Genomic DNA, 144179 nt, shown 5'->3' with positions numbered 1-144179 from the left:
TAGTGGCTATTGTTAGTCCCACTATTCCTCAGAGAAGCACAGAAGAATACATGCGGTTTTCTAGTGCGTTGCTCCAGCATCTCATCTTACCATCAGCCATGCCTGAGGTCTCACCCAACTGCTCTCTTCCTCTTCACCGGTCAAAATGAACAATGCCTGTGACTCCTCAGATAGGACAAATATTCAAAGACAGCCTTCATTAAACATTAACCACCCCTGAGGTAATATTTCTTCCAGTCACGAGGGATGCTGGATTTGGAGAGAGGAGAATGGGGTGAGGCTCTGGAAAAATACAGGTATACCTCATAAACAGTCTCCAGAGAATAGAGTCAGAGAGGACACACTACCCGAGAATGATTATGGAAGAGGTTCCTCCACATATGAACTGGAGATGATAACTTATAAGAACTCATCTCGCTATAGTTTCTGGCGAGACAAGAAAACAATGAAAGCGCTGGTCATGGACTACAGGAGTCTGCCCAGTAGTTCTGGGTTTTAGGTTTGCAAGTTTAGGAAGCAGGAAAAATGGACAAGTGTAAGGATTTGAGTGGCATTGAGAAGGGCCAAATTGCGACGGCTAGATGCCTGGGTCAGAGCCTCTCTAAAATGGCAGCTCTTAGGCCTCTTTCAGACGTGCGTTGCAGGAAAATCTGCGGTTGCGTTGCGGGAACACACGCGTTTTTTCCGTGCGAGTGCAAAACATTGTAATGCGTTTTGCACTCGCGTGAGAAAAATCGCGCGTGTTTGGTACCCAGACCTGAACTTCTTCACAGAAGTTCGGGCTTGGGATCGGTGTTCTGTAGATTGTATTACTTTCCCTTACAACCTTAGTCCAGTTGATCGCGCAGCCCGGCTTCTCGTCTGTCTCCTTTGCTGAACAGGACCTGTGGTGAGCATTCATTGCTGGAACAGGACCTGTGGTGACGTCACTCCGGTCATCACATGATCCATCACCATGGTAAAAGATCATGTGATGGATCATGTGATGACCGGAGTGACGTCACCACAGGTCCTGTTCAGCAAAGGAGACAGACGAGAAGCCGGGCTGCGCGATCAACTGGACTAAGGCGAGTTAAATTATTTTATTTTATTTTTTAACCCCTCCAGCGCTATTTTACTATGCATTCTGTATTCAGAATGCTATTATTTTCCCTTATAACCATGTTATAAGGGAAAATAATAATGATCGGGTCTCCATCCCGATCGTCTCCTAGCAACCGTACGTGAAAATCGCACCGCATCCGCACTTGTTTGCGGATGCTTGCGATTTTCACGCAACCCCATTCATTTCTATGGGGCCTGCGTTACGTGAAAAATGCACAAAGAGGAGCATGCTGCGATTTTCACGCACAGAGCATCACAGCTTACTGCACATGGGGCACACAGACCGGTCAAGGAAAAATGCTGACGCTCTGTCCACCACTGAAAGCAACTACAATGGACACAGGAGCATCAGAATTGGACCATGGAGCAATGGAAAAGTGTAGTCTGGTCCACTGAATGTTTTCTTTTTTACATAAAAAGGACGGCTATGAGAGCACGTGTAACTTACCTGGGGAAGAGATGGCACCAGGATGCACTATAAGAAGAAGACAAGCTGGTGGAGGCAGTGTGATGTTCTAGGCAATGTTCTGCTGGGAAACCTTGGGTCCTGCCATTCATGTGGATGTGACACATACTACCTGTCTAAACATTAGACAATGGCAGTGGTCTCTATCAGCAGGATAATTCCCTGACCACATGCCATACATTTTTCAGGAATGGTTTGGGTAATATGAAAAAGAATTAAAAAAAATAAGCCTCCAAAAGTGGTAACCGATTGCAAAGACATTACTTGTAGATCCTGGACCCCAATGCAATGGACTTCGATGAGACTGCTCATTTGAACCTTGTGTAGATACATGCAGGGGCGCAACTACCGGGGCACTCATCAGTAGGGGCCCTGGACTGCCAGGGTGCGGTATACCCTACAGTCCGACTTCTCTGTCCTGCACTGAGCTACTATAAGGCAGTGCTGGGCAGAGGAGTCATGGCCAGGGAAGAAATTCTGCCCCTTCCATCTGGATCTTCTAAGAGCCAGAGGAAGAAGTGGTGGCCAAACTGGAACCTTGATTCTTCTGCTGCAGGAGGTGGCAGAGGGTGAAGGAGAAGATTGCCGGATCCGAAGAAAGGAGTGGAGCAAGAGAGAAGCACGGAGGACAAGACTTCCGGAAAGTGAACTGGAGACAGGCTGCAGCTGTAGAGGGGGGGACGGAGAGAAAGAAACAATAAGAAGAGACCTGGTGACACTGAACAGGGGAGCATAGCAGGTAGTAACGGGAAGTATAATATAATAATGGTGTCTGTTACATAATAGCCCCCCCACAATAATGGTATCCCCATCATAGATCTGCACTGCAGGTGGCATCTACACTATCTGTACTCAGAGAGTTATCACTGTGTTATCTGTAGTGTTACATAGGACTGCAGGTGACATCTACTACATTATCTGTACTCCGAGAGTTACCACTGTGTTATCTGTAGTGTTACATAGGACTGCAGGTGACAACTACTACATTATCTGTACTCAGAGAGTTATCACTGTGGTATTACATAGGACTGCAGATGACATCTACTATATATCTGTACTCAGAGGGTTATCACTGTGTTATCTGTAGTGTTACATAGGACTGCAGGTGACATCTACTACATTATCTGTACTCAGAGAGTTCTCACTGTGGTATTACATAGGACTGCAGGTGACATCTACTATATTATCTGTACTCAGAGTTAGCACTGTTTTTTTATCTGTGGTGTTACATAGGACTGCATGTGATATCTACCATATTATCTGTACTCAGAGAGTCTGTGTTATCTGTGCTGTTACATAGGACTGCAGGTGACATCTACTACATTATCTGTACTCAGAGTTAGCACAGTTTTTTTTTTATCTGTGGTGTTACATAGGACTGCATGTGATATCTACTATCTTATCTGTACTCAGAGTGTCTGTGTTATCTGTGCTGTTACATAGGACTGCAGGTGACTTCTACTACATTATCTGTACTCAGAGTTATCACTGTTCTCTGTGGTGTTACTTAGGACTGCAGGTTACATGTACTACATTATCTGTACTCATTGAGTTAGCATTCTGCTATCTGTGCTGTTACATAGGACTGCAGGTGACATCTACTGCATTATCTGTAGCCAGAGAGTTATCACGGAAATAAATAAAATAAATGGTCATTAATCAATGAAAAACCAGCCGATCTCAGCCCAGCTGCAGCAATGTCACCCCCCTGAGACAAGAATGAGGTGTTTTCTTCTCTTCTAATTAGGTGCCCTGCTGCCATCGACGGAAGAAGTGGCCATCTGTTGCTCTCCCTGGTCTGGATACAGGTGCTGCTAGCCTAGGAGCATTGTGCCGGCCGGACCTATGCCGCGGACCTCAAATTGCGGTCCGCAATGCACGGGCACCGACCGTAGGGCTGCCACCTGCGGACGCGGACTCATTCATTTGCACTTGCGAACACATTCACAACTTTTTTGGGGTGCGGAGGCAAGGACAGAGACCCCCGTAGTGCTTCCGTGGGGTTCCATGCCTACGTTCCGCACCGGACCTTCCGTATTGCGGACCAATTTAAGTGAATGGGACCACAGTGTTTGCGGGCTGGCACACCGTCGGGAGCATAAGCCCTAACTTTGTCATTTCTACCTGGTTAAGCCCTCCATACACCTGCAGATCTGATGGAGCATGCCCGCATTGATCGTGTGCCTGCTACTAACTTATGAAGCCGCCGCTTACAGCGTGTATAGCTGTGTCTGCGAGATCAGAGGAAGGTCATCATGAGAGTATGTCCTCTTCAATATGCCTAATGTAAGTATGCGGAGGTAGGGCAGCATTTGGCAGTGCTGTCTGCGCAGGCGGAGACAATTTTGCGCTATATAAACTGGCGTCTTCCTAGGCAGACCTCTGTACTCGCCGGGCAGTTGAGCTTTGCAGCTGATAAGGTCGCTAATCCAACGCTATCTATATGCGGCAGGATGAAAAAAGTTATGATTTTTCTGAAATGATCAATAATGCTTCCATTTCTGTTGCAGATGGCCAACATTTCCCCCCAAGGGAAAATGAAAAGAAAATCTAGACAGGCTGTGTAGTGAATGTCAGCAGCCATTACCTGAAAATGCATCTAATGGCATCTGCATTCAGTGTGCTGAGCATGCTTCAGGGATTTAGGATCCCTCTGGGGCCGAGGGGTTTCTTGAGGGGTTCAAGGGAAAATTAACTGAAACATTTGATGAAATTCTGGAAAAAAAAGAGGGAGTCTAGAAAGGATCATAAGAAGCATAGACCTACGTAAGTCTTCTTCTTGCTCACCATCCTCCTCAGATGTTCAAATGCTTTAGAAAGTTGAGGTTCTTTCTGATGGCTCAGACCAGGACATGTGAGATTTTTTTCCTTTTCCATTAAGAGAAAGCCTCAAAATTAATTAGTGCAGTCAAAAGTGTTATGGAAACATTAATGTTAATAAAGATACACTCTTTTATTTTCCTCAAAATCTAAAAGTTCTTCCAAGTCTTCCAGATTTTAAAATCTTATTTAAAAAAAGGCTGTTCTGAGGCTGACAAAAAGCCCGACTTTGGATGAAGATTTTATGCCGTGTATAAAATAGATCCCAAAGATTCTGAGAAATGGGAGGCTCGCCCGAGAGTCGACAATCCTCCTGCCAAGTTAGCAAAAAAGTTGATATTTCCAGTTGTCGAGCCCTCCCTTATGAAGGATCCACTGCATAGGAACATAGATCGTAGAAATGATCAACTATCTGCCTCTTTTTGTAAAGCAACCTCTGACATCCAGCTGTTGTGAAACTACAACTCCCAGCATGCTCCATTCCCTTCTGTGGGAGTTTCAAGATTAGCCAAGCCAGTGTGCAAAATTAGGTTGAACATATTTTGGGTTTCAAACAGGAGGACACTTGGGGCAGGCTGGTTACCTATGTGCGCTACATCCTGGCGCTGTATGCGGTGAGTACACAGGCAGCACCTGCAGAAGGAGCGATGAGTAAAGAGCATATTCACCGCTCCCTGGGGTCTCGTGACCTCTGAGGCTGTACTAATGAGCAGGGCCGGGATAAGGTATTTTGGTGCCCTAGTCAAATTGCGTCACCCCCTCTCCTGAATCTATTCAAACTGACCCTACTGATCCTAATAAAGAGCTTTAAACACATTTTATAAGAAACAGTCACAGGTATACCAATGTAAATCCAGTGACTTACAGGTGATGTCTCCACAGATTTCACTTGTTCACTTTCCTTTTCTTCTCCATTGGGTTCAGATCATCACGTCCAGACGTCTTTGGCTAGGGATGTGCGTCCCCCTCTGCTACATAAGAAGACACCATATATTAATGAATGGCACACTGTAGATGGGGCCTGTTACAGATTTTACATTAGGGCCCAAAATTAATACAGACCTCCCGATAGACCCTAAAATTAATATAGACCCCGGATTAGCCCCAAATTCATACAAACCCCAGATTATACCCCAAATTTATACAGACCACAAATTCATACAGACCCCAAGATTAGATCCCAAATTCGTGTGCCCTCCCTCAGATCCCTGCAGACCTCAGATCAGACCCCAATATTCAATATAGAGTCTACATATACTAAGTCCTGACTCTGTACTAAAAAGCCCAATACACGGGCCGACAATTGTAAATGCACCGCCGAGTACCCGATGAACAAGCAAAGCACTAGTGCAGCACAAAGACCATGGTTTCCCAGTGGCAGATTGTGCTGTGTGAACACCATCTACTGCCGGGAAACGAGATCGGTGAATGTAAATGCACGGGTCTCCTCTGCTAGCGATCAGCAGATTGTCAGACAATCTGCCAGATCTTCGTCCTGTGTAAAGGGACCTTAAGTCAGGACACAATATAGCTGCCAGAAGAAGACCTGGGAGGGGTGAGTAGTAACAGCAACACCATCATCGCTCCCTGGCTTGCAGCTCCTGTGTACTAATGATCGCTTCCACAATAGAAGCGCTCATTAGTCCCCTTCAGGATCTGGGACTTTTTTTATAAAATAAAAAACCCAGAGAGATAATTTTTTCATTTCCTAAAAAGCCTGGGAAAAGGAGGACGGATGGTCACCCTACATAAAATATCATCATATAACTACATCAGTGCAATTAACATTTCTAGGGGAGTATTAGCATCCATGAGACAATTTCCCAGAATTAGTTTCAAGTCAGATTCGATCAACTTGGCCACCAGATTCAATTCAGTCCATATGAATTTGACCCGAATTAAAAGTACTCCAACTGCCCCGAAAAGTCATGTGGTCTCCTAGCAGGGCCGGCCTTTGGGGTGTACGAGCTGTGCGGCCGCACAGGGCGCCATGGCAACAGGGGCGGCCGACACGGCTCACAGTCGGTCTCTTACAGCAGGCAGGCCTGAGATTGTGTGAGGCGAGCCTGGCGAGCTGAGCCGCTGCAGCTGCCGGGGGCGCAGGCGCAGCGTCCAAGTGCTGCGCCTTCTCAGAGAGCCACAGAAGGATCCGCTCAATGTGTGAGGGCGGCGGCCGGTGCTCTGCAGACAGGGAGGGAGCAGAAGACTTCCAATAGTGAGGACCTGTTCTTATTGTTTTTTTTTTTTAACCAAATATCTTTCATTAAATGGGGGCAGGGGACAGACATTGGGTATGATTAAGAGGGCAGGGGACTGGATAAGGGTGACACTGGGTATGATTAAGGGGGCAGGGGACTGGATAAGGGTGACACTGGGTATGATTAAGGGGGCAGGGGACTGGATAAGGGTGACACTGGGTATGATTAAGGGGGCAGGGGACTGGATAAGGGTGACACTGGGTATGATTAAGGGGGCAGGGGACTGGATAAGGGTGACACTGGGTATGATTAAGGGGCAGGGGACTGGGTAAGGGTGACAGGGTATGATTAAGGGGGCAGGGGACTGGCTCTGGGTGACACTGGGTACGATTAAGGGGGGCAGGGGACTGGGTAAAGGTGACTGGGTATGATTAAGGGGTTAGGGGACTGATTAAGGGGTGCAAAGGGTTGATGAAGGGATGCAGCCTGGGGATGTATGAAGGGGTTGATCTATACCTGCAGTACAGGGTTTTATGTATTACTCAGTTGATCGCTAGGTGGTATCTAGTGCAGCCCTATGTTATTTGGTATTTTGTTTATCTATGCTTTATTTGGCGCAAATGTTGGCGTGCTACATTTAGGAAATTCATATTATCTGTACACTGCTGCTGCTGCGAATCTTGCATTTCTTTTGTATCTATACTTAAAAGGGCCTCTCTTTTAAATATATATATTTTTTATTGTATCATGTTAGCAGCATTATGGGTCCCAATGGGGGAGGGGGCGCCACAAGATTGTCTCCTAGGGGCGCCAGCCCTGTCTCCTAGGACTGTAACCAACCCTGTTCAACACCAAGACAGCATTAGTAATGTCACAGTGACAGCAATCCTTATATGGCTGTGGATAAACGGATGGCAGCCGTAATAAGCACGGCACTGTTAGATTATTGTTTACATTTAAAAAGCATTAAAAAAATGATCCCTTTTCGGTGGCAGATCCCTTCTTCTCTGTCTTCTGGCCTGTAAAACAGTGGCCACCTTTTTGAGTGATTTGTGCGGGGCAGATCACCGAAAGCCGAATCATTTAGGAAATGTGTAACAAATTAAAATTTGTGCCAAATCGATTTGCTCATCTCTAGTGTTTTTGGTGAACATTATAGAAGGACAAAGATGGTGTCCTTGAACAGAAGACATACATAACCCAATACGTACTAAATATCATTACCTGATATTGCTCCGTGTTGGAGAAAGAATCTCCAACATCCACATACCAGTGCCAAAATCCACCAAGAGAAGATGTTTTCCCACTTTTCCATGGAGATTTTTTATGTGTCCCGTCTCTTCTCACTGGGTATGTGATGGTCTTCTCTGGCTGCTTCTGTGGGCGCCAAATCATCAATGTCCTGTTGAATCAATAAAGGTCACCTGTCAGGCTACAAGAGAAAAAAAGCTGTTTTCTCTCTTTCAGTTCTTCATTGCTTACATAATTACACCATTTTGTACCCCCATTATTTCTCAAATAGTTGTAGTAATAGTTAACTATCAAACAGCAAAGGTGGTGCCCCCTTTATTTTGGGTTCTGCAGCAGGGTATATTATGAGGCAGTCATTAGTACTAGGTGGCGTCTAACCTTGCTGCACTACAGGTTGCCACTTTGGCATGGTAAAGGTCATTCAGATGCTGGAAGTCCTCCTGTGGTACGTCATTCGAAACTCCTTCCACTTGGAGCCGTAGTCCGTCCAAGTTGCTTGTCAGCTGTCTTGCATGTTGACAGCCGCTTCTCGATCCAGTCCCAGACATTGGGTAGAGATCTGGCGATAAAGCTGACCAGGGGAGCTGCTGGATACCCTGAAGACCACATGGTGTAGCGCAGGCAGTGTGTGGATGGGGCATTATCTTGTTGGAACACCACTTCTCCTAAGTGTGTCAAAAAGGCAGTAGGACTGGTTCCACAATGATCTGGACATAACAAAAGCTGATCAATGTTCCCTCCACAAATACCAGACTGAAACTGGCATGGTAGTTGGCGTCCCACATGAGTTTGCAGTAGAGCTGTAGGGTGTCTACTGTGATCAAGCATAGTGCAAAGATACACAGGACCAGAACCAGCCGTCATCCCTACAGTGAAGCATGGTGGTGGCAACATCATGCTATGGGGGTGTTTTTCAGTGGCTGGCACAGGGAGACTGGTCAGGGTTGGTGGAAAGCTGAATGGAGCAAAGTACAGAGATATTCTGAATGAAAACCTGATCCAGAGAGCTGTGGACCTCAGACTGGGCCAATGGTTCACCTTCCAACAAGACAATGACCCCAAGCACACAGCAAAGACAACACAGTAGTGGCTTAGGGACAACTCCTTCAGTGGCCCAGACAGAGCCCTGACTTGAATCCAATCGAACATCTCTGGAGAGACCTGAACATGTCTGTCCACTGACGGTCCCCATCCAACCTGACAGAGCTTGAGAGAATCTGCAGAGAAGAATGTCAGAAAATCCCCAAATCCGGGTGTGTAAACCTTGTGGCATCATACCCAAGATGACCGGAGGCTGTAATCACTGTAAGGGGCTTCAACTTAGTGCTGAGAAAAGGGTCTGAAATAAATACTTATGTCAATGCAAGATTTTAGTTTTTAGCAAAGACTTTGAATATTCAATTTTTCTTTGTCATTATGGGGGATTGAGTGCAGAATGATAGGGGGAAATATGCAATTTTTTAATTTTAGCACAAGGCCACAACATAACAAAATGTGAAAAAAGTTAAAGGGTCTGAAGACTTTCTGAATGCATTGTAAATAGACCTGGGAATGCCACCCCAGACTAGTAAGGATATGACCACACTGCATGGTCGTGATGTTGTTGGAAACCGCAGCATCTCATTTCCCAATAGAAGTCAATGGGACGAGAGGTACCTGAGACAGACCTGGCATTTTCAAACTTGTGATGACTGCACCTGATTTAGGCTACTTTGACATGAGCATTTTTTGTGGATCCGTCATGGATCTGCAAAAACGCTTCCGATACGATAATACAACCGCATGCATCCTTCATGAACGGATCCAGTTGTATTATGTCTTCTATAGCCATGACGGATCCGTCTCGAACACCATTGAAAGTCAATGGGGGATGGATCCATTTTCTATTGTGCCAGATTTGTCAGAGAAAACGGATCCGTCCCCATTCTGTGCCAGGACGGATCCATTTGGCTCTGCTTCATCAGGCGGACAGCAAAACCCTGCAGGTGACTGAACGGAGGCAAACTGATGCATTCTGAGCGGATCCTTTTCCATTCAGAATGCATTAGGGCAAAACGGATCCATTTTAGACCTCTTTTGAGAGCCCTGAACTGATCTCACAAACGGAAAGCCAAAGCGCGAGTGTGAAAGTAGCCTTAGATGCGGTTGACCACACGTAAAACTTGTTCACTGACCGCATGGGGTGCACAGTTGAGTAGCCACTTGCGGTACATGTTTAATATATTTTACTATATATTTCACTATCTGAAGTTAATCAGAATGCTAAAGAACCATGATCATTCACAACAGTTCAAACAACAGTCTATAAACGATTGCGGGCAAAAAGCACCCTAAATGCATGATTATGCATTTATAGGTGCATCTCGAAAACAGAGATAATGAAACCTTCTCATTGACTGTGTGGGTATAATACAGAAATGCAGCCTTTTGCTGTGTTCTATTTGTACTGTGTAGTTTAGGCTTTTCGTACCATCACATAGGTGCGTACGGCAGAGCGCTGACCTACCGTGGACACTAAATCCAGGTATGCTGTTTTATTGTTTCAATAAACTTAAACCATACAGAAGTCCTACATGTGACAAGAACATAAACCCCGGGGGGCCATAAAAACCTCACATAAAATTCTAGGCTGCACTTGTTATATTCTTTGTCTGATGTTGCTTGTCCCTGCAATGGCAATTCACAGACTACCACCCGAATGAAAACGTAGCCTTTAATAAATATTCCATCAAAAGTAACCCACAATCATAAAGAAAATATAATGATAAATAAATACAAAATAATAAATCAGCAATGGAGATTAGGGCAGTTTAGTAGGTATAGGTCACTAGATGGAGATTTTCCCTAATCCTGACCCTATGCTGTAGACCCTTCCTACAAAATGGAATAGCCACCCCGATAGGGGCGATCCCGTATTCAGGAACCTCCTGAATGCCCCTGGATGGCCCTGAAGTGGAGACGGCCCACCAGTGTAGTGTGGCCTAAAGCGGGACCCGCTTTGATGACCTATTTATGTTATTCGATGACCTAACATAAATACCAAAAACACAAAATAATATAAATATGAAAAAAAAAAACACTAATAAAATGTCGGATGCTGTCTCCCTTCACAATAGAGCACGAATATGCTAATTTGCCAATAATTAACCACTCATCACAAAGTCTACTTAAATGTCCCAATGCTTTAGTCCCAATGCGTTTCTCACAATGCAGTTTAAGGGCTCATCAGGGGACAAAAATTCACTATGGTTAGTGATAGATAGATGACAAAATCAATCACTTGGTTACAATGGCCCATAGGTCATCTGACCCCCTCTTATCTCTTATAAGATAAACACTGATAGCAAATAGAGATAATGCTGTCATAATAGATAGCCCATTCGATACTTGAGCGTCCCATGTTGAAGACAAGGGTCCCCTGGACAGCACAGCCTCAAGATGTGGAGCTGGCTAGATATCGTAGGAGGCCTGCTGCAGCGTGGTGTCCATGGTGGAATGGCGGAGGGATATAACGCAAGGACGTCGGTTTAAATTAGCCGCCAGAAGACAGGGGGCGTGGCGCGTGCTGACCTCACCATGATAGCCCGTCCTATATCCATTGCTAGAGGCCGCGTCTCAGAAAATCACATGACTCAAATCATGTGATGTATCACGCGATCGACTCTGCAGAATACTATGTATGCCGTAACAAGTAGAACACGTGAGCGGGTCTTACAGATCATGTGATGCATAACATGATCGGCTCTGTAAGATTGTGTACACGCCGTGAGGAACAAGTCACATGAGCGGGCGAACACGAGGCAGTAGATTTAATATACTGGCAGCAAAAAAAAATTCAATACTGGGGGGGCGGGGAATAACTTGAGTAGAAGGGATATAACCCTTTTTATATTCCGAATTTGGAACCAATAAAGAGGTTACTAATTCAAATATGGGAGCAAACAAATCTTCGGTACCCAGGGAAATGGCTACATATTCCCATTTAATATTAAGTAACTGAGTGTTAAAACAATGTATGCCCATATGTATGATGTTTGGTTAGCCCTGTATAGGAAACACGTATAATCAATGCTTTCATTAAGAACAGCAGGTATAACAGTGTTCAAAGCATAAATCCACTTTGATTCTTCTATCAGAATCTCCACCCCTAATAGACTGCTTTATTGTCTCGATCACGGAGAACCGTAGTGATCGTATATAGCCTCCATGATGTAGTAAAACATGTCTGAAGAGTGGTTTGTCACGCTTATTGCGGATACCTCCTACGTGTTCAAGACTTCTCTTCTTGAACATCCTGCAGGTTTTGCTGACATATTTATATCCACATTCGCATTGGGCTAGGTACACAACCCCCACAGTGTTACAGTTTGCAAATGAACGAGTTTTATAGATACGTCCCTGGGTACTGTGAGTAAAGGTATCCCCTATCGCAATAAAGGGGCATGCTTTGCATTTCCTACATCTGAAGGTCCTTGGTTTCCGATTGGACAACCACGTACTCTTGATTGGAGTTTCAAAATGGCTATGCACTAATGCATCCCCTATGCTGCGTCCCCGTCTAAATTTTATTGCTGGGTAGTCTGGGAGAACTTCCTCCAAATCCGGGTCAGTTTTTAGTAGTGACCAGTATCTCCCTAAGATCTCACAAACTTGTTGGGAAGCGGTATCAGAGGTGGCAATAATCCTGATTACTCCTTGTGGATCATTTCTCTTTTTGGATTGAAGTAGGCTAGACCTGTCCATAGAGTCAGCATACCTCCAGGCTTCATTCTTTCTAATAGAAAAGAGTCAGGATACCCCCGCTTTAAAGCAATGGAAAAGATGGGATGCCTCCCTAGTGAAGTCCCTATGGTCAGAGCAGTTTCTACGTACCCTAAGGAACTGCCCCTTAGGTATGCCTTTTCTAAGTGGTCTCGGATGAAAGCTATCCCACCTTAACAAACTGTTAGATGATGTTTTTTTTACAAAATAGGGTGGTCCTAATGGAATAATTGTTACCTCTTTCAACTCGTGTGTCAAGGAAGGTAATTGCGTCATGCTGCACTTGAGTTCATCCATAAATAACCCAAAGTCCTCTTCCGTCTCTGACCATAATAGAAGGATGTCATCTATAAACCTGGACCATAAGATGACAAATCTGGTCCAGTAGGTCATGGAATCGGAGAAGACAACTGTGTCCTCCCACCAGCCCAGGAGCAAATTAGCGTAGGTTGGGGCACAAGGGCTACTCATTACGGTGCCCCTGAGCTGGTGGTAGAATTGGTTATCGAACACAAAGTAGTTATGGGTGAGTACAAAATCCAAAAGTTGAATAACAAAATAATTATGTTTACTTAGGTTAGAAGATCTGTAATCTAAAAAATACTTCACCGCCTCCAGACCTTTGTTATAGGGAATATATGTGTAAAGTGCCTCCACGTCAATGGACGCTAACCATGTGTCTGGTTCCAATGTGATACCTTCAAAAAGTTTGAAAAGATCTGTTGTGTCCCATAGATAAGATGGTAAAGCTATAACAAAGGGGCGGAGAATTTGGTCAATGTAGGTACCTGCATGCTGAGTCAAGCTGTCTATCCCAGATACAATTGGTCGTCCCCTGAGGGGATTTGTACCCTTGTGTATTTTAGGGACACCATAGAATGTAGCCACCTTAGGATGAGAGGGTGCAAGATATTCAAACTCTTTCCGATCTATTAGTTTCCCCTCAAGGGCCTCCTGCAGCATCTGGGAAAGTTCCCGTAGATATAAACTAGTGGGATCAAATTTCAATAACTCGTAACTCTTTTCGTCAGACAATAGTGATAGGCACATGTCCCAGTATTGTTAAACTTTACCCTCTGACGGGTTATAGTCTTAGCTGTGATACCTTGTCCCTGCAATGGAAACAATTTACATAGAGGAATGGATCAGTGACAGTCGAGCTGATAAACCCACATATATTACATTATACGGTTGACTGCCTATACTGCTGTACATGAGAACAGAAGCATAGCAAAAGCAAAATGGAGCCCCTTCCTGAGGCTGTATTATCATACCATTCTCAAAACAGGGCTATCACGCCCTGCCCTGTGGGTGTTCTGAGGAGATCTGTCAGAGTTGCTGCACGTGACTCGATCTGACAGTTTGTTTTGTTGTGGGTTTGAGCAGAATCCCACCTTCTCCCAGGTGTTGCTCTTTTGGTAATTGGAGAGGCTATTTATTCCACCCTCTCCCTATAGCCTTTGCGGGCTATAGTTCTGCCTTGTGTGAGCTCTGGAAGTTTGGTGGATCGTCTGCTCCAACACATCTCTAGATAAGTCCTTTTCCATTTGGGGCCTAGTCGGTTGTTTTTTGCTTTGCTGTGTTCTGTTTCCTTCACTTATTTTACCTACCGTGACATTATAACCCGCCATACCGTCATTTTTATTTTTTTTGCTGTTTGCAAAATGGAAACTATTGATGCTTTGGTTAATCGCATACATGGATTGTCTTTGGAGGTAGCTGACCTCCGCAATTAGGTTGCACGGTGTCAGAGTACTTCGGCGTCTGGCGCCACTGGGAAAAACCAGGTCTGCCTGGAACCTAAGGTCTTGGGCTTTTTCTCTGCCGACTGGTTCCGGTCCGTGGATACATTTTTCGGAGCCTTGGGCCTGATCTATGATGACCCAAACCGGGTCTCTATGGCTGAATCTAAGTTGCGCAGCTTGTGCCAGGGAGAACGTACTGCTAAGTCATATTGTGCTGAATTTAGAAGTTGGACGTCTGACCCGGAGTGAAATGATCCTGCACTCCGTAGTCAGTTCTGTCAGGGGCTATCTGAGAGAGTAAAAGATGCCATTGCATTTCATGAAAAACCTGATTCTTTGGAGGCGGCCATGTCTTTGGCCGTACTGATTGATAGCCGTCTTAGCGAGAGGTGCAAGGTTCACCTCTGGCAGGGGGTGCTGTCTGGTGGAGAATCAGTCCCTCCTGTCTTTCAGGGTCCTATGACACTTGAATGAGGGGCTGGAGAGGAGCCTATGCAATTGGGTCAGGTAACGTCTTGCTCTGGTAATAGGAATTTTAGGAAGCTGAATAGACTGTGTTACTTCTGTGGTAAAGAAGGTAATTTAGTTAATGTGTGCCCTTTTATTAAACCTCAGTGTGGTAATGAAAAAAAAACTCCCTTACTCTTGGTAGTGTGAATGGGGAGTCAGAGCAGGCTTATTTGTATCCTACCTGCAGTACCCGATTCCTTCTGCCTGCCATGGTGGCGCTAGACTCTGGAAATTTTGAGTTAAAGGTATTTGTTGACAGTGGCGCAGGGGTTAATCTTATTGATTTTCAATTTCTTCAGAGTCATGGTTTTAAAAATAGCGCATTAAGTAAAGAGATACCAGTGCTTGCCAATAATTCATATTGTTCAGGATATTCATTTGAGGGTGGGTGATTCTCATGTTGAGTTCATTTCTTGTTTTGTTATGAAAGGTTTGCCTGCTCCGATGGTTCTGGGTTTACCATGGTTGATAAAACATAACCCTACTATTGACTGGCAAACAAGACAAATCAGTAATTGGAGTGAATCTTGTATGAACAACTGTCTTAGTGCCTCTATTTCGGGGGTTTCCACTAAGGCGTTGCCTCAGTTTCTTTCCGATTTGTTTGGACGTATTCTCGGAGGGTGGAGCTCAGGAGTTGCCCCCTTACCGAGAGTATCATTGTCCGGTCAATCTTTTCCCCGGAGCAAAATTGCCAAAATGTCAGTTATATAATCTTTCTCAACCGGAAAGAGTAGCTATGCGGGAGTATATTGCCGAGAGTTTGGCAAAGGGACATATTAGACCATCTAAGTCTCCTATGGCCGCTGGCTTCTTTTTTGTAAAGAAGAAGGACGGATCCCTTAGACCATGCCTAGATTTCCAGGAACTGAATCTCATTACTGTCCGTGATCCTTATCCCCTTCCCTTGATTCCGGATCTATTTGATCAGATTGTTGGTGCCAAGGTGTTTTCTAAGTTGGATTTAAGAGGAGCTTATAATCTGATCAGAATAAGGGAAGGAGATGAATGGAAAACGGCCTTCAATACCCCTGAGGGTCACTTCGAGAACCTAGTCATGCCTTTTGGTTTAACTAATGCTCCAGCAGTCTTTCAGCGCTTTATCAATGACATTTTTCATCATTTGGTGGGGAGGTTCGTTGTTATTTACCTCGATGACATACTAATTTACTCACCCGATATAAAGACTCATCAGGATCATTTGAGACAAGTGTTATTGATCCTTCGGGAGAATAAATTGTATGCTAAGTTGGAAAAATGTGTGTTTGCTGTTCAGGAGCTTCCGTTTTTTGGGGTACTTGCTTTCTGCCTCCGGTTTTCGTATGGATCCCGAAAAAGTCTGGAATGGGACCGGCCGGAGAATCAGAAAGCCCTGATGCGGTTTTTAGGATTTACTAATTACTACAGAACATTCATCCTGAATTATTCTACCATTGTCAAACCTTTGACAGATATGAATAGGAAGGGCGCTGTATTCTCTGTCTGGTCGGATGAGGCATTACAGGCTTTTTCTTGCTTCTGCTCCCATTCTGATGCAACCTGATGTGTCTCAACCATTCATTGTGGAGGTTGACGCCTCAGAAGTGGGAGTCGGAGCAGTCATGTCGCAGGGTTCCTCTCCTAGCAAATGGCGTTGTGTGCTTTTTTCTCCAAGAAACTCTCGTCCACCAAAAGAAATTACCATAAAAATCTGGCTTACCTGCAATCTGAAAAGCGTTTAAATCCTAGGCAGGCTAGATGGTCATTGTTTTTTACTAGGTTCAATGTTGTGGTCACCTATCGCCCTGGGATTAAAAACTTCAAAGCGGATGCATTGTTGCATAGCTTTCCTGGGGGGGGGGGGGATTCGGAGGATCCCGCTCCGATTTTGGCTGATGGGGTGGTGGTTTCTGCTCTTCACCCCAAGCTGGAGACGGAAGTGTTGGGGGCTCAAGAGGAGGCACCTGATTCTTGTCCTCCAGGCAAGTTGTTTGTTCCTTCTGAACTGCGATACAAGGTGTTCAAGGAACATCATGATACTGTTCTTGCGGGACATCCTGGAAGTAGATCCACTATATATCTTATTTCCCGGAGATTCTGGTGGCCAGGGTTGCGTAATGGTGTTGAGGGTTATGTAGCAGCTTGTGAGACCTGTGCACGCGCGAAGGTGGCTCACACTCGGCTATCAGGATCTCTTCTTCCTTTGTACATCCCATCTTGTTCTTGGACGCATTTGTCCATGAACTTCATTACTGATTTGCCGAGTTCCTCTGGGAAAACTGATTTTGATGGTAGTGCTTCAGCAAGATGGCTCACTTTGTACCATTATCAGGTTTGCCCTCTTGCTCAGGTTTTTATTGATAACATTGTGAAATTACATGGCATTCCCTCTGATGTGGTGTCTGATAGGGGGATGCAATTTGTTTCCAGGTTTTGGAGGGCGTTTTGTTCTCATCTGGGTATTTAGTTGTCGGCTTTTCATCCTCAGTCAAATGGTCAAACTGAGTGCACTAACCAAAACCTGGAGACCTATTTAAGGGTGTTTTGTCGCTGAGAATCAGGATGAGTGGTCCTCGTGCTTGTCTTTAGCTGAGTTTGCCTTGAATAATCGTAGGCAGGAATAAACTGACCTGTGTGTGGGTGATTTGGTGTGGTTGTCCACTAAAAACATTAAGCTGAAGGTACCCTCTTGGAAATTGGGTCCAAGATTTATTGGTCCTTACAAAATCTCGGCCATTGTCAATCCGGTGGCGTTTCGTCTGGAACTTCCGCAGGCCTGGAAGATCCATAATGTTTTTCACAGGTCCTTGTTTAAGAAATTTGGGGAACCTGCGGAACCATCTCTTTTGCCTCCTCCTCCTGTTTTGGTTGATGGTAATCTGGAGTTTAAGATCTCTAGAATTCTCAACTCACGTGTTCTTCGGGGTTCCCTTAAGTACCTGGTGCATTGGAGGTGGTACGGTCCCAAGGAAAGAATGTGGGTTCCGGCTACTGATGTTAATGCTAGCCGCCTTGTGAATGCTTTTCACAGGGCACACCCGGATAAAGTTGGGCCTGGGTGTCCGGAGGTCACCCATAGAGGGAGGGGGGGTACTGTCACGCCCTGCCCTGTGGGTGTTCTGAGGAAATATGTCAGAGTTGCTGCACATGACTCGATCTGACAGTTAGTTTTGTTGTGGGTTTGAGCAGAATCCCACCTCCTCCCAGGTGTTGCTCTTTAGGTAATTGGTGAGGCTATTTATTCCTCCCTCTCCCTATAGCCTTAGCGGGTTATAGTTCTGCCTTGTGTGAGCTCTGGAAGTTTGGTGGATCGTCTGCTCCAACACATCTCTAGATAAGTCTTTTTCCCTTGTTCCTTCTGTGTCTGTTTTGACTAGGCCTCTAGGGTGATGCTAGTTCCTTCGGTTGTTGAAGGAGCTGGGTGCCTCTTTCCCTCTTCCCTACAGCTGAGGGTTTGGTTCAGTGTGTTACAGTCTTAGGTACGTGGGCTTGAGCATATCTACCATCGAGATATGCACATGGGCATAGCAGCTTAGGGAAAGTGTTTTAGGGATTGCTAGGAGGTGACCGCTTTGTTCCCTAGCATTTGGGGCCTAGTCAGTTGTTTTGTTTGCTTTGCTGTGTTCTGTTTCCTTCCTTATCTTACCGACAAGGGCACAATAAGAGGGACTTGTGGCCGTAGGTCTCTTTGTGTGCCAGTGTAGAGGTTATTGTGAAAAAGGAGTCCTATGCAGGCTCTCACCACCCAAAAAGAAAGATGGGCGCCTCCCCATTTCTTTCATTGGCCTCATAGTGGCTGCCTCTATCATATGCAATGCTTTTTGACAATTTCATAGTTGGTAATTATCATTCAATATCTATTAATTACCTATCCTCAGGATAGGTCATCAATATCAGATCGGTGGAGGTCCGACTTCTGGCACCACAACCGATCTTCCATTTGAAGTGACCGCAGCGCTCTGCAGAATGCCACTGTAGCCTTCTCCTCGGTCAGTGACGTCTCGTTCATTGGTCGCATGGCCTGGGAGCAGCTCAGCCCCATTCAAGTGAATAGGCCTGGGATGCAATACCAAGCACAGTGAGTGGACGGTGGTGTGCTTGGTAAGTTGCGAGGAGGCCACCACCCCCTTAAAACAGTTGACTGGCAGAGTGCCAGGAATCGAGCCCCTATGGATCTGATATTGATGACCTAGCCTAGTAATAGTATGTCACACGTCGGGTCTTAAAAGATGGCGCCCGCTCCGGACTGGAGCGGGCACCATAGCATCCTAGTGCCTGCTGTTTCACACAGCAGACACCCGAGCCTTATGTCTGCGACCAGCGTTAATGCCGATCACAGACTTTTAACCCCTCAGATGGTGTAGTCAAACATGATCACGGCATCTGGAGGAGCAAAAACCCAGAAGCACATGCTGCTGGGTGTTTTCCAGCTCCCCCCGACGAGCTGGAGTGTGTATGGGAGCCTCTGTATTCTCTAATGATATGAGGCTGCCACACATTTGTAATTTTTTAGCAAAAAAAACAACAACTGGTACATGGTTTTCTGTATATAATTTTTAAGCGACTTCATGTCTTCTATTTCCCGTCACAGCTCTTTAGCTTTTTCCTTATTTGGACTTTTAGCATGACAAACAGTCTTACTTAACTCTCAGTCAAACCTTTCGATGCACCCATAGGGAGACCACCTGTACGATATATGTCATTGTTTACACTTATTCTGTTTTATATTGCTGGAAAAACTGCTCAGTCATTCCCATAGGCTTGTATTGAAATTCTAGAAGACTATGACAGACTAAAATTGCAACATTGTTTCTGTTTAGGATGTGCTTTTCTACTCCACCCCTCCAACTATATAGTTCTAGTTCAGTTTGAAACTGTATATAAGGAGAGCAGCTAGAGCCCCTAGTTGTCTGCAGATAGGGACCAGTATTTAGAGACTTTGCCAGACTACACAAATAACCAAAAGAAGATGCTGAAACAGAGATACTGAGCCACGGACCATGTGTCACCAGCCCTGTGGCCAGAGTACAAGCCTTCTGAGACAGAGATAGAGATGGACAGCTAGCTTAGGCCTTATCATCAGCACAAAAATGTCCTCTGCCCGGGAGGTGACTGGAGAAACCAGCTCAGTGCCTAGCTTGTATTGTTTTGCACTTGAGTTCCTCCAGTAAAGAACCACACTGATTTAATGAAAACCCTGACTCTCTGGACTTATTTCCCATTAGGGTGCCCAACCATCCCTTCCAGAGAACAGCAGCACATGGTGACTCCTCAATGGTGTCGGGAGGACAAACAGCTGCCGGCAGGGATCCCGGGTGTTGGACCCCCAGCGATCAGATGCAGATCTATCCAGAAGATAGATCATCAGTTTAAAAAAAAACTGCAGAACCCCTTTAAGTTTTAGGGTATATACACAAAGGAAAGTACTGATCCTGTTATTTTTGTGCCTAGATGTGCAGCATTTACAGTAGTTGCACGGGGTCATTAAAATCTATTGTGGCTTCTCACTGAGGATTTAACCCTTTGCAATCCTTGGCGGATTTGTTGCAAAATCATAAAACATGCAGCTTTTGAATTTCAGTGTAAAGTCTGTGCAAATCCCCGGAGCTGGACACTGACTTACAGGGTGGCAACTTACAGGTGGTTTATTGAACTCCTTCTCCTCCTTGGATGGTCTTGGATTTGGCTCTGTATTACATCAACAGATTATCTGACCACTTTCTGTCCAATCAGACCAAGAGTTGGGGTCTATAACGGAAGATCTGTGTGTGTAATAGGCCATCTGACCAATGATTGGTCAGATAATCTGTTGGTGTAATACAAAAGATGTTCTAAATGAGCCACAATAATATTCAAGGACTGAGTATTAGCCTTGACCCCAAGCTGATACATTTAGATTTTGATTGATACATTTTAGCAACGGATATGTGGGGCTGATAATGCTCACAGAGGATTGCATGGACTAGATAGATTGTAAATTGTCTCGACCCCTAAGCTAGAACAGGACTCAATAGGTGTCAGCCTCTGGATATTAGCAACCTCCCGTTCGCAGACAGAAAGCAGAGATCTTGAAACTGGTGAAGCACTGAAACACCAAGTAAATTGCAAAGTTTCACATCCGTTTACTATGCACTCATTAAATGTGTTTCACATAAAACCGCAATCTCTGTTTAGTACATTTTGCCGCACGTAGGTTTATTTTATACATATGGCGGCACTCAGTAATTTGAGTTTGTTTTCTATAAGCTTAAAGGGGTTATCCAAGATCAGTAAAACATGGGGCATGGGCAGGGGATAAAGAAAGGCCGGTAGGACCATAACATCGGCAAGGGATTGAGCAGTTAAGTAATGCTTATTTTGTTCATTTACAACATCGCCCTTCCTCCCGTGCCCCAATTTTTCCTGATGACAGACAGCCCTTTTAAGGCACCTGACTCCGGAGTCATTTTAGATACAAATTGTTATTCTCACGATATAAAACTACACCCAACAGAGACGTAGACTTGTCTCGGGAAAAGAAAAACACAATTGCATGTATTTGACCTCCAGGACTGTTCACAATGCCAGAAAACACACAATACTTAATAAATAACTAGTACTACTCATTTGTAAGTCTCACAATGGTTATAGTCAGCTTGCACCATGGCCAGCTCTCCTCTCAAGGTCCACATGTGACTGATGGTTTTAGAAAGTCCCCATTTATTATGAACTTGTACTGTGCAGATGTGAGCAGGAACAAGCTTGTTCTATCAGTCTCTAAGCTGGAGGTCACTACAAGGTGAAGAGTAGAAGATGGACAACATCTGAGGACATTATCAGTGATGATAACCAAGGCATATATTACCACTCCTTAGTGAAACTATTACTTACGTTGGTCCACGGTTGGTGTCTGACAGGGTTGGTGCTCCTTACCAAGCCCCTTATCAAACCTAACTACTTATAACCCTCCACCTTCTTGCATTCCCTCCCACTGCCATCAAAATGTAAACCCTAAGGGCCCAATGTCTTAGGAATGTGAAACGCAGCGAAGCATGGAACGTCTTAAGAACCTGAGTCTTAAGAAAAGTAGTGGATTGGAAAGTGTTTTTCTTTGGTGCACTAAATTTTTCTATGAAAGAGATGTTACCAAACAAGACTTCTACAGGACAGTAACCATGACCTGCAAACACTGAAGTCCATCGCTCTCATACTAATCCTAGATCTATCTTCCTCTGATCACCACTCTCCAGATTCTTTCCTACTTAGGTCTGATCAGATATTTCTCATTCCCACACAATCTATCTTTCCCCTGTATGTGTGACTGAGGCATAAGCCCTTTTCCTTGGTCCGTTCTGTTCTCCACTTGATGCACATTAATGGTGAATCCATTTGGTTTGCAGCATCATGTACAATGCATTCAGAAAATCTTCAGACCCTTTCACTTTTTTCACATTTTGGTATGGCCCTATTAAAAAAAAAAAAAAGTTCCAGTTTTTCCTCATATGCACTTAGTACCTCATAATTAGGGATGAGCGAATCGACTTCGGATGAAACATCCGAAGTCGATTCGCATAAAACTTTGCTCCAATACTGTACGAAGCAGGAGCTCCGGGAAATGTTTTTTTTTACGGTACAAATATAAATTTCTGAAGTTATTACCCGAAGTATGGCGAGACTTCGCAAAACAATAACGTTGGCTCATGGGAGCCAATACATTGTAATACTCCTGCTCCGTACAGTATTGGAACGAAGTTTTATGCAAATCGACTTCGGATGTTTCCACTGAACAAAGGTGAAACTTTAGCCCAATCTAAGGTATGGAGCAGTTGGGATCAGATTTTTCGTTAAAGGGGTTCTGCAGTTTGTTTAAACTGACGATCTATCCTCTGGATAGATCATCAGCATCTTATCGGCGGGGGTCCGACACCCTGTACCCCCGCCGATCAGCTGTTTGAGAAGGCAGCGGCCATTCAAGTGAACAGAGCTTAGCCGCGCCCAGGCCATTGATACAAGTCGTGACGTCAGTGGGCCTGCGGTAAACAGTGAGAAGGCCGCGGCGCTGCTGGAGCGCCGCTGCCTTCTCAGACAGCTGATCGGTGGGGGTCCCGGGTGTCGGACCCCCGCCGATCAGATGCTGATGTTCCATCCAGAGGATAGATCATCAGTTTAAACAAAGTGCAGAACCCCTTTAAGAAAATCTCTGTACTATGCTTCATTCAGGTTTCCCTCAACACTGACCAGTCTCCTGTCCCAGTTACCCTCACAGCATGATGCTGCGACCACCATGCTTCACTGTAGGGATGGTATTGGGCAGGTGATAAGCAGTGCCTCGTTTCCTCCAAATATTTCACTTAGAATTGATGCCGAAAAGTTTCATCTTGGTTTTATCAGACCGGAGAATCTTGTTTCTCACAGTCTTAGGCTACTTTCACACTAGCGTTTTAGTTTTACGGAATTGAGATCCGTCATAGGGGCTTAATCCTGGAAAAAAAACGCTTCAGTTTTGCCCCCATAAATTGTCAATGGGGACAAAACTGAACCGAACGGAATGCTCCAAAATACATTCCGTTCCGTTTGTTGCATTCCCATACCGGAGAGAAAACCGCAACATGTTGTAGTTTGCTTTCCGTCCTGGGATGCGGAGCAAGACGGATCCGGCATGACCCCCAATGCAATCAATGGGGACGGATCCGTTTTCTCTGACACAATCTGACACAATTAGAGTCTTTTAGGTGCTTTTAGTTTGGACACACTCCGAGCAGGCTTTCATGTGTCTTTTACTGAGGAGAGGTTTCTTGCTGACCACTCAGCCATAAAGCCCAGATTGGTGGAGTGCTGCAGTCATAGTTGGCCTTCTGGAAGTTTCTCCCATCTGCAGGCCCGATTTAGCATTATTTCTCACCAGAGCACGGAGGGGTCAGGCAAAACGTGTAGTCAGTAACAGGCCAAGGTCAGGGCATGCAGAGTTTGTATGCAGAGCCACCTTGACGTTGGTAGATGTGCCCGACACATGTTTGAACGAAAATGTGCACGAAGAGCAGGGGTTCACCACCGCTGAGGCGATTGCCTCAGGCAGCACCAGGTAGGGGCAAGAAATGCGCAATAGCATTTGGGGTATTTGAACATTTGTTCTGCGGTTTAAGACCACGTCATTTAGTCAGTTTCTTTGCATATGTGTACCTGGAGGTGTGGAAGTCCAGGTTGTATTATTTTGGTGGACCTGTGTGCACCGCAGGATCAGTGGGACTCACAGCCTCCTCCCATTGTATGTGTGATTTCACGCTGGAGGTAACCTGGGAGTTGTTTGATGTGTTTCGGACCTTATGCTCCTGCAATTGCCCATACGGCTCCTGTAGTTGCCCACTGGCACAGGTAGGTTAGAGTTAGGTCCCATGCCACTATGAGAGACCTTGATGAGGTGCACGGGCTCCGGTATGTTCTTGATATAAGAATATATTGGCAAAAGTCTCCTTTTTTAAATCGGAGTGAGGGTTTAGCCATATATTGTCAATTGCATTTACCATTGTGGTGCACCAATCTTTGTAATGTTTTGCTTTATATATAATCCATCACATCCAGACATTGGGCTATACTGCTTTGGATGTCTTTTTGGTACATGTGGTCCGCTGCGGGCATCCTCCATTGTATGTATTTTCGCTGGGGATTGCTGTTAGCAACGGATCACATGGGCAGCATTTGCTCCCCCGGGTATAAATGCGCAACAGCATCTAGGGTTTTGAGTATTTTCTGCTTTTAAAGACCCGTGTAGGATGTTTTTGTGGTACATGTGGTCCGTTGCTGGCATCCTCTATTGTTGGGGATTACTGCAAGCAACAGATCACATGTGCGAAATTTGCTCCTACCTCTAGAAATGCGCAATAGCATTTGGGGTATTTGAGCATTTTTTCTGCCGTTTAAGACCACGTCATTTAGTCAGTTAGGGGCAAGAGGGGGACAGCGGAAGGGTCATGGGCATTGAGGGCTTCCATTGTGGAAACGCTCATCTCTACGTATTCAACTTCATCGCTGTACTCAGGACGGCAATACTGTGATAGGGAGAGAGCTGCAGCAGAAAGGACATGCCCCCTGAGCAGCCAGGTTGATTTAATTTTAGCAGAGCAACTCCAGCAATAAACAGGGTTCTATGGGAGGTAAAGGGCTGGTTCTAGCTTCGTCCTATACTACAAGATGTCAGATTTTTATTTTTCACATAAATCTTGGAATAACATCTTCAAAGGGGTTTTCCAAGATTTCTTTTTTCTTTACTGATGACCTATCCTCAGGATAGGTCATCACTGAGCTCCCACTTTTCATGTATAGTAGGTATAGTACTACTGTAATCCAGAATAAACCCTAATCCCTAGTTCTGTTGTTTGCGTGTATGTTAGCTTTATGTTTGTGCACCTGTGACTTTGGATGTGCAGGTCTAAATTTTCTCGCAGTATAATGAATTACGTTTTTTTTGTGGCCAACACATGAATGACATTGAATTATGCTGAAGGTCATTTTCCCTATAGGAATCTTTCTGCACGTGACTAATGACCTCACACAGCCCAATCTACTTGGCACATTAGTCCAGGCACATTTCCACTGTATAAACCTATAGCTGCATTAAGCTGGTTCTCACCTGCGCTTGGCAAATACTTGTGACCACCCAAAAATGTTGTGTCACCTCTTCTCATTACATGGTCCATTGCTTTGCTACCGAATTAACCTCTATTGTGTGGAAGGACAGAAACAGCACAGGCTGAACAGTAGGTAAAGATTAATACAATAGCGCTCTGTGTAAGATCTGTGAGATAAAAAATCACTTGGGTCTTTAAAGGTCACCACATTTTAGGCTCCCAAAACCGCCACCGACATGGTATACCCGACAGTAATAGGTTTCTAAAGATGCTCCTGTTGCTGCAGAACGTATGAGATGATGTTAGAAATGAGCAGGCACTGAATGTTTATTAAAGGGGTTGTTTCACGAAAAACATAGCAGCCCCTGGGTCTGAACACTTTTGTAATTGCTTGCAATTCAAAATGTATTTATAGCTACCAAGTTATTCAATACAATGTACTGTATCTGTATAGCGCCACCTGCTGTTTCTTCTTTTCCTTCGTTTTTGTCCGTCTCACTGAGCTGGTTGAACTTGTTCAGTTTAAATCTTTAATTGCCGCCAGCCATGTGTTCTGTTAGAAGCTGTGACAGAGCTGCAGCAGAAAGGACACACACCCTGAGCGGCAGCAGAAAGGACAGGCCCCTGCTGAGCGGCAGCAGAAATGACACGCCCACTGAGCGGCAGTAGAAATGACACGCTCCTGAGCAGCAGCAGAAATGACACGCCCCCCTGAGCGGCAGCAGAAATGACACGCCCCCCTGAGCGGCAGCAGAAATGACACGCCCCCTGAGCGGCAGCAGAAATGACACGCCCCTGAGCTGCAGCAGAAATGACAGGCCCCCCTGAGCGGCCGCAGAAATGACACGCCCACTGAGCGGCAGCAGAAATGACATGCCCACTGAGTGGCAGCAGAAATTACATGCCCACTGAGTGGCAGCAGAAATGACAGGCCCCCCTGAGCGGCAGCAGAAATGACACGCCCCTGAGCTGCAGCAGAAATGACATGCCCCTGAGCTGCAGCAGAAATGACAGGCCCCCCTGAGCGGCAGCAGAAATGACACGCTCACTGAGCGGCAGCAGAAATGACACGCCCCTGAACTGCAGCAGAAATGACAGGCCCCCCTGAGCGGCAGCAGAAATGACAGGCCCCCCTGAGCTGCAGCAGAAATGACACGCCCCCCTGAGCTGCAGCAGATAAGACACTCCCCTGAGCTGTCAGCTTGATATAAATCTAGCAGAGCAGTGAATGGGGAGATCTCTGGACCCATGTGAGGTACAGGGCTGGTTCTAGCTTTGTCATGTACTAGATGATGTCTGGGTTTTATTTTTTACATCAATCATGGCCTAACCCCCTTTAGTAGTGAAGAGTCATCCCTTCAGCGATACAACAATACATACCAGCTGCTACAGCATGCAGGGAATTAAGAGATTCCCAAAAGGATCAAGGTATTGACTTTGCCTCCAATTTCCAGATCCAGATCTTAATCTGATTGAGCTTCTGTGGGAAGTCCTGGAAAAACTCGATGATCAGATGAGGCATTTACAGGGCTTAAGGGGCACCTGTCACCAGATTTCTGAGCATTAATACAGCTGACATGCAAGATGTGCGCATGTCTGCTGAATGTAGTGCTTTTAATCCCATTTGTTTATGTGGGTTCAATGTGTAGAAAAACAATCTTGGGTGCAACAAGAGAAGTGCCATTGCACGCACAGGCTCCGCTCCCTGCCTGCTTTGCCACGCTGCCACCAGTTAGACTCACAGGTCAGGCAGTGAAAACATAGTCGTGCCCGGGCGTCAAGTCTCGCAGGAGCCCGTTCGGTGCATGTACTGCACAAGGACAGACTGCAAAACAGCCAACGGTTGTGTGCATGAGCCCTCATACTAGGCGGCACTCCTCTTCTGCATATTTACTATCTTTTCATTTATATTTCTTATTTTGTATCCAAAAACCTTTTTTTTTTTAAATAGCTTAGCAATAATATTGTCATAAAAACCTTAGTCCATATGATTTGCCAAATGTCCGTAATCCTAAATCATATGGACTAAAGTTTTTATGACAATATTATTGCTAAGGACACTTTCACACTAGCGTTTTTTTTTTCCCGGCACTGAGTTCCACTAAAAGGGCTCTATACCGGAAAAGAACTGATCAGGCATATCCCCATGCATTCTGAATGGAGAGTAATCAGTTCAGGATGCATCAGGATGTCTTTAGTTCAGTCTTTTTGACTTTTCAGGTCGGAGATAATACCGCAGCATGCTACGGTTTTATCTCCGTCCAAAAAACGGAAGACTTGCTTGAATGCCGGATCCGATTTTTTTTTCTATAGGAATGTATTAGTGCCGGATCCGACATTTTTTTCTATAGGAATGTATTAGTGCCGGATCCGGTTCAAAATACCGGAAAGGCGGAACTGGTGAAGGTGAAAGAAATAAATGCCGGATCCGTTTTGCCTGATGACACCGGAAAGACGGATCCGGCATTTTAATGCATTTTTAAGACTGATCAGGATCTTGATCAGTCTTAGGGTCCATTCACACATCCGTGTGTGTTTTGCGGATCCACGGATCCGCAAAACACGGACAGCGGCAATGTGCGTTCCGCATTTTGTGGACCGCACATTGCCGGCACTAAGAGAATATGCCTATTCTTGTCCGCTATTGCGGACAAGAATAGGACATGTTCTATTATTTTCAGGATCGGAATTGCGGACCAGGAAGTGTGGGTCCGCAATTCTGGATCGGCATAGAAATGTGTGAATGGAATTGCGGCTGTGTGAATGGAGCCTTACTAATGCCATCAGTTGGCATACGTTTTGCCGGACCCGGCAGGCACTTCCGGCGACAGAACGGCTTGTCGGATCACTCTGCCGCAAGTGTGTAAGTAGCCTAAGCTATTTTCAAAAAAATTTGGGGGATACGAAGTAAAGAAGTAAGAAATAGAAATGAAAAGTGTTATCCCCATTACATACTGAAAATGAATTTGTGATACGGAGTGTGGATCTCCGAGGACATTGGGACTTGGACAGGCCATGGCATTTAACTATTTATGAGCCCATGTTTGGAGGTTGTCATATAGCAGAACTTGTGTCCAGTTGAGAATGGCGAGGTGTACAGGGGGTGTTCCCTTAGTGATATGGAAATGAATAGTAATGTAATAATAGACATTGATGTCCATGTACTGCTGTATTTTAGGACATGCCTTCATCATCTGGCCATCGAAGATCGCTTACTATTTCATTATCTCTAAGTCTGAAGCTTCACTCTGCTCTGTCGTTTGAAGAAAAAGTCTCCAGACTGTATTGTAGCTGCACACAAAGTCCAACTCTGATCGCTTTGGCTGAATGTCGGGCTATGTGATAGAGCGGCACATCATCACTGCAGGACAAATAAACAGAGACTGGCGTGGACCGCCAGAGCATTGGCACTGGAATGGCATGGGATTTAAAGTCGACCAATTTGTTTGTCAGATGACTATATGGCACTTGCTAATATGGCGTTTGTTGAAATTCTGCGCTATTTTCTAAATCTTTTTAAGATATGCTTACTTGTTTACAAAGTCCTTTGTGCTGTCCCCACAGAGACCCTGTCCATAAGATGGCCGCTGATGGAGGGTCATGTGACCAGACAAATCGTCTCCGTGTGATGTCTCCTCCATTCAAACACAGTGCACCTGGACTAGACTCCCAAAGGAACAAGTACAGGTGGCAGGTGCCGTGTATTTGAATGGAGGAGACATCACACAGAGGTGATTTGCCTGATCACATGACCCTACATCAGCGGCCATCTTGTGGACGGCATAAAGGACTTTGTAAACACTTAAGCATATCTTAGAAAATAGAGAGAATATGGCAGAATTTCAACAAAGGCCATATTAGCAAGTGCCATATAATCATCTCACAAACCCCTTTAATTAAATAGCATCTGTCAGCAGTTTTGTACCTATGTGTCACGAGGGTGTCAAGAGCCACGTCTGACTCCGTTATACCCGGGGTCAGGAAGTCGCAGCGGGTGGCTGCGCGCTCTATGTCTAAAGATCACGTTGTTTCTTAGTGATTGTTTTCTGTGTTTGCCTTGCAATCCTTTTTGTCTCACTCAGGGATCCGTAGCTTCCTGCCTGGACTTCTATACTGACCCACTGGAGCTGTGAATCCTTGTTGTTGTTCCAGAGTGCTACCCTCCGGATCCCTGTTGGGCTTTTTGTTGTCTCCTGTTGTCGCCCACCTGGGATTATATGTTTAGTCTGTATTGTCTGTCCTCCCCTTGGTGTTTTTCTTTAGAGCTAGTGGTGCGGACTAGCGATCCCACCGCCCTGTTCACTATCTAGGGCTCATCTTAGGGAAAGCCAGGGTTTTAGGCACGTGATCGGCGTACGGGTGAGGAACCCGTCTAGGGACGTCAGGGCAGCCAGGTGCCAGCCGCAAGGTGAGTCAGGGGTCACCACCTTCCCTCTCACTTTAGCAGGGCCTTCCTCTTTCCCTCCCTCTGTGTCACGTATGTGATAGTCACGCCGATCGTGATACTATGACACTGGCTGACCTGTTACATGTGCGCTTGGCAGCTGAAGGCATCTGTGTTGGTCCTATGTGCCCGCATTACTGAGGGAAATGATGTTTTAGTATATGCAAATGAGCCTCTAGGAGCAACTGGGGCGTTGGCGTTACACTTAGAGGCTCTGCTCTCTCTTCAATTGCTGTGCCCTCTCCACTTTGATTGACAGGACCAGGCAGTGAAAACATCATCCCTCCTATTCCTGCCAATCAAAGTCCAGAGGGCGTGGCAGTTGCAGAGAGAGCAGAGCCTCTAGGTGTAACGGCAACGCCCCCATTGCTCTTAGAGGCTCCCCTGCAGATATTAAAACATCTTTTTTCCCAGCACTGCGGACACATATGAACATGGGACCAACACAGATGTCTTCAGCTGCCAAGTGCACATGTAACAGGTCAGTGTCATAGGGACAAATCTGCTGCCCTTTAAAGGTATTGTCTCATCTGAAACAATGTGGGCATATCGTTAGGATCCCGCACCTATCTCCTAAACGGAGCCCTGAAAATCATGAAGGACGCACTGCGCATAAGCAGCCACCCTCCATTCAATTCTATGGGGCTGCCCAAAGTAGCCAAGAGCTGGCTCGGCTATTTCCATCAGGCCCATAGAAGTGGATGGGAGCGGTGGCCGGTCATGTGCGGTGCGCTCCCATTCACTTGTATAGGGAGTGCGCTTGGTGGTGGCCGGACCAGGGGCCTCCAGTCACCACTTTGGCCCACTCCGTTTTCAATATACAGTAGGTGTGGATCCCAGCGCACCTATCAGACAATGGGGGCATATCCTAGCAATATGCTCCCATTGTCTCAGATGAGAATACCCCTTTAAATATTTTTAAATTTTTTATTTTTTTTATTGTATCACATCTTCTACCGCCAGGACACATTTTTAAACTCCATAAAGTAGGTAAAGACAAATCAAATTTATTCCAGCTGTATAAACCGATCCAATACATTTCCTGACTGTTAGGCCTCATGCACACGACCGTTGTGTGCACCCGTGGCCGTTGTTCCGTTTTCCGTGATTTTCTGTGGACCCATTGACTTTCAATGGGTCAGTTGAAAACTTGGAAAATACACCGTTTGTCATCCGCCTCCGTGATCCGTGTATCCTGTCTGTCAAAAAAATATGACCTGTCCTATTTTTTTGACGGACAACGGTTCACGGACCCATTCAAGTCAATGGGTCCGTGAAAAAACACGGATGCACACAAGATTGGCATCCGTGTCCGTAGGCTACTTTCATACAGACGGATCAGAAGATCCGTCTGCATAAAAGCTTTTTCAGAGCTGAGTTTTCACTTCGTGAAAACTCAGATCCGACAGTATATTCTAACACAGAGGCGTTCCCATAGTGATGGGGACGCTTCTAGTTAGAATATACTAAGAACTGTGTACATGACTGCCCCCTGCTGCCTGGCAGCACCCGATCTCTTACAGGGGCTGTGATCCGCACAATTAACCCCTCAGGTGCCGCACCTGAAGGGGTTAATTGTGCGTATCATAGCCCCCTGTAAGAGATCAGGGGCTGCCAGGCAGCAGGGGGCAGACCCCCCCTCTCTCCCCAGTTTTAATTTCATTGGTGGCCAGTGCGGCCCCCCCCCCCCTCCCTCTATTGTATTAATATCATTGGTGGCCAGTGTGCAGCCCCCCTCCCTCCCTTTATTGTATTATCATTGGTGGACAGTGTGCGCCCCCCCCCCCCCCTCTATTGTATTATCATTGGTGGCCAGTATGGTTGGAAAGATAGTGCCCTATAAGGGAGGGAGGTGATGTCACACCTGTTCACATGGGTGAAGTAGTTTTCCATCAATAAGGAGTGCTGCGGATCATACATCGAGATCTGACAACGCTGCCACACTTTTCACCTGTTTCTGACTTGGGCTTTGCGCTCCATTAACCTTTTTGGGTATATACCCGTATTTTTCACCCCATAAGATGCACTTTTCCTCCCCCAAAGTGGGGGAAAAATGTCACTGTGTGTTATGGGGCAAATACTAATGAGCGCTTCCATTATGGAAGTGCTCTTTAGTACTGGAGGACCGGGAAGCGGTGAAGGCTCTGTATTTACCGCTTCCTGGTCTTCTGCTGTCGGCTGTGCTATGGCTGCACACAGCGTGCGGATGCTCTGTGACCTCACGCTGTGTGCGTCGGGTCACAACACAGCGAGTTGCAGGAAGAAAAGCAATAGCTGGACCTGGGAGCCCGCGGCGTCCGGAGCAGGAGAGGTAAGTTGATTATTATTTTTTTATTTGCTCTGAGGCATCTGATTGGGGGTCATTCACATTGGGGTCTGATCTGAGGTCTGATTCTGATTTGAGGTCTTATAGGGGTCTTATTACATTGGGTCAGTGATCTAAGGTCTGATTGAGGGTCTTATTAACATTGGGGGTCTGATTGGGGCTGTGAGCTGAGGTTTAATGGTCTGATCAGAAGTCTAATGAAAAATATTTTTTCTTATTGTTCTCCTCTAAAACCTAGGTGCGTCTTTTGGGGCAAAAATACGTTTTATATATATATATATATATATATATACATACACATATATATATATATACACGTGGGTCGTGAAACCCTAGCTGTGTTAGTGCCTATAAAACACGAGACGAATAGATGGGGGTAGGCAATATCAATCATAAAGAGTCGTCATATGAATCAATACATAGATTTATAGAGCTATACAGGTTATATGGAGCAGAGAATACACAAGACAATAGGATTTATAGACCATAGGCAAACACAGGAGAGGTCATGTGTGCCAATTCGAGGCGAAAAGCGATTATAGGATGTATAGGAAGATTTATGGGACAATGTCACGAGGTGACAACCATGGAATTTACCCATTCTGCTCGGAGGCGGTGGCTGCCCTTGCAACACCAAGAATGCAAGGCGGTGGAGGGTTAGATGGACACGTTTATTTCACATTGTTCTGACGTCACTAGATATACATACACAATAAAAAAAAGATGCTTGTGTTCTTTCAGGAGAGGAGCAGGGGATGCCCCAGAATCACAGCGAGATCGGTACATATTTTAGGAAACACACATTTGATTGTGTAAGAACATGCCACAGAAACAGCCACGTCTGCACAGGGACCAGGCAAGAGGAGAACTGGAAATAAATGGCAAAGCTGCTGTCTGACCGGAAAACGGCGAATGCTTGAACATCAGAGAACGCTCTTTGTAGCAATCCCCAAATATACATCAGTTTTGATTATGGAATTATATTACGCAATTGCCTAAAGCACGATTCTCTAATATACATGTCTGGGTTCATCTATGGCTGAAGGTCACACTATGGTCACTTGTCAACTCTCCTAGAGGCTCCTGAAAAACGGAGAGGCCTTCCAGAGTCCCGGAAAAGTTGGCAAATCGTAGAGGGCTGCAAATTCGGGACTGTTGGCAACTATAGACCCACACCAATCACAAGAATAGGTCCCCCATTATGACTAAGGCTACTTTCACACTGGCGTTTTGGCTTTCCGTTTGTGAGATACGTTCAGGGCTCTCACAAGCGGTCCAAAACAGATCAGTTTGCATTCTAATGCATTCTGAACGGAAAAGGATCAGTTTACCTCCGTTCAGTCTCCATTCCGCTTTGGAGGCTGCTTGCAGCGTTTTGGTGTCCGTCTGATGAAACTGAGCCAGATTGTGTCAGTGAAAACGGATCCGTCCCCATTGACTTGCATTGTGTTCCAGGACCGATCCGTTTTCACTGACACAATCTGGCACAATAGATAACGGATCCGTCCTCTATTGACTTTCAATGGTGTTCAAGAAGGATCCGTCATGGCTGTGTTACAGATAATACAAACGGATCCGTTCTGAACGGATGCAGACGGATGTATTATCTGAACGGATCTGTCCATGACGGATCCGCACAAAATGCGAGTGTGAAAGTAGCCTAAAATGGCGATCTAGCATGGACGCTATTGGGCCAACCGTTCTCCACAGGACTTCCGGAGATAACTGACTACAGCGCTCATTATAGCGCCAACGGAGACGGAAGTGCTCACGTGCAGAACCCTCTGTAAAAGCAGAAGGCTGGGTTATTTTAGTAAAAATTTGGTGCACCCAGCTGAAAATTATGTCACTTGCTCCTTAGCAATGTTGTAGGGCCAAAGCGTGAAATGTAAAATTCGGAAATTTAAGCCCCACCCGTCAGATGTCTGGCGATTCCCCTCAAGTGCCTAGGAATGCCCACTTTGGGTGGGACTTGTGTAAGCCCCACCCCCTTTCTTGGCCCAGTTCCATCTAAAATTAGCACTGTGACGGTATGGGCTGACAACGCGTTTCGGAGCCATTTAGTAAGGAGCAAAATACTGAATGCAACAAATCTCAAGGGAAAGTGGCCCAAAAGTGCACCTCATTTTGATTTTGCTATGGTCCACCCCCCCCAAAATCCCAGGGCTATTAAACTCAAATGTCTTCTAGTTTCATAGGAAGTCTAGGGCTATTTTAATGTGGGTTGCAGCGCACAGCAGTGCAGAGTATTACAGCAGTGTGTTTAAATGTAAGAACAGAGTCTGCAGCACTATACTCTGCATAGGACTCCTGGCGCTTTGTGAATGATGTAGGCATACACAGCGAGACCAGATATGCATGATCATTTACACGTAACATATATGGGACGTGTTGGTAATATGTGTCACTCCACGGTACTCACTAACAAGAATATTTAAAGGCACAAGCACACTTTTGTTCTGGCTACCGGGACCTCCTATAGAAATGGACAGTTTTAACACTCGTCTTACTACATTGATGATTTCAGAGGTCATGTGTATGACAATCTAGAATGAGAAGGGATATACGTTTGCTGTGGTCAGTGAAATTCCCTAATCTAACGCAGAGGCCGCAAAGTTACTGACATCTCCCCTCCTTCTAAGCCTCTAGACATTACAAGTGAAGAGCACGGATCGCACTGAGACACAGATCGTAACTAAGAGGTTCACACGTGGTGCGGACGCACAACATGGCGGAGAGGGAAGGCTTGGTTTACGATGGGTAGTAGTAGGTGAAGCGCTCCTTAAATTTTTTGCGTAGTTTGTTCTCTGGTAATCCCTGGGGTCCTATGAAGGAAAATAGAAATACAATAAATAAACTGCATGTGGCAGATGGCCCATAGTCCCAGAGACTTTATAGGCCCTGTACAAATAGTTTTATATATATATATATATATATGTATGTATGTATGCATGATGGGTTTAAGGGGTTGTCCCATGAAAAAATATTCTAGTTTTCAAACCAGCACCTGGATCTCTGAATACTTTTGTAATTGCATGTAATAAAATTTTTTGTATAGCTACAGAGTTATTCTGTAAAATCTATATGTATGGCGCCACCTGCTGTTTGCTCTTTTTCTATTATTTCTGTCCATCTCACTGAGATGGACGCACATGCTCAGTTCCATCCTTCGACTTCCAGTAGCTGCAACAGATAGGGATACGCCTCTTGAGAAAGAACATGCTGCCAGCTTGAACTACATCTAGCACAACAATAGGAGTAATGAATGTAGAGATCTCTGGATCCATGTGAGGTCCAGGGCTGGTCCTAGCTTTGTTAGAGAGAGGTTGCCATGGACAATATGATATCTGATTTTCATTTTTTGCATTAATCATGGGATAAGCCCTTTAGGCCTCTTTCAGACGGGCGTTGCAGGAAAATGTGCAGGTGCGTTGCGGGAACACCCGCGATTTTTTCCGCGCGAGTGCAAAACATTGTAATGGTACCCAAACCCGAACTTCTTCACAGAAGTTTGGGTCTGGGTTCTGTAGATTGTATTATTTTCCCTTATAACATGCTTATAAGGGAAAATAATAGCATTCTGAATACAGAATGCATAGTAAAATAGCGCTGGAGGGGTTAAAAAAATAATTTAACTCACCTTAGTCCACTTGATCGCGTAGCCCGGCATCTCTTCTGTCTCCTTTGCTAAACAGGACCTGTGGTGAGCATTCATTACAGGAACAGGACCTGTGGTGACGTCACTCTGGTCATCACATGATCCATCACATGATACATCACCATGGTAAAAGATCATGTGATGGAACATGTGATGACCGGAGTAACGTCACCACAGGTCCTGTTCCTGCAATGAATGCTCACCACAGGTCCTGTTCAGAAAAGAAGACAGACGAGATGCCGGGCAGCGCGATCAAGTGGACTAAGGTGAGTTAAATAATTTTTATTTTTTTAACCCCTCCAGCGCTATTTTACTATGCATTCTATATTCAGAATGCTATTATTTTCCCTTATAACCGTGTTATAAGGGAAAATAATAATGATCGGGTCTCCATCCCAATCGTCTCCTAGCAACCGTGCGTGAAAATCGCACCGCATCCACACTTGCTTGCGATTTTCATGCAACCCCCATTCATTTCTATGGGGCCTGCGTTACGTGAAAAACGCACAAAATAGAGCATGCTGCGATTTTCACGCAACTCATGAGTGATGCGTGAAAATCACCGCTCATGTGAACAGCCCCATAGAAATGAATGGGTCGGTATTCAGTGCGGGTGCAATGCGTTCAACTCACGCATCGCATCTGCGCGGAATACTCGCCCGTGTGAAAGGGGCCTAAGGTTATTCACATACTTGCCAACTCTCCCAGGAGAAAGGCTCCCGGGAAAAAGGGAGGGCTCCTGGAAGAGCTGCCAAATCTCAGCACCTTCAGGAAAGCAGAGTTGCGATGCTGCATCATCAGACTCATCCTGGTGTCCATATACACCATGAGGGGACGATGCAGCGGCATGGAAAGGGGCGTGGGCTGAGAAAAGGGATGTGTCAATGCCCAAAGAAAATTCCACTCAGATATCACTTCTGAAAAGTTGGCAATTGCAGTTATCCAGTACTATAAACTTCTTGGCCATCCGTAGATCTGAGTCTCCGCAGCTTCTGCCCTCATTAGTACAACATTGGGCATTTTAATACATTTTAATAGTATAACTTTAAGGAAAACTCACAATTTGTCTAGTTAGTTCTCTGTTTTCTGAGCTCCTCGGGCTACAGGAAGAGAAAAAGTATATAAAAGTGAGTACGGTGATGACGGTATGGATGGACGTACACAGGCCCCATTGGTTTTTAATCACCTTTTGAGGCTATAAGGTTTTCTGCCTGAGCTTCTTCATCACCTGGAGCCCTAAGAAACATAGAAAACATTAAGATCCATCCACTGGAAGCATCTGAAACCAAGAACAGACGCCACTATGTCTTGACAGCAGCCATACAAAAAATATCACGAACCATGTGGCACAGATCTGAAGTGTGGCACCATACTGTACCTCTGATTTCATTCTGAGACATATAGGGGGAGATTTATCAAGCTGATGTAAAGTAGAACTGGCTTAGTTGCCCATAGCAACCAATCAGATTCCACCTTTCATTTTTCACAGCTCCTTTGGAAAAAGAAAGGTGGAATCTGATTGGTTGCTATGGGCAACTAAGCCAGTTCTACTTTACATCAATTTGATAAATCTCCTCCTATATGTCTCAGAATGAAATCAGAGGTACAGTATGGTGCCACACTTCAGATCTTCAGTTTTTTCCCCACACACATTCATATGTAATCTCATCCACTATAGTAGGTGCTGTATGGAGGTCCCATTTGGCATCACATGGAGTGCCTACTGCTGCTTGCACATGGTTGTGGAATCTACATGAGGCCTAAAGCTAGCATGTACTTAAAGAGATTATCCTCGAAATAGTATTGATGACATAGCCACAGGATAGGTCATCAATATCACATGGGCGAAGGTCCAAGTCCCGGCACCCCCACTGATCAGCTCTGGTGAGCGAGGTGGCCTCCCAAACCCTTACCAAGCACAGTGCCACACATCGTATAGCGCCTGTGCTTGGTATTGCAGCTCAGCTTTATTGATTTGAATGAGGCTGAGCTGCAACTAGGCCACGTGACCAATGCATGGTGACATCACATGGACTAGGAAAAGGCTGCGGTGCTCATGGAGATCCCTGGCATCTTCTAAAAGCTGATCGGTGGGGGTCCTGGGTGCAGGAGCCCACCATTTTATATTGATGACCTATCTTGAGGATAGGTCATCAATGTTAATTCCTGGATAACCCCCTTACTAGCTTGTTTTCCATCAGCTCCCTGACAAACTCAGCAGGCAAAAGCCCCCCATAATGCCAAATTAGCCCCCTACTGTCATACAAGGGCGGATTTGGCATTTATAGGGCCTTCGTTGCACCGCTAATCTACGTCCTAATCACACCACTAAACTCTGCCCCCAACAGTCCAGGGTCCTCTGCCCCTGTTGGCCAGCTAAAGCCCCACTTACTACAGAGGCAGGATGTCCCCTTTAGGGTCCATTCACACGTCCGTAAGTGTTCTGCGGATCCGCAAATTGCGGATCTCCAAAACACGGACACTGGCAATGTGAATTCAGCAATTTGCGGACCGCACATCTATAATAGAAAATGCCTAATCTTGTCAGCAGTTGAGGACAAGAATAGGACATGTTCTATTTTTTTGCGGAAACGGAAGCACGGATGCGGAAGTGCGGAACCGCAAATGCGGATGCGGACAGCACATTCCGGCCCCATTGAAAATGAATGGGTCTGCACCCGTTCCGCAAAATTGCAGAACGAAAGCGGACCCATTTTGCAGACGTGTGAATGGACCCTGAGTGGTCTTTTTTTTTCTTTTTTTTTTTACAGTCAGCCAACAGGGGCCCACTGATCTCCAGGGCCCCAAGCATTTGGTAAAGTCTGCCACTGCTGGCGTAATTGGAAAGACAGAAGTAAAAGTAGTAAAGTCGGTGAGACATTTCTACCGTTACTGGCAGCTGCCAGCAGAGGGAAGCATACGAGCTCAAGAGAGATAGAGATACAATGTGTTCAGAAAGTCTTCACACCCTTTCACTTTTTTCACACTTTGCTATGTCATGGCCTTGTACTAAAATAAAAAAAATTAAGTTCCCCGCATAGATCTGCTCTCAATGCCCCATAATGAAAAAGTGAAAACAGAATTTTTACAAATCTATTAAAATGAAGAAAAAACAAACATTCACATGGTCATAAGTATTCAGATCCTTTACTGTGACACTTGAAATTTACCTCTGGGGGTCTCACACTTCTCTTCTTAATCATCAACATTGAGATGTTTCTACACCTTGATTGGAGTCCACTTGTGGTAAATTCAGTGGATTGGACATGATTTGTAAAGACACAGCCCTGCCTATATAAGTTCTCACAGCTGACAATGCATATCAGAGCAAAAAACAAGCTATGAGGAGGAAAGAACTGCCTGGAGAGCTCAGAGACAGGATTGTGTGGAGGCACAGATCTGGAGAAGGCTACAAAACCATTCTGAAATGGAAGATGTTTGGAACAATCAGGACTCTTCCTAGAGCTGGCCACTCCACCAAACTAAGTAATTTGGTAAGAGAGGTGACCAAGAACCCAATGGTTACTCTGGCTGAGCTTCAAAGATCCTGTGTGCAGATGGGAGAAACTTCCAGAAGGCCAAACATCACTGCAGCACTCCGCCAATCAGGGTTTTATGAGTGGCCAGAAAAAAAGCCTCTTCTCAGTAAAAGACACATGAAAGCCCACCTGAACTTTACACAAAGCACCTAAAGGACTCTGAGGCCTCATGCAGACGTCCCTTGTGCGGCCGTTCCATGCATTGGGGACCGCAATTGTGGTCCCCAATGCACGGGCAACATCCGTGCAGCAGGCCGGACCCATTCAACTTAAATGGGTCCATAATCAGTCCGCACCGCAAAAAAATATGACATGTCATATTTTTTTGCGGTGTGGAACAACGGAGAGAAACGCCACGGAAGCACTCAAGTGAATGGGTCCGCATTCAGCCGGCGGCAGTGGATTGCCGACCCGCCGTTTGCGGGCCGCAATAATGCCACGGCCTAAGACTGAGAGAAATAAGAGTCTCTGGTCTAATGAAAATTTTTGGCCTCAATTCTAAGCATCATGTCTGGAAGAATCCAGGCACTGCTCATCACCTGCCTATAGTATCCCTACAGTGAAGCATGGTGGTGGCAGCATTAGGCTAGGTCTACACGACGACATTTGTTGCACGACAAAAAGTCGCGCGACAGATAGGGCGCAACATTTGTCGCTCAACATTTTGTTGCACTAATGTCGCGCGACAATTTTTATAACGGCAGCCTATGGTGTCGCACTGCAACATGCGACATGCTGCGACTGCGATCTCGAATGGATTTTCTGCGACTGTCGTGTCACAGTCGCAGCATGTCGCATGTTGCAGTGCGACACCGTAGACTGCCATTATAAAAATTGTCACGCGACATTAGTGCAACAAAATGTCGCGCGACAAATGTCATCGTGTAGACCTAGCCTTAGGCCTCTTTCACACGACCGTTTTTTTTTTTCCGTTTTGCGGGCCGTTTTTTGCGGTCCGTATACGGTCCGTATACGGAACCATTCATTTCAATGGTTCCGCAAAAAAAACGGAATGTGTTCCGTATGCATTCCGTTTCCGTATTTCCGTTTTTCCGTTCCGTTGAAAGATAGAACATGTCCTATATTTGGCCGCAAATCACGTTCCATGACTTCATTAAAGTCTATGGGTCCGCAAAAAAACGGAATGCATACGGAAATGCATCCGTATGTCTTCCGTATCCATTCCGTTTTTTGCGGAACCATCTATTGAAAATGTTATGCCCAGCCCAATTTTTTATATGAAATTACTGTATACTGTATTTGCCATACGGAAAAACGGAACGGAACAACGGAACGGAAACGGAACCACAACGGAAGCAAAAAACGGAACAACGGATCCGTGAAAAACGGACCGCAAAACACTGAAATGGACATACTGTCGTGTGAAAGAGGCCTTATGCTGTGAGGGCGTTTTTCAGCAACTGGGAAAGGGAGACTGGTCAGGGTTGAGGGAAAGCTGAATGAAGCAAAGTACAGACATATTCTTAATGAAAACCTGATCCAGAGACCTCTGGACCTTTTGGTTTACCCTCCAACATCACTATGACCCTTAGCACACAGCCAAGACAACACAGGAGTGACTAAGGCTACTTTCACACTAGCGTTCGGGGCTCCGCTTGTGAGTTCCGTTTGAAGGCTCTCACAAGCGGACCCGAACGCTTCCGTCCAGCCCTAATGCATTCTGAGTGGATGCGGATCCGCTCAGAATGCCTCAGTCTGGCACCGTCTGTCCTCCGCTCCGCTCAGCAGGCGGACACCTGAACGCTGCTTGCAGCATTCGGGTGTCCGCCTGGCCGTGCGGAGGCAAACGGATCCGTCCAGAGTTACAATGGAAGTCAATGGGGGCGGATCCGTTCGAAGGTGACACAATATGGTGCATTTTTCAAACGGATCCGCCCCCCATTGACTTTCAATGTAAAGTCTGGACGGATCCGTCTGAATACAAATTGTACTTAGACTTTTTTAGTAAAATATAATGCAGACGGTTCCGTCTGAACGGATCCCATCGTTTGCATTATAGGAGCGGATCCGTCTGTACAAATACCAGACGGATCCGCTCCGAACGCAAGTGTGAAAGTAGCCTTAGGGACAACTCTGTGAATGTCCTTGAGTGGCCCAGACAGAGCCCTGAACCCAATTGGACATCTCTGGAGAGACCTGAAACGGTCCCCATCCAACTTGTCAGAGCTTGAGAGGATCTGCAGAGAAGAATGGTGGAAAATCCCCAAATCTGGGTGTGTAAACCTTGTGGCATCATCCCCAAGACGACTGGAGGCTGTAATCGCTGCCAAAGGGGCTCCAACTAAGGCCTCATGCACACGACCGTTGTGTGCATCCGTGGCCGTTGTGCCGTTTTCCGTTTTTTTTCGCGGACCCATTGACTTTCAATGGGTCCGTGGAAAAATCGGAAAATGCACCGTTTTGCAGCCCAGGCCGTGATCCGTGTATCCTGTCCGTCAAAAAAATATGACCTGTCCTATTTTTTTGACGGACAACGGTTCACGGACCCATTCAAGTCAATGGGTCCGTGAAAGAACACGGATGCACACAAGATTGGCATCCGTGTCCGTGATCCGTGGCCGTAGGTTGCTTTCATACAGACGGATCCGAAGATCCGTCTGCATAAAAGCTTTTTCTGATCTAAGTTTTCACTTCGTGAAAACTCATTTCCGACAGTATATTCTAACACAGAAGCGTTCCCATGGTGATGGGGACGCTTCTAGTTAGAATACACTGCAAACTTTGTACAAGACTGCCCCCTGCTGCCTGGCAGCACCCGATCTCTTACAGGGGGATATGATAGCACAATTAACCCCTTCAGGTGTGGCACCTAAAGGGGTTAATTGTACTATCATATTCCCCTGTAAGAGATCAGGGCTGCCAGGCAGCAGGGGGCAGACCCCCCCCCCTCCCCAGTTTGAATATCGTTGGTGGCACAGTGTGCCCCCACCATCGCCCCCCCCTCCCTCCCTCTATTGTATTAAATCGTTGGTGGCACAGTGTGCCAACCACCATCGGCCCCCCTCCCTCCCTCTATTGTATTAAATCGTTAGTGGCACAGTGTGCCAACCACCATCGCCCCCCCCCCTCCCTCTATAGCAGTAACATTGGTGGCAGTGTGCAGTCTCCCATCCCCCCCCCCATCATTGGTGGCAGCGGAGTTCCGATCGGAGTCCCAGTTTAATAGCTGGGGCTCCGATCGGTAACCATGGCAACCAGGAAGCTACTGCAGCCCTGTTGCCATGGTTACTTAGCAATAGTACAACAGTAGAAGATTCATACTTACCTGCTTGCTGCTGCGATGTCTGTGAACGGCCGGGAGCTCCTCCTACTGGTAAGTGACAGTTCTTTCGCAATGCGCCGCACAGACCTTTCACTTACCAGTAGGTGGAGCTCCCGGCCAGACACAGACATCGCAGCAGCAAGCAGGTAACTATGAGTCTTCTACTGTTGTACTCCGCTGCCACCAATGATGGGGGGGGGGGGGGAATGGGAGACCGCACACTGCCACCAATGTTACTGCTATAGAGGGAGGGGGGGGGGCGATGGTGGTTGGCACACTGTGCCACCAACGATTTAATACAATAGAGGGAGGGAGGGGGGGGCGATGGTGGGGGCACACTGTGCCACCAACGATTTATTACAATAGAGGGAGGGAGGGGGGGGGCCCGATGGGGGGCGCACACTGTGCCACCAACGATATTCAAACTGGGGAGGGGGGGGGGGAGCCCCCTGCTGCCTGGCAGCCCTGATCTCTTACAGGGGAATATGATAGTACAATTAACCCCTTTAGGTGCCGCACCTGAAGGGGTTAATTGTGCTATCATATCCCCCTGTAAGAGATCGGGTGCTGCCAGGCAGCAGGGGGCAGTCTTGTACAAAGTTTGTAGTGTATTCTAACCTGAAGCGTCCCCATCACCATGGGAACGCCTCTGTATTAGAATATACTGTCGGATCTGAGGTTCACGAAGTAGCTCATATCCGACAGTATATTCTAACATAGAGGCGTTCCCATGGTGATGGGGACGCTTCAAGTTAAAATATACCATCGGATTGGAGAAAACTCCAATCCGATGGTATAAAAGAACTCCAGACTTTACATTGAAAGTCAATGGGGATGGATCCGTTTGAAATGGCACCATATTGTGTCAACATCAAACGGATCCGTCCCCATTGACTTGCATTGTAATTCAGGACGGATCCGTTTGGTTCCGCACGGCCAGGCGGACACCAAAACGACTTTTTTTTCATGTCCGTGGATCCTCCAAAAATCAAGGAAGACCCACGGACGAAAAAACGGTCACGGATCACGGACCCACGGACCCCGTTTTTGCGGACCGTGAAAAAAAACGGTCGTGTGCATGAGGCCTAAGTCCTGAGTAAAGGGTCTGAATACTTATGTCAATGCAAGATTTTAGTTTTTCCTTTTCAATAAATTAGCAAAGATTTCAAACATTCTGTTTCCACTTTCTCATTATGGAGTATTGAGGGCAGAATGATGGGAAAAACTGCATATTTTATTAGACTGCAACATAGCAAAATGTGAAAAACTGAAAGGGTCTGTAGGCACTGGAGATAGATAGATGATGAGACAGATACAGGATAGATAGATAGATATCAGATAGACATGGGACAGATAGATAGATAGATAGATAGATAGATAGATAGATAGATAGATCTGTCACCTGTTTTTCTGGTTCAGGTTGCTGCATCTGCACTTTCGACCTGCATGAAGATAAATATCACATTACATGTGTGTTTTATTATATGTTCTCCATTCAGAAGAAGAATCCCAACAACCCAATACTTCCAGTCCAATAACACTGGTAGATTACCGTACATGCTGCATGTGTTGTGATCATTGTGCATCTCTTCCATAATCATTATCAATGGAGTACATAGCCGGCCACATTTTTAAATCAGGATAAGGCTACATTGAAGTGAATGGTTCCGCATATGGTCCACAAAAAAAACTGAACGGACACGGAAAGAAAATACATTTGTGTGCATGTGTTCTAAAAAGGATGAATCTGTTTTGAGTCGTTAAAGGGGTTGTCCAAGTTATATTTATTGATGACCTATCCTCAGGATAGGTCATCAGTATCAGATCAGCTGGGGTCCGACACCCCCTCCGATCAGCTGTTTGAAGAGAAGGCGTGCGCGGTGTCAGCGCCGCCTCCTCTTCACTGTTTACCTTCTAGCCGTTGCATCTGCAGTGGTGAGCAGGTGTAATTACACCCAAGCCTTCCCATTCATTTCAATAGGACGGCTTGGGTGTAATTACACCTGCTCACCACTGCAGATGCAACGGCTAGAAGGTAAACAGTGAAGAGAAGGCAGCGCTGACACCGTGCGAGTCTCCTCTTCAAACAGCTGATCGGAGGGGGTGCCGGGTGTCGGACCCCCTCCGATCTGATATTGATGACCTATCCTGAGGATAGGTCATCAATAAATATAACTTGGACAACCCCTTTAAGGACTCTTTCACACAAGTGATAATGGATTGTGTCAGGATGTGTTCAGTGAAACTCGCACCATTTTGCAAGCAAGTTCAGTCCGTTTTATCTGCGATTGTGTTCTGTTTTTTCTGCGCGGGTGCAATCCATTTTCATGCATTTTTCATGCGCGTGAAAAAAAACAGAAGGTTTAGGCCCCTTGCAGACGAGCGTTCCTCCCGCAGCGAATCTGCATCGCAGCACCCGGCCTGACCTCCCAGCGCTGCCGGGGGTCACATAGCATTATATTGATTTATGATGCTATGTAACCCTTACAGTTCTGGAATGTATTGGATAACACTGGCAGCCAAAACTGCGGCTCGGATGCGGACCAAAACAACGGCCGTGTGCATGAGGCCTAAGCCTCATTCACATGTCAGTGTTTTGGTCAGTGATTTTCATCAGTGATTGTTGTGAGCCAAAACCAGAAGTGGAAGCTACACAGACATAAGGTATAAGGAAGGGATCTGTTCTGTGTGTAGAGGCGCACCTGGTTTTGGCTCCAAATCACTGACCGAACACTGACGTGTGACTAAAGCATTACTCAAGAGCCACTGCTACAGGCCCAGGACTATCAGGTTATCTTCCTATGGACATCATGGTAAGTTCAGCTGATGGTGAGCACTTCTAATGAGGTCCTACTAAGGCCTCTTGCACACGGCCACAATTTGCGGACTCCAATGATGGGCACTATCCGTGCGGCTGTCGCGATGGATCCAGACCCATTCAATTAGAATGGGTCTGTAATCCGTCCGCACCGCAAAAAAAACTAAAAAAAATATATTTTTTTGTGGTGCGGAGGCATGGACAGAAACACCACGGAAGCGCTCTGTAATGCTTCCGTGGGGTTCCGTGCCTCCGTTCTGCACCACAGCTCCAGATTGCGGACCCATTCAAGTGAATGGGTCCACATCCGTGATGCGGGGAGCACACGGCCGGTGCCTGCATATTGCAGACCCGCTGTTTGCGGGCCACGGCCAGCCACGGTCGTGTGCATGAGGCCTAAGACTGTTTGTGCTGTTATGGCCTTTGTAGAAGCCATAGAAATCTTCACATGTACTAAATGTATTACAAGGCAGATGTCTCCTCACATTCATATTTTATAACCTATTAGGATAATGCACCATTATTTCTGTACAAACACACTGAACGTGTCCTTGCTGATATGGGCAGGTTATGCTACATTTCCTTTAAGTATTTGGCACATTGCTGCTATTAGGCCTCGTTCACACGTCAGTGTTTGGTCAGTGATTTCCATCAGTGATTTGTGAGCCAAAACCAGAAGTGGAGCCTCCACAGAGATAAGGTATAAGGGAAACATCTGCACCTGTTCTGTGTTTAGAGTTGCACCTGGTTTTGGCTCACAAATCACTGATGGAAATCACTGACTAAACACTGACGTGTGAACGAGGCCTTAGTAGTTCTCTTATGGCCTCATGCACACGACCATTGTGTGCATCCGTGGCCGTTGTGCCGTTTTCCGTTTTTTTTCACGGACCCATTGACTTTCAATGGGTCCGTGGAAAAATCGTAAAATGCACCGTTTGGCAGCCGCATCCGTGATCCGTGTTTCCTGGCCGTGAAAAAAATATGACCTGTCCTATTTTTTTCACGGCCAACGGTTCACGGACCCATTCAAGTCAATGGGTCCGTGAAAAATCACGGATGCACACAAGATTGTCATCCGTGTCCGTGATCCGTGTCTGTGATCCGTGTCCGTTTTTTCCTATCATTTCAATGGCAAACTTGACTTAGATTTTTTTTTCATTTTTCATGTCTGTGGATCCTCCAAAAAACAAGGAAGACCCACGGACGAAAAAACGGTCACGGATCACGGACCTACGGACCCCGTTTTTGCGGACCGTGAAAAAATACTGTCGTGTGCATGAGGCCTATAGCTATGCTCCAAGGCTGAATTCAAACATTCATTTTTGATGCAGTTTCTTAAACCCAAAAAAGGTAGATCTAAAAGAGAGAAGTGTAAGGCACCTTGCAGATGAGCGTGTCCGGAATAGGTCCAGATGCGTTGCGAATGCATTCAGTGAAAAATGCGCGATTTCACAGGCAAAGTAATTCAGTTTTGCCTGCGATCGTGTTCAGTTTTTATTGCACGGGTGCAATGCGTTTTGATGCGTTTTGCACGAGCATGATAAAAAACTTTATGTATACAAACATCTCTTAGCAACCATCCGTGAAAAACGCATCGCATTCACTTCTATGGGACCAGCGTTGCGTGAAAATTGCAGAATATAGAACATGCTGTGATTTTGATGTGTGAAAAACAACACACATGTACACAGCCCCATTGAAATGAAGTCTTTCTTCTATACTTTACCTTCATTTTGTATCCACCTCTATCTTTGGTGTAAAAAAAACCACATTTAAACTGCACCAAGTGCATTGACCCAGTGGTTCACTGCTAAAGGGTTAATGCTATGGGTCATTTGTAAAAGGGTTAATGTTATGATACACCATGGTTCACTTCTAAAATTGTTAAAATATTTACTGAGGTGTTAACTGTACACGATCAGTAGTACAAATGGCCACTGTGACTTATTATGCAGTATGTATATCAAAAGGCTGTATATGGGTAAGGCTACTTTCACACCAGCGTTTTTGCTGGATCCATCATGGGTCATGATAATACAACCGTCTGCATCCGTTCTGAACGGATCCGGTTGTATTATCTCTAAAATAGCCAAGACGGATCCATCTCTAAAAGCATTGTGTCCAAGAAAACGGATCCCTCCCCATTGACTTACATTGTGAGTCATGACGGATCCGTCTTGCTCTGCACCACATCGCGGACAGAAAAATGATGCTTGCAGCGTTATTCTGCTCGCCATGGGAACGCAACAAAACGGAACGGAATGCATTCTGGTGCACTCCGTTTAGTTCAGTTCAGTTTTGTCCCCATTGACTGAAACGTTTTCCCCCGCTATTTAAGATCCTATGACGGATCTCAATAGCGGAAAGGGTGTGAAAGTAGCCTAAGAAAAAAGTTAACTGCCAGTCCTAAGTAAGACTTAGGCCTCCTGCACACGAACGTTTTTTTACACGGTCCGCAAAAACGGGGTCCGTGGGTCCGTGATCCGTGACCGTTTTTTCGTCCGTGGGTCTTTCTTGATTTTTGGAGGATCCACGGACATGAAAAAAAAGTCGTTTTGGCGTCCGCCTGGCCGTGCGGAGCCAAACGGATCCGTCCTGAATTACAATGCAAGTCAATGGGGACGGATCCGTTTGAAAACTGAGCCACAGTGTGTCATCTTCAAACGGATCCGTCCCCATTGACTTACATTATAAGTCTGGACGGATCCGCTTGCCTCCGCACCGCCAGGCGGACACCCGAACATAACTTGAAGCGTCCCCATCACCATGGGAACGCCTCTACGTTAGAATATACTGTCGGATATGAGCTACTTCGTGAAACTCATTTCCGACAGTATATTCTAACACAGAGGCGTTCCCATGGTGTTGGGGACGCTTCAGGTTAGAATACACTGCAAACTTGGTACAAGACTGCCCCCTGCTGCCTGGCACCACCCGATCTCTTACAGGGGGATATGATAGTACAATTAACCCCTTTAGGTGCCGCACCTGAAGAGGTTAATTGTGCTATCATATCCCCCTGTAAGAGATCGGGTGGTGCCAGGCAGCAGGGGGCAGTCTTGTACCAAGTTTGCAGTGTATTCTAACTAGAAGCGTCCCCATCACCATGGGAACGCTTCTGTGTTAGAATATACTGTCGGAAATGAGTTTTCACGAAGTAAAAACTTAGATCAGAAAAAGCTTTTATGCAGACGGATCTTCGGATCCGTCTGTATGAAAGCAACCTACGGCCACGGATCACGGACACGGATGCCAATCTTGTGTGCATCCGTGTTCTTTCACGGACCCATTGACTTGAATGGGTCCGTGAACCGTTGTCCGTCAAAAAAATAGGACAGGTTATATTTTTTTGACGGACAGGATACACGGATCACGGCCTCGGCTGCAAAACGGTGCATTTTCCGATTTTTCCACGGACCCATTGAAAGTCAATGGGTCCGCGAAAAAAAACGGAAAACGGCACAACGGCCACGGATGCACACAACGGTCGTGTGCAGGAGGCCTTACAGGTGGTGGACTGGCTCCACTTACCCCTTTCTGCAGGGTAGTTCCTGACAAGTCAGCTGAGAGAGAGGATGTGTTTGCTAAAGCAGGAAAAATATTCTCCAGGCAGACACCAATCCTGTAAGTGAGAAGCTGCTAGAAAAGCAACTTTTGCTTAGAAGCAATTTTTGCAGAAGGTTGAGGACCATTTAAGGGGACAATGCTTGGACAAAGACAGTAAATACAATGCACGCATACGGCTGTAGACTTTAATGCGTGTGATTTGGGTTGTATTGCTTCTGGCGCCCGCCACACTACTCAGACGGACTGGCCATCCGATCTAGGACTGTACCCTGCAGTTGGGCACTACAGAGAAATATTGAGTTGAGGGAGATTACGTGCCTTTGGTCAATTGGAAAGATTGTATGTATATGTGGAAAGAGACTCAGGGTAGACCACCAGCCTAGCCATCCCTATACACAGCCTTTGGGAAAAAATCTACCCTGTGAAATACTTGAGAACTGTAGCGACTGCCTGAATTTGCACTGTGACAACCATCATCAATTCAGTAAAAGAGGGACTTTATTTTACTATAACCAAGCTGGCCTGGTGATTGGTCTCCATATCTGATTTGGTTGTCACTACTCTCCTGCTTTGCACCCCGCTACCCATTCATCTAACATCATGGGCACCCCAGCCACCATCAGAGGAGAGACCCCAGAGTCTAGCGTGTGCACTGAGGGGAAGAAGAGTTGGGCCCCTCTCCATTCACTAGATGCATGGCCTAGAGAGCGCTAGAGCGGCAATAGCCACCGTGAGAACTACAACCACCTGCACTACCGCCTTCACCGCTACTATCCTCTCCAGACTCGCGACAGCCGAAGAACTGCTTCAAGACTTTATTGTATGAATAAAGCCTAAGGCTAGTTTCACACGGGCGAGTTTTCCGTGCGGGTGCGGTGAACGTATTGCACCCACACTGAATCCTGACCCATTCATTTCTATGGGGCTGTGCACATGAGCGGTGATTTTCACGCATCAGTTGTGCGTTGAGTGAAAATCGCAGCATGCTCTATATTGTCAGATTTTCACGCGACGCAGGCCCCATAGAAGTGAATGGGAAGCGTGAAAATCGCATAGCATCCGCAAGCAAGTACGGATTCGGTGCGATTTTCACGCACGGTTGCTAGGAGACGATCGGGATGGAGACCCGATCATTATTATTTTCCCTTATAACATGGTTATAAGGGAAAATAATAACATTCTGAATACAGAATGCATAGTAAAACAGCGCTAGAGGGGTTAAAAAAAATAAAATAAAAATGTAACTCACCTTAGTCCACTTGATCGCGAAGCCCGACATCTCCTTGTGTCTCCTCTGCTGAACAGGACCTGGGGTGAGCATTAAATAGAGGTAAAGGACCTTTGATGACGTCACTCCGGTCATCACATGGTCTTTTACCATGGTGAATCACCATGGTAAAAGATCATGTGACGTACCATGTGATGACCGGAGTGATGTCATCAAAGGTCCTTTACCTGTATTTAATGCTCACCCCAGGTCCTGTTAAGCAGAGGAGACACAAGGAGATGCCGGGCTACGCGATCAAGTGGACTAAGGTGAGTTAATTTTTTATTTTTATTTTTTTTAACCCCTCTAGCGCTGTTTTACTATGCATTCTGTATTCAGAATGCTATTATTTTCCCTTATAACCATGTTATAAGGGAAAATAATACAATCTTCAGAACATCAATCCCAAGCCCGAACTTCTGTGAAGAAGTTCGGTCGGGTTTGGGTACCAAACATGCGCGATTTTTCTCACGCGAGTGCAACGCATGACAATGTTTTGCACTCGCGCGGAAAAATCGCGCATTTTCCCGCAACGCACCCGCCTCTCATCCGGGCAAAAAAACTGACGCCCGTGTGAAAGAGGCCTAAGGCTAGTTTCACACTAGCGTTAGTGAGAGCCAGCAGACTGTTCCGACAGGGTCTCTCTGTATCGGTGGTTTTAATCCAGCCGATTCTCGCCATATTTGCCAGGTTGTGGCCAGATCTCCGCTGATTCCCATTACAGTTAAGAGCGCCAGACGGCAATCATGTAGTTTCCGGCAATGCCGAATCCAGAGACTATTCCCTGCCAGAACAGCCTGCTGGATCTCACTAAGGCCCCATGCACACGGCCGTGTTTCACAGCCGTGTGCGGGCCGTGGAACCGCGGCCTGGATCCCTCCTGAGAGCAGGAGCGCACGGCGTCATTGGTTGCTATGACGCCGTGCGCTCCCTGCTGCCGGCACAGTACAGTAATACACTGGTATAGATCATACCAGTGTATTACTGTATTGCGGCGGCAGCAGGGAGCGCACAGCGTCATAGCAACCAGTGAATGGTTCCGCATCCGTGATGTGGAATGCACACGGCCGATGCTCGCATATTGCCGACCCGCTGAATGTGGGCCGCAATACGGCCACGGGGGACACACGTTCGTGTGAAAGAGGCCTCCTGCACACAACCGTTTTTTTCCCCCGTTTACTGGCCGTTTTTCGCGTTCCGTATACGGTCCGTATACGGAACCATTCATTTCAATGGTTCCGCAAAAAAAACGAATGTACTCCGTATGCATTCCGTTTCCGTATTTCTGTTTTTCCGTTCCGTTTAAAGATAGAACATGTCCTATTATTGCCCGCAAATCACGTTCCGTGGCTCCATTCAAGTCAATTTGTCCGCAAAAAAACAGAACACATACGGAAATGCATCCGTATCTCTTCCGTTTCAGTTCTGTTTTTTGTGGAACCATCTATTGAAAATGTTATGCCCAGCCCAATTTTATCTATGTAATTACCGTATACTGTATATGCCATACGGAAAAACAGAACGGAAAAACAGAACGGAAACACACAATGGAAAAAAAAACGGAACAACAGATCCGTGAAAAACGGACCGTAAAACACTGAATAAGGCCTCATGCACACCACAGTTATTGTGTCCCGTGTCCGTTGTTCCGTTTTCCGTGATTTTCTGCGGACCCATTGACTTTGAATGGGTCCGTGGAAAACTTGGCTAATGCACCGTTTGTCATCCGCATCCGTGATCCGTGTTTCCAGTCCGTGAAAAAAATATGACCTGTCCTATTTTTTTCACGGACAACGGTTCGCGGACCCATTCAAGTCAATGGTTCCGTGAAAAAAACGGAGGCTTACAAGATTGTCATCCGCAAAATTTACTTTCCTTCATGTCTAGTGATTCCCCAAAAATAAGGGAAGACACACGGAAACAAAAATGGACACGGATCACGGAACAAAGGAACCCCTTTTTGCGGACCGGAAAAAAATACTGTCGTGTGCATGAGGCCAAAGCCATACGATCGTGTGCAGGAGGCCTTACAGTGGATTCAGCAGGAAGAAGGAGTATATGGCCTCATGCACACGACAGTATTTTTTCACTGTCCGCAAAACGGGGTTCCGTTGTTCTGTGATCCGTGTCCGTTTTTTCTTCTGTGTGTCTTCCTTGATTTTTGGAGGATCACCAGATCCTGAAAAAAAAAATCTAAGTCAAGTTTGCCTTGAAAATGATAGGAAAAAAAATGGACACGGATCACGGACGCGGATGACAATCTTGTGTGCCTCCGTGTTTTTTCACGGACCCATTGACGTGAATGGGTCCGCGAACCGTTGTCTGTCAAAAAAATAGGACAGGTCATATTTTTTTGACGGACAGGAAACACGGATCACAGACGCGGATGACAAACGGTGCATTTTCAGAGTTTTCAACGGACCCATTAAAAGTCAATGGGTCCGCAGAAAATAACGGAAAACGGAACAACGGACACGGATGCACACAACGGTCGTGTGCATGAGGCCTATTTCTCATTCCCTTCTAACCTACTTCTGACTTGTGGCTCAAAAGACTGCCACAAAAAGCTGTGTGTGACACCGCCCTCCGGCTACTTTCACACGCAGTTTTAGTAGCTTTTTTGGTGTGTGTTTTTTTTTTCTTGTAGAAATGCCAGCTCCAAATGTTAGCTGAAGGTCCATGTGACATATGAAACGCAGGATACACAAGTGTCTTTTTGCAACTGGTGTTTTTTTTTTTTTTGTCTTTCTTGCTTCTTTTCAAAAATGCTGGAGCTGAAGCTGATGCTCCTGGCAATTTTTCTGTCATTTTCACATCATCTTCTCCATACCTTAGGTGAAAAACTTCAGTGGTAAGACACACTTAGCGGCATTTATCCAGCTGTTTATGCCACTATTGTGATGTAAAAAAGTTGCAAATGATGGTGCATGCCATGTTTGCACCATTATTTGCGACTTTTCACTTAAAAAGCAGGCAGGGCTTAGTGGAGTGGTATCGCCTCCTGCAGTCCCAACGGATTTACTATCATTTATGCCGGAAAATGGCTCACAGCTGGCATAGATTTGAGTGTCTGGCACAAGGACTGCCTGGAAATGCACCAAATTTATTAAAAGGCCCTGTGCCTCTTAATAAATTTAGCGCATTATGTGCCAACAGACTTTATACTTAGACTGGTGTTACAAAGGTACAGAGGGACTCATTTATTAAGCCCAGCAATTTACATGCTGGTCTTAAAGTGTAAGGCCTCATGCACATGACCGTTGTTGTGTTCCGTGTCCGTTGTTCCGTTTTCCGTGATTTTCTGCAGACCCATTGACTTTCAATGGGTCCGTTGAAAACTCGGATAATGCACAGTTTGTCATCCGCGTCCGTGATCCGTGTTTTCAGTCCGTCCAAAAAATATGACCCGTCCTCTTTTTTTTCACGGACAACGGTTCGCGGACCCATTCAAGTCAATGGGTCCGTGAAAAAACACGGATGCACACAAGATTGTCATCCGCGTCCGTTTTTTTCCTATCATTTGCATGGCAAACTTGACTTAGATTTTTTTTCACTTTCCTTTATGTCTGGTGGTCCTCCAAAAATCAAGGAAGACACACGGAAACGGAAACGGATCACGGAACAACTGAACCCCGTTTTGCGGACAGTGAAAAAATACTGTTGTGTGCATGAGACCTAACTGTCATTCTTTTTTTTATTTGTGTAATGTATAGGGGCAGTGATACTGACCATTTTTGTAATATACTTTAATTACTGAAATCGATCAGAAAAATAGCTCTAAAGAGGCCCATTTTTTAGCCATAGCAAGGCTCCTCTCTCTTCTGTTTACATAACGCAGTCAGTGTGGAGCGCGTCTCCACAGTTATGTAAACAGAGCTCCGTTGCTAAGGCTCAAAATGGGCAACTTTAGAGCTATTTTTCTGATAGAAATGTATGATTTCAGTAATTAAAGTATATAACAAAAATGGTTAGTATCACTGCCCCTATACCTTACAGCATCACTGCCCCTATACCTTACAGCATCACTGCCCCTATGCCTGCCGGCCCACCCTCTTCCTCGCCCATGTCATGCCTCCATTTCTCGACATATCGGAAAAGTGCCGTAAGCAGGGGAAAAGTCTCAGATTTTGTCGCAAAATGGCATGCTACAAAATCTGCGACCAATATACGCCACAGAAGTGGTGTATATCAGTTAGGCCTCATGCACACGACCGTTGTGTGCATCCGTGGCCGTTGTGCCGTTTTCCGTTTTTTTTCACGGACCCATTGACTTTCAATGGGTCCGTGGAAAAATCGGAAAATGCACCGTTTGGCAGCCGCATCCGTGAGCCGTGTTTCCTGGCCGTGAAAAAAATATGACCTGTCCTATTTTTTTCACGGCCAACGGTTCACGGGCCCATTCAAGTCCATGGGTCCGTGAAAGAACACGGATGCACACAAGATTGGCATCCGTGTCCGTGATCCGTGGCCGTAGGTTTTAGTTTCATACAGACGGATCCGAAGATCCGTCTGCATAAAAGCTTTTTCAGAGCTGAGTTTTCACTTCGTGAAAACTCAGATCCGACAGTATATTCTAACACAGAAGCGTTCCCATGGTGATGGGACGCTTCTAGTTAGAATACACTACAAACTGTGTACAAGACTGCCCCCTGCTGCCTGGCAGCACCCGATCTCTTACAGGGGGATATGATAGTGCGGCACCTGAAGGGGTTAATTGTACTATCATATCCCCCTGTAAGAGATCAGGGCTGCCAGGCAGCAGGGGGCAGACCCCCCCCCTCCCCAGTTTGAATATCATTGTGCGGCCCCCCCCTCCCCTGTTGTTAACTCGTTGGTGGCCAGTGTGCGCACCCCCCTCCCTCCCTCTATTGTTTTAATACATTGGGGCCAGTGTGCGCGCGCCCCCCCAACCCCCCCCTCCCTCCCTCTATTGTTTTAATACATTGGGGCCAGTGTGCGCACCCCCCCAACCCCCCCCCTCCCTCCCTCTATTGTAATAATAGCATTGGGGCCAGTGTGCGCACACCCCCCCCCCCCCCCCCCCCCGATCATCGGTGGCAGCGGAGTAGAAGATTTTCATACTTACCTGGCTGCTGGCTGCTGCGATGTCTGCGTCCGGCCGGGAGCTCCTCCTACTGGTAAGTGACAGCAATGCGCCGCACAGACCTGTCACTTACCAGTAGGAGGAGCTCCCGGCCGGACACAGAGATCGCAGCAGCCAGCAGCCAGGTAAGTATGAATCTTCTACTCCGCTGCCACCGATGATCGGGGGGGGGGGGGGCACACTGGCCCCAATGCTATTATTACAATAGAGGGAGGGAGGGGGGGGGGCGCGCACACTGGCCCCAATGCTATTATTACAATAGAGGGAGGGAGGGAGGGGGGTGCGCACACTGGCCACCAACGAGTTAACAACAGGGGAGGGGGGGCCCACTGGCCACCAATGAGTTAAAAACAGGGGGGGGGGGGTCTGCCCCCTGCTGCCTGGCAGCACCTGCCAGGCAGCAGGGGACAGTCATGTACACAGTTTTTTTGTATATTCTAACCTGAAGCGTCTCCATCACCATGGGAACGCCTCTGTGTTAGAATATACTGTCGGAAATGAGTTTCACGATGTAGCTCATATCCGACAGTATATTCTAACATAGAGGCGTTCCCATGGTGATGGGGACGCTACAAGTTAAAATATACCATCGGATTGGAGAAAAATCCAATCCGATGGTATAACAGAACTCCAGACTTTACATTGAAAGTCAATGGGGACGGATCCGTTTGAAATGGCACCATATTGTGTCAACATCAAACGGATCCGTCCCCATTGACTTGCATTGTAATTCAGGACGGATCCGTTTGGCTCCGCACGGCCAGGCGGACACCAAAACGACTTTTTTTTCATGTCCGTGGATCCTCCAAAAATCAAGGAAGACCCACGGACGGAAAAACGGTCACGGATCACGGACCAACGGAACCCCGTTTTGCGGACCGTGAAAAAAAACGTCCGTGTGCATGAGGCCTTAATAAGAATGTGTATAGTATATCTGCCCCACTGTGTGCAAAAAATGCCGAAAAACCCAGATGGCTAAGAAAAACCCAGATGGCTAAGAAAAAAATAAATACACGTCCACTTTATGTGGCATTTCTTTTGTGGCATAAAAACGTTCAAGTGCAGTGATCATTCAAGACACAAAAAAAGCAAAAAGATAACCTGCAGTGAACACAGTAAATGAAACCTAAACCCTAATTTTAGCAACCTTACTACAAACCTGTATTATTATTGCTGACCACTAGGTGTCACTGTAGTCTGTTCTAATAAAGCAACCACATGCCAGGGATCAGTTTTCATACAGCACTTACTCAGAATCAGTAGAATCCCCAGTGTGAATAGGACCACTGCAAACACCAGGCCTCCAATCCTCAGGCTTTCATAATCTGTGGAAAGAGCATTTAAAGGAGTTATCGCATGGCTAATGGACATGACAATCTCTTTCTAACAAAGCTAGAACCAGCCCTGTACCTCACATGGATCAAGAGATCTCCACATTCATTGCTCTGCTAGATTTATATCAATCTGACAGCTCAAGGGGAGTGTCTTTTCTGCTGCAGCTCAGTGGGCGTGTCTCAGCTCTCCCTATCACCGCTAAGGGGGCGTGTCTCAGCTCTCCCTATCACAGCTCAGGAGGCAGTTAAAAGATGAAACTGAGCATGTGCGGCCTTCTCAGTGAGCAGGTCAAAGAAATAAGATAAAAACAAACAGCAGGTGGCGCTACACAGATACATTTTATTGAATAACTCAGTGGCTATGCTAAATGTTTAATTAAATGCAATTAGAAAAGTATTCAGATCCGAGTGCTGGTGTGAAAACTGTAGAATATTTCATTACTTTTTTATTAGGATAAATGCAAAAAAACTAAATATCCCTGCTACTGCAATGTTTTATTCATCTCTATGGGGCTGTGCCACGAGCGGTGATTTTCACGCATCACTTGTGCGTTGCGTGAAAATCGCAGCATGCTCCTCTTTGTGCGTTTTTCACGTAACGCAGGCCCCATAGAAATTAATGGGGTTGCGTGAAAATCGCAAGCATCCGCACGCAAGTGCGGATGCGGTGCGATTTTCACGCACGGTTGCTAGGTGACGATCGGGATGGGGACCCGATCATTATTACTTCCCCATATAACATGGTTATAAGGGAAAATAATAGCATTCTGAATACAGAATGCATAGTAAAATAGCGCTGGAGGGGTAAAAATTTTTGAATTTTTTTTTTAACCCACCTTAATCCACTTGTTCGCGCAGCCGGCATCTCTTCTGTCTTCACCTGTGAGCAATAGGACCTTTGATGATGTCACTACGCTCATCACATGATCCATCACCATGGTGATGGATCATGTGATGAACCATGTGATGAGCGCAGTGACGTCATCAAAGGTCCTATTGCTCACAGATGAAGACAGAAGAGAAGCCGGTTGCGCGAACAAGTGGATTAAGGTGAGTTAAATAATTATTATTTTTTTAACCCCCTCCAGCGCTATTTTACTATGCATTCTGTATTCAGAATGCTATTATTTTCCCTTATAACCATGTAATAAGGGGAAATAATACAATCTACACTACAACTAACCCAAACCTGAACTTCTGTGAAGAAGTTCGGATCTGGGTACCACAGTCGGTTTTTTATCACGTGCGTGCAAAACACATTGCACCCGCGCGATAAAAACTGAACATCGGAACGCAATCGCAGTCAAAACTGACTGCAATTGCGCACCTACTCGCGCGGGTTTGCCACAATGCAGCGGGACGCATCCGGACCTAATCCGGACACGCTCGTCTGCAAGGGGCCTAACAAGCGTTCATACGAATGCACAGATCATTGATATAGAAATCCCAGACAACCCCTTTAAATCCCTTCTCTTTCTATATTTAGGGGTCCAATGTCTGGTCCCACTCAGTGACTGACATGATGACAGCTTTCTATAGACAGGCTGTCAGTCATCGCATAGGACCGCCCCCTGGACTCCTACGTACATAGAGTTTTAAATGAATAAATTATAAGTTATATTGAATAATTTCCCCTGATATTCTATGTCAATCTGCTCCGTTCTGTCCCAGCTACATCTGATTACCTTACCATAGGTAAATGGATCTTTTTCTTTATTATCTTCACCGACACCTGCAAGAAATACAGAAAAACCTCAAAATGTGGATTTCTTATCTGAGAGATAACCTTACATGACTGTAGCGCGGCAGAACTACAGCGACTACATGAATGAGGTTAAAAAAATCTAGTCCCCTGTAAAATAATGACATCCCTCCATTACCAGACTGTGTGCCAGCTGGAGATCCAGACACAGGACCACCAGGGATCATGGAGGAGGGGACATCACAGTATGTATAGGCTTAGGGCTCATGCACACGTATTGAAGTCCGCAATATACAGACACTGGCCGCGTGTACTCCGTATCACGGATATGGACACCCATTGACTTGAATGGGTCCACATCTGCCAGATAGAACCGAAGATAGGGCTTCACCTATCTTTTTGCGGTGCGGAGGCACGGATCAGAAGCACTACGAATGCTTCCGTGTCTTCTGATCTGTGCCTCCGCACCGCAAAAAGATTGAACTATCATATGGCCGTATGTTGCGGATTGCGGACCCGTTCAAGCCAATGGGTCCGCATACGCAAGCAGAGTGCACACGCCAGTGCCCGTGCCGCAGTCCGCAACTATGCTCGTGAGCCCTTAGGGTGATGACCCATTAATAGTATATAGTGTATGGCCATGGGGAGTGCTTTCATGTTGCCTGAATGTCATGAATAATTACAACCCCCGCTTTTTTTTCTTTACTGCTATTTTTCCAGTTTTCAGTCATTTCGAAACCTAATTTGCAGAGTGTTAAGAATAAGCTGAAAAGACTGAAGAAATGATGGGCGATCTTACCTAGTACTGGCACCAAGACAGAACAAAGGAAAATCAGAGCAGTCTCCATGAGCCCTGTAAGAAGCAACAGGAGGTTGGTGAGAAGAAGGTAGAATTGGTAAGAAGCTCCTATGACCTGGTGTGACGCCTTTACTACATTACTTAATCACCATTATACCGCCATATATACCACCATTATACCGCCATATTATAAGCTCGATGCACGAGGCGTAGTGAGATCAGTCTACCGTGACTGCCTCCGATTACCATCATACATCATGTCCGCTCTACTCACTCAGAGCTGCTGATCTTTCATGTGGTCAGAGAGCCTGAGGGCCTCAAGGCCGCCGGCGTTGTGCAGTTTTTCTGCATGGATTCTCAGTACCAGAAAGTCCATGACATTAGACAGATCTCATGGACACTTTGGTTTTTATTCCATGCGGAAATTGACTTGCCATGCAGGTTTGAAATCTGCAGCATGTATTTCGATCTCCAGCAAAATCGCATCAAATCCGAAAAAAAAACAAAAAAAAACGTAACTAACGCAGATTTGGATTTGGGCTTGGTATGGAAATCCACAGAAATCTGCGTGAATTTCTCCCAAGTCTATTCCTCCTCGTGTGCAGGGTACTTTCAGACAGGACCCTCCAAAAAAAATTGACAATGAAATAGAGGCTCCATAACGGCCAGTGGAAACTGCATGGGGGATGAATGATCACTACTACGATCCTTCATCTCCCACACACTGGACTTTACATTCTGTCACCAGCATACGCGCTTTTCACATGGAGAGATGCGCTGCCGGCCAGACCGAATTTTCAAGACGATCCAATCAGCCGACAAACAAGCTCGTACTGGCACCAGATGTGAGGGATGAGAGTGTATTTGCCTGGATATTGGGTATTTTACCATGGCACCACACAGAAATGTATACCCGACATTAGATATAACTGAGTATTATAGCCCTGACTGTCATATTAGCTATATGATGTTGGATATGGCTACATAGTAGTGATATCCATAGAACACTATCGGGGAGGCGGTACGTGTTGGTACTACTCACCTTATGCCGTTGTGCTAGGGGCGCACAAGTCCAGCTGGCCAAAGATACAGACAGAAGAAAGCTGCCCTCTTGTTCTGTGACAGAGGAGATCCGGAATCCAAATAGTCATAAAAGGTAAAAAAAAAACGCTGAGCTTGCACCGACGCTGCTATCCCAAAAGTTGTTTTCAAGGTACTAATGTCACATCAAGTCCGTTCATTAAAGATGTATAAAAACAACGCATTTCAGGACTGGACTAGTCCCTTCCTCAGGTAATACACACTAAAATGCCAAGTACAACAGTCCATATAAATATATACCGACATATACACATCCAGATAAAAGTGTATACAGTTGCAAGAATAAGTATGTGAACCCTTTGGAATGATATGGATTTCTGCACAAATTGGTCATAAAATGTGATCTGATCTTCATCTAAGTCACAACAATAGACAATCACAGTCTGCTTAAACTAATAACACACAAAGAGTTAAATGTTACCATGTTTTTATTGAACACACCATGTAAACATTCACAGTGCAGGTGGAAAAAGTATGTGAACCCCTAGACCAGGGGTGCACAACGTTTCCTGGTTGGGGGCCACATTGCCAGACTGAACCAATGACGAGGGCCGCAATTACAATTTAAAGGTGTATTAACAACTGAAATATTGTACTTATGGCATATTGAACACACATTATATACCATTAATGTCTGGTTACACTTCCAGGACTCCCATCTAATGGGAGAAATACATGAAAAATACATGTGAGCAGCCACAAGACATAGGCATACATGTCTGTTACCAGATGGTTGGGGGCCGCACAGAATGGTATCAAGGGCCGCATGTGGCCCCCGGGCCGCAGGTTGTGCACCCCTGCCCTAGACTAATGACATCTCCAAGAGCTAATTGCAGTGAGGTGTCAGCCAACTGGAGTCCAATCAATGAGATGAGATTGGAGGTGTTGGTTACAGCTGCCCTGCCCTATAAAAACACACACCAGTTCTGGGTTTGCTTTTCACAAGAAGCATTGCCCGATGTGAATGATGCCTCGCACAAAAGAGCTCTCAGAAGACCTACGTCCTGAAATGCGTTATTTTAAGACATCTTTAATAAACGGACTTGATGTGACATCAGTACCTTTTACACTCCTTTTGGGATAGAGGCGTCGGTGCAAGCTCACCTTTTTTTTTATTTTTTTTTACCTTTTATGAGGACATGGCTACATAGTACTCTGAGTGCCAAATTTGACATTGTGCATACTAGCCCTGGCATTGGATATGACTGTGCACATTTTTCGGATGATTGGCGAACCTGACAGGACTTCCAGTTCCTGTCTGTCTGCATCTGCAGGGTGACATGTGCTGCGGCAGCCAATGACTGGACCCGGTCCATGTGAATGCTGACAAACAGGGACCGGAAGTCCAGGGCAGACAGCCAAAGAGCCAGAACTGGGCAGTAGGGAGCAGGTAAGTATGGTATCTTTCCCTTCATAGATCCCACTGGGGGGACTTAAAAAAAATATTGACATCCTCTTTAAGCAGCGGAAATGCACACTGGAAAAATCTGGCGTGTATTTCCGCTGAGACTGAGGGCTCATGCACACGACCCCGCCGTGTTTTGCGGTCCACAAATTGCAGATACGCAAAACACAGATGCTGCCTGTAGAAATGCCTATTCTTGTCCACCAAAGGGACAAGCATAGAACTTTTTGTGGCCCCATGTAACGGAGCAACGTATGCGGACAGCACACATCTTTTGTGGCCTAAATCCGAGCTGCAAAAAATGCGGCTAAGATGCGGAACCAAACCACGTTCATGTGCACGAGCCCTGACTTTTCCCAAGGTTTTGCAGTTTGCACGGCTGTGGAATCCACAGTTGGGTTAGCCCTATGTAATGGGTCTAATCCATGTGTGGCCGCTGTGGTTTCTGCCGCCTTATCCACATGGAAGCTGCATGAAGAACAGACATTGCAAATATTTTTTAAGTCTGTGCGAGTAAAAAAAAAAAAGGTGACATAAGCAATAATGGCAGAAATTCCCATTCGCTTTAACCAGATGCTCACTTTAAGTGCTCTGGCACAGATTTCAACATGAAAAATGGGCCATTATCCTCCTAAAATAAAGTCGCCTTAGTTCTGTGTCTTCTACAAATTCAGAATCAATGTTGTCTTGCTTTGTGGCTCCTTGGTGATGCCTGATATAAATCAATGTAGAAGGGGAGCTACATCTGCTGGGGCATGACTTAACCCTGAGCATGCTGACTGTCTCCATTGATATATTTTCTATGACACATATATACACTCTTAGCTCCAGGATTGAAAAGCTTTGAGTATTTTCTGCTCTCGGGTCCAACTGCGGACTTGTCAGGGATGGTTGCCTTGAAGCATCGCCTGGATGTTTCACTGCAGAGTCCTGCAGATCCCAAGTACTGGGAAGAGGAGGCGTGCTCTGCTCTTATCCCTGAATCAGGACATCTTAAGGATCTGGTACAGAGGCAGCTAGGGGACGGCAAGCAATGGCACACAGCAGTCAGGATTCAGGTGCAGCGACTTTACAAGGATTACTTCCCAGGTCAGTGAGAGATAATCGCCACTCCATGCCCATCTGCATTGTCCTTCTCCCATTCTTCCATCCTCTACTGCAGATCTCTCCATGCTTCTAGTTTAACCTTAACATGTTGGGTTTCATCCTCTGCCTCATTCTACTGCTTGGTTTACAAACCTTCTCCATCTGCACACATCTCTTCATCTGCATGCACCAAGCAAGGGAAATGGTCACAGAGATACATACAAATATGTGTATGTTATGGCGTGAACACAGGTCCATGATTAGTAGGGTTCCCTTTCCATGGACTATTGCTGTACATATAGTGCACCTGGCCTTCCTGCTGCCTGAGGTAATAACTGAAACGGCGCCCCCTAATGCCAATTTCTTAACCTAACCCCTTTGCCACAATGAAAGCGCTCATTGCCCATGGCCCTTCCGCTACCTCCCTCTTGCCCTTACCTGGTGCTGCCTGAGCCTCACCTGGCCTCATTGGTGGTGGTGCACCTCTGGTCATTCCCAAGTCTAGTGATTGAGGAGCCCCAGAGACATTTATACTAGTAGCCCATAAGACTGCAATATGTTACTTAGGGGCTGCGGTGACAGATTTTTGGTTAGTGCCCAGGAACTTCCAAGTTATACCATTCATTTTTGCACATTCTCACACTCAATGTGTAGCTTTCATGGTAGGTACTGTGTTTAAGGGTATCACGGAATTATTTTCTTGTGGATTTTCATGCATCACAATCTGCCACTATTCAGTGTCCCTTTCAATGGGAATCCGCAACACGGAAAGTGACATGTCATTTCTTGATGTGGAATATGGCCTGTCGGGTAGCCTTGTGTGTATCAGCCCCATCAAAATGGAGCAAATCCGTGTGCAGCAGGGGCGGATGGGCCATAAACCATACAGGGAAATTTCCCGGTGGGCCGGCCAGTGGAAGTTTTTGGGGATGTATTTTGTGCTGATGGGGGCAGTATTTTGTGGTGGACTGTGGTATTTGGCTCTGTTGGGGTGGTATAATGTGCCACAATATTGTATTGCTGGCCCTGCCTTCCATCAATTTGGACCCGACTACAAAACAGGGCCACTTTTAGTATTTTTCCAGGGCCACTTTAAGTTCCCAGTCCGCCCCTGGTGTGCAGAGTTGTGTTGTGACAAACTGCAAATCCGAGGTGGAAATCTCAGGTTGAGCCTTGAATTTCTTCCGAGGATTCCACTGCAAATACACATCAAGTTTTTGTGATGCAGGTTTTAACTGCGTGTGAATATAGCCTTAAAGATACTGAAAAACTGAGTGGTACAAAAAGGACCTTGGCTCTATGAAGAACTATTGCGCCCACTTATTACTGAGGGTCTCAGTAAAGCTAGGCTCTATATACATGGTTTTTGAACCTACCATTGGGTGTATACGCTTAGGATAATTTTATATAGATACTAGCAGAAGGACCCGGCTTCGTACGGGTATATTTTATCTATTTCATTTAATGTTTGTGTGTGTCCCCCATAACAGTGACCTCTACAGCACCCCGCCCCTTTAACAGTGACCTCCACAGTCCCCCACCCCTTAACACTGACCCCCCCACAGTGCAACGACACTTTAAAATGGGACCTCCACAGCAGCCCACCCCCTAACTTTGACCTTCACAGCAGCACGCCCCTTTAACAGTAGGTTTCACATCACCCCACTCCCTTGACAGTGACCTCCTCAGGGGCAAGCCCCCTTAACAGTGACCTCACAGTACCCCGCTGCCTTAACAGTGACCTCACAGTACCCCGCTGCCTTAACAGTGACCTCACAGTACCCCGCTGCCTTAACAGTGACCTCACAGTACCCCGCTGCCTTAACAATGACCTCACAGTACCCCGCTGCCTACAGTGACCTCACAGTACCCCTCTGCCTTAACAGTGACCTCACAGTACCCCGCTGCCTTAACAGTGACCTCACAGTACCCCGCTGCCTTAACAGTGACCTCACAGTACCCCTCTGCCTTAACAGTGACCTCACAGTACCCCGCTGCCTTAACAGTGACCTCACAGTACCCCTCTGCCTTAACAGTGACCTCACAGTACCCCGCTGCCTTAACAGTGACCTCACAGTACCCCGCTGCCTTAACAGTGACCTCACAGTACCCCGCTGCCTTAACAGTGACCTCACAGTACCCCGCTGCCTTAACAGTGACCTCACAGTACCCCGCTGCCTTAACAGTGACCTCACAGTACCCCTCTGCCTTAACAGTGACCTCACAGTACCCCGCTGCCTTAACAGTGACCTCACAGTACCCCTCTGCCTTAACAGTGACCTCACAGTACCCCGCTGCCTTAACAGTGACCTCGAAGTAAATTGATTGGGTTGCACTCGTTGTCCAAATTGTGAGGTGCTTCAGTGAAGTGGATATAATCCAGATAGATAATAGTAAGAGAGATACCACCGCACACTCAGGGTTATCATGCAAATTAAAATTATTTTATTGTGACATATCCTCCAATGAGTACATAGGTAATAACGACAGAATGCCTATATTGTGATTCCAAGTCTTGATGTTTTGGTCACTTCGGACCTTGGTCACATAAGTCACAAGAGTAGGGTACAGGATTTCAGGTGGACTCCCTTGGTACAGTGTGAACGCGCTGCGGGGGGAGGCTGCGTGCCAGCTGAGATTTCTTTCCAGGTAGCAAGGTATACCAAGTTTCGTTGAAATCGATGGTTGCGTTTTTGAGTGATAGCAGAAACATACATACATATGTCCTTTTATTTAGATATATATATATAAGAATCCAAGGCAGCACACGAATGACGGTGAAAAAAAGGGTATTTATTCCCCCATATGCAGACAGCAACGTTTCAGCTCTCTCAATGGAGCCTTTGTCAAGACGGCTTGACAAAGGCTCCATTGAGAGAGCTGAAACGTTGCTGTCTGCATATGGGGGAATAAATACCCTTTTTTTCACCGTCATTCGTGTGCTGCCTTGGATTCTTCTATACATATACTAAATTGGATCAAGTCCGCGATCTGTTTCAAGGAATTGCACCCCTTTGATTTGTGTGCTGCTCATCTATTCTCTTTTTTCATTATATATATACACTACGTGCAGAATTATTAGGCAAATGAGTATTTTGACCACATCATCCTCTTTATGCATGTTGTCTTACTCCAAGCTGTATAGGCTCGAAAGCCTACTACCAATTAAGCATATTAGGTGACGTGCATCTCTGTAATGAGAAGGGGTGTGGTCTAATGACATCAACACCCTATATCAGGTGTGCATAATTATTACGCAACTTCCTTTCCTTTGGCAAAATAGGTCAAAAGAAGGACTTGACAGGCTCAGAAAAGTCAAAAATAGTGAGATATCTTGCAGAGGGATGCAGCACTCTTAAAATTGCAAAGCTTCTGAAGCGTGATCATCGAACAATCAAGCGTTTCATTCAAAATAGTCAACAGGGTCGCAAGAAGCGTGTGGAAAAACCAAGGCGCAAAATAACTGCCCATGAACTGAGAAAAGTCAAGCGTGCAGCTGCCAAGATGCCACTTGCCACCAGTTTGGCCATATTTCAGAGCTGCAACATCACTGGAGTGCCCAAAAGCACAAGGTGTGCAATACTCAGAGACATGGCCAAGGTAAGAAAGGCTGAAAGACGACCACCACTGAACAAGACACACAAGCTGAAACGTCAAGACTGGGCCAAGAAATATCTCAAGACTGATTTTTCTAAGGTTTTATGGACTGATGAAATGAGAGTGAGTCTTGATGGGCCAGATGGCTGGATTGGTAAAGGGCAGAGAGCTCCAGTCCGACTCAGACGCCAGCAAGGTGGAGGTGGAGTACTGGTTTGGGCTGATATCATCAAAGATGAGCTTGTGGGGCCTTTTTGGGTTGAGGATGGAGTCAAGCTCAACTCCCAGTCCTACTGCCAGTTTCTGGAAGACACCTTCTTCAAGCAGTGGTACAGGAAGAAGTCTGCAAGGTAAGAAAAACATGATTTTCATGCAGGACAATGCTCCATCACACGCGTCCAAGTACTCCACAACGTGGCTGGCAAGAAAGGGTATAAAAGAATAAAATCTAATGACATGGCCTCCTTGTTCACCTGATCTGAACCCCATTGAGAACCTGTGGTCCATCATCAAATGTGAGATTTACAAGGAGGGAAAACAGTACACCTCTCTGAACAGTGTCTGGGAGGCTGTGGTTGCTGCTGCACGCAATGTTGATGGTGAACAGATCAAAACACTGACAGAATCCATGGATGGCAGGCTTTTGAGTGTCCTTGCAAAGAAAGGTGGCTATATTGGTCACTGATTTGTTTTTGTTTTGTTTTTGAATGTCAGAAATGTATATTTGTGAATGTTGAGATGTTATATTGGTTTCACTGGTAAAAATAAATAATTGAAATGGGTATATATTTGTTTTTTGTTAAGTTGCCTAATAATTATGTACAGTAATAGTCACCTGCACACACAGATATCCCCCTAAAATAGCTAAAACTAAAAACAAACTAAAAACTACTTCCAAAAATATTCAGCTTTGATATTAATTAGTTTTTTGGGTTTATTGATAACATGGTTGTTGTTCAATAATAAAATTAATCCTCAAAAATACAACTTGCCTAATAATTCTGCACTCCCTGTATATATATATATATATATATAATATATATTGTGGGTCTCGCTCTGGTAGACAGGATTTGCGGACGCAGTATAGAAGCAACAACAAGTTCTTTGGATCAAACAGTTCAGTGTTTTATTCACACTTTAGGCAAGTGATAAAACAAGCAGTCATATCCAACCAAAAAGTCACCTTGCGGTGTTGGTGGTAATTCACACCATGCGACAATTCTGCCTCAAAGAGTCCTTGCTGATAGCAGCACCAACCTGTTTTCACGCCAAACAGGTAGCAAGCCTTCATCCAGACACAAGGTTACCAGATCCCAATTTCAGAGACATGGCTTCTGAGCCCAGCTGCCTATTTAAGGACAGCCAGGTGCTGCCAAAACCTGGACCGGCCTTTAAAATCTGGTCCGGTATTTGACCTCATCTGGCTGTAAATCAGCCCAGCAGCACATGCTGGAGGGAAAATGCCTGTTTTCCCAGACCAAACCTCTCACTGTGTCACAAGATATATATATATATATATACACACACACACTCAAAAAAGCACCTGCACCTGAACCCCCTTTGTAAACATAGTTTGGAGGTGCTGGTCTAACTTTCTTCTGCCTTATACAAAAAATCACATATTTCACTATCCTGACTTATAAAAATAGCACTTTACAAGTTTTATATAAAGCCGTCCATGGTTCGGTGTTACTTACTAATAATTACTAATATTAATATTTGCGTTCTGATGATTTCGGTGTATATTATACATATCGCTTGCACTATAAAAAAGAAGCCGCTCTGATAATACACATACACCTCTTCTGTGCTCCCCTTCAGGTGCCATCAGCAGAATGCAGGCTCTGCCCGCAGAACCTCTATGCTGTACATGACATTCTCACAATGTGTGGGCAGTACAATGGCTCCTGTGACAACACCATTCACAAATACACAATCTGAATAGACCGGCTAATAAAACATATCTATGCCTTTAATAAAATACACATTTGTCTATTTCAATTACTGCACCTGTCAGCAGAATCAACCTTATCAAACCAGGCTGAATGGGGAGGGCTGCCCCAGCTGCGTGAAGCCATATCGTAGGCTACTTTCACATATGCGTTTTTGCTGGATCTGTCATGGATTCTGTTACTGATAATACAACCGTCTGCATCAGTTATGAACGGATCCGGTTGTATTATCTCTAAAAGGACCAAGACGGATCCAGCACTAAAACCATTGTTCCATTTTCTTTTGTGACTGAGAAAACGGATCCAGCACCATTGACCTACATTGTGTTTAATGCCGGATCCGTCTTGCTCCACATCCCATGCCGGACAGAAGAAAGCTGCTTGCAATATTTTTCTGTCCGCCATGGGGACGCAACCAAACAGAACGGAATGCATTCTGGTGCACTCCGTCCGTTCAGTTCTGTCTCATTGACAATGAATGGGGACAAAACTGAAGCGCTTTCCTCCGGTATTGAGATCCTATGACGGATCAATAATGGAAAGGCAAACGCAGATGGGAAAGTAGTCTTACTTTCCTCTATCTGCTATGGTATTGTGAACAGTATGCAAATTAGGGCTTAAGTGCACTAAGGGCAGGTCTATTGGTGCACCTTAGCTCCTCCGCTCTGCTTTCCAAGATAGTCCCTACTCCAGAGGCTGGTCTTGGCAATCAAGTGGCTCTCTCCACCAGCCCCATAGAGTTGAATGAAGCAGCAGTATGCTCCACAAACAGGGAAATGTGGGACTCCAATTCTCATGATCTGTGGAGTCCCCAGATGTCAAACCCCTGATGATCAGACACTTATTCCCTAACTTGTGGCTAGGGAACCAGTTTGTAATTGGTCAACCCCATTAATTGCCCTTCACCGCTCAGTAGGCTGGCTATTGACATATTTACCAGTGTTTAAAGGGGTTGTCCAATGAAAAATATTCTACAGTATTCAAACCAGCACCTGGATCTAAATACTTTTGCAACTGCAGGTAATTAACCCCTTAGGGACCCATGACGTATCGGTGCGGCATGGTTCCCGAGTCCTTAAGGACCCATGACGTACCGGTACGTCATGTGTTGTTCCGATCACCGCCGCCCAGCGGGCGGTGATCGGAACAAGGTGCCTGCTCAAATCATTGAGCAAGCACCTCGGCTAAATGCGCAGGGGGGAAGTCCCGTAACACCCCCCCCCCCCCCCGTGTCGTCAATTCAGACCTGCGGTTTGCGTTTTTTACCTGGTGCGGAGGCGGTTGTGCCATCGGGTCCCCATGGGGCTGTGGGGGGGACCCGATGGCATGGAAGGCAGCGCGATGCCTTTCTGAGGCATCTGCACTGCCTTCCGGTGACGAGCCTGTGAGATCCAGCCCCCTGGATCTCACAGGCCGGATGCTGTATGAGTAATACACACTGTATTACTTATACAGCCAATGCATTTCAATACAGAAGTATTGGAATGCATTGTAAAGGATTGGACCCCCAAAAGTTCAAGTGTGAAAAAAAAGTGAAAAAAAGTGAAAAAAAAAATAGTTTTCCGCCCAAAAAATTAAAAGTTTCAAGTAAAAATAAACAAAAACGTAATTTTCCCCAAATAAAGTAAAAAAATTTGGTAAAAAATAGGGGGGAACACCGTAAAAAAATAAAAATAAAAACTGTGCTAAAAAAAACATTTTTTTGTCACCTTACATCACAAAAAGTGTAAAAGCAAGCGATCAAAAATCACACGCACCCCAAAATAGTGCCAATAAAACCTTTATCTCATCCCGCAAAAATCATACCCTACCCAAGATAATCGCCCAAAAACTGAAAAAACTATGGCTCTCAGACTATGGAAACACTAAAACATGATTTTTTTTGCTTTGAAAATGAAATCATTGTGTAAAACTTACATAAATAAAAAAAAGTATACATATTAGGTATCGCCGCATCCGTGACAACCTGGTCTATAAAAATATCACATGATCTAACCTGTCAGATGAATGTTGTAAATAACAAAAAATTAAAATGGTGCCAAAACAGCTATTTCTTGTTATCTTGCCTCACAAAAAGTGTAATATAGAGCAACCAAAAATCATATGTACCCTAAACTAGTACCAACAATACTGTCACCCTATCACGTAGTTTCTAAAATGGGGCCACTTTTTTGGAGTTTCTACTGTAGGGGTGCATCAGGGGGGCTTCAAATGGGACATGGTGTCAAAAAAAACAGTCCAGCAAAATCTGCCTTTTAAAAACCGTATGGCATTCCTTTCCTTCTGCGCCCTGCCGCGTGCCCGTACAGCAGTTTACGACCACATATGGTGTGTTTCTGTAAACTACAGAATCAGGGCCATAAATATTGAGTTGAGTTTTGTTTTGCTGTTAACCCTTGCTTTGTTACTGGGAAAAATGGATTAAAATGGAAAATTTGCCCAAAAATTGAAATTCTGACATTTCATCTCCATTTGACAATAACTCTTGTGGAACACCTAAAGTATTGGGGGGCAGCAGGATGACTGTGTAATGTCCATCCACATATCTGTTTCACGGTAGGGTTGGGGGTGGATTGAGAATTTGGCCCACCCTGCCACATCCTGGCCCCAGACTTCAGGTCACACTGTGCGTGTTCTGAATACTGGGGCCTCCCATTCATCTACTACATTATCTGTACTCAGAGTTATCACTGTGTTATCTGTGCTGTTACATAGGACTGCAGGTGACATCTACTACATTATCTGTACAGAGAGTTATCACTGTGTTATCTGTGCTGTTACATAGGACTGCAGGTGACATCTACTACATTATCTGTAGTCAGAGAGTTATCACTGTGTTATCTGTGCTGTTACATAGGACTGCAGGTGACATCTACTACATTATCTGTAGTCAGAGAGTTATCACTGTGTTATCTGTGCTGTTACATAGGACTGCAGGTGACATCTACTACATTATCTGTAGTCAGAGAGTTATCACTGTGTTATCTGTGCTGTTACATAGGACTGCAGGTGACATCTACTACATTATCTGTAGTCAGAGAGTTATCACTGTGTTATCTGTAATGTTACATAGGACTGCAGGTGACTTCTACTACATTATCTGTAAAAAGGAGCGTGTCCACAGGTTGGGGGAGGGGGAGGGGGGGTGCAATACATGGCTTGCCCCGGGTGCTGGCAACCCACGCTACGCCAATACTCCGGGTTATTAAGATTACAACATTTATATAGTTTTTCTTGTGTTTTAAAGGGATTCTGTCGTGACATTTAAGGCCTATAACCTAAACACATGGCCAGGTCCGTACTAATAACCTGAATCCGAAATTGTCCTTATTAAATGTGCCTGTGGCTCTATTAGCACATAAAACAGGTTTTTAAAACCTGTCATTCACCTACCTAAGGTGCCCAAGGGGACGTCGCTTCATACAGTGGGCCCGGCCGCACCCATCTCCGTCTGGTGCCCAGCGCCGCCTTCCCAGTTGAAATCGCCGCCTTCCTCACCTCAGCGCCGCCTCCGCAATCGCCCGGTCCCTCATGTTATGCCTAGTGTCATACAGCGGGGCGGTGGGACACACACAACAGGTGGGGCTCCATTCCATGTCCACACCTGGAAAGTTTCCGGCATTGCACATGCCGCACTCATCAATCTCGTGGCCACAAGCCACCTTTAAAATGTTTGCAAGTATGACTTTGGACATCATAGAAGGGCGTCTCCAACTCAGGACCCTCCCTCTAATAACCCGAGCATAGAACTGCTAAGTAAGACCTGCTCTTGTATTGGCAGCCCTCCATGTTGTGCCTATGACATCTGCTAATTCTTCAAGGAGTCTTTTCCATGAACCTCCTGGATGTTCTGAGCCTCTTTGGGGATAGGACCCTCGGTGACAGAACAGTGCTGCTGTGAAGGCGGATCTTTTCTTCAGTGTGTACACATTCCCATCAGTGATTACTTTTGAGTTTGATCATAACAGTATAAATTCCTGTGCACTGAGCTCCCCCTAGTGGTGGCTGCAGGCAGCCATTTTTATCATGTACTATATGAAGGCACTGGAGGATTTTGAGCTGCATGGGGGAGATTTATCAATGATTTATGCCAGTTTTAGATGTGACTACATTGAGAAATATTGTGTTCAGAATGAGCCCCATATTTATGACTTAATGACAGCGGGAGCTCTTTTTTTTTTATTAAAAATTTCCTCTACTTGCCATTTGTCAGGCAACTCATGAGAAGGCATGCTAAGTTTTGATGTGGGACCCTATGAGTGCTGTCTATGGCCCCCTGCAGTACACACTTATTCACAGGCTATGCTGGAACTTGTAGTACCTCAGTGCTGCACTGCACATTTATTCATAGGCTACTGAGACCTGTAGTACCTCAGAGGTGCAGTGCACATTTAGTCACAGGCCATGCTGGGACTGATAGTACCTAAGTGTTGCAGTGTGCATTTATCAGGCCATACTGGGATGTGTAGTACCTCTTTGCTGCAGTGCACATTTATTTACAGGCAATGCTGGGACCTGTAGTACCTCAGTGTTGCAGTGCACATTTATTCTCAGGCTATGCTGGGACCTGTGGTACTTCACTGGTGCACTGCACATTTATTCGCCTGTTATGCTGGGACTTGTAGTACCTCTGTCCTGCACTGCACATTTATCAGGCCATGCTGGGACCTGTAGTACCTCAGTGTTGCAGTGCATATTTATTCTCAGGCTATGCTGGGACCTGTAGTACCTCACTGGTGCACTGCACATTTATTCGCCGGTTATGCTGGGACTTGTAGTATATCAGTCCAGAAGTGTGTATTTTTTTTTTTAACCTTTAGTCCATGCCAGGACTGCTCGGGGGTATTTTGTAATATTTGGTGACGCCGCGTGCAGTGGCTGAGGAGGCCTGTGGTTCAGTCACTGGGCGGCTCTCCTACGTGTTTCTCCTTCTGGTCCCCATGGCCTCGTCACCTCATCAGTAACACCAGCGGTGCCGGGACAACTCTCCACCGCCATAACCCCCCAACTCCCAGGAGAAAACCAGGCACGTCCGCCTTCTTATCTACGTGCCTGCGTGCAGATGTACTGTCTCCATAGCAACGTAGGGAGGAGAGGCTGCCATGGCAACAGCAGGAGGAACTAACACAGACAAAACAAACAAGGACTATCTCCCAGCATCCTCCTGATCCGCACCAGAGGGCAATGGCATCTAATTTGTCTTGTAGAGGAGTCATCTTCACCATGACAGAGCTGAGCCATGGAAAACATGGCCGTCCTGCCCGTCCTCATGCATTCACCTTCCAGTATTGACACGCAGCATGAGTACACAGCTGTACGGCCGTCCATCAGTGCGACCATCGTCATAGCTGATGTACGTGACGATCGTTAGCTATAATTAGTATGCCTATGGCGCTCACATGATCGATTCCCACTATGAAGGTCTGCTTTCACATTCCACACCGGGAGCAAAAAAAAAAAATATTATAATTGTGTCTGGCATTCCATATTATTATCGCAAGAAACGCTGAAAAAACACGGAGCGAAAAGTGCAGCAAAAAATGCAATAAGACCAGCAGAAACCAGCTTTACTGGAAAAAATTAATTAAGGGGAAATACAATTTACTGAGTCTTCAAGGGAGGGTTTATAGGTTTTTACTGCCATTTTTCTGCGGTTTGGGTGGCATTTTTTGCCCCTGCAGTTTTTTGGGGGTAGAGTTAAAAGCGCCAGATGGCTGCTGAAGATCTACGAGAAATATGAAACATAAGCTTTTTTTTTTTTTTTGCTACCAGTGTTTTTGTTATTTAGGTGATTTTTTGGGTGTCTCTGATGTTTTTATAAGGATACAGCCACACAGTATTTTGATGCAATTTTGAAGAAAAAAAAAGAAAGGCTAGAAGGACAGATAATGCTGAATTTACTCCCGATTTTGGCTTTCAAAACTGCATCTGGAAAGCTGCCTTTGTGACCGTACCCTAAGGACACAGCAGGTTGTTTTTTTTTTTTGTTTTTTTTTCATCTATGGAGAAGGACTTGTCAAAATGTCAGAAAAAGAAAACATGGTTCATACAACAGTTTAAAAAACAAAATTAAAAAAGTTTAAAAGGAGTATTCCGTTTTTAATGGGGGCTCTGGTTCTGGAATTTGCCCCCCTGCAACAGGCACATATGAGGACATTCACTCAAACTATAGGGACTGTCACTTAGCACTTTTAGCCGTCTTTGATGGGGTACTGTGGTTTGGTCTGTGGTCCAAACTTAGGGCTCATGCATACGAGCGTATTTTCTTTCCGTGTCCGTCCCTTTTTTTTTTTTTGTATGTGCATTCCGTGTCCGTATGTCCGTTGTGCAAACAAATAGAACATGTACTATTATTGTCCACATTACGGACAAGGATAGAGAAGTTCTATTAGGGCCCAGCTGTTCCATTCCGAAAATACGGAAGTCATATGTATTTTTTGTGTATCCGTTTTTTGCTGACCGCAAAATACATACGTTCGTGTGCATGAGCCCTTAGGGCTCTGTACAGATCCGAAAAAAATGGATGACATCCATATTGCATCCTTTTTTTTTTGGCGGATCCATTGTAATAATACCCTTCCTTGTTCGCAAAACAGACAAGAATAGGACATGTTCTATTTTTGGCGGAATGGACATGCGGACATATGAAAACAGAATGCACACAGTCATTTCAGGTTTTTTTTTGCGGACCCATTGAAGTGAATGGTCCCGCATACGGACCTATAAAGAAAACGCAAAGTAAACAGAAAAAAAATATGTTCGTGTGCATTGCGGATCTGCAAAAAACGGAAGCCGCCCATGTGCCTTTCGCAATTTGCCCATTGTAGAAATGCCTATTCTTGTCCACAAAACGGACAAGAATAGGACATGTTATATTGTTTTTGCGGGGCTACAGAACGGAGCAACGGATGCGGACAGCACACGGAGTGCTGTCCGCATCTTTTGCGGCCCCATTGAAGTGAATGGGTCCGTATCCCAGCTGCAAAAACTGCGGCTCGGATGAGGACCAAAAAAACGGTCGTGTGCATGAGGCCTAAACCAGGGAAGGAATAGCCCCTAAGGGAATGGCCCAACAGTGCAGCTGGCCACATGGGACCAAGCTAATTGTGTGGCTATTGGCCTCTGTGGATGGACATGGCTTGACCACATGCGGGCAGTACCCTTACTCGTCTGCCTTTCCTCAAAGCGTGCACCTCATGGAGGAGAATTCACGCTCAGCATGACAGACAGGATAAGGCCTTATGCACATGAGCGTATTTGTGGTCCTCATCCGATCCAGTTTGTGGTTCTCATCTGATCCAGGTCATCCGTGTGCTGTCTGCATCCGCGTGGCCGTTCAGCTAATTATTAAAGAAAAGCCATTTCTATAATAGGAAAATGCGGATTGCACACGGCTGGTATCTTTCCCAGCCAAAGAGTCATTAGTGAAATTCCCCACAACCAGTTTCTTCGTCATCTGCCAAATGAACGTCAGTCAGAACACATTAGATGATTGGCTGGCCCCATCGACCGTAGTCTAATGGCATTAATGGTATGGGCCCTGTAAGACGAGGAAATCAATGTCCGACCAGAGAGCATTTGTATTAGGCCTCTTGCACACGAACAATGTCCATGCGGCGGCCGAGAAGAATCGAGACCCATTCAACTTGAATGGGTCCGTGATCCGTCTGCACCGCCAAAAAATAGTAGTGCTTCCGTGGGGTTCTGATCCGTGCTTCCGTTCCGCCCGCATCTCCGGGCCGCAATACGGCCATGGGCACACAACGTTTGTGTGGAAGAGGTCTTATAAAGTAGAGCACGTACTGAACTAGCGAGACGAGGGGAAGAACTTGCGTTTGAAGTCTTTAGCATTAGAGACATTTATCATGAGCTGCGAGACATTTAAAGAACACGTCACAGAGTCAGACATCACTCTTTACATAGTGTCTCCACAACCTTATTGATCGGCTGTCCAACTGGGACCATTTGATGGCTCTAGAAATAGCATAAAAGCTACCCGCAGCAGAGGGACTGGGGAGGGGATCTAGTTTACTTAGCCCGAAGTAATAAGGGTGACGTGTAAATTTTTACTTTTAATGCTCTCATCCGGTATATACAGTACATCAAATATTTCTCTGTAACTTACATTTGTGCAGTGCCTGAGGTTTATGGAAGATGTTCTCTGTAACTTTGTATGGCCTAATATAAGGGAAATCGGTCCTCCACTGCCTGAATATCTGACACTAGAGATCTCCAAGACCATGCGCTTCAGGACATGACTGCGTGAAAAAATGCTGACGTGTCTTAAAAGGGCTGTCTGCCTTAGGCCTCATGCATACGACTGTTGCCCGGCCGTGGCCATATTGCAATATGCGGGCACCGGCCTTGTGCTCCCCGTATCACAGATGCTGACCCATTCTCTTGACCCATTCTCTCAAGTTGAATGCATCTCGATCCGTCCCGGCCGCCGCACGGACGTTGCCTGTGCATTGGGGACCACAAATTGCCATGTGCATGAGGCCTTAGGCCGTCCCTTATTTGTGTGAAGAGTCCTCCTTTAATAAAGCTAGAGAAACTGCTACTGAGATCAGCTGATATCATTGGAGAAACCCAGCAGTAAGTCTTTAGATTTCCTGCAGTGCCCCCACAGGAGAAAAGAAGAATTGCACAGTTTCACTGAAACCAATGGGCTAGCTGTAATTCGTGGACATGAGGTCTTCCAGAACAAGACACTGGGGCAGATTTACTTATCCTATAGATGGTGTAAATTTAGACCGGTGTCTAGACCTGCATCGGATTTATCACAGGGGCTCAGGCTGGAGGATAAATGTAGTGCAGGGACAGATACTTTTCTCTGACTCTATTGGTTGGCTTACTTTGAGACAACATTTTACGCCAGGACTGTAGCATCAATATCACATTCACACGAAGAAACGCCCCCTTCCTTCAAAGTCTACCTCCTTTTCCAAGTGAGAAAAATTTGTAGAAGCCCTAGTTGCACCAGTTTGCGACACTTTTAGACAGATTCTAGGCACGATCACATTAGTACATCTGGAGCACTGCTTGTGGGAAGTATCTAATCAGGAAAATAGGTAATATTGACTCGATATTTGATATACTGGTATACTTCAAAATATGGTTTCTAAGGTAAGGTAAGGGCTCCTCTGGAGACATGGATTTGTAATATATGGATACTATGTTAGAATGCTTAAATGAGTTGACTCATCTAGCACTTTCGTGGCATATTGCTAAGATATGCCACCAATGTCTGATAGGTGCCCACACCTACCTCTAGAACGGGGCTCCCAAAGTGAAGGAGAACACAATAGTCAGCACTTGGCTATTTTCCACACTCTGATGGAAGTGAATGGAGGGTGGCCAAGAACAGGGGTGCTGCCTGATATGAAAATTGAAACAGCGCCCAACCCCTCCAGCCCTACTGTTTAAGGCATACTGTGATACAATTGAATATAGAGAGATATTCCCACAGCCCTGCCACTGCCCTCACTTGTCTCTAGGTACTGCCGCCTGAGGCAATTGCCTCACCTGGCCTCATCGGTGGTACACCCCTGGCCACGCCTGCGCGGTGTGCTCTGCATTCACTTCTATAGGAATTTCCAGATATAGTCAAGAGCGCTCTCTTGGCTTTTTTCGTAACTCCAATACAAGTGAATGGAGAGCATGCTGCGCATGTACGGTCCTCTCTCCTTCTCTTCGGGGGCCCTGTTCTAGAGATAGGTGCAGGTCCCAGAGGTGGGACCAGCACCTATTGGACAATGGTGGCTATTAGCAATATGCCACCAAAAATGGGCCAACCCCTTTCAGCTGACCATAACTATCAGCCAGGCATTTGGTTGACAGTTATCCAATCTAACCTCTATATACTTAATTGTACATGTGTTTTCAGTAGGGAGAGAGGAATAAGTCGCTGCCAGATTCCAGTAGAAGTTTATCTCACTTGGTGAATTCCAACATGCCCAACCCTTCCTTCCCCTGACATAAGCTTCCTGGAAGGCCTACATGCATATTAGATAGTTGGCCAGTTCCTCTGAAATCAGCGGGTTCAGCTAGGCATATGGCTGACTTTAGAATAAAACCAAACCTAAAGCTTCTACATACAGTTCTACATGCAAAGGCTGGAGATATTTTTGCCCTAATGGTCCCCAGTTTGCATTACACACAGTATGCCAAGTTCCGAGACCCTTCAGAAACTTTATGGGGGACATTTCTAAAAGCTTTTAAGCCACTACTGTGGGGTAAAAAGGTCACAAATTATGCCGCACGCCATATTTGTGCCATAATTTGTGACTTTTCTAGCTTCTCGAGAGATTTCTATAGTGGCGAGAAAAGGGTGGGGCTTAGCAGGAGGCAGTAGCACTTCCCGCCTCCTGCCTGATTTACTATAACTTGCGCCAGAAACTGGTATAAGTTAGAGCTCATGTCCTGGATCATGTAGACTTGAGCTTCTGATGCATGGAGTGCCAGAGAGGCAACTAATTTATTAAGAGGCATTTTCCTTTTAATAAATTAGGCTCATAAAGCCAATCTGATAAATGTCCCCCTATGTGTTGCTCATTTAAAGTCTTTTACGCTACATGAATGTTAGAGGGGTTCCCTGCTAGGAACCACTATCCCCTGTTAACCAGATCCGAGGTCCACTGCCAAGAGCTCCTCTCCCTTAGGTTATGGCCATGTTTGAATGTATTTTGCATTATTGCAATGTACTTTTTGGAATAAAAACAATAATTTTCCAATCGTTTCATTATTAAACATTTTTAGCCATTTGTCTTCTGGAGCTTTTATCTTTTCACATAGGCTACAGACTGTTTTATCCTCTAATCAGGAATCTGTCAGGGGCTGTCTGACATCCTGGTGTGTAACCCTTATCTCTGTTCTCCTGAGACCCCATTCACACTCATCTAGGCTGAATTCTTATCAAGTTGATAAGAATTCAACTTCAGGCCCCTGTACATGAGCTGGGGATCAGAACAAATGTTGGGGACCAGCATTCAAATGAAGGCTTGCCCCAATAATTGCCTTGTGAAAAGGCTCCACTGATCATCCAATGAGTGAGCAAACATGACACATAAAATCCTTGCTCATTGGCAGCACCTCGCCCCCTGTGTAAATGGGTGTGTGCTGCTGCCAAACAAGGAAACTGTATGGGGATGAACGATCTTAGTAATGATCATTCATCCCCATACATCCATGTATATTGATGCATTTACATGCAGCTAACAAGTGGGCAATGATCAGGAACGTTCCTGACCATTGCCAGCCCTATCGGCAGATGGAAACCTGCCCTTAAAGGGGTTATCCCATGACAAATGTAGAAAATAAAGGCAGCTTAGGGGGCGTGTCTCAGCTCTCCCTATCCCAGCTCAGGGGGCGTGTCTCAGCTCTCCCTATCACAGCTCAGGAGGCAGTTTAAGGATAAAACTGAGCATGTGCGGCCATCTCGGTGAGCTGGACAAAGCAATGAGAAAAGAAACAAACAGCAGGTGGCGCTATACAGATACATTTTATTGAATGACTCAAGAGGCTATGCTAAATTTTTAATTACATCCAATTACAAAAGTATTCAGATCCAGGGGTTGGTGTGAAAACTGTAGAATATTTTTCATAGGACAAGCCCTTTAAATGAGCGTTTATGGGCTCTCCGGAGAGCAGAGAGTTGTCCGACAGCTCCTCTGACAGAGCACAGAATAGTCTGCAGTATATGTGAAAAGATTCAGGGTGCAAAGCACAAACTGTTTTTTTTTTAATAAAGACCTATTGGAAAAAATTTTGTGTGTTTGCAAAAATAAGTACATTGCAATTATAATTCAAATAGGTACTAGGATTGTGCTAAAAAAGCGTGACATAATTGAACCAGTATTTCTAATAAAGTATCTGAAAAATATGGCCGCTCCTAAAAGGTAATCATTAATATCCTGTGCAGCCTTTGGTGCCAATAAGTGAGATGAAAAGTTGATAAGGTAGGGGGTGAGAATAAGGGCCCGTTGCGCCGCCATGGGCGTATTGCAGCTCGCATACAGCGGGTCCGCATTACACAGGGCACCGGCAGTGTGCACCCCACTTCACGGATGTGGACCTATTCACTTGAATGGGTCCGCAAATCCGGAGATGCTGTGCGGAAGCACGGATCGGAACCCCACGGAAGCACTACGGAGTGGTTCTGTGGTGTTTCTGCCCGTGCCTCCACACCACAAACAAGTAGTGCATGCACCACTTTTTTGCGGTGCAGACCGTCGGATGCGGATCGCAGACCCCATTCAAGTAAATGGGTCCGCGATCCGCATGTGGCTGCACCACGGTGGGTGCCCGTGCATTGCAGTCTGCAATTTGCGGTCCTCAGCACGGGCCCAGCCAGCACACGGTTGTGTGCATGAGCCCTAAGAAAGAGAACTAAAAGGGGGGGGGGGGGGTGGATGGAGCCAACATCTGCTATCAAAAATACACTGAAATCTAAGTTTCCAGAGTGAGAAGGAGATAAGACGAGCTATCTTCTAGATACCGTCTTCAAACACGCCCCTCATATATAGGATTATAAAACACTTCTTTGCAAAGAAATTCTTCTGCCGACATACTGTATATCTGTGGCTTATGTAGGCTTCTAGCCATACTGCACGCCTACAGTGACCCTTGGATACAACTGTCCTTATTAGTATGGGTATATACTGTGTGCTTTTAACACACGCATGGAGGGCTCCATCCCTGTACAGCACGTGTGCAGAACATGCTCCTGCAAGACTTCAGGGTCAGGCGTGAATATGGTATCACTGCCTGACCTGACAGTCTTAGCGGCGGGGGCAAGGCATAAGAGATAGAGAGCAGAGCCTCTGGGTGCCTGTATGGCACCTCCATCGTTGCTAGTGATGAGCGGCATAGGCAATATTCTTTTTCGTGATATTTCGCAAATTCTTTGCATAGTTTTCACAATAAATTAGCAAATTCTCTACAGTCATTATTTTCGCGATTGTGCAAATCGGCACTAATGATGCGCATATTTTTTGCTCAATACATGCAACTTCACATTTTATCAGGTCTGAGTAGATATTACTGATTGGGGCACTAAGTATTGTTGTGACATCACAGCACTATGTCTGTAGCATGTATGTATGGACAGCAGAGAAACAGTAATTCCTATCACACTACCTAACACCTATCAGCTACACTATATCACTATCTAACCTACACTGACTATCTCCCACTAACTATCTGTAATATATATATATATATATATATATATATATATATATATATATATGGTAACTAACTATCTAATGTAATAGGATAAGGAATAGGATCCAGATGAAAGCACAGACACAGCAATGTCACTGCTATCGCTCTCAGAACTGCACAAAAACTGCAGAAAGTGGCTGCTGGGGAGGTTCTTATATAGTAAGGGGTAGGCAACTTTCCTATTGGTTGCTAGGGATGTTGCTAAGCTCAGACAAAGATATTGCAGCCTTCTCATTGGCCCACAAGCAAGAAGGGAGGTTACCGATGAAAAATAAAAATCTAGAATATTAGCGATTATGAATATATAGCACTATATTCTACATCTTCGCGAATTCTCGAAGTGCCAATATTTTCTATATAAATTTGCGATTAGAATATTCCCGATCAACACTACTCATTGCACCAATAAGCTCATTTACATATTATAAAACAGCGTTTTTTCTACACATTGCAGCCACTTAAGATGGGACCAAAAGCATTACTTTTAGCTGATATGCGCACATCTTAGGCTACTTTCACGCTAGCGTTTCTGCTGGATCCGGCCGGGTTCAGCAAAAACGCTTCCGTTACTGATAATACAACCGTCTGCATCCGTTATGAACGGATCCAGTTGTATTATCTTTAACATAGCCAAGACTGATCCGTCATGAACTCCATTGAAAGTCAATGAAGGATGGATCAGTTTTCTATTGTGGCAGAGAAAACGGATCTGTCACCATTGACTTGCATTGGGAGTCATGCCGGATCCGTCTTGCTCCGCATCCCAGGGCGGGAAGCAAACTACAACATGTTGCGGTTTGCTCTCCGGTATGGGAACGCAACTAAACGGAACTTTTTGGAGCACTCCGTTCTGTTCAGTTCAGTTTTGTCTCCATTGACAATGAATGGGGACAAAACTGAAGCGTTTTTTTAACTGTATTGAGCCCCTATGACCGATCTCAATACCGGAAAACTACGGCGGCAGGTTGGGGGGGGGGGGGCATGGATTAGTTTTGCACTGGGGGCCCCATGGATTGTGTGTACGCCACTGGTTATAACTATTCCTCCAATTTAATAGATTTTCGGTTTGCTTGTGTACATCTGACCCTAATGTGACATACTCCTGTGGTGTGTGTTTGTCAATGACGATTCATATATGTGTTTTATTATACTTATTTTAAACTTTAAGATTGCAGTTTTTCAAACATCTTCTATATCAGTGTTTACATGGTGCTGTGGGGTTTCGCTCTGGTAGACAGGATTAGCGGACACATTATAGAGGCAACAACAGGTTCTTTGGATCAAACAGTGTTTTATTCACACTTTAGGCAAGTGACAAAACAAGCAGTCATAATCAAACAAAAAGTCACCTTGCGGTGTTGGGGTTAATTAACACCATGCGGCAATTCTGCCTCAAAGAGTCCATGCTGATAGCAGCACCAACCTGTTTTCACGCCAAACAGGTAGCAAGCCTTCATCCAGACACAGACTCCTGAGCTCCACTGTCAGAGAGGTAAATCCACACACCTGACAGTGCTGGCTGGTTTTTATGCCTGGCAAAACCTGGCCTGGAACATGGGGAGTAGTCACCCACCCAACACTTTGACTACTCCCAGTAAAAGCCGTCCTGGATAAGCTATGACAGCCATCCTAACTCTCAAGGTGTCATTTATCAATAGCTGCTGCTGACACATAAAATACCGGCTCTTACTTCATCGAGGCCTGGAACCTCGAGGACACATACCTTCCATCTCCTTGCGCCTTCCTACAGTGCTTTAGGTATTTCATATAGGTGGTATTTATATGTATAAAAAGCGAGTATTCAGAGCCCCTAGTTGTCTGCAGATAGGGACCAGGCTGGCACAGTGGTCATAATGGGAGATTATAACTTTCCAGACATTGACTGGGGTCCTGGTTCTGCCTCAACCGCAAAGGGGAGAAAATTCCTCAACTTGCTGCAGGACAACTTTATGGGCCAGTTTGTAGAAGCTCCCACTAGGGCCAATGCTCTGTTGGATCTGGTAATTTCTAATGTGCAGAGCTTGTTGGAAATGTTACTGTTCGAGAAACACTAGGTAATAGTGACCACAATCTAATTATATTCCCCCTAAACTATGAGAAGAAAACTCTGTCAGGCAGAGCAAAGACACTAAAGTTCCAAAAGGTTAATTTCCCTGGGTTGAGAGCAGCATTTCAGGGCATAGACTGGGAGCAGCTACTGTCACATAATAATACTGAGGATAAATGGGAGAGCGTTAAATCCACATTGAGTAATTGCACTAAAAAATGTATTCCTTTAGATAACAAGTATAAACTGCTAAAATTAAAACCCCCCGTGGCTTACTGCTTCTGTAAAAAGGGCAATAAAAGACAAAAAAGGGCATTTTAAAAAATACAAATCTGATGGGTCAGCTGTAGCGTTTGAAGATTACAAAGGGCTTAATAAAATTTGTAAAAAGGAGATAAAATTAGCAAAAATACTAAATGAACAGTAGATGGCAAAAGAGAGCAAAACAAATCCCCCAAAATTCTTTAAATATATAAATGCTAAAAAACCTAGGTCTGAGCAGGTAGGTCCCCTAAATAATGGTAAAGAGCGGTTAGTCACTGAAGATAAGGAAAAGGCAGAGTTACTAAATGTTTTTTTTTAGCTCTGTATATACAAAATAAGAGAAAGGAGCTGATATCTGTGGTGCTGGGGCTGTTAGCCAATTGAGTATATCACTGGATGTACTAACTGTAGATATGGTCCAAGACAAGTTAAATAAGGTAAATGTAAACAAGGCTCTGGGTCCAGATGGATTTCACCCAAGAGTGCTTAAAGAGCTCAGTCCAGTCATTGCTGTGCCCCTGTTTATAATTTGTGAAGATTCTCCAGGTAATGGTACAGTGCCAAGTGATTGGCGCAAGGCAAACGTGGTGCCCATATTAAAAAACGGATCAAGGTCCTCCACAGGTAATTATAGACCAGTTAGTTTAACTTCTGTTGTGGGAAAAATGTTTGAAGGAATCTTAAAGGGAGTCTTTCACCTAATCTGAGCGTTTTATACCGCTCAGATCAGGTTATAGACTGTTTAACCCTCATTACGATCATACCTTTCTCTTATGTGTCCCTCGCCCAGATAATGAAAATAACACTTTTTAAACTTATGCAAATTACCTTCTGAAGGTGCCCAGGGGTGGCGTTACTGGGCGATGTGCCCAGAAAAACACACCTCCAGCCGGCGGATGTCACGAGCGGCACCAGAGGACGGCGGGCTGGGAACTTGCCCGCACCTGCGCACTGCTCTGCCCATTATGGGCAGATGAACAGCTTTTCATATTGCGCATGCGCCGGCCAACTAAAGACAGCCGGCCGGCGCATGCGCAATATGAAAGGATGTTCATCTGCCCATAATGGGCAGAGCAGTGCGCAGGTGCAGGCCAGTTCCCAGCCCGCCGTCCTCTGGTGCCGCTCGTGACGTCCGCCGGCTGGAGGGGTGTTTTTCTGGGCACATCGCCCAGTAACGCCGCCCCTGGGCACCTTCAGAAGGTAATTTGCATAAGTTTAAAAAGTGTTATTTTCATTATCTGGGCGAGGGACACATAAGAGACAGGTATGATCGTAATGAGGGTTAAAGAGTCTATAACCTGATCTGAGCGGTCTAAAACGCTCAGATTAGGTGAAAGACTCCCTTTAAGGGACTATATACAGGAGTATGTGACTATAAATAATATTATAAGTGATAACCAGCATGGATTTACCAAGGACAGAAGTTGTCAGACTAACCGGATTTGTCTTTATGAGGAGGTGAGTAATAGCCTGGACAGAGGGGCGGCTATGGATGTAGTGTTTCTGGATTTTGCAAAGGCTTTTGATACTGTCCCTCATAGACGTTTCATAGGTAAAGTAAGGTCTATAGGCTTGGAAAGTATAGTTTGTAATTGGATTAAAAACTGGCTAAAGGACCGTGTCCAGAGAGTTGTGGTCAATGATTCCTATTCAGAATGGTCCCGGGTTGTGGTGTACCCCAAGGTTCAGTGCTGGGCCCTTTGTTATTTAATTTATTTATTAATGATATCGAGGACGAGATTAATAGCACCATATCTATTTTTGCAGATGACACTAAGCTGTGTAGTACTGTATGGTCTATGGAAGGTGTCCATAAACTACAAGCTGACTGGGACACTCCGAGTGATTTGGGTATCAACTTGGCAAATAAGGTTCAATGTGGACAAATGTAAAGTTATGCATCTTGGTAGTAATAATCTCTGTGCTTCATATGTCATAGGTGATGTAACACTGGGAGAGTCACTTATAGAGAAGGATTTGGGTGTCCTTGTAGATCATAGATTGAATAACAGCAAACAATGTCAATCAGCTGCTTCTAAGGCCACCAGGATATTGTCATGCATTAAACGAGGCATGGACTCGCGGGGTAGGGATGTAATACTAACACTTTACAAAGCGCTGGTGCGGCCTGATCTGGAATATGCAGTTTAGTTCTGGGCACCAGTACATAGAAAGGATGCACTGCAGCTGGAAAAAAGTACAGAGGAGAGCAACTAAACTGATAAGGGTCATGGAGGGTCTAAGTTATGAAGAAAGATTAAAATAATAAAAAAATTTTAGTCTTGAGAAGAGACGTTTAAGGGGGGACATGATTAATCTATACAAATACAGTATATAAATGGGCCATACAAAAAATACGAGGAAAAACTGTTCCATGTAAAATGCCCTCAAAAGACAAGGGGCCACTGCCTCCGACTGGAGAGGAAAAAGTTCAGTCTCCGGAAGCGTCAAAGCTTCTTTACTGTAAGAACTGTGACTCTGTGGAATAGACTTCTTCAGGACGTGGTCACAGGAGGAACAGGGGACAGTTTTCGAAAGGGTTTAGATGAATTCTTAAAAGTAAACATTAATGCTTATGAAAATGTGTAGAAATCTGAGTCTCACTTCCTTCTGGGATTCGCATCCCCACCTATCCCTTGTATAGGGCTGGTATATGCGGTTTACACCTGCACAATGTGGGCAATACTGACTCAATATACATATAATACAATATACTGAATGTACTTTCTCCACCAGCATCATGAACATAACTAAGCACTCGGTACAAGGCTATTACAACAATGATTGAGGCAGGGATTCTTCCCACACATCCTGTAGTATATACACGATTTGAGGAGTCAATTGCAGCCTTTGCTGCCCCCCCTGCTGGCCGTACAAATGTTAGCAGGATTAACAGTGGGGGGAGCTCAGCTGTCCAACATCCCCTCGAATTTCAGCAGGACCGATCATTTCTTTCCTGTGGTGATAAGCTGAGCTAGGTTTTGCATGTATATGGGGGATTGACAGCTTAAAATCTTAATTAGCAATTAATTTCAGCCTCCGTTACATTTGGCAGCTAGGTCATGTTACCCCGATGAGACTCGCTGGCTGCCAACGAGTCTTCTGTGTGGACCGGACATCAGTTTCTAAATTCTTTCCTATGAGAATCCTGATGTCAGTCTCATAAGACTGAACAGAGAAACGGACTTCCTCTCCGCTCATCAGACGCAGTCAGATCCAGAGAGTCTCGCCGGAGGTCACATGACCGACCTGCCAAACGTAATGGAGGCTGAAAATGCATCAATAAATCCATATGTAAGGCTTCTAAACAATCCATTATGTATACAGCTCACAAACGGGGTGGGGGATGGGGGATGACCTTTATTTTTTCTGGCCTCTTTAAAGGGCATCTGTCAGCAGTTTTGCACCTATGACACTGGCCGACCTGTTACATGGGCGCCTGGCAGATGACGGCATCTGTGTTGGTCCCATGTTCATATGTGCCCACATTGCAGAGAAATATGAAGTTTTAATATATGCAAATGAGCCTCTAGGAGCAACGTGGGCGTTACCATTACACCTAGAAAAAAAAACAAAGGTACTCCGTGTGCATTCCGTTTCCGTATGTCCGTTCCGCAAAAAAATAGAACATGTCCTATTATTGTCTGCATATTGGACAAGGATATGCGGAATGCACACAGATGTCATCCGTATTTTTTGCGGATCAGTTTTTTGCCAACCACAAAATACATACGGTCGTGTGCAAGAGGCCCAAGTGTGTGTTGTAGGCAATTACAATATCTGCCTCCTCCTATACAAACAACATACTAGTAACGACATTCTTGAAGGACATGTGAAAGGGCACAGAAGCTGCAGGAAGGACTATTGATTAAGTGGCAGCTATCATGTTCATGGCCCTCATTAGGTTCACATGCCACAAAAAAAAAAAGGGTTGAACTTAAAGTTAAGGCTACATTCAGACGACCATATGTGTCTGCAAATTGTGGATACCGGCTATGTGCGTTCCGCATTTAGTGGACCGCAGATGACCGGCCCTATGATAGAAATACCTATTTTTGTCCGCAAAGGATAAAAATAGGACTTGCGCTATATTTTTTGCGGCCCCTTTTAAATTGCAGAGCAGACCCATAAATACAGTTATGTGAATGTACCCCTAAGGGAGAGTTCACATCACTGCTTTATTTTCCATTCTTCTTATCCGTCATAAAAACTGAAAAAACAAAACAAAAACGGAACCTGTTCATCACGTATGCACATTTGGCACCTGTATGAGCCCATACGTGATGCACAGGCTCCGTTTTTTTAATTTATTTTTTTACATGATTTCTTTTCTGTTTTTATTAAAGATCAGAAAAACGGAAAATGAAACAGTGATGTGAACTCTCCTTTAACAACAGTGAAGGGATTCTGTAACACCCCAGAGCGGTGTCCACTCCTGCACCCGGCTTCTATCTGTGTCTGCTAACATTAATGTCATCTATGCATGCTGTTCCAGGTTCACCACACTGTGCATTTCTAATGTTTGCAACTGTTTACATGTAATGTGCCTGGTTCACCAGCAGGTGGCAGCAAACATGGCAAAGCTGCAGTTAGATAGGATGTAACCTTTCATTCCATTCTAACCCCCCTCTGTGGAGAAATGGGCGAGTCCCATTTCCTGCAGGAAGGGTGGGGACCAGTCAGAGTTAGTCTGGCTCACCCCCCTGCTTGGGGAAGGTGTGCAGGGTACGTCTCTGCTGGATGTGCCCAAGCCAGCCAGAGCACCCTCAGCTCTGCTGGTCATGGAGGCCAAAGCTTAGAGCCTCAGGAGCCAGGAGGAAAGTTCCCTGGCCTAATCTAGAGACAGACCATACAAAGAGAAGTGCAGCACACAAGAAGAAGCAAAGTCATACAGTCAGCCTGTCAGTACAGCAGAGCCAGAGAGAAACAGATGTAGCAGAGTCGAGTTTGCCTGCCAGTTTTAATTCTAAAGCCTGCTGGGACCAAGACAAAGCCTGCAAACAGTTTTGGAGAATGTTTATGCAAAGTAAAGCTGCTGTTCAACTTACATACAAGGTCTGGACAAAATTTTCTTGCAAATTCCTCAATTATTCCCCCTATTTATTGCTTCGGAGCCAAAACCTGGGGTGCAGCTGTATCCAGGTAGGAGCACCGTGACACATATAAAGGGACATTTGAGGCCACACTATACAACTCGGCATTCCTATTCCTGGGTCACATTACATAGAGGGCCCTAGGGGGAGGCGCCTATTGCAATTCTAAACCCGAAGGGATGGGTCCATAGACATCAGATTTTTGACAAGTTGTACCAATGCAGTATATATAATGTATATAGTCAGTATTAGATATTTTGATCACACTCTATTTATATCTATGGATGAGTGTTGTGCCCAGCAAGGGGCGCTGCAGGCATGATTGCCTTGGTATGAACTGAAGAGGCGCTGTTTCTAAAAAGGAGCCATAAAAAAATAAATTATATGTATACTGTGTACATTTATATATGTAACCTCTGGTACTCTAGCTGTGATGAAACTACAACCCCCAACATCTCCCATAGAAGTTAACGGAGCCTGCTGGGCGTTGTAGTTTGACAACAGCTTGTCTGCCGGAGGTTGTCGATCCCTGCTGTAGTATGTGCTTTGGATGTGAAGGACACGCCAGCATGTCTGCCTTCACACCCCTGTGCAGAATTCATCAGCGAGATGTGATCCATCATGTCCTATAAGAAAGCAGACTTCCCTCTATAAGACTTGATGTGCATTATACATCATTGCTTGTTTTGTATTATTATATATATTTTTTAAATGGTAGAAATTACAGTTGAAAGCTGCAAAAAAATCATCTCAGCTGATTAACCCCTCCTGTGCTGTATCAGGCTAATATACAGCATAGGTTATTGTAGGGGTCATTGTAGTGTCATATACAGTTGCAGTAAATCATCTGCCACACAAAAACATTGCGTCATACCAAGTTGATCTACTGTGCACAGCTTTCTTTGGAACATTGCAGGCTGCCATTTTGCCCCAGATACACGCCCGTGCATTTCATGTTACACCCCAACATCATACTAATGATAATACTGACTGTGATACTTTGTTGCTTAAAGATAATGAATATTAGTAAATAAACGCTTCCTTCTTTTACATCTCCGTTATTGTCTCTCTCCTTTCCAGCTCCTCTACAGACATCTGGAGCATCTTCCAGGAGAAGAAAGAGATTTCTCGGATTTAATTATCAAGAAAGGAGTGGGGGGAGGGTCACAAGGAATTGGTAAACCCCCCCACCCCCACTCCCCCTCTGACAAGCAGAGATGAAAAGATTACCAGAGATAATAAACCTCTAAATCTAACCAAAAAACATCAGATCTCCGTAATATCATAGAGCAGACACCTGTGTGAATAAGCAAAGAAAACATGGACAAAGGGAGGGACAACGAAGAAAGAATAAGGGAGCAAAGACTACCGAAGCCTTTCTACATTTAAGGGTCACGCCCAAGGATCGAAGAGTAAAGGTGCTAGCATAGAAATAATTGGGGGTCCCAGCATGAGCTGCGACCCCAAAATTGGAAAAAAAAATTGGCGATTCTGGAATCACAGTTGCGGCAAACGTGCGCTTCGACCCCGTTTGTTTTGCGCCATACCCTGATTCTACAAAAGAATAAGGGGGCAAGGACCACGGAAGCCTTTCCACCTTTGCACAAACAATGCAAATTTTATATTTTTTGCTATTGTTTCCATTGAAGAATACAATGTAACAATCTCACAATCTCTGGTGTTGGGTACTTCTTCCAAACATCATCTGGAGCCCCGTAGAATTGACATTGTATCCTCTAGGTAAAATTGTAGCACACAATCCAAGGGTTGCCAGTACCACCAGCATGCATTCATTCATCCATTCATTGATGTTACTTGCCTCTTCTATTGTGCAGGTTGTAAGCCTCCCACTCGCCACTGCTGCTTTTAGTGGACGGCTATCCTGGCTGCCTTTATAAAGCACTCGGCATACACACACCCAGAGCACAGCATTGACTTGTTGTTACCTTGTTGCAGTGATGTTCCCTGATGATGGTATCAGCAGGTGGTGTATTCTCTGGGCTGGCAGAGCGCGGTCTGTATGGATGCTGCCTGGCGGTGTGTGTGTGTACCACTGCTGATACGGATGGATGCAGGCTGCTGTGCTGCTTAATAGCACATCCTATAAGGGAGGGAGAGTCTTCCCTATGGACCAGCAATGGGAGGGGGGGTTGTGTGACTGCTTTTTTTCTTCCAAGGCTCCTGGTAAGGTTCTTGAAATCTTCCCCTTTAATTAAGATGAGCTCTTACTCCACCTTCTACCCAGTCACATTATAACTCTCACACCATGCTCCTTATATATTCCAGCCTAGAAGGAATTTCCCTGGGTGGAGAAAGTTTCAAGACACAGCCAAATAAATGTGCTGGTTAAAGAAGAGAGAACCAGTGCCATACTATACAAATATGCGTACTCTGCTATTAGATACTGGGGAATCAAATGGTTTGATTCATGAAATTTGTGCATGTGGTTAGCGAATCAATTCGCCCACCTATAGTAATGTCTTCAGATTCACTCATCGGTCCACCCCTCTGGGTCACCTTATTAAAGGCCTAGTTCACACGAATGTTTTTTTTGCGAGTGTACGGGCCGTTTTTTGTGTTCCGTATACAGTCCGTATATGGAACCATTCATTTCAATGGTTCCGCAAAAAAAACGGAATGTACTCCGTATGCATTCCGTTTCCGTATTTCAAATCACGTTCCGTGGCTCCATTTAAGTCAATGGGTCCGCAAAAAAAAGGAACACATACGGAAATGCATCCGTATGTCTTCCGTTTCCATTTTTTCTGAACCATCTATTGAAAATGTAATGCCCAGCACAATTCTTTTCTATGTAATTACTGTATACTGTACATGGCATACGGAAAAACGGAACGGAAACAGAACGGAACTCAAAAACGGAACGGATCCGTTAAAAACGGACCGCAAAAAACAAAAGCTATACGTTCTTGTGAACTAGGCCTAACCCTGATAACTAAGTAGACCGCTATCCCTTGTGTTATACCGTTACTAATAGGATATAGAATATTGAGATGAATGAATTTTTGAAAAAGTGCAGTTTGTGTACAAATCGGTTCTACCAAAATCAAGTACGCTCCAATTGCCTTAAATTTTGAAAATTGGGGTTTGTTAGAATTCAAACTTTTTGGGAGATTCGGTAGAAATTCCAAACCGTTACAATTGATTTGCTCATCTTTAATAACCTTCCACTTATTCTGAAACTACAACTCCCAATATGCCCTGAAAGATTGAATCTGTTAGGCCTCTTTCACACGGGCGTCCCGGACTTGCTCCGGATGCGTCGGGCGTGCATTGCAGGAAACCCGCGCGAGTAGGCACGCAATTGCAGTCAGTTTTGACTGCGATTGCGTTCCGATGTGCATTCCGATGAATGTAGTACCCAGACCCGAACCCGGACTTCTTCACTGAAGTTCTGGTTTGGGTTCGGTGTTCTATTCATTGTATTATTTTCCCTTCTAACATGGTTATAAAGGAAAATAATAGAATTCTTAATACAGAATGCTTACTAAAATGTGCCTTGAGGGGTTAAAAAAATTAATTAATTAACTCACCTCATCCTCTTGTTCGCACAGCCGGCATCGTCTTCTTTCAGAACCTGCAAAAGGACCTTTGATGACATAATCACGCTCATCACGTGGTGACGTCAGCGCAGGTCCTGCTGAATGAAGATGGGGTTGCTCATCCCTATCATCTCTTAGCAACCATAAGCGAAAATCGCTTGCGGATGCTTGCGATTTTCACGCAGCCGCATTAATTTCTATGGGGCCTGCGTTGCGTGAAAAACGCAGAATATAGAACAGGCTGCGATTTTCACGCAACGCACAAGTGATGCATGAAAATTACAGCTCATCTGCACAGCCCCATTGAAGTGAATGGGTCCGGATTTAGTGCGGGTGCAATGCGTTTACCCCGCGCAGAAAACTCGCCTGTGTGAAAGGGGCCTTAGGCGCCTCTTTCACACGAGCATGACGGATTGGCTCCGGATTCCTTCAGGGTGCGTTCAGTGAAACTCACACCATTTCGCAAGCAAGTTTTGTCTGCGATTGCGTTCAGTTGTTCCGTGATAAAAAACTGAAGGTTTACAAACAATATCTCTTAGCAACCATCAGTGAAAAACGCATTGCATCCGCACTTGCTCGCGGATGCAATGCGTTTTTCACTGAAGCCCCATTCACTTCTATGGGGCCAGGGCTACGTGAAAAATGCACAATATAGAACATGCTGCGTTTTTCACGCAACGCAGAATTGATGCTTGAAAAACAACGCTCATGTACACAGACCCATTGAAATGAATGGGTCCGGATTCAGTGCGGGTGCTCTGCGTTCACGTCACGCATTGCACCCGCGCGGAAAACTCGCTCGTGTGAAAGGGGCCTTAGAGTGTGCTAGAAGGTTTTTGAAGTTTCCTAACATTTGCTGTCTGGGCAATGTCTCGCCATTATACTGTAGGAGTATCATGTGACCTGCATGATAATGTACGGTATATTTCCTGGATTCATTTCCTACGTATCCATTACTGAACAATCACCTCTCCTGACATGCTTATTTTTAGTAATGAAAATGACAATTCTACAGCATTATCATTAATGCACACAGTGATGTCACAGTCAGAAATAACACACACAGTGATGTCACAGTCAGGAATAACACACACAGTGATGTCACAGTCAGGAATAACACACACAGTGATGTCACAGTCAGGAATAACACACACAGTGATGTCTCATGTGTAAAAATGTAATGCAATGGAGAAAGAATGATAATTATAATCATGGGCTCCATAGCAGAGCCCAGGGTGTGGTCACATTCAGTTTTGTAGACCCTCTTCCATCCTGCCCCCCTCAGGGCTCGTTCATATCTATACTGAAGCTCAGTTCAGGGGCCTCTCTACCAAAAAGAGTGGACAGAAAAGACCTGCGTTCAGGACTTTTTTAAAAAAAATTTCTGCCAAAAAGCAGACACCTGAACGGTAGCCAAGCAGACCCTATAATATTCATTTGGCTCAATTAGTTTCAGTTACGGTATGTGCCGAATCCGTTATTTTCGTTCTCTGCTCCTCTAGTGGATGAAAACAGTGGAAATATTGTAACTAATGGTGGTGTGAACGTGGCCTAGGTTGTGAGGTCCCATGCTATACTGCTATGCCGGCTTTTCTGGTAGTTATGCTCATGAGATACAGTCTCCAGTATTGTCAAGCTTACCTAATGTCAGGTACTCTCCAAATAACACAATATTTTTTTTTTCCCAGAGGCTTACCCCAAAGGCAGAGCAGATATTTCAGATACAGTACATCCAATTGTATCCTTATTTAACGGCACTGCTTGTCCTGTTGGTGCGGTCTAAAAGTCAATAATTTTTTTTAAATTACTACAAAAATGTTTTAAAAGCTTTAATTGCCCATTAAAGGGATTGTCCAGGATTTTCATGGCTGGAACTGCACAGCTATGTCCATTGTGTAGTGGACAGAAGTGGTAACTGCAGCATGGCTCCCATTGGAGTGAATGGAAGCCGCTCCTTGTTTTCTTTGGCTATTCCCACTCCTCATATACGCCCATAGCGCTGCAATTTAAAGGACGTCTGTTAGCAGATTTGTCCCTATGACACTGGCTGACCTGTTACATGGGCACTTGGCAGCTGAAGGCATCTGTGTTGGTCCCATGTTCATATGTGCCCCCATTGCTGAGAAACCTGATGTTTTAACCCTTAGGCCGCTTGCAGACGAGCATGTCCGGATTAGGTTATAAGGGAAAATAATAGCATTCTGAATACAGAATGCATAGTACAATAGGGCTTAAAGGGATTCTGTCACCTCCCCTAAGGCAAAAAACGATTTAAAAGCAGCCATGCAGCACAGCTTACCTGGATTAGGCTGTGCTGTTCTATCTTGAAATCCGTCCAGCAGTTACTTCAAAAAACGAGTTTGATCAATAAGGAAATGCGTCCTGAAGGTGCCCAGAGGGGCGTTTTTTTCTTCTGAGAGAGCCCAGTACCGCCCCTCTTTCAGTGCCCAGCCCGCCTTCCTTGTACTGTCTAACCGCCGCCTCCAGCCTGCCACAGCCTCCCCTCCCTCTCCTCCCCCTCCCTCACGCCGAACGAACTCTCGCACAGGCGCAGTACCCACTGAGGGCTGCGCCTGTGCGATCATCAGGAGACTGAGGGCGGCAGCTTCATCTTCGTCACTGGGCATGCGCCGAGCCCAGTGACGTCCGATGCTCGCTCTTCCCTGCTGACTGAGGGAAGAGCGAGCATCGGACGTCACTGGGCTCGGCGCATGCCCAGTGACGAAGATGAAGCTGCCGCCCTCAGTCTCCTGATGATCGCACAGGCGCAGCCCTCAGTGGGTACTGCGCCTGTGCGAGACTTCGTTCGGCGTGAGGGAGGGGGAGGAGAGGGAGGGGAGGCTGTGGCAGGCTGGGGGCGGCGGTTAGACAGTACAAGGAAGGCGGGCTGGGCACTGAAAGAGGGGCGGTACTGGGCTCTCTCAGAAGAAAAAAACGCCCCTCTGGGCACCTTCAGGACGCATTTCCTTATTGATCAAACTCGTTTTTTGAAGTAACTGCTGGACGGATTTCAAGATAGAACAGCACAGCCTAATCCAGGTAAGCTGTGCTGCATGGCTGCTTTTAAATCGTTTTTTGCCTTAGGGGAGGTGACAGAATCCCTTTAAGCCCTATTGTACTATGCATTCTGTATTCAGAATGCTATTATTTTCCCTTATAACCATGTTATAAGGGAAAATAATAATGATCGGGTCCGCATCCCGATCGTCACCTAGCAACTGTGCGTGAAAATCGCACCGCATCCGCACTTCCTTACGGATGCTTGCAATTTTCACGCAACCCCATTCATTTCTATGGGGCCTGCGTTATGTGAAAAAAGAGGAGCATGCTGCGATTTTCACTCAACGCACAAGTGATGCATGAAAATCACCGCTCATGTGCACAGCCCCATAGAAATGAATGGGTCTGGATTTAGTGCGGGTGCAATGCGTTCACCTCACGCATTGCACCCGCGCGGAAATCTCGCCCGTGTGAAAGGGGCCATAGGATACCGGAGATTTCTTCATTTTGCGGTCTTCCTGGAGCTTTTTTATTTTCCCGTTAACATATCCATGTAAGGGCTTGTTCTCGTACTTTCTAATGCCACCATTTAATATGGCCTACAATGTAGTGGGAAGCAGGGAAAAAAAAATTCCAAATGGGGTGGAATTGGAAAAAAAATAAAAAAACGCTGGTTTTGTTCCCACGGCATTCCCTTTGCCGCAAAACTGACCTGTGCCCTTCATTCTCTGGGTCAGTACGATTACAAGGATACCACATTTGTATAGGTTTTATATGTCTAAATACTGTAAAAATACATAAAAAATTTATTTTTTTACACTTTTCCATATTCTGGGGGGCTCATTTTTTACGGGACAATCTGTAGTTTTTATTGATACCATTTTGGAGTGTGTTTAACTTTTTAATCACATTTTATAAAATAAAATTGGGGTAAGGCCTCATGCACACGTTGTGCCGTTGTCAGTTTTTTTTCGCGGACCCATTGTCCGTGGAAAAATCGGAAAATGCACCGTTTGGCAGCCGCATCCGTGATCCGTTTTTCCTGGCCGTGAAAAAAATAAGACCTGTCCTATTTTTTTTCACGGCCAACGGTTCACGGACCCATTCAAGTCAATGGGTCCGTGAAAAAACACGGACGCACACAAGATTGTCATCCGCGTCCGTGATCCGTGTCCGTTTTTTCCTATCATTTCAATGGCAAACTTGACTTCGATTTTTTTTTTCATTTTTCATGTCCGTGGATCCTCCAAAGATCAAGGAAGACCCACGGACGAAAAAACGGTCACGGATCACGGACCTACGGACCCCGTTTTTGCGGACCTTAAAAAAAGACGGTCGTGTGCATGAGGCCTAAGAGAATCGATGAAGAAATGGCGAATCGGCCATTTTTATACTTTTTTCCGTTACGCCATTCGCTATATTGGATATATGTTATATCTGCTGACGGATTCAGTTTAAGGTGAAGGATGATCCAAAGTGACAATAACCAAACCTCTCCACAGAACTGAACATTGTAGGGAAGTGGTCTCCAACCAGTTATCATAAAACTACAACTCCCAACATGCCCTGAGGGACTGCAGCTGTTAGAGCAGGCTGGAAGGTTTTTGCAGTTTTCTAACATCCGCTGTCTGCGCAACGTGACACCATGTACTGTCGGAGCAGCTCATGTCCTGTGTGATATTGGACATTTCCTAGAATATTGTGCCTACTGATGGAACCCGACCCGTCCTCTCTCCTAAGTATTGCAATCAGTCCAGGAGATCAGATCTCGGCTGTGCCCATCCTGTCTATTTTTGTAATGAGAATAGCAATTCTGAAGCATCTTTTCTTAGATCTCGGTGATGTTCCTCTGTTAGTCCTCCTAGAAATGTATACATAAATTGACTTCTGGGTGCTACCAGCTGGGGTGTGTGTCGGTTCGCAGTCTGACACTATCCAATCAGTGATTCCAGTGTTAGGTCCCTTTCACATGAGCGAGTTTTCCGCTTGGGTGCAATGCGTGACGTGAACGCATAGCACCCGCACTGAATCCTGACCCATTCATTTCAGTGGGTCTGTGTACATGAGCGTTTTTTTCACGCATCAGTTCTGCGTTGCGTGAGAATCGCAGCATGTTCTGTATTCTGCGTTTTTCCCTGGCCCCATAGAAGTGAATGGGGCGTCAATGAAAAACGCATTTCATCTGGAAGTAAGTGCGGGTGCGATGCGTTTTTCACTGATGGTTGCTAAGAGATGTTGTTTGTAAACCTTCAGTTTTTTATCACGCGCATGAAAAACGCATTAAAACACATTGCACCCTCGCGGAAAACGCGAAACGCAATCGCAGACAAAACTGACTGAACTTGCTTGTAAAATGGTGCGAGTTTCACTGAACGCATCGGGAGCCAACCTGTCACGCTCCTGTGAAAGAGGCCTTAGGCCTCTTTCACACGGGCGTCATGTTTTTTGGCTGGATAAGATGCGGGTGCGTCGCGGGAAAATGCGCGATTTTTCCGCACGAGTGCAAAACATTGTAATGCATTTTACACGCACGTGAGAAAAATCCGCATATTTGGTACCCAGACCCGAACCCGGACTTCTTCACAGAAGTTCAGGTTTGGGATCGTTGTTGTGTAGATTTTATTTTCCCTTATAACATGGTTATAAGGTAAAATAATAGCATTCTGAATACAGAATGCTTAGTAAAATAGCGCTGGAGGGGTTTAAAAAAATATATCAAATTTTTTACTCCCTTTAATCCACTTGCTCACGCAGCCTGGCTTCTCTTCTGTCTTCTTCTTTGAGGAAAAGGACCTTTGATGACGTCACTGCGCTCATCACATGGTCCATCACATGATCTTTTACCATGGTGAGGGATCATGTGACGGACCATGTGATGAGCGCAGTGACGTCACCACAGGTCCTTTTCCTGTGCACAGCAAAGATGAAGACAGAAGAGAAGCCGGGCTGTGCGAGCAAGTGGATGAGGTGAGTTAAATTATTATTTTTAACCCCTCCAGCGCTATTGTACTATGCATTCTGTATTAAGAATGCTATTATTTTCCCTTATAACCATGTTATAAGGGAAAATAACAATGATCGGGTCCCCATCCCGATCGTCTCCTAGCAACTGTGCGTGAAAAATCGCACCTCATCCGCACTTGCTTGTGATTTTTACGCAGCCCTATTCACTTCTATGGGGCCTGCGTTGCAGGAAAAACGCACAAAGAGGAGCATGCTGCGATTTTAACGCAACGCACAAGTGATCACCGCTCATGTGTCCAGCCAAATAGAAATGAATGTGTCCGGATTCAGTGCGGGTGCAATGCGTTCACCTCACGCCCTGCACCCGCGCGGAAATCTCGCCAGTGTGAAAGAGGCCTTAGACTGTAGGGACACATCCCTTTCACCCTTGGAATGGTAGCACCCAGTTAGTTTATTCGTACATATTCAGAAAAACGGCACAGCTCGGACCTATAAGAAATGATTGACCTTGGGGAATGCAGTATATGCTAGAACAGACATGCCAGGAGAGGGGACAGCTTCCCATTGAGGAAGGCCTCATGCACATGACTGTATGCATTTTGCGGTTTGCAAATTGCGGATACCGTCCTCGTCGCATCTGCATTGACTTTGATGGGTCTATTGTCCACATTTTGTGGACATATTCTATATTTTAGTGGAACAGACATACGGATATGAAAAGAACACAGATCTACATCCGTATGTCCGCATCAAATCCGTGTAACAAAAAAAATAGAATGCAGAAAAACACGTCAAAACCATGATTAATAGTGCAGATTTATGTGCAGTTTTGGTGTAGATTCCTTGTGGATTTTCTGCATGCAAATCTGCACCATGTGCAGCGCCTTAAGGCCACCTGCGCATGTGGCAGAATACGTGCGTTTTTTTAGCGCAGGTTCCTGTGCAGAAAAATAGGGATTTGGAATCAGCTGGAGGAGGGGGTGTGCGCGCTGCACAAGCGCATTCGGCTACAGTATAGTAATCGGGCATAACGCAGCGAGCCCGTAATCTACATTAATTTGTACCCTCGGCATTTGCTAAAACTAACTCTATGCCACCATTGATAGTAAAGAAAGAAATGGATGATAAAGAAAGATGGATAGTAAAGAAAGAGATGGATAGTAAAGAAATGGAGGGCTGGGAAAATGCAGGGGCATTCTGCCAGATTAAGATACTTTAGCAGAATGCGCTTGCGCAGCGCACACACACCCTCCTCCAGCTGATTCCAATGCGTCCGCGTGACTTCCGGTGCAGCTACATCACTTCCGGGTATAGACTTTTGTCCGGGTATAGAAAAGTGGCAGAACACCGGCAGGCATGGCATGGCAGCACCCCCTGTGTAGCTGACAGCCTGACACCCGGGGCAGTGGCTAGCAGGGCTCAAGAGGCAGCTGCCTTGGGCCCCCAGGAGCAACTGTTCCTGGGGCAGCTGCCCCTTGTTATAGACTGCCCTGCACATACGGTGGTGTGAGTGTACCGTAGCCTTATAGGAATATCAGGATGTATTGGATTCTGGGGCTGGATCTGTGCAGATATAAAAGATGAAAAGATACGTTTTCCTTCCACTTGATCAGTGACTGAATCGCACCGAGCTGGCTTTTCTCGCCTTTACGCGGAGTTGTTCTCGTAAACAGGCTGTGTCACCATGGCTGTCTCTCTCAGATCCCACCGGGGATCAGCTAAGTACAGACTTTCAGCCCCACAACAGGTTTAATCACCATGACAATGGTGAATTTATTAGTAAAATAATTATCCGCTTTAAAGACAGCTCTCCGCCCTTTCCTTTCAGACACCTTCCTTTCTGCAGAGATCAGCGGCGTCACTTGCTGCTTAAAACGTAGAAATCGGCTCTGAGATATTTATAATGCTACCGTATATTAATATAAGGCGAGCCCTCACCGCTGCTCTTCACACATCCACAGACACACCCTCTAATTAGCATATTCATCATCTCAGACTCGTTTGTAGAACACGTATGATCATATTCTTGCTTTACACAGACGAACGATCCCCGGTCACAGCCATTCTCACACATGCATGCTTGGTTTGGCGGATGGTGCATTTGGCGGATCGCAGCATGTCAATCTATTTGTATCTTTCCTGACCGGATTTTCCCTATTCTCTTCAATGGGGAGAGTAAAATCCACATCGAATCTGCATGTAAATTCGCACCAGTTGATGCGGATTGTCCACACGGATTTCCCTGCGAACACCTGCGGATTTCGGTGCTGATGTCCGTGCGCAAATCCGTGAAAGTAGGGTAAGCGATTCCCCTGGGAAGATGCCCATGAAGGATCCGCGTGTCCGTTTTTTTTGCTTCCCATGTGTCATCCGTGTTTCACGGACACTGCACAGCTGAAAAATAACTTTCAAAGCATCTCTGCCTAATGATTGTCACGGACGTAGGCTATAATGGGCGTCATGGACCTATACAGACAAAATAGAGCTTGCATCCGCACTGAAACCACGGACTGTGCTAAAAAACAGATGTGTGAATACACACATTAAGGGTCCATTCACACGTTCGTGGTGTGTTGCGGACCCGCAAATTGCGGATCCGTAACACACCCGGCCGGCACCCCATATAGAAATGACTACTCTTGTCCGCAGCTGCGGACAAGAATAGGATATGTTCTATCTTTTTCAGATCTGAGGACCGGAAGTTCGAGGTCGCGCTCCGCAAATGCAGAAGTGGAGAGCACATAGTGTGCTCTCTGCTTCACGTCCGGGCCCCTAGAGAATGAATGGGTCCGCACCCGTTCCACAAAATTGCGGAACAGGTGCGGACCCTTTTGCAGACGTAAAATGAATGGGTATGTGTGCTGTCCATGGAGAACACGTACAGCACACGTACATGGAACACTGACGTGTGAATGAGGCTTAAGCCTGAGTTCACACTGGGCAGTTTGGCACATGTTTTATGGCAGCCACGCTATAGTCAAAAATGGTTCCTAAGCAGAATAATACAGAGTTATAAAAGCTGATTGTGGGAACACAGTTTCTTTTAATATTATTGCCGTCTCGGCGTGACGACTCCGGTGTTCACTACGGCTAGCAGGGAGAAAAACTTATTATTGAGAAGATATACGTAAATTCAATGAGGGGAGTCTCCTTTGTACCTTTAAGGAGTACACAAATTAAAGGGGTTTTCTGAGCTTGGAATATTAGTGGCCTATCCTCAGCCATCAATATCAGTTTGTTGGGGGTCAGACAGGGGGTGCGTCCATGTGCTGAAACGTCTCAGTGTCTGTCCTGTCCCACCTGATGGATGTGTCATGGGTCAAAGTTCGGCACAATGCAAAAGAACATGGCGCCGGCGGCCATATGTTTGGCGAACCACAAACTAGCAAAGTTCGCGGCGAAACGACCGCAAGGCCATCTCTACATATAAATTTTATGTGGGGCAAATTGAGAAACATGATTTATTAGGGCTTAACCTGATTAGTGTATTAAGAGTAGGAAGTAAATACATGATTGAGGACAGGGGCGTAGCTAAAGGCTCATGGGCCCTGGTATAGGAGTTCTGTTTGGGCCCCCCCCATGCCAAATTCTTGACCTAACCCCTTCCCTCCAGCCAGAGGTGTAACTTGACCAGCATGCACTTTCTATAATACTGGTGTCTTCTTATGTGGCACAAGGGTCTTTGGGCCTGGTAGCGACTGCTCCCTCTGCACCCCCTATAGCTATGCCCCTGATTGGGGATAAGTCATACATCTTGGAGGAAATGGTAGACATGATTAGGAATATAATGTAATCGTGAGTTGATTTGGACGCAATATATAATTAAATTATTTTGGCTTAATTTGGAGACATAAGTAGGATTACTAGAAAAGCTAAAATTTATTGTATGAAATTGTGTGAAGTGTTCTTGCCTCCACCAGTAGTCTACAACTGGAGTGGGCGGAGTAACTGGGTGGAGTGGCTTGAGTAACTGTTGAAAGATGGGACTGGGCAGAGTAAGGCCCCTTTCACACGGGCGAGTTTTCCGCGCGGGTGCAATGCGTGAGTTGAACGCATTGCACCCGCACTGAATCCTGACCCATTCATTTCTATGGGGCTGTGCACATGAGCGGTGATTTTCACGCATCACTTGTGCGTTGCGTGAAAATCGCAGCAAGCCCTATTTTGTGCGTTTTTTACGTGAATGGGGCTGCGTAAAAATCGCAAGCATCCGCAAGCAAGTGCGGATGCAGTGCGATTTTCACGCACAGTTGCTAGGAGACGATCGGGATGGGGACTCAATCATTATTATTTTCCCTTATAACATGGTTATAAGGGAAAATAATATCATTCTGAATACAGAATGCATAGTACAATAGTGCTGGAGGGGTTAAAAATAAATAATTTAACTCACCTTAATCCACTTGTTCGCGCAGCCGGCATCTCTTCTGTCTTCTTCTTTGAGGAATAGGACCTTTGATGACGTCACTACGTTCATCACATGGTCCGTCACATAATCCATCACCATGGTAAAAAAGATCATGTGATGGACCATGTGATGAGCGCAGAGATGTCATCAAAGGTCCTATTCCTCACAGAAGAAGACAGAAGAGAAGCTGGGCTGCGCGAACAAGTGGATTAAGGTGAGTTAATTTTTTAAAATATTTTTTTAACCCCTCCATCACTATTGTACTATGCATTCTGTATTCAGAATGCTATTATTTTCCCTTATAACCATGTTATAAGGGAAAATAATACAATCTACACAACTTTAAACCCAAACCTGAGCTTCTGTGAAGAAGTTCGGGTCTGGGTACCACATTCAGTTTTTTATCACGCACGTGCAAAACGCATTGCACCCGCGCAATAAAAAAACTGAACAACGGAACGCAACGCAATCGCAGTCAAAACTGACTGCAATTGCGTACTTACTCGCGCGGGTTTGCCGCAACGCATCCGGACCTTATCCGGACACGCTCGTGTGAAAGAGGCCTAAGTGTGTGGAGTGTTTGGAGTGATTAAAGATAGTAAACATTACACTAACCAATTGATCAAATTTAAAAAGTGCACATGGCAAGCTTGATAGAGTGAGAAATGCATTTCAACTTTTATTTATATAGCACATTTAATTGCAATGTTGTTGACCAAAGTGCTTCACAGTTACATTAAAACATACAATTATAAAAACATTAGCAGCAGATTTGTGTAGGTGGGCTTGAAAATGAGGGAGTGGTGGCAGTTTAGAAATCATGTCCTGATTTTTCAGCTCACACTCTCGCTTTTGTCACTCTGCTGGCTGCTCACACACCTGGGTTCCTATGGCAACTCACTCTACAGCAAGGGCAGAGAAGAGCGGTTAAAAACAAACTGCTCCAACTGGCTCACTTCACTGGCGGTTGCCATCTTCAAATGGTTGTAGTTTAAAAATTATAAATCCTACACCGAAGAGCTTTATATTGTAAGAATAACAAGACCCAAGACCTACATTTTGATGCATAGTATGTCTCAGAAATTCCTATGGGACCAATTTCACCACAAAAACGCTAATGTGTTTCACAAAGTAATAGCGCACCAATCGGGAACAATCTGCATGTTTCGGTATATTACTGTCTATGTAGTGTAAAAACTGTGGGAGGAGTTAGGGTGGTAAATTTGGCTATAATAAGAATATATATGTGAGATAACAGTAAGTGGTCTTGCCATGCGAGAACACTTGATTATAAAATCATATTGGAGTACATATGAGCCAATAAAGGAATTGTCGTACCTGATCGTGTGTTTAGATAATTAATTCATTATATGTAACCTAATGTCAAGAAATTCATCCGGGTAAAATAAGCGGTACTTTAGTAATATTCTCGATAGCAGTGAGAAGCCCCAGTCAGTATTAATTAGGTCCAACCTATATGTAGTGATAAGGAAACTAGTTGAAACTCTAAGTCCCCAAGCATGCGCAGTGCTAACAAAAACGAACTGAAATCCTGAGTCACTGAGCATGCGCAGATGATGCGATGTAATGAGAAATAATCTAAGTCTACAGACATGCACGGGACTTAGTGTAGGAAATGTGAGAACGAAGAGGCGGCACTGGAGAGAAGGAGGTGTCAGCTAGAGGAGGAGGAGCAGGTATTTTAGCCCCAATAGCATGGAGATAAGAAATAATAATGTTCCTAAGAGGGCATGTTGCTAGATACGGTTGGCTAGTAGCAATGATGTCATAGTAGGAGGCTATAAGAGATCCGTACCGCCCCCAGCAAACGCTCATTGCCCGATCCCCTGAAGTCGCCAGAGAAGCTGGTGAAACATGTCGGGGGGCAGTGTTTGAGGGAATTTTTAGAACAGCAGTGACGCTTGTATGTAAGAAGAGAATAATAGAAAATATCATGTGGTAGGTAGGGAAAAGGTCCAATAGAAGAGCCTGGAGCCAGCGCGCAGCTACCAGCCTCTTCAGGTTCGGACTGGCCCACCGGGGAGTCGGGGATATCCTCAGTGGGCCCCCGAACCAGCAAGCAGTGGTGTAGCGGCAGGGCACAGGGAGATGAGCGCTTCCATTGTGGAAGCGCTCATCTCTATTGTCATCTGTATCGCCGTCCTCAGGACAGCGATACAGATGGGTGCTGCGGGGCAGGGGAGAGGCGTCTCCCTTCCCTGTTCCTCTGATAAGCTGCAGGCACTAGGCCTGCAGCTTATCAGAGGCCAGTGCAGGCGGCGCAATTACGTAATCGCTCCGCCTGAGCCGTACAGCATGGGACATAGGCCGGAGGAGGCCTGCATCGCATCACTGCCAGTATGATGGAGGTAAGTATAGGTGTTTATTTTTTTTATATGGCACAATACAGGAGAGGAGTGCTGTGGGGGCACTTTTTACTGGCACATTATTGGTCTGCACTTTTTACTGGCACATTATTGGGGGCATCTACTGAGGCCACAAAGAAGTGGTATTTTATATGGGGGGCACTATGAGGGAAGGGGGAGAGGAACACTATGGGGGCTTCTACTGAGTCCACAAAGGGGTATTTTATATGGGGGACTCTGTATAGGGGTATTTTATACAGGGATACAATATAGTGGGTACTATGGGGAAGGGAGGAGAGGAGTACTATGGGGTCATCTACGGGGGGCACTAAGAAGGGATATTTTATACTTGCAAATTATGGGGGACACTACTGGGGCACTAAATATGGGGAATTTTATACTGGTACATTATGGGGTGCACTAGGAGGAAGGGGGAGAGGAGCACTATGGGGACATTTACTGGGGACACTATTTGGGGGTATTTTATACTGGCACATTATGGGGACATTAGCTCAACTGAGGGCCATTAAAAGGGGGTATTTTTTGCACTGGCACACATTATAAAGGGGACATTTTTGTACTGTCACATTATAAGGAGAATTATTACTACAGGGGCATTATGGTGGGCTTTATTACTACTGGGGGTCTATGGGGAACATGATTACTAGTATGGGCACTATGGGAGCATTATTACTTCTGGGGCACAGTGGGGACATGTTGGGGGCACTGTAGGAGCACTATTACTACCATGTGTGCTCTAGCAGAGAATTATTCCTATTGGTGGGACTTTTGGGAGCACTATTACTGTGGGGGCACCTTGGCCCAGTATCAGCTTACCACAATTATTTTTGGGGGACGTTATGTTATTAGCGCCAGGGACACTATTTGCTGGGCGCAGTTATTTTAGGGCACTGTGTGCCAATAATTATTGAAGGGGGAATTATCAGGGGGGGTACTAGTATTATCAGGGGATTTATCTGTTTCTGCAGTATAATATTGGGGAGCACAGCGGCACAGTATTGGGGGGGGGGGGGAGGGAGGTAGGATGATGGAAAAGTTGTAAACTTAGATTTCTTTTGTCAAACTGCAGAGACGAGAAATGGCTGAAAAATGGTGGTCTGGTCTGAAGGTCTGAAAGGAGAAGATAAGGAAAGAGAACATCTTCATCAAAGAGACGTCACTGTATGTAAGAGGTACAGTATGTGGCGCTGTATTACCCTGTATGTTCTGTAGTGATGGGAAGGTGGATATAGAATTTGGCCCACCCTGGCCCCAGACTTCAGGTCACACTGTGCGCGTTCTGAAATCTGGGGGCTCACACCCATCTACTACATTATCTGTACTCAGAGAGTTATTACTGTGTTGTTAGCTGTGCTGTCACATAGGACTGCAATTAATATCTACTACATTATCTGTAAAAATGGGCGTGGTCACAGGTTGGGGGGGGGGCGCAATACTTGGCTTGCCCCCGGATGCTGGCATTTATGGTAGCTGTACGGTGGGCCCCCAGAATCAATTCTACTCGTGGGCCCAAGGCACCCCAGTCCGACACGGAGCCCCTCACCACAGATACACTAGCACTAAGCTACAACAGTGCTGATGAAATACACCATTAATAAATAAGGCGACACAACTGATAGTTTTAAACACAGTTTATTTAGTTGATAGCAGAAGAAAAAAGCACCGCGGCGCTCACCACTGGTCACAAAGTTGCTGTTTGCAGTTTTATTTTTCAAATGCACATCGTGGACGCAGACAGGACACAGGTGAATGGACAGGCTACAGTTGTGTTGCGCTTTGTCAAGCCTCCTGTGACGTGAAGGAGGAGGGGGCTAGAAATACCCCCATCTCATGCACGTCACTGGTTACAATCAAGTGGTATAAAAAACATATGTGTGCTAAAACCAATCAAATGAAAACAGCTAAGTCATTCTTGTCATTTAACCCTAGAGGGCCCATGGCTTGTGTTTTGATTATCCATGCAGCTTCTCTCTGCAGGAGAATGCGTTTTCTGTCCCCCCCTCTCATGGGGGTGCGGACCACTTCTATACCTGCACATTTCAAAATTTCACTGTTTCCTGCATGTTCATTATGTATATGCTCAATTAATCTAGTTGCTCCATTTCTGGTGATAATAGATTTTTTGTGTTCCCTGAAACGTACATATAGGCACCTGTGTGTCTTTCCAATGTAAAATCTCCCGCATGGGCACAAAATTGCATACACAACATATTGGGTCTTGCAGTGTATAAATTGTTTAACTACATGTCCTACATGTCCCAGCTCCAGATACTTCTGTTTGTATACATGTGCACATAAAGTGCTCCAGTGACTGCATGGGTGCATGTAGCAGTGCCAGTTGCGTTCTTTTCTCTCACTCCCTGTGACAGTTTATTTAGTGGTCAATGAAAGGGTTTGATAACAATCAATATTTAAAGTTAAGTTTTATAAGGGTGAATAAGACATATGTTAAAATCTGGCAAATAGTAGTCTAACAGACTAATTGTAAAGATTGTTCTTAGACAGGGCGGCACACGGCAGGCTGCAGGGACTTCTCATTCACACACCTTTATGTCCGCCGTTGCTCTTTGTAGAAGCAGGACTTTGTGTTTGCTTTTCACACCCACATGGCAGGCACATATATTGTCTTTGGGTGGGTGAACGCTCCTTCACAATGGTTGCTTTGTGTTGGTTCTCATGCAGTAGTGGCTGATTGAACTTCATAGACTTCACTAACACTAAAGGGGGATTTATACGGCGCAATAATCAGGCAGATTATCGGACCGAACCTGCGAATGCTTGTTACCGACAATCTGCCAATGTAAAGGTACAGCCGATCACCCGATGAACAAGCAAAACGCAGAAATGAATGGGGTGGCTGTTATGCTGACCGCCCACTCTGTTCATTTTGGGGGGCTATAAAGTGATGGCACATTAATAGGATATTCCATCACTGTATGATTCCTGTTGATCCTGAGAAGGAAGGGGTAACCTCGCTGGTGTAGGGCCGGCTGCAGTTACCTGCATATCCAGGGGTCCCCAAGGGTCGTTGCGCAGAAGAAGAAGAAGTCAAGGGGACAGAGTTGCGACCTTTCATTCTTAGGATTGCTGTAGGTCTTATGCAATTATAAAGTGAGTGCATACCCCAGCAATGTGCCATTACATTATAGGATGGGAAAACCCCTTTAAGGCAAACTATGGCACAATTACTAGTATAATGGTGCCATGGAATAAGGCAGTCCAAGGCAAAAAGGAGGCGGTCATACATATTTTACCCAGAGCCCTCACTTATCTGTATACTGCACTGAGGCTGAGATGAGAGCGAGTATGTAATAGGCTCCGCGTAATGCAGGGACATGTACCACCTGTTTACAGGCTCCTTGAAGGTGGCGATTTATGCTTTATTAATTGTTATGGTGTTACTATATTTTGTATATATACTCACGGCTGTTCAATATCACTGTGCTTGAAAGAGGTCCTGTGATAAGACTGAAACGTTTCATGGACACGGGCTAATTAAGTGCACAATTAAAAACATAAATGAATAAGGAGGAGCACTGACCAGCATGAATCCGGTCCACATGTGTTACAGACTGCGCATGTCTAAGGGGTGTTTGTAAATGAGGCGCGTGCATTCCGCAGCCAAAACTATGCGACGACTGGTCACATGACCACGCCGTAGATGGAACGCACAATGACACGCAAGCGGGTACCTAGCATTGCAGTCGCATGATCACTGAAAAACACAGTGAACTGCAAGCTTGCAGCGCTACGACCGACTAGCTGGAAAGGATTGTACATTGGCAGAATATGTATATCTTGCCATCTTAAGAACAAAATGATAGAGATAATAGTATAGTATATAGAGGGAACAGGGGTGAGATGCTACATCAATATTATGGCTAGAGATGAGTGAATCGAAGTTGAATCGAAGTTCACGCTTCAAGGTAACGTATTTTTTCCTAAAATGGCTGCTGCACGTGCTAGGACATCTAGTAAGTAACTCTTGGAATGAGGAATCACCCACAATGCCATGCATGCAGCCAATCAGCAGCCAGCCCTATAAATAGCCTCAGCCATCTTGGATTCTGCCATTTTCCAGTGTACTTAGTGCAGGGAGAGATGTCAGCAGACGCTAGGGACAGTGCTAGAAAAGACTTGAAAACTTATTTTGCTGTATAGAAGTGTAGGGAAAGGATAGGGAGGAATCATTCCACAGTATTGAAGCAGAACAGGGTTCAGTAGGGGAGTTTATAGCCTGGGTAATAGGAACAATCCTATTACACCTTGCTGCACTGACTGCGGATCCAAATTGCCATTATACAGCTCTGTAATTCCAGCAATCCGTTCTGGTTATTGGGGTGCAAGTGCTGTGTGATACAGCCATTAACAGGGTTTATTACAAGACAATATTTCTACGTCTTATTTGCCCTTGTGCGGTGCAGTTACATGTTCTATAGCATTTTTTGGCTTGTATTAGTGGAAAAAAAAAGGGTTTATTAGCCGTTGTGTGGTGAAGTGAGAAAATTACAGCCCTCTTTGGAGTGTATTAGTGGCAAAAAAAAATATATTATTTGCCGGTCAGCAGTGTAGTTATTAGTGTTGAGCGAGCATGCTCGGCCGAATACCAGTTCGGCTCGGCACATGGCGGTACTCGGCCGAGTGCCGCATGTGCTCAAGCGCCATGCTAGAGTTTCCTCCCCGCACGTTTCGCGACAGCCAATAAGTGTGCAGGTAAGTACTGCCCCCAATAAAACCAGTAGCCATGTTGGCTACTGGCATTACAGTGATTGGCTGGCTGGAACGCGTCTTTGGGTGCAATATAGCACCCAATGACGCATGTTCAGCTCATTCGTAGTCAGGGAGAGCTGAGCATAGGAAGGGACCGAGTGAAGGGAGTGTAATTGAATTAAATTTTTCTACAAAAACGTTTCATAGACCCAAAAGTCCTTGTAAGGACTATTGTGTGTGACAGCAGCAATTCATATTTTTAGCGCATCCTGCGCAAAATACCGTGTAATAGGCTACTGCGGACAGTTAAATTATTCGCACCACATCTCCTGTGTAAATTGTGCGCATCCCTAAAATATCAGTAACATCCAGTACACTTTTTCCATAGACACTGCGAATTGTGACATTACCTGTGGTACCTGTCCTGCATAACGTTTCCTCATCACAAATACCTTTGTAAATTTTTTGCACATACACTTCCAAATCCTCCGCTACTGTACGTGTGACATACTTTCAAGCATATATCACATTTAAAATGAAGAAGGCGAGCAGTAAGGGACGGCGAAGTGGCCGTGATGCTGATGGTGCACACAGAGGCCATGGCCCTTGGCGCAGAGAAACAGTGCCTGCTGCCAGAGCACAAGAAAAACAATCATCCAAGATACATAGCTTCATGTCCCAGTTTGCAGGGCGGTGCAGGACACCACTCTCAAAATTAGACTAGTGCAACCAGGTGGTCGGTTGGATTGCAGCAGATAATGCTTCCAGTCGGTTAAGCACCACCCTGTCTTCCACCAAGTCCAGTCTCAGTAGCCAGGAGTCTGGTCAACACAATCCTCACCCTGATCTTCCTTTCTCCCACCATTTACAGTCTGGCCAAACAAGTGATCCCACACTTGGATATTCCGAGGACCTCTTTTCATCGCCATTACTTGATTTGGCCCTCTCGCCAAGCACGCTTGAAGAGGGAGATAAGATCTTGTGCCCTGATTCCCAACCTCTTGAACATTCACAGTCACAAGAACATGACAATGAGTCAACGGCAATTACTGTCTGAAGAGGTTGATGAAGAGGATGAGACACAGTTGTCAATAACTGAGGTTGTGGTTAGGTCAACAAATCAGGAGGATGATCAGAGTGAGGAGGTGGTGGACGATGAGGTCACTGACTTAACCTGGGAAGGTGGAAAGCCGAGCGAGGACAGCAGTACAGAGGGGGAGAGGGAGGCTGGAAGAGGCAGTGGGGTGGCAAAAGAGAGAAGGCGGGCCACACCTGTTCCATGGAGCAACCCCTTGCCAAGGGGTAGATGTTCCACAGTATGGCGCTTTTTTAAGGAAAGTGCGGACGACAAAAAAACAGTAGTTTGCAAACTGTGCCACACGAAAATGAGTCGGGGCGTGAACACTAGCAACCTCACCACCACCAGCATGATCCGCCACATGGCATCCAAGCACCGTAATAAGTGGGACGAATGCCTGAGTCCACAATCTGTGGCTGCAGGTCACACCACTGCCTCCTCTTCCTCTGTGTTACGTGCTGGCCACCTCCACACTGTCACCTTGCCACTCTGTGGTTTCCTGATGCTGCTGCCATCTCCACACTATGTAACCTTGCCACTCTGTGGTCTCCTCATGCTGCTGCCACCTCCATACTATGTCACCTTGCCACTCTGTGGTCTCCTCATGCTGCCACCTCCATACTATGTCGCCTTGCCACTCTGTGGTCTCCTCATGCTGCTACCACCCTCCCCACTTCATGACTGGGCCACTATTTTGCCTTTCGGCCTGGCTGACATTTATTTTACCCTTCTTCTGATCTGTCATAAGGAAGGAAAAATTGAGACGCTCAATGGATCCTGTCTATGTAACAGCTGTAAGGCCTGCATGACATGGTCCCCATTTTGCATCAGAATTGGCTTATGATTTAGTAGCCAAAAGCAGGAGTGCGTCAAAAACACAGAAGACATGCAAATATTCTATTAACGTGTCATCTCTGTATTGGATCCACTCTGTATTGGATCCAATACTGATGGATTACTGACCAAATGCTGACTGAGTGAAGGTGGATGCGCCACAGACAGGATCTGTTTTTTGGCGGTTATTGTTCGGATGGATCAGAGGAAGGGCAAAATAATGAGTGACGTCAACAGAAACTTATTGCTAACACCCTCTCCACTCTGTCGGGGGGCTCTACTTGTATAAGCGTTTAATAGAACAGGTTCTGTAGCCATCTTTGTGGAATCAGCTGCTGACTGTATAAAAGGAGTGCGCTTCTTCTTGATGCTAACAGACCTGTAAGGCTGAGTTCACACTTGAGTTATTTGGTCAGTTCTGGCCCCGTAACTGCCCAAATAAGTGAAGTGTGCAGTGATTCTAAGAGCGACGCCTATTATCTGCATGTCACACTGACTCACAGTATTGTTTCACTACCACAGCAGACTCCCTATGCGTGTTACTGCAAGGCACGGTGTTCTAAACCACTATATAGGCTCTCTGCAGCCAGGAAATAGCTGTTTTTTAACGCGATTTGCCGCAAATAAATTCAGATCTAACCAAATTTTTTCGAAAAATTTGTTGAACCGGATGAATTTTTAAGAAACGTGCTACGTACTACAACTACTGCTTCTACTAGCCCTACTTACTACTTCTACTAACTACTACTAGTACTGCGATTACTAGTGCTACCTACTACTACTAGTGCTACTTCTACTACTGATACTTACTACTACTACTAGTAGTGCTATTTATGGAGTTCCCCAGAGCAGGAGGTATCTGCAAATGGTTTGTTATGCGATATATTATCTATTGAACGTTATGTGTTGTACTTACTATAACTATGTATGGATGGCACAGCCGGGGTTAACAATCATGGCTCAGCCCTTGTAGATTAGGTATGGACTAACCCCACCCATAGCTTTAGGAGAGTGTAGACTGGAGTTTATGGAGAGATGAAGCTGTACCTTTTGCTCCCTCTTCTCCGGCCCAAAAAGCTACAGAGACTGATCTCTCTGCATGATCTACAGAAGGACACGGCGTAAGACAGAGAACTAGAGAACCTAGGGTCTGCATGGCTGAGCACTGGAGTCAGTAAGACTTTACTGCAGCGAGGGACACTGTTAAGGCTCTCTAAAGCCCTTTATTCCTCAGTGGACATTACAGCCATCATAGCAAGAGTACTATTGGCCACCATCAGGGGCGTAGCTAAAGGCTCATGGTGTAGCTGGCGAGCTAAGACTTGTCCTAGTTTGCTAATGTAGCTTGTATGTTTATACAGCTGGACCTGCCAATAACCTTAATACAGTTCCTATGTTTATGTGTTAAAGAGGCGGCAGTGTTATATATAAAGAAAAGTTGAAGTTAATAAAGAAGTTATTTCAAGCATTTGGTGTGCTCTTTAAACCTACTGTTCCCATAGAACAGTGCTAGAAGAATTACAGAGTAATAGACAGTCTGGTTAGACTAAAAGTCAGATATCAAAATTCTTCTAATGCCACAGCGCAAAAGGCACTTCATAGTGCTGCGCCTGCCACACATGGGCCCTGGTGCAAGAGTCCAGCTTGGGCCCCCTACCCTCAATGCTTTGTGGCCAGGGGCAAAGTTTGCCTAGCGGTCGTTTGGCGGCGAACTTTGCTCGTTCGCGATTTGCCGAACATATGGCGATATTTGCACGCGCCATATATTTTTTGTCATAGCGCTGAACTTTGACCCATGACACATCTATCAGGTGGGACAGGACAGACAATTTTTGACGTTTCAGCACATGGACACACCCCCAAGCCTATAACACAACCCGATCTGGCAGCCATTTTACATTATGCATTTTGCCAGTGTAGGGAGAGGTTGCATTTTGGAGCAGGGACAGTTAGGGACACCATACGCTAGCTAATAGGGCCGCAAAAGTCCTTTTAAGGACTGGTATAGGTGTGCTATCGATAGGTGTGATATACTTAGAAAGTATATTATAACATAGAAATTATATTATAGTGCATTTGTATTGTGCAGAAGTTGTGTGCGGTTCTGCTGCGATACCACAGCTAGATAGAGGGACAAACAATATTGGAATAACTAATTGCAACAGATGTGATATACCTGTTGCCCCCAAAAAAAAACTTCTTGAGGGCTGCGATACACCTGCTACAACAAAATACTGATTGAGGGGTGCCATATACCTGTTTCCGACAAATACTGATTGAGGGGGCCATATACCTTCTTCCACTAAATACTGATTGAGGGGTGCTATTGCTATATACCTTCTTCCACAAATACTGCTCTTCTTTACAGACTTAGGCAGAGGGTCATTTATAAAATGACAGGCAGAGGAAGAGGCAGACTGTTCCGCAGGGATGATAGGGGTTGGGCAGGTGCACCGGAGCCTAAGTGGGTAGTTGGAGAAGGTGCGTGCGATAACTTTAAAAGGCGCACCAGAGTTGGTTGAGTGGCTCATTCAGCCTTCCGCTTCTGCACCCCCCTCATCCTCTGTATCAGCACCCTCCTCACTCTCTGCTGTCTGCACCCCCAAAGACACCACCACCACAACCACCATAGCCCCTCCACTCTAGTCAGAGGAATTATTTTCCCATCTATTCCCAGACCTTACCGATGCTCAGCCATTCTTGGCATCGGATGAGGAAGAGAAGGTAGCAACGGCCGCCACCCAGTGGTCTGATGACAGTACCCAGATCAGCTCAAGGAGGATGGTCCCCGCTGTTGCTGCCTATTCCGAGATCTCTAATGTCAGTGGTGGTGAAGGTGACGATGATGACGTGTCGATGGATGTCACGTGGGTGCACACAAGAGAGGAAGAGGAGGGGAGTTCAGAGGGAGAGACGGAGCAGCAGATAGGGATGAGAAGCAGGCAGAACTCGCAGTGCACTGGAGGCAAAAAGACGACTGAAAATGTATCTGGAGCGAGCCATCCACCATGCACCGTCACATCTGGTGCTCCCAGGATACGTGTCAGCTGCTGACAATAGTGTTACTATCTGCAGCCTGTGCTGTCAAAGAATAAGTCACGGTATGCCCAAAACTCACCTAGGGACGACCGCCTTAAGAAGGTACCTGGCCTCCCATCACCGAGCCCAGTGGGAGCAACGCTGTCAGAACCCACAAAGCCACACTCCCGGCGCTCCACGTCCTGCCTCTTCTCCTTTTTCTCTCTCCTCCCATTTGTCCTCCACTCCACCTTCGCGTCGCGTTCATCTGGCACAAGGCAGGCTTCCGTGGCCCAAATGTTAGAGCATAAAAAAATTATGACGCCGGATAATCCTCTTGCCCAACGGCTGACCGCTGGCTTGTCGGAACTGCTAGCCCGCCAACTACTGCCATATAAATTGGTACTCGAAGGCCTTTAAAAAAATTGTAGCCATTGGCACAATGCAATGGAAGGTCCCTGGAATGGAATATTTCTCCCAGAAGGGCATCCCTGAACTATATGGCCACGTTCAGCGGCAAGTTAATATATCTCTGGCACACAGTGTCGGTGCCAAGATACATCTGACCACAGAGACATGGTCTAGCAAACATGGGCAGGGAAGGTACATAACTTTTACTGCCCACTGGGTGAACCTTCTGATGGTAATCAAGCATGTAACCCGTGGCACCCATGTGGATTTTGTGTTACTGCAAAGGATTGCATGCAGGCAGGGCCGACGCCACCACCCGGCAAACCCGGGCAAGTGCCGGGGCCCCATGCTCCTGGGGGGGCCCACTGTGCCCGCTCACTCCTGCAGCTGTGTCCTGCCTGTTCTGAATTCTAGGGCAGCTTACCCCAGCAATGCAGACAATTTTCGCAATGTGCACTGCTGGGTTAAGCGGCCCCAGAACTCAGAACAGGGTAGATGGAGTTTCGGTAGATGATCGATCCTATGCTAGAATGTAGTTGTTAGAAGGAGGTCTGTGACATCACTGGTCACATGCTCCTTTATAGTCACATGAGAAACCCTGACGGCAGCAGCAGCTTGGGAGGGGCCGTGTGCGCCTGCAAGATGCAGAGTGAGGTAGGAGGTGCTGCTGGAGAACCAGAACTTCATGAGGGGAAGCAGATGGAGCTCAGATATGAGTGGGCAGGTGCAGCACTCAGGGCCAGTGGGGTTCAAGTGGAGTGGAATCTGGTGCAATTAAGGGGGTTTATCATACAGATCCAGGTGTATTCTGAGGGCCATGATGTGTCAGTCTGTCTGTCCCTGTGTGTGTGTCAGTCTGTCTCTGTGTGTCAGTCTGTCCGTCCCTGTGTGTGTGTGTGTGTGTCAGTCAGTCTGTCCCTGTGTGTGTGTCAGTCAGTCTGTCCCTGTGTGTGTGTCAGTCTGTCTGTCCCTGTGTGTGTGTCAGTCTGTCTGTCCCTGTGTGTGTGTCAGTCTGTCTGTCCCTGTGTGTGTGTGTCAGTCTGTCTGTCCCTGTGTGTGTGTGTCAGTCTGTCTGTCCCTGTGTGTGTGTGTCAGTCTGTCCCTGTGTGCGAGCCCCTTTCTGTGTCTATGGCTTCATGCACACCGGCCGTGTGCATCACAGATGCAGACCTATTCACTTGAATGGGTCCACAATCGCTCAATGGGAAGCACTATGGAGTGCTTCTGTGGTGTTTCCGTCCATGCCTCCGCACCGCAAAAAAATAGAACATGTTTTTTTTTTTGTGCGGACGGATCATGGACCCATTCAGGTTGAATGGGTCTCAATCTGTCCCGGGCCGCCGCACGGACATTGCCAGTGCATTGGGGACCACAAATTGTGGTCCCCAATGCACGGAACGGTCGCATAACGGCAGTGTGCATGAGGCCTGAGGCATTGCTTAGACTCCATCCCACAGTCTAGCCCAGGGCTGGCCAACCTGCGGCTCTCCAGCTGTTCTAAAACTACAATTCCCACCATGCCCTGATGTGGGCTGATAGCTGTAAGAAACATAGAAACATAGAAACATAGAATGTGTCGGCAGATAAGAACCATTTGGCCCATCTAGTCTGCCCAATATATCTGAATCCTATGAATAGCCCCGGCCCTATCTTATATGAAGGATGGCCTTATGCCTATCCCATGCATGCTTAAACTCCTTCACTGTATTTGCAGCTACCACTTCTGCAGGAAGGCTATTCCATGCATCCACTACCCTCTCAGTAAAGTAATACTTCCTTATATTACTTTTAAACCTTTGCCCCTCTAATTTAAAACTGTGTCCTCTTGTGGTAGTTTTTCTTCTTTTAAATATGCTCTCCTCCTTTACCGAGTTGATTCCCTTTATGTATTTAAAAGTTTCTATCATATCCCCTCGGTCTCTTTCTTCCAAGCTATACATATTAAGGTCTTTTAACCTTTCCTGGTAAGTTTTATCCTGCAATCCATGTACTAGTTTAGTAGCTCTTCTCTGAACTCTCTCTAGAGTATCTATATCCTTCTGGAGATATGGCCTCCAGTACTGCGCACAATACTCCAAGTGAGGTCTCACCAGTGTTCTGTACAGCGGCATAAGCACTTCACTCTTTCTACTGCTTATACCTCTCCCTATACATCCAAGCATTCTGCTTGCATTTCGTGCTGCTTTATTACATTGTCTTCCCACCTTTAAGTCTTCTGAAATAATTACTCCTAAATCCCTTTCCTCAGATACTGAGGTCAGGACTGTGTCGAATATTCTATATTCTGCCCTTGGGTTTTTACGCCCCAGGTGCATTATCTTGCACTTATCCACATTAAATTTCAGTTGCCAGAGTTCTGACCATTCTTCTAGTTTTCCTAAGTCCTTTTCCATTTGGCGTTTCCCTCCAGGAACATCAACCCTGTTACATATCTTTGTGTCATCAGCAAAAAGACAAACCTTACCATCGAGGCCTTTTGCAATGTCACTTATGAAGATATTAAACAAAATTGGTCCCAGTACAGATCCCTGTGGAATCCCACTGGTAACATGACCTTGTTTTGAATGTTCTCCATTGACTACAACCCTCTGTTGTCTGTCACTCAGCCACTGCCTAATCCACTCAACAATATGGGAGTCCATGCTCAATGACTGCAGTTTATTGATAAGTCTTCTATGTGGGACAGTGTCAAAAGCCTTACTAAAATCTAGATATGCAATGTCTACTGCACCTCCACCGTCTATTATTTTAGTCACCCAGTCAAAAAAATCTATAAGATTTGTTTGACATGATCTCCCTGAAGTAAACCCATGCTGTTTTTCATCTTGCAATCCATGGGATTTTAGATGTTCCACAATCCTATCCTTTAATAGGGTTTCCATTAATTTGCCTACTATTGATGTCAGACTCACTGGTCTATAGTTGCTCGATTCCTCCCTACTACCTTTCTTGTGAATGGGCACGACATTTGCCAATTTCCAATCTTCCGGGACGACTCCTGTTACTAATGATTGGTTAAATAAATCTGTTAACGGTTTTGCCAGCTCACCACTAAGCTCTTTTAATAATTTTGGGTGTATCTCATCAGGCCCCTGTGACTTATTTGTCTTCACTTTAGACAGCAAACTTAGAACATCTTCCTCTGTAAAGACACATGCATCAAACGATTTAATAGTCATCCTTTCTAGTGGAGGTCCTTCTCCTTCTTTTTCTTTTGTAAAAACTGAACAGAAGTATTCATTAAGGCAGTCCGCTAGCCCTTTATTCTCTTCTACATACCTTCCGTCCTTTATTTTTAATTTAGTTATTCCTTGTTTTAATTTCCTTTTTTCATTTATATATCTGAAGAATGTCTTATCCCCTTTTTTCATAGACTGAGCTAGTTTTTCTTCTGCCTGCGCTTTAGAAGTTCTTATAACTTGCTTGGCCTCTTTCTGCCTAATCTTGTAGATTTCCTTATCTTCATTGCTCTGGTTTTTTTTATAATTACAAAATGCTAGCTTTTTATTTTTAATGATTTGGGCCACTTCTGCCGAGTACCACAGTGGTCTCTTCCTTTTTTTGCTTTTACTGACAAGTCTAATGCAATTTTCTGTTGCCTTCAATAATGCACCTTTTAAGTAGTCCCATTTCTCCTGGACTCCATGTAATCCGTTCCAGTCTGATAAGGACTCATTTATGACTAATTTCATTTTTGAAAAGTCTGTTTTTCTAAAATCTAAAACTTTTGTTTTTGTGTGGTGGGACTCTTTCACAGTTCTTATATTAAACCACACTGACTGGTGATCACTAGATCCCAAGGTTTCGCCTACAATGACATCATATACCGAATCCCCATTTGTGAATATCAAATCCAAAATGGCCTCCCTCCGGGTTGGCTCCTCAACCATTTGTTGTAGGGATAACCCCAGTAGGGAATTTAGAATATCTGTACTCCTGGTAGAACTTGCTATTTTGGTTTTCCAGTTTATATCTGGAAGATTGAAATCTCCCATAATGATAACTTCTCCTTTCATTGTCATTTTAGCTATTTCTTCAACTAGTAGATCATCTAGTTCTTTAACTTGATCAGGTGGTCTATATATCACACCTACACGAGTTACTGCATGATTAGCAAACTGCAACGTAACCCAAACTGGCTCTATGTTGGCCTCACCAACTTGTATTAGGTTAGATTTAATGCTATCTTTCACATACAGGGCCACTCCTCCTCCTTTCTTGCCTTCTCTGTCTCTTCTGTATAAAGAGTACCCTGGTATGGTTATGTCCCAGTCATTTCTTTCATTAAACCATGTCTCCGTAACAGCCACTAAATCTACATTCTCAGATGCCATTATTGACCCAAGTTCATTGATTTTTTTACCTAAACTGCGAGCATTTGTAGAGAGGACTCTGAGCTTATCATTTCTTAACCTCTGTGCATCTGACCTGTTCTGACATTGTTTCGGGGGGCAATTGGACTCTTTTATTTTCACTCTTTTGCCCCCCCTTCCTAGTTTAAATACTCTTTTTAAATACTCTTAAGCAGTCTAGGCATGCTGGGAGTTGTAGTTTTGCAACAGCTGGAGAGCCGCAGGTTGGCCAGCCCTGGTCTAGCCAGTGCCTAACGGGGTTACACCTTCTGGTACATGTTGAGAATTTCCTTTTAAACCTCAGTCCCCTCAGTACTGGGAATCAGTGGGAGTCATATTGGAAGGTAACAAAAGGTTGGAGCATAACTAAAGGTGGCATTCCCTTTTAATGTCCCCTAAAGGTGGCCACACATTAGATAGAAGTTGGTTGATGATCGCACAGGTGTCTGTCCCCGTGTGTGTGTGTGTGTGTCTGTCCCCATGTGAGTGTGAGTGTGTGTCTGTCCCCATGTGAGTGTGAGTGTGTGTCTGTCCCCATGTGAGTGTGAGTGTGTGTCTGTCCCCATGTGAGTGTGAGTGTGAGTGTGTGTCTGTCCCCATGTGAGTGTGTGTCTGTCCCCATGTGAGTGTGAGTGTGTGTCTGTCCCCATGTGAGTGTGTGTCTGTCCCCGTGTGAGTGTGTGTCTGTCCCCGTGTGAGTGTGTGTCTGTCCCGGTGTGAGTGTGTGTGTGTCTGTCCCCGTGTGAGTGTGTGTGTGTGTCTGTCCCCGTGTGTGTGTGTCCCCGTGTGTGTGTGTCACCATCACCATGCCCACAGTGTTCCCTTTGTCTTGACGCAGCTGCATCAGGATATTCTGTGCAGGGCAAGATGAAGATGGAAGAGGAGGCAGCACCGCCAGCATGGAGTCCGTGGTAGAGGCACAGGGAGGCACACTAAGGACGCAGGTAACACTACCACATGATCTACACTAGTGTTATCTGTGTTTTTAAATAGGACTGCAGGTAACACTACTACATTTTTTGTACTCAGATAGCCATGACTGTGTTATCTATGCTGTTACATAGGACTGCAGTTGATATCTACTGTATTATCTTTACTCAGAGTTATCACTGTGTAAGGGGGCCCACTGAGACTTTATCGCCCAAGGGCCCACATGATCCTGGAGCCGGCCCTGCATGCAGGCCTTCCTCTTCTCCTCCTCCTCTGCTGACTCCTCCTTTTCCACTGCTACCGCCTCTTGCGCTGCACCTCCCAAACTCCCCAGAACCTATTCGACGTGCCAGCTGAGACGTTGCCATGCTGTGCTGCGGCTGTTGTGCCTGGAAGCCAAGAGCCAAACCGGTCCTGCACTGCTTTTAGCTCTGCGGTCACAGGCCGATCAGTAGCTAACCCCGCTCAATTTGACAGTTGGTAAAGTTGTGTGCTACAACGGTTCAATCTGCTGAGCGTGCTGAAACAGGGAAAAATTACACACGTGCCGTGCATGGCACACATCCTGAACTTAGTCATGCAGCGATTCGTTGCCAAATACCCCGGGGTCCAGGACGTCTTGCGGCAGGCCAGGAAAATCTCTGGCCATTTTAGAAGATCTTACACGGCCATGGCTCGTCTTGCTGACGTTCAGCTGTGACACCACTTGGCCGTCAGACGTCTTATTTGTGACAGCCCAATGCACTGGATCTCCACCTTGTATATGCTTGATAAGCTGCTCCAGCAGAAACGTGCCGTTAACGACTACCTGTGCGAACTCTGCAGCAGGACAGGTTCTGCGAGCTTGGTTTCTTTTCACCGCGCCAGTGGCTACTCATGTGCGACACATGCAGACTTCTGCAGCCATTTGATGAGATCACCAAACTGGTCAGTCGCAGCCAGGGCACCATCAGTGACATCGTACCTTACGCCTTCTTTCTGGAGCGTGCATTGCATCATGTCATTGATCAAGCCGTCGAGGAGCAGGCGCTGGAAGATGAGGAAATCGCAGTGCTGAATGAATTCCCAGGGGGGCTACTCCATCTGAGACAAGTCAGCAGGAGTCAGAGGAGGATGGTGGCTGGGGGGAGGAGGAGAAGGAGCAAGAAGAGCAGGCTTTAAACTTTTTGGGGATCCCTGGTGTTGCCCGTGGCTGGGGGAGGAGACGGAGGACGACATTCTCCTGGGCGATGAGCAGGAGCCAGGGTGCTCCATCGCATTCAGTTTAGTGCAAATGGGGGCCTTCATGCTCCAGTGTTTGAAGAGGGAACCCCGTATAAAAAGCATAAAGGTTAAGGACCTGTACTGGGTGGCAATGTACTTAGACCCCTGGTACAAACACAAAATTGCGGACATATTACCAGCATCAGAGGGCTGTCAAAATGCAACATTTCCAGGCCTTGCTGCAAGAGATGCTGCATTCTGCTGTTGCGGGCGCTGGCAGAGGAATTTCCACCCACAGCGAAACAGGTGAGGGTACCAATCCTAACGCGGTTTGAAGATGTGTTGGTCACTTCGGATATGAGATCATTCTTGCAGCCAACCCATCGACAGCCGTCCTCCAGATCCAGCCTCAGGGAGGGAACGCCTAGACCGACAGGTGTCCGCCTACATCGGGTTAACGGCCGATGTGGACACTCTGAGAAGGCGAGGAACCCCTTGACTACTGGGTGTGCAGGCTTGACCTGTGGCCAGAACTGGCACAATTTGCCATGGAACTCTTGGCTTTCCCCTCGTTGAGTGTCCTGTCCGAAAGGACGTTCAACGCAGCAGGGGAGGGGGATCGTGACCGATAAGCGGACTCGCCTAGCTCACGACAGTGTGGACTACCTCACATTTTTTAAAATGAATGAAGCATGGATCTCGGAGGAATTCAACACCTGTGATGACCACGTGTAATTGAATTTCTTCATGCCAGCCCACACATATTCGCCACTACCCAGAGCAAAGAATGGTCCTTGCCTTATGTATATACAGCGGAATAAAAGGCCTTTTATGTCAGATTAATGCCTAATTTTTGGGGCCTGTACTGGCCAACAGTTACATATTTGTCCTGTGACCGCCTAATGTACCTCCAGCCACAGAATCCAAAGTTCTGTGCTGTCAGGTGAATTCCTATTGGCTAATTTTTGAGGCCTGTACTGGCCAACAGTTAATTTTTTTTTATCTCTAGCCACATAATCACACTCTTGTCTCACTCCTCTGCTTCTCATTATGGTGGAGTATGAACCGCATTCACCATAACGACCTTCTAATGTCACAGGGTCATGTGACTGTGCCCCTTTATACCCTGCATTGTGCCCTCTTACCACACCCTGTGCAGTGCCCCTAGTCATTCCCTGTACTGTGCCCTCTTTTACCCTTTTATCCGGTCAATGTATGGCGGTGGTATCCAATGTCTGGATGGCCATAACTGTATCCCTACCCACGCCATCCTTTTTTAGACCTGGCATGAGCGGGAAAAATATGCAGATTGCGGTGCTAAGGACCTTTGCGCCACAATCTGTGTCAGAAATACGCCTAACAGATGGATTTCTATATAATAAATGACCACCTAATTGTGTTATTATTCGGGGGTAGGGTAATATCTTTACATTATATAGATTCTAGTATATTATACTGTGCCCTGTATTTTACCAGTAGAAAATGATCCTTGGGAAACACAGTCCTCATCCCTGACCACTAAGACCTGGCTTTTTGTGTAGGATGACATAGGGGCCCACCAATATAGCCGTCGACAAGCGCTTCGATCGGATTGAGTTCCTCTAGAGCGCTATACAAGGACTTAGTAACATAACATAACACCAGGACCAGGTAGCGCTCTGTCAGTACATGGCGGCCTCCCCTCTCTGCTGTGTACTGGTGATTATTCTGACACTAGGACTGGGTTCACATCCTATTTTTGCCATCCATTTAATACATACCAAAAATGTATGCGTTAACAGATGCCTCAGACTGATGCCGTATAGTGGCGTCCGTTCACCATACAGTTCCATGGTAGAAAAAAAAAAAGTTTACGTTAACGTATGCATTTTTTTTAATGGACTCTGCAGGATACAAAAACGTAGAGTGCTGCACATTTATATACATCAAACCGATAGGAAATAAAAATTTTCTAGGCTCCAGCAGTGCACATTTTTGAGAATTTCCCTTTAAGACGCATAAAAATGGCCCCTTAATAAAAAATAAAAAAAATTGTGGGAATTTTTGCCAATGATCCCCCTCTGGTATATCACTGTCCGTGTTGTGGGACTATTTGTGTACTTCTAGTAAGTGTTTGCTGGCTGCAAATATGACCTGAAGGTTTTTCAGGTTCGCCTGCCATTAAAGTGATCGGGGCCTGCCGCGAACACGCGGTTCGCGAACATTTGATCGTTCGCGAATCATCCCGGCCGATGTTCGGATTGTCACTACTAGGATGCACATAGCCTTCCTGCGGCAAAGGTTAACCCCCCCCCCATGTCAAATTCTTGACTTAACCCCTTCCCTCCAGCCAGAGGTGTAACTGGACCAGCATGCACTTTCTATAATACCGGCGTCTTCTTATGCACCACATGGTCTTTGAGCCCCCTCAGGCTCCTGGGCCCAGTAACGACTGCTACCTCTGCACCCCCTATAGCTACGTCCCTAGCCGGCATTGATTCTACTAGAAGAGACTCGAGACAGATAGAGAAGAGGGTCATAACTCCCATCCTTGCCTAAATCAATCGCTATCTGGGAAGGATTGCACAGTGTACAATTGGAACTGTGCTTTGCTATCGTTGGATGTACTACAACTCCTATTTCACACTTCAGTAAACAGAGACTTTAATCTTGCTATATTAGGCCTCAGGGTTGCACCAAGCCTATCTGCTGCCTGAGGCGAAAATTGAAATGACGCCCCCGTATAGCAGTATAAGGCAGTGCGTAACGGTGGATAGCAGTATATGGCAGTACGTAACTGCGGATAGCAATATATATATACATACACACACATACATACTGTGGGGATTCGCTCTGGTAGACAGGATAAGTGGAATCAGTATAGAGGCACCAACCAGTTCTTAAAGGGAACCTGTCACCTGGATTTTGGGTATAGAGCTGAGGACATGGGCTGCTAGATCGCCGCTAGCACATCCGCAATACCCCGTCCCCATAGCTCTGTGTGCTTTTGTGTGTAAAAAAAAACTATTTTATATATATGTAAATAAGGCAAGTAGAAGCCCAAGGAGCTGTTACTAATGTTTCCGGAGCCCAGCCACGCCCACGGTGAAGGAGCCCAGCGCCGCCCCGCATCCTCCGAATCTCCTCCTTGCTCCCTGTAGTCGCAAAGCTAGAACGCCATAATCTTGCGATGCGCGAGCTAGCACGTGTGCAGTGTCGACATAGTGTTCCTTCCCTGTGCTGCATCAGCCTCAGGGAACGAACTGCGCATCACGAGATTACAGCGCTCTAGCTTTGCCACGTCGGGGAGCAAGGAGGAGATTCGGAGGATGCGGGGCGGTGCTGGGCTCAGAGTCAGAGAACGCTGGACTCATCTCTCAAGCATGGAGGAGACAGGACTCATCCAAGGTTCATTTACATATATATATAAAATAGTTTTTTTACGCAATAAAAGCACACAGAGCTATGGGGACTGGGTATTGCGGATGTGCTAGCGGCCATCTAGCAACCCATGTCCTCAGCTCTATACACAAAATCCCGGTGACAGGTTCCCTTTAACTCTAACAGTTCAGGGTTTATTCACACTCTTGGCAAGTCGTAAACAAGAAGTCACATTCCCCACAAAAAAAAGTGACCTTTTGGTTTTGGTGTTAGTTCACACCCAGCTGGCAGTTCCGCCTCAGATCCCAATACAGAGATCCTTTCTGCTGAACCCAGCTGTCTTTTAAAGGCAGCTAGGTCTTATCAAAACACGGACCGGCACATGAGTCCAGTCCGGTGTTTGACCCCACCTGGCCGCTAATCAGTCCAGCAGCACACACTTTGAGGAATAGGTCTGCCTCCCCATACAACTCCCTTTACTGAGTCACAATACATATATACACACGTACAGACACATTTACACAAATATGTCCACTTACCTTTTCGTCTGGCAGATAAAATAGGATGGCAGCCCAGACAGGTCTTCAGTGATGTCCGCAGCTTCTCCTCCCCCTCCTCTTGGTCCCGACGCTGAGCATGAAGAGATACAGGATTCTTCTCATGCTGCAGCCCACGAGCGCCTGTGTCCGCCTGCCAACTTATATTTCAACCGACGTGTAGAGCATCATCACAGGACGGAGCAGGCTCAGGCAACAGGGTGAGAGGAGAGCAGTCTCAGTAGAGCCGCACAGCACCTGGTGATCTGGAGGGAGTGAGTGACATGAAACAGCGAGCGCACACTTGCGTTTGGTGCGGATCCGTCATGCATCTGCACAGACAGATCCGTTCAGATAATTCAACCGTCTGCATCCGTTCAGAACGGATCAGTTTGTATTATCTTTAACATAGCCAAGACGGATCCGTCTTGAACACCATTGAAAGTCAAAGGAGGATGGATCCGTTTTCTATTGTGCCAGATTGTGTCATAGAAAACGGATCCGTCCCCATTGACTTACATTGTGTGTCAGAACGGATTCGTTTGGCTCAGTTTCATCAGACGGACACCAAAACGCTGCAAGCAGCCCCCAAAGCGGAATGGAGACGGAACGGAGGCAAACTGATGCATTCTGAGGGGATCCTTTTCCATTCAGAATGCATTAGGGCAAAACTGATCTGTTTTGGACTGCTTGTGAGAGCCCTGAATGGATCTCACAAACTGAAAGCCAAAACGCCAGTGTGACAGTAGCCTAATGCGCTCGTTGTGAACTGGGTACCAGAAAGACCTATAGTACAGGCTGCTGCAGCTGTCAGTGCCGCTCCAGTCATCAGAGCAGGGCCTGTGTGCGCAGCACGTCCTGGTGGTGAGGCAAGTCTTCTTCTTGAAATGCTCGCCCCCTGCTTTCCTCTGGATAGTGCCGCCTCACCTGGCCTCATTAAAGGTGCGCCCCTGTTAGGCCTTTTTAACGACTCCTGGATTATAAAGCAAGCATTGCACCTTACACGCCCTTCCTTGCACCCATACAAACACTTAACATCACGGGCAAACCAAGTACCATCACGCAGGAGCCCCAAAACCAGGTTGTGCCCGAGGAAATAAGATAGTGCACCCTCCTATCACTGCATGGCTGTCACGGTGGACGTACACTTAGTACAAAAGATAACACACCAACCAGGTTCTGGACGAGAGACAGGGGAAGGGTCACCTCCTAGCTTATCCCTGACCTCTTTCCCTGCACTGCTCAGCCCACAGCAGACCTTGAAGGTAGGTGTGCTAGTGTCCTCCAGCCTGGGCTGACAAAACCCTGAACTCCCTAAGATGGTGAAGTGGGGAGATAGGAGCAGTCTGCTCGCACAGAACCTGGATGGACAAGAAGACACAAACAACCGAACTAGAAATGACACTTATCTCTGAGAGCAGGAACTGACAGCCAACCTTCCCTCCAAGCTTGCCAGACCAGAATGAACAGTATAATCCGCTCAGGGCACTGGGCAGTGTGCTATTTAAACTAAAGACCCCACCCAGTGCACCTGATGAGAGGCGGATCCAGCACGGCTCCAAAGCAACCACTAAACTCGTGCTGCTATCCTGGCTGACCTCCGCACATCGTCAGAGTGGGGCATGACAATGGCCCTAGAGAGCACGGGTGTAAGGAAAGCCGCTGTGATTGACTAAGGCCCCTTTCACACGAGCGAGTTTTCCACGCGGATGCAATGTGTGACTTGAACGCATAGCACCCGCACTGAATCCTGACCCATTCATTTCAATGGCTCTGTGTACATGAGCGGTTTTTTTTCACGCATCAGTTCTGCATTGCGTGCAAAACGCTAAATGGTGCGAGTTTCACTGAACGCACCCTGAGCGCAACCGGAGCCAATCCGTCACACTTCTGTGAAAGAGGTCTAACAGTCAGAGCCACTACCACTCCCATCCTCCACTCTGGCTCTTCTTGGGTTTGCTGCACTTAATACTACTGCTGCTACTACTTCTATAACAATTACTACTGCCAATGCTACTGCTAGTGTCATTTATTACAACAGCTAATAGAAAGATAGTGTCACGATCAGTGTGGGGGGACTCCACATTGAACACACGAGGGAAGGGGAACAGTAACTGGGCCTGGAAACTAGGGAAGAAACAGGTCACCTCCTAGACAAGACAACTCTAATCCGGGCCCTGACTACCTATCAATATGATTAGACCTTGAAGGTAGGAATATTCATAAACAGAATACCTAGGTCCTGATTTACCTATAATGCCCTGGAATAAGTATAGGACCAGAGACAACCCATTCCTCCTCAGCTGGACGAATGGAAGTCTCTGTCTCAGGCCCAGATACAACAACAGGGAATATAACAAACACAAACAAACACAAACAAACGTGACACTTAACTTCTGTAGAGATGGAAGAACAGGAACACCAGAGAGGATCTCACACCAGCTCAGCCAAACCCAAATGAAGCTATGAACCGCATAGTCAGAAGGGTGGGGTGAGACTATAAAGGGTAGAAGTGATGACCACTGAGCAACAGCTGAGAAAAAGGAAGTGGTCATTAACCCTATCAACACTGAATCAAGAGAAATCAAGGAGGCTGTTAGATTCCTCCACGCTCAGCCAATCTCCTTGATTTCCTGACATCAGTCCCCTGAGGGACCGTGACAGATAGATAGATAGGAACATTCTGTTTCCACTTTCTCATTATAGAGTATTGAGGGCAGAATGATGGGAAAAACTGCATATTTTATTAGACTGCAACATAGCAAAATGTGAAAAACTGAAAGGGTCTGTAGGCACTGTAGATAGATAGATGATGAGATAGATAGATAGATAGATATATAGATAGATAGATAGATATATATCAGATGATAGATATATATAGATAGATATCAGTTAGATATATAGATAGATAGATACTAGATAGATAGATATATAGATAGATATCAGATAGATAGATATATAGATAGACTACATACATACTATAGACATCATGATTTCATCTGCTATTTTGTTATGTCCCCTGATGAACCATGACTACCTTCTGTAGGGAAACGCGTCGGGACACTTTTTGAGAATCTGCTTTTTAGGGCTTTCATAGAGCTTATCTTGTGTGGGGATTAATTATCCTTTCTGTTTTTATTGGTAAATATTAAAAGTTAACTTTAAGGCATCATGCACACGACCGTTTTTTTTGCGTTCCAAAAAAACGGGTTCCATAGTTCCGTGATCCGTGTCCGTTTTTTTTTCCGTGGGTCTTCCTTGATTTTTAGAGGATCCACGGACATGTAGGAAAAAGTCGTTTTGGTGTCCGCCTGGCCGTGCGGAGCCAAACAGATCCGTCCTGACTTACAATGCAAGTCAATGGGGACGGATCCGTTTGACGTTGACACACTATGGTGCAATTGCAAACAAATCCGTCCCCCATTGACTTTCAATGTAAAGTCAGGAGTTAATATACCATAGGATCAGAGTTTTCTCCAATCCGATGGTATATTTTAACTTGAAGCGTCCCCATCACCATGGGAACGCCTCTATGTTAGAATGTACCATCGGATTTGAGTTAGATCGTCAAAACTCAGATCCGACAGTATATTCTAACACAGAGGTGTTCCCATAGTGATGGGGACGCTTCAAGTTAGAATATACTACGAACTGTGTACATGACTGCCCCCTGCTGCCTGGCAGCACCCGATCTCTTACAGGGGGCCGTGATCAGCACAATTAACCCCTCAGGTGCCGCACCTGAGGGGTTAATTGTGCGTATCATAGCCCCCTGTAAGAGATCAGGTGCTGCCAGGCAGCAGGGGGCAGACCTCCCTCCCTCCCCTGTATTTAACTCATTGGTGGCCAGTGCGGCCCCCCTCCCTCCCTCCCCTGTATTTTACTCATTGGTGGCCAGTGCGGCCCCCCCTCCCTCCCTCCCCTGTATTTTACTCATTGGTGGCCAGTGCGGCCCCCCATCCTCCCCTGTATTTAACTCATTGGTGGCCAGTGCGGCCCCCCTCCCTCCCCTGTATTTAACGCATTGGTGGCCAGTGCGGCCCCCCCCCAATTAAAATCCCCCCCCCTATTATTGGTGGCAGCGGAGAGTTCCGATCTGAGTCCCAGTTTAATCGCTGGGGCTCCGATCGGTTACCATGGAAACCAGGACGCTACTGCAGTGAAACTACAGAACGGGTGTAAGCCCGCTATCTATATGGCCTCAAACACAGGAATGCGCCAGAAAGTAAAGTTAGCCTAAAATACTGTAACTATCCCCACTGAATTCGGTGCCCAGATAACACTGCCATTATTTACCCACATCATACCATGCTATGCTCAAATAATGCCACTAGGGATGAGCGAATCGAATTCGGATAAAACATCCGAAGTCGATTTGCATAAAACTTTGTTCTAAGGCTACTTTCATACTGGCGTTTTGAATTCCGTTTGTGAGATCCGTTTCAGAGATCTCACAAACGGTTCAAAACGGATCAGTTCAGCCTCAATGCATTCTGAATGGATAAGGATCCGTTCAGAATGCCTCAGTTTGGCTCCGTTCCGCCTCCATTCCGCTCTGGAATGCGGACACCAAAACGCTTTTTGGTGTCCACCTGGCGATGCAGAGCCAAACGGATCCGTCCTCACTTACAATGTAAGTCAATGGGGACGGATCCGTTTTCACTGACACAATATGGTGCAGTTGAAAACAGATTCGTCCCCCCATTGACTTTCAATGTAAGTCAGGACGGATCCGTTTTGACTTAGACTTTTAAAAAAAAGAATAATGCAAACGGATCCGTTCTGAACGGATACAAGCGTTTGCATTATAGGTGCGGATCCGTCTGTGCAGATACCAGACGGATCCGCACCTAGCGCTGGTGTGAAAGTAGCCTAATACTGCACGGAGCAGGAGCTTCGTACAGTATTAGAATGTATTGGCTCCGATGAGCTGAAGTTATTGCTTCACAGTCTTGCGAGACTTTGCGCAATAACTTCATAAATTAATTTGTACTGTAAAAAATACATTTCCCGAACTCGGGTTCAGTTCCAAGTGGTACCCTGTGCAGCCGATCCAGCTGAAGAGACAGTGTGTCCACTTGTGACAAACTCCCCTCTTTTGAGGTTGCCACGAGTGCTTGGAAAGGACTACTTGCCCGCCTCTTACCATGCGATTATGGTCCCATGTTGAATGCACCGGTTTTGTGCAGAAAAGCCATAAGTACATCCAGGCCAAAGAGACTTGTACTAACTTTTGAATTCCTGGTCTAATTCGTGCCATTTTGGGATGTGTTAAATGTCTATGTGTATTGTAAAGGGTGGGACATTGTATGTTTGAGTAAGTGATGTCTGTTCCATTGTCTCTCTGTGTGTATTGGCGATTGTCCTCTGTCCTGGAGACAACCGAGTTGTAATTCGATTGTCTCTCAGGACAAAGGGCAATGTGTATTCTCCTGATTATGTTAACCATGGTGTCTATGTGGGTTGTAACCTTTGTGTTATGGGTTAATGTATGGTTGTTGTGGGTGTCTCCCTTGCATGGGAGCAGGGGATAAAAGCAATTGTATTTTTCAATGTGAGGCCTTCCAGTAAAGTATTTCTAGCATTCAGCTTGGGCTAATGTATAGACTTATTTGGCGATACCGGCGATACCAGCGATACTAGCGATAATAGCGATTTATTGCTCTGTGGATTACTTGGCTGTGCTATTTCAAGGGGAGAAGGGAATACTAGACGGTGACACGGATGATACCGTCACACCACTCCTTTAATGTTTTTATTCTCTGATCTCTGGGACTACAAATGCAGTGACCCAGTGGATCTCTGCTAGGGTTAACTTAATGCTACAGAGTTAAAGGGGCTTTCCGAGACCTAGGTCATCGCTATCTGATTGGTGGGGGTCTGACACCTGGGAGCCCTGCCGATCTGCTGTTTACCAAGCACAGCTGTGATACCAAGCACAGCCACTATATAACGTATGGTGCTGTGCTTGTGTAACGCCCCAGAGGGGGCATTACCACTCTTTTTACCCCTCTGATATCTTTAGTGGTGCATCCTGTGTCATTTGGTACATCTAATGTCATGTCCTGCATAATGTGTATGTATTTTTTTTTAAGAGCTCATTTGCATCCCTTTCATCCCTGTATTTTCTATGAAACAGCTATGTTAAAATGTAATGTGCCTGGTTCACCAGCAGATGGCAGCAATATTGGCAGAGCTAGTTTCCCTGGAGAGGAACCTCCTAGTTCCATTCCAGTCCTCTCTAGAGAGGGAGGAGTTTTAGTTCAGTCTAGCTAGTGAAGGTCAGTTCCAGCCTACTCCCCTTGGGGATAGGTTGAGGTCCAGCTTGTCCCCTGCTGGGGAAGGAAGCAGGCCTTGTCTTGTCTAGACAGGCCCTGCCTGTGAGTTCTAAATGGTTGCATATTCCCCTCCTGGGCTTGCATTGCCTAAAACCAAGCTAAGTGAGCTTGAAGCCAGGAAGAAAGATTCCTTGAAATAAAGACAGATAAAGACAAAGATACAGAGCAAGATAAAGACAGAGTCAGACTACAGAAAGCCAGGTTGCAGCCGACAGCAGAAAAGGAAAATTTCCTATTTAATCCAGCCAGCATAGCAGAGCTGAGAGAGTTCAGATGTAGCATAGCTGATTGTGTTTGCCAGCCAAAAGTTAAGCCAAAATCTTCTGAGGACCAAGATAAAGCTTGAAGATTGTCTCTGATGCAAGTTTATTCAAGTAAAGTTACTGTTCAACTGTATACAAAGTCTGGACTCAATTTATTCTGCAAATCCCTCCACTGTTAAGCCTTTTATCACTGCTTCGGAGGACCAGGCTTGGGGTTCAGGATATCCAGGTCGGAGCACTGTGCAAAGTGCAAAAGACGCACCTAAGGGACACTATAGGCAACCCTTACATCACTCTGGCATTCCTACACCTGGGTTCCACCATCACCTTCTACATAGGGGGATTCATTCCCTTGTTGCTGAAATGCAACTGACGTCACAACAAAAACTCACATGACACCTGTAGAAGAGACCCCGGGCATCGGTTTGGCCCGCTGCACTTGGTGAGCAGGGAGAAGGCCAAGGTGCTCACAGGAGTGCTGCTGCCTTCTCAAAACAGCTGATCGGTGAGGGTCCCGGGTGTCAGACTCCTACCAATCAGATACTGATGACCTACTCAAAGGATAGGTCATCACTAAAAAAAATCTCAGAAAAACCCTTTTAAATTTCCTTATGCACTACATATCCCAAATGGTCATGTATGCGGCAACACATGGTTAACACTGGCTGCTTTGGTCTAGTATCCCAGGGTGATGGGCTGGTCCCAACCCCTGATTAGTGGATCTTTGCTGAGCAGAGCTAGGGGCAACATGTCCATGTGTGAGCTCCTGAGAAGTAGGCCTAAAGAGAAGCCTGGTCCAAGGAACCTACATCCTTGAGACTGAAAGCTGCCAGAAAAAGCAACTGAACTGAAAGAGTACTCCCGGGAAAAGGAGAACTGTACAGCCCTAGGGAGTGTTACACCATTACACCTAGCAGTGCCACAACTACCACTCCCATCCTCCCAGCTCTTCCCCTGAAGGTCGCTGCACAAGCATTTGCTTGGCTTGTGTGGGAGTAAAGTCTGCTCCCTCGTAGTTTCATCTTTACATGTCTTTATGTCATTAGCCTCTTGTCTATTATATAATTAAAATGGATAAAGCGATGGTTGTCTACTGGACCACGCATTTTCTTGCTTTTTTTAAGGCGGCTGGTAGGTGTTCACAATAGGCTTCAATAGATAAATAAAATAATGTCTGAAAATATGGTGAGGGAACAGTCACTTTGCAAGTTTACTGAGAGTTTTTCACTTGCAGGCGCCTGTGGTTACACCTCAGCAGAAATAGAACTTGTCAAGTTCTCCGTGAATGTCCTATGAATTACCACTGAGGTCTATATGTGTTCACTGTACTTGAGTGTGATAGTTATTTGCCTGGGAATTATATAAATCCCACTATACCGTATTATATTTCCAGTGCAAGCCAGGCCGGATTGAAGGAAGGGAAGAAAGAACAATTTTACAGGGGCCTCCAACATCAAAGGGCCATCGTTCCTTCAAGCTCTTTCCACGCAGTTGTTGTATGAACCTCTGACAATCAGCATGTTGGCAGAAGAGTAGTTATGTAGCATTTACTAAAGTATATTACTAAATAACAGTACTTATTAGATATTTATGTTGGCCAAACTTGACAATTTCAGACGAGGTGACCATCTAATGTATATAGGGCCCATGATGGCAGAGAGAAGGATTATGCACCTGGATGCCTAGTCATTGGGTTCTCAGGAGGTAAGGGGACAAAGGTGTCTGGCAGCGGCTTTCTCCCCATTCAGATCCTTGGGTGGGCCGAGCATGCATGTGGATGGGGTTGTCAGGAGAGATAACTGTTGGCCAGACAGGCATTTGACCGCTATCTAAAATGTATGACTTTAGGGTCGGCATTCTGTGTGTTCAGAGCCTTGCACTGCTAACTAGAACTAGAAGAAATCCTTTGACCCTGCATTCATGTTCATTGTCATGGGATGAAGGAGATACCGCAAGCGACTGCCCGACACCTCTGGCTCTGCAAACTTCAGATGGAGGATTAGGCTGATCCTGGTTTTCCTCTACAGCAGACATAAGAGGGTACTTAAAACTTCATGAAGAGCTGGGAAGGTACAGCGGCATTTCTCAGAGTGTTCTGCACCTTCCGCTTGCATCGGGCCTGCCCTGCATTTGTAGCATGCGGAGTATGGATCCTATAGACTTTCTATGGATCTGTACTCTGCAAATGCAGAGCAGAGCCGATGCAAGCGGAAGGTGCACATCGCCCTGAGAAACGCCACTATAACTTCCCTGCTTTGCGTGAAGTTTTAGGTACATTCTGATTGCCTGATGAGAAGGCAATTATTGGGAAGGAATTGCTTGCTCAGTCGGTGCGTGTCGATGACACTTATTTCCTTGCGCAGATGGTGAAATCCTGCCAAATTAGGGTTATCGAATGTGTACTGCCAGCATTAGATAAAAAAATTACCCATGGCCTTTAAATTCAACCTGAATTGTTGATCCAGAAGAAGAAGACAACAACTCCGGTGTTTGCCAATTGTCCTCAAGGAGACATCCTCAAGGCTTCTCGTGCTAACCTGCTATTGTATCCTGCTGTTTTTAGTGGTTTTGCAGTACACCATCCTGGCTTAGTAGCCCTAGGGTGCATTTCTAGGCTGGGGTGCACTGCCAATGAGGCGAGGTGAGGCGATTGCCCCAGGCAGCACCAAGTAGGGGCAAGAGGGGGGCAGCGGAAGGGGATTATCTGTTTCTGCAGTATTGTATTGGGAAGCACAGTGGGCACGGTATGTTGGCGCTGTATTACCCTGTATGTTTTATAGCTCTGTATGTAATGTTTTCCAAATATGTCTTTAACAGTACGGCTGGAGGGAAGAGGCTGGGTTAAGAAATTGGCATTGGGGGGTTGGGGCGCCGTTTCAGTTTTTGCCTCAGGCAGCAGAAAGGCTAGGGCTGAATTTATGGTCCATGTTTCATCCGCATAACTAATGAACGTGGTTTATAACACGCGTCTTACATTACAATCTATACATACTCTGTTTTCTACCACAACCTGTCATAGAAAACCCAAACTCAATATTTCCTAGCATTCCTGCTATAAATAGTAGAACGTGACAGCGACTGGCAGAACGGGGAGGAGGATCTGGGAGTCACACAGCCGGAGGGAGGATCTGAACAGCTCAAGGAAGGAGGGGGGCACCACATAGAACACAGGCAAGATGGTGGTAGAATAATATAGCAAACTTGAGGATTAGTGTGTGACATGTGCTGAAGGACATCAGGACCTTGAGGAAAGCCAGAAGGCTTAACCCTTTAAATACTACAGAAACCACTGAAGCAAGGATGAAACAAGTAGGGAGTCATTGCTATTGTGCAACATGTGACTATTGGCAAAAAAATATAAGACGACCGCCGCCGATTATTTCATAAATCATCTGATCCCTCAATTATTGTCTACATTTGTTCTTTTCCAGAGCATCTCCTATCAATGGTCAGTTAAAAACGGACTCAACAGGGATGCCAAGTCCACAGACTTCAATGGACCTGTTTGGTCCGCATCATGAACCAAAGTGGTGCATGTCTCTGTGATTTTTTTCAATAACCCTCGGTCAGTAATAAAATACTGATCTGTGAATCAACACATTAAAATCAATGCATGTGTGTGTGCTGTCGGTGGAAAATGCGGACAGCAAACGCCAGTGAAAAACGGAAATGTGAACAAGGCCTTAAGGAGAAAAGAATTGCACACCTTTGATCAACAGACTTAGAGGATATCATAACTTTCCAACCCTATACACAGCCCTTGTGGACAACCTGAGAAGTGTGCCTACTTTATGCCTCTGCACTTTGCCACCCATAATCTTTAGTAAAAAGACTGTTATTTGTGGCAATTAATCCAGCCTGGTCTTTTGCCACCATCTTCGTTCTGCTGCCTTGCCCCCTGTTCTCCTGCCTTGCACCTCATCTAACACCAAGGGCACCCCAAACCAGCATCACGCAGGAGCGCCTAAGTCCAGGGTGCGCCCTGAGTGGAAAAAGGGGTGTTTCCCTCCTGATACTGCAGTTGTGGCCCAGAGAAAGGCATGGAGGCAGATTCACCACCGTGAGGACTACAAACCCCCTGTCGTCACCACCACAGTCACCCCTGTCCTCTCCGCTGGTATGCCACTGCCTCCCACCTGCAGACCACACGCGCCGCAGCTTACTTCTCTCTTCCCATTGAAAACACATGCATGCTCAACCACGTTGCGACTTTATGTGTATGGGGGGTAGGTTTGGGAGGAATAGAGAGCATGATTCTGACACCTATCTAATGTGAAAGCAGTGATACAATGTGTCATAGGACTTCAGTGTTTCCCCTGCAGTGAACAGGGGAGGTTTTGATGAGGAAGCCATAACACATTTACTCTATAAAATAGATTTGTTACTGACATCCACATTTACTGACATATTTCATTTGGAGATACCATTAAAATTACACAAATTATTAGATTTATTTGCCATTATTGGTTGTTACATTTTTCTTGTGTAACCTTTACCTCTGTTCATATATTGTGCTATGACTGCCTGGTCTACATTACAACACCCGACATCACAAATGGCTGCTTACAGGGAACAATAGCTTGCATTCATTTGATACTATCATAACTGGCAATGTAGCACATAAAATTGGTAATGTTTGAGAAATTCATTGAATTGAGGACCCAAACCATTTCCAACGTATTATACGTTCCGGCAGAAAAATGCACTAAAAACGTATAGAGCAAAGGATATTAAAGCCATATGCATTTATTACAAAATAGCTGTGGTTTTCATGCGGTTTCTATGCAGCTGCGGTTGTAAAACCACAAATAAACCACCTAATAAATGTGTCCGAAAGGAAAAAAATGCGACAACAATGGGAAACCGGACAATGTTAGAATGTTCAGCGAAATCTAAATTTTGTGATTTACGTTTCCAAGACATAAAATCACGTTGGACAAACATGTTAAAACGTCTACGTGCGAACACAGCTAAAGTGTTATCCTACAGACAACAATCACAATCCACTCAGTTAAGCCGCTTTCACACAGTCAGTGAGCCAAAACCAGGAAAGGAAGGTACATAGAGGTAAGGTATAATGGAAAGATTTGCGCCTGTTCTGTTGTTGACCCACACCTGGCTTTGGCTCACAATCACTGATGGAAATCACGAATTAATCACTGACCAAACACTAACTTTGTAAAAGCAACTTTAGGTGACAATATGGTTTCACTTTACATAAACCACAAGTAACTAAAAAAAACACAAAACATCGTTATCTGGACTTCAAAAGATGAATGGCGGGAAATAGACGAGTGCACGAACACCTGGTCTGGTTGGCTTGTGAGGTTTAGGTAAATGGAAATTCTAAGAAAGTCCAGCACGTCTTGTTTAAGACCTGAATACGATATAATGAATGCTTCTAATGCTTATGCGTTTTGACCCTTGATAGTTCTTTCTCAAAGCTCTGAGATAGAACCATCAAGGTTCAAAACGCATGAGAAGACTTGCTGGGCTTTCTCATACTTTCCACACGTTACAACCCTATGTGTAGCTGTACGTCTAAGACAATATCTGAGAAGAATGAACATCTTGTTGGCTTTCGAAGTACGTTAAATGCTAATTATGAGAAGGTCCAGCACTTCTTGTTTGAAATCTGAAACTTTATTATATGTCCTCAATAAAATGTGTTGCTGGTGGTATAATGAGGATCACCTAAATACTTCTCATACTTACGCATTTAGAAACTTAAATGGTCTTTCTCAAAGCTCTGAGATAGAACCATCAGGATTCGAAACGTATAAGATGAATTGGGCTCTCAAACTTTGCACAAATAACCACCCTATGTGTAGCATAACATAAAAGTTGGATTTGATAATTTTAGAAATGAGTAAAATAAAACAATATGCAAACATACAAATATATGAGTGTTATGCCTCTATTGTATGAAGCACATGAGTAATAAATACCTTCCAGAACAGCAGGCGCTAGTGCACTCAGAAGTGTCCTCCAAGACTGAAGAGTCTACAGATCTGGAATTATTTAGAGTCTCCTTTAACCCTGACGTGCCAGCCCTATCTTTTCAGACTTCTGTCTTCTTCTGAATTTTTTCTCTTCATAGCTACATAGAACGGCATACGTCATCTCCCCAGAACTCAAGCATTGCCACCAGCCAGTTTCATGGGAGGGTTTGTCCAGCCACAGCTAGAGCGAGAATACTTGTCTAAACTCTCTTTTTCCCCAACTTCTTAGTTTTTTCCTTAGATTACTTCACTTACCTCTTGATCTATGTCTCCTCTTTCTGCTTTATGTATTTCCAATGGATTTCACTCCTAAGTCCACAGTCCTGAAGTAGGACAAGCCTTGCAGGTTTACTTTCTTGGTCAGACACTCCTCTGTTCTGCCTGTGCTCTTACATTCAGGCGTTGCTAGCTACCAGTATAACAGCTGCACTGTTACCACATCCTGGAATCTCTCTTATGGGAAGTATGATCAGTCCGAGCGGAGGACTATGGGATATTTTTAACACGTTGTACTAAAATAACAAATAGAAGTGTCAGATTCACTACAAGGCCATGCATGCTCTGCTCATAGGATGATTGACTAGATACAAGTCGCATACATGAAGGTCATCAGCACATTGACTGTTACATACGGATGAAATACTTGTTAATTAGAATTTAGAGAACAATATTGCAAAATTTGTAGCATGCAAATTCTTCATGGTAAACAAAATGTTCTAATATTTAAGTATGAAAAGCTGCAAAATCGGTTATTTAGACATGGAGGTGTTAAAGCTGACATGCTCGGAGACGATAATTAGGATTTCGTACCTAAGGCGACCTTTATAATGTCTTACATTCCGACTCTAATCTATAAACCGTATTGTCTGTCATATTAGGGATCTGTAACAAGTACCTTACAACAGGTTTTAAAATTGTGGGGTCACTTCAAAAAATAAAGAGGTGCCCTCTGATATGGGAGGATCCCTAATTAAATATAGACTTCAGAATGAGAACAGATCCCAGAATATCGCAAAGTAAATGCAGGCTCCAGACTAGACTTAGTAAGTAAATACAGACCCCAAAAATTATTATTCCCCAGACCAGATCCACTAAATGCAGTCCTCAAAAATAACTACAGGCCCCAGACCAGACCCACTAAGTAAATACAGACCACCAAAAAACTACAGGCCGCAGACCAGACCCACTAAATACACTGAACCAAAATATAAACACAACACTTTTGGTTTTGCTCCCATTTCGCATTAGCTGAACTCAAAGATCTGAAACATTTTCTACATACACAAAAGACCCATAACTGTCAAATATTGTTCACAAATCTGTCTAAATCTGTGTTAGTGAGCACTTCTCCTTTGCTGAGATAATCCATCCCACCTCACAGGTGTGGCATATCAAGGTGCTGATTAGACAGCATGAATATTGCACAGATGTGCCTTAGACTTTCCACAATTAAAGTCCACTCAGAAATGTGCACAGTTTTGACATACTGGGGGAGGAACCAGTCAGTATCTGGTGTGGCCACCATTTGCCTGACGCAGTGCAACACATCTCCGTCTCATAGAGTTGATCAAGTTGTTGATTGTGGCCTGTGGAATGTTGGTCCACTCCTCTTCAATAGCTGTGCGAAGTTGCAGAATATTAGCAGGAACTGGAACACGCTGTCGTACGCACCGATCCAGAGCATCCCAAACATGCTCAGTGGGTGACATGTCCGGTGAGTATGCTGGCCATGCAAGAACTGGGATGTTTTCAGCTTCCAGGAATTGTGTACAGATCCTTGCAATATGGGGCCGTGCATTATCATGCTGCAACATGAGGTGATGGTCGTGGATGAATGGCACAACAATGGGCCTCAGGATCTCGTCACGGTATCTCTGTGCATTCAAAATGCCATCAATAAAATGCACCTGTGTTCGTTGTCCCTTACATACGCCTGCCCGTACCATAACCCCACCGCCACCAGGGGCCACTCGATCCACAACGTTTTGGTCAGCAAACCGCTCACCCACATGACGTCACACACGCTGTCTGCCATCTGCCCTGAAAACCGGGACTCATCCGCGAACAGAACGCCTCTTCAACGTGCCAGATGCCATCAAATTTGAGCATTTGCCCACTCAAGTTGGTTATGAAGACGATCTGCAGTCAGGTCCAGACCCCAATGAGGACGACGAGCATGCAGATGAGCTTCCCTGAGACGGTTTCTGACAGTTTGTGCAGAAATTCTTTGGTTATGCAAACCGATTGTTGCTGCAGCTGTCCGGGTGGCTGGTCTCAGACGATCATGGAGGTGAACACGCTGGATGTGGAGGTCCTGGGCTGGTGTGGTTACACGTGGTCTGCGGTTGTGAGTCCGGTTGGATGTACTGCCAAATTCTCTGAAACGCCTTTGAAGACGGCTTATGGTAGAGAAATGAACAATTATTGCACGGGCAACAGCTCTGGTAGACATTCCTGCAGTCAGCATACCAATTGCACGCTCCCTCAAACGTTGCGACATCTGTGGCATTGTGTTGTGTGATCAAACTGCACATTTCAGAGTGGCTTTTATTGTGGGAAGTCTAAGGCACACCTGTGCAATATGTATGCTGTCTAATCAGCACCTTGATATGCTTCACCTGTGAGGTGGGATGGATTATCTCGGCAAAGGAGAAGTGCTCACTAACACAGATTTAGACAGATTTGTGAACAATATTTGACAGTAATGGGTCTTTTGTGTATGTAGAAAATGTTTTAGATCTTTGAGTTCAGCTCATGCGAAATGGGAGCAAAACCGAAAGTGTTGCGTTTATATTTTTGTTCAGTGTAAATACAGAGCCCAAAGTAACTGCAAGCTCCAAACTAGACCCATTAAATAAATGCAGTCCCCCCAAATAACTACAATTTCCAGACCACTCCCACTAAATAAATACAGACTCCAAAAATAACCACAGGCCCCAGACTAGACGTCAATATATACCCCAGAATAAATACATACTTCGAATTACACTCCAGAATACAAAACCATAAATAAATATGTATCTCGGAATTAATATAGACCCAAGACCCTCTATGTAAATATAGACCAGAATCCAATAAATATGAACCCCAGAATAAATATGGTACATGCCTCCGACCAGAACCCAGAATACAGACCCCTGGATAAATACCCAAATAAACAGACCCCCTAAATAAAAATGGACCCTGGATCAGATCCCCTAAATACAGACTTCAAAATATTGATCTCTGAAAAAATACAGACAGCTAAATATATCTGCCAAGTAACTACAGATCTTAGACCTGTAGACAAATAAGAGCAGGTCCCACACCCCCTTAAACAAATACAGACACCAGGCCAGACCCCTGACACTTAGACAGTGGCATATATACTCATCTTGGCAGTGATGGGAAGGGTGCACCTTTCTTCCCTTCAGAGCACAAGCTGCTTCTGGGGTTCTCCTGCTCGTCTCCTGCTTGATGTGGGGTTTTGAAGTGTAAGGCAGCTGTGGATGTCGGTGCAGTGTAGCAGTGCAGGAAGAAACGTTGAGGCGGATGTGCAGCAAAATAGTTCTTTACAGAAGAATTCAAATTCAAACATATCAAGACAGTTAGCATGCATGGACTGGCAGGTGGTACACAAAATGCACTTTCCACAGATGTTACAGGTCTCACGGCTACACAGGTAGTTAATAGGCAAAATGTCTGTTTAGAGCTTTCTTCCTTACAATCATCTTCTCTAGCTGATGACTCCAGGCACGGGTGCACACTTTTCTGTAGGCAAGGCAATTAGAGATGAGCGAATTTCTTGAAAATTCAATTCGGCTGGTTCGCTGAATTTTTCAAAAAGATTTGCTTCGATCGGAATTTAGGATCCGCAGTTATGATTGTTCCAGCTACCAAGACAATTGCTGACACACCCGAAATTGGGACTCTGGAAGCCCTGCATCAACAGATGTACCCAGTTCTCCAGACCCCTATGACTAAGTAGGCCGGTTGGCCATTACTAAATCTGGAGCAAGAGACATTGTTGTCAAAGGGACTCTAATGTTTGTTGTTGTGGTGGCAGTTTCTCCAAGCCACTATGGAGCCATTTGCTCTTCTAAGGACTCTACTATGGACTCCACAATCCAGAAAAGATCCAAGTTGCACTTTATCTTTGAGCCATTTTACAATTTTTACCCCCTTCTCAGGTTGTCTGAGACTTTAACTTGCAAAGTTCAAGAAATGTACCCAGAATTACTTTTCTGCGCCTTATCCTATGCAACGCACAGCCTCTTAAATTAGAGACTTTTGCACTTAGGCTACTTTCACACTTGCGTTCAGAGCGGATCCGTCTGAGATGGATCCGCTCATATAATGCAGACGGTGGCTCAGTTCAAAACGGATCCGTCTGCATTATATTGTAAAAAAAATTCTAAGTGTGAAAGTAGCCTGAACGGATCCGTCCAGACTTTTACATTGAAAGTCAATGGGGGACGGATCCGTTTGAAGATTGAGCCATATTGTGTCATCTTCAAACGGATCCGTCCCCATTGACTTACATTGTAAATCTGGACGGATCCGCACGCCTCCGCACGGCCAGGCGGACACCCGAACGCTGCAAGCAGCGTTCAGGTGTCCGCCTGCTGAGCGGAGGACAAACGGTGCCAGACTGATGCATTCTGAGCGGATCCGCGTCCACTCAGAATGCATTGGGGCTGTACGGATCTGTTCGGGGCCGCTTGTGAGCCCCTTCAAACGGAACTCACAAGCGGAGCCCCGGACACTAGTGTGGAAGTAGCCTAACCCTATTGAATTACAAAATTATTTATACACCAAATCAGGGAAGAACGTGTCATGGACTGCATTTCCCCAAATGTGAAATCACTGCCCATTTTATCCCCGTCTAGCACCGAAGATTACAACGCCCTTTGTCCTTAAGAAAGAAAAAACAATATACAGATGTAGCAGGGTTAGCACTCCCGCTGTTAACCACTTCAGCCCCGCTAGGTGAAACCCCCTTCATGACCAGAGCACTTTTTACACTTCGGCACTACACTCCTTTCACCGTTTATCGCTCGGTCATGCAACTTACCACCCAAATGAATTTTACCTCCTTTTCTTCTCACTAATGGAGCTTTCATTTGGTGGTATTTTATTGCTGCTGACATTTTTACTTTTTTTGTTATTAATCAAAATGTAACGATTTTTTGGCAAAAAAATGACATTTTTCACTTTCAGCTGTAAAATTTTGCAAAAAAAACGACATCCATATATAAATTTTTCGCCAAATTTATTGTTCTACATGTCTTTGATAAAAAAAAAATGTTTGGGCAAAAAAAAAATGGTTTGGGTAAAAGTTATAGCATTTACAAACTATGGTACAAAAATGTGAATTTCCGCTTTTTGAAACAGCTCTGACTTTCTGAGCACCTGTCATGATTCCTGAGGTTCTACAATGCCCAAACAGTAGAAAACCCCCACAAATGACCCCATTTCGGAAAGTAGACACCCTAAGGTATTCGCTGATGGGCATAGTGAGTTCATAGAACTTTTTATTTTTTGTCACAAGTTAGCGGAAAATGATGATGATTTTTTTTTATTTTTTTTTTCTTACAAAGTCTCATATTCCACTAACTTGCGACAAAAAATAAAAAATTCTAGGAACTCGCCATGCCCCTCACGGAATACCTTGGGGTGTCTTCTTTCCAAAATGGGGTCACTTGTGGCGTAGTTATACTGCCCTGGCAATTTAGGGGCCCAAATGTGTGAGAAGAACTTTGCAATCAAAATGTGTAAAAAATGACCGGTGAAAT

General features: G+C 45.5%; 1 protein-coding gene across 2 annotated transcripts; it reads right to left on the bottom strand.

The window, feature by feature from the left end:
* Window positions 1-33751: 33751 nt before the first annotated feature.
* On the bottom strand, window positions 33752-138833 carry LOC122928922 (FXYD domain-containing ion transport regulator 6-like). 2 transcript variants are annotated; one of them, XM_044282240.1, is made up of 8 exons: window positions 138661-138833; window positions 59283-59336; window positions 58472-58513; window positions 56698-56772; window positions 44091-44130; window positions 37053-37102; window positions 36927-36966; window positions 33752-35033 (listed from the first exon to the last, which is right to left on the bottom strand). In XM_044282240.1, the coding sequence occupies exons 2-7, from the start codon at window positions 59329-59331 to the stop codon at window positions 36938-36940; spliced, it is 285 nt and encodes a 94-aa protein (XP_044138175.1). In that variant the 5' UTR covers window positions 59332-59336; window positions 138661-138833; the 3' UTR covers window positions 33752-35033; window positions 36927-36937. The 2 variants fall into 2 exon arrangements, with proteins under 2 accessions (XP_044138175.1, XP_044138176.1); XM_044282241.1 differs by lacking the exon at window positions 138661-138833 and adding an exon at window positions 138352-138463.
* Window positions 138834-144179: the final 5346 nt, after the last annotated feature.

Source organism: Bufo gargarizans, chromosome 2, assembly GCF_014858855.1.
Source record: "Bufo gargarizans isolate SCDJY-AF-19 chromosome 2, ASM1485885v1, whole genome shotgun sequence".
Classification (NCBI taxonomy): Eukaryota; Metazoa; Chordata; class Amphibia; order Anura; family Bufonidae; genus Bufo; species Bufo gargarizans.
Note: the sequence above shows the minus strand (reverse complement) of the source record. Positions and strands in the feature narration are given on the sequence as shown.

Excerpts from the sequence above, each read along its gene's own strand:
- LOC122928922 (XM_044282240.1), bottom strand. The coding sequence starts at position 59,331 with ATGGAGACTGCTCTGATTTTCCTTTGTTCTGTCTTGGTGCCAGTACTA. Across the intron at positions 56,773-58,471 it reads AAAAGATCCATTTACCTATG|ATTATGAAAGCCTGAGGATT; the intron begins GTAAGGTAATCA and ends CTCTTTCCACAG. Across the intron at positions 37,103-44,090 it reads AACCTGAACCAGAAAAACAG|GGCTCCAGGTGATGAAGAAG; the intron begins GTGACAGATCTA and ends TATGTTTCTTAG.